Genomic DNA, 144,179 nt, shown 5'->3' with positions numbered 1-144,179 from the left:
AGGTGTCAATCAAGTTGCAGGTAATGCGATCTCTCTCTCAACCAGCCCACTTTGCCCGAGGGCTTTTCACGTGGTCTCCATGAGACAATAGTCAATGTCACCTTTATTCTGCTTCTTGGGAGAACGTGGTCTCTCTCTCTCTCTCCCATTTTCCTGTGTCTATTCGGCACGTCTCTTCCTCTTTTGGGTCAGCTGACCCCCCCTTGACTAGGGTTCTTGAGATTCTCACAAAGGAGGGGGCTGACGGCATAACAGTATTCTTTGATCCACAGCATCTGCAGTTGTATCTTTGTGCTCTATAAGCTAACCTTGGGTTTTTTAGGCTACCAAAACAGTTTGAAGGCACGTGGGGAAGGCAGATCTAGATTGCTAACTAGTTAGAATCAACAGAGTTCTTTCACACTAGCAGCATAGTTTATCCTGAGTATGAAGCCACGATTTCATCATCTGTCACAAGCGATGGTAAAGCATTGGCATAAAGTTTGGAGGTTGTCACCTAGGAATCATCAACAGTGACTCCATTCATTCAAAAATTAGTAAGGTAGTTGGTAATCAGTTGATTATTGTCACATGACCTGAGGTGCAATGAAAAACTTTGTTTTGCTTTTTATCCGTGCAGATCATTTCACAACATCATTGTAGTACAAGGGTAAAACTATAACAGAGTGCAAATCAAGGTGTTACAGTCGCAATGAAAGCAGACAATAAGGTGCAAAGTTATGACAGTAGATTGTGAGGTCAAGAGTCCATCCGAATGTACAAATATCTGTTCAATAGTCTTCTAACTGTGATAGAGGAGCTGCCTTTGAGCTCAGTGATACATGCTTTCAGGCTTTTCTGTCTTCTTCCCGATGGGAAGGGGGAAGAAGAGAGAATGTTCATGGTGGGAGTGACCTTTAGTTAGGCTGGCTGCTTTTCCAAATTGGCAAGAAGTGTAGCTTCTGTTGAGGGGAGGCTGGTTTTTGTGATGTGTGGAATGGTGTCCACAACTCTGCAGTTTCTTGGGCAGAGCAGTTGCCATACCAAGTCAAATTTCCTTAGCCTTCTGAGGAGGTGGAGTTAGGTGTGTTTACTTGGCCATGGTATGTACATGGATGAACCAGTAGAATCTATTGGTGATGTTTATGTCTGGAACTAGAAGATCCTGCCTATTTTCACTTCAGTATCATTGATGTAAACATGGCCATATGCTTTCCGTCATTTCTTGAACGTAATTGACCAGCTCTTTTGTTTTGCTGACATTGAGAGAAAAGTTGCAGGCTAAACACCAAGTCATTGGGCTCTCTATCTCCTTCCTGTACCCCAGCTCGCCTTTATTTGAGATTTGGTCATGACACCATGGTGCCATTTACAAACTGGGTATATACCGTTAAGGAAGCTTTCTGCTGATTATTACCTATTGCTTTCCCTTAGGTTCTGAAGGTTAAAGGTGCCAGGCTGACTTTGTAATAGTTAACAAATGGATCATCACGAAAGATACATTTGAGCTCACCAATCCACCCATCACAGGTGGCTCTGTCAATGACAGCACTGAGGGATGTGACTAGTATACACTAGGGGCAAAGTCTTCACACTGAGGCATCCTCCATTATGTGAGCTCATTGATCAAAATTGAACAGATTTGCCAGCTCAAATTTAGAAATCCATATAGCCTTGTGGGCCATTAATAGTAGCAGACTTGCATTCCAGCATAATGTGTAGCCCAATGTCCTAGCATGCCATCCACTCTACAATTACCAGCAAGCTATGGTTCAATGGGAAGTATAGATAGATTGTTCAATGTAGAATTAGAAACGAGATGTCTACCTAGCAAATTTACCACCGGGAACCTAGTACAAACTAAATATTGGACATAAGTTTCTATAGATGCAGCTCCATAACCTAAAGGCCTTTGTAGCAATCTTCTACCAGAAATGTGTTGATGACTTAATTTTTTCTGTGCTTCTCATCTTCACAACAAGCAGTCTTCAGCTAGTTTGATTGACTTCAGAGGAGTGCATGCACTAGGAACACCCAGAATATCCCAGTTGTCATCCTGAAGTAGTGTGGTTCTGAACTGGTCTAGTCTTTAGTGCGTGCTGCCATCTACCCAGGAGCATAGAAGATTGTGGAAGTACATCCTGGTCTCAAGAACAGCACAAACCTAATGTGGTGGTTTACCATACAATTGGTCTTCAGCGACAGTACAGTTAAATGACACTTCCTTATTCATGAGGCTCAGTTTGAGTTTCAGAACTCATTTCAATCTTGGTCTAGAAAAGATAAACAAAACAAATAAGTAAGGTGAAATGGTTGCTGTTAACAATAAAACACCATTTAATCAAATGTGGCATATGGAAAACTAATGGCTTTGATACGTTCTACTAGCTAGAGTCACATCCGGAACAAAGGAAATTGATTTTGTTTGTTGGAGGTCATTCCAGATCTAGACATCACTACAGGAGTTCCACATGATGGTTCCTAAACCCAAATCATTCTCAGTTGCTTCACTGTCCTCCATTCTCTCTGCACCTATCCTAGCTTTACCATCAAACCTGCAGACAAAAGGATTGCTGTTGTAGTGTGGCAGACTGACTGCTACCTTGCTGAGGCCAGCTGGCAACTCTCAGACAGCTATTCAAGAGGACCCCACTCTGGATTATCATAACCCTGTCTCCAGCATCATCATGGACCTAATCTACTTTGGGCAACTCCCATCCACTGCCACCAAACAGTCATAGTTCCCTTAACCTGCATTGCTCGCTTCTACCTCCTACCCAAGATCTACAAGCCTGACTGTTTGGGTTGGCCCATTGTCTTTGACTGTCCTGCCCCACTAAACTCATGCCCTCATATTTTGACTCCTTTCTATTCCCCTTGGTACAGTCCCTTCCCAGTTACATTTGTGACTCTACTCACCCCTCTTGATCTCCTCATGAAAGTCCCTGGCCCTGACTGTCTCATTTTCCCCATGGATGTCCAATCCCTATACACTTCTATCCTCCCATCAAAAAAGTCCTTAAAGCTTTCCCCTTCTTTCCCAATAAAAGAACCAACCAGTTTCCATCCATGACCTGGCAGAACTGGTCTTCACCCTCAACAATAAACAAGAGAAAATCTGCAGATGCTGAAAATCCAAGCAACGTACAGAAAATGCTGGAGGAACTCAGCAGGCCAGGCAGCATCGATGTAAAAGAGTACAGCCGATGTTTCAGGCTGAGACCCTTCATCAGTCGTGTGTGTGTGTGTGTTGCTCACCCTCAACAACTTCTCTTTTAGCTCCCCCCCACTTTCTCCTAACTTAAGGGATAGCTATGGGCTCCCGCACGGGTCCCAGGTATGTCTGTCTTTTCGTTGGCTATGTAGAACATTCCATGTTCCAAGCCCTCCCCAGTAATGCTCCCTAACTCTTCTGGCGTTACACTGATGACTGCCTCGGCACTGCTTCATGGATCCATGTTGAGCTTGTCAATTTCATCGACTTTGCCTCTAACTTCCACCCAGCCCTTAAATTCGTTTGGCCCATTTTTGATAACTCCCTCTCACCTTTCTTGATCTCTCTGTCTCCATCTCTGGAAAACAACTGTCGACTGACATCTTTTATAAACCTACTGATTCCCATGGCTATCTTGACTATACCTCTTCCCACCCTGCCTCCTGTAAAAATGCTGTTCCCTTTTCTCAGTTCCTTCATCTCCACCACATCTGCTCCAAGGATGAGGCTTTTTCTTTCCAGGACGTCAGAGATCTCCACCTTGTTCAAAGAACAGCATTTCCCTTCCTCCACCATTGACGCTGCCCTCACTTGCATCTCCTCTATTTCTTGAACATCCATGTTCTCCCCATCTTCCCGCCACCTTAATAGTGATAGAGGTCCTCTTGTTGTTACCTGCCACCCTATGAGCCTCCACTTCAAACACATTATTCTCTGCAACTTCTGCCATCCCCAAAGGGATTCTACCAATTATACCACTAATCACATCTTTATCTCCTCCCCCGTCACTTTCTGTTTTTCTCAGGGATTGCTCCCTCCATGACTTTCTTGTCCATTTGTTCCCCACACCCCCCCCCCCACCATTAATCTCCCTCCTGACACTTATCCCTGTAGGCAGCCAAAGTGCTACACCTGCCTATTCAACTCCATTCAGGGCTCCAAACAGTCCTTCCAGGTGGGGCAACACTTCACCTGTGAATCTGTTGGGGTCGTCTACTGCACCTGGTGCTCCCAGTGCGGCTTCATCTACATTGGTGGCACTCAGTGTAATTTAGGGGACTGCATCATCAAGCAGCTCCGCTCCTTCTGCCAAAAGCTGAATTTCCTGGTGGCCGACATTTTAATTCCAATTCCCATTCCCAATTTGATGTGTCCACGGCCTCCTCTTGTGCCGCAATGAGGTCACCTTTGGTAGAGGAGCAACACCTTATATTCTGTCTGAGTATCCTCAAGCCTGATGCCATGAATATCAATTTCCCCTTCTGGTATAAACATTTCTCTCCCCCTCCCCTCTTCTTCTATTCCCCACTCTGACCTCTTACCTCTTCTCATCTGCCCATCACTTGCCTTGACACCACTCCTCCTTCCCTATCCCCTATGGTCCACTCTCCTCTCCTATCAGATTCCTTCTTCTTCAGCCCTTTACCTTTCCCATCCACCTGGTTTCACCTATCATCTTCTAGCTATCCTTCTTCTCCTTCCCACACTTTTTTACTCTGTTGTCTTCCCTCTTTCTTTTCAGTCCTGAGGAAGGGTCTCGGCCTGAAATATTGACTATTTCTTCATTGCCATGAAGGCTGCCTGATCTGTTGAGTTCCTTCAGCAATATGTGTGTGTTGCTCATAAATGAACTTCTTTCCATCATTAGATAAAAGGTGCAGATTTTTTTTATAATGTTAGTTCCTTTTACGAGACCTTAGAGAAAGAAAATTTTGCCTGAAGAATTAAACATTCTTAAGTTTGTGTCAAACACAGATCAAGCAATGGCCATCTCCTAACAAGGGAGAGTCTAGACATTTTCCAATCTCTCCCCAAAGCCTCAACATCATGGGGTCATAATTGACCAGAAAATTGGAGCAGCCATTCACATCAAAGTAGTTCCCACAAACAGCAGTTTACCCCTCAACATTCACTCCATCTACCACTGCTGTACAATGGCTGTATAGTGCATCATCCATAACATAGTACACACCAAGCTTGTTCCTTGACATTATCTCCCAAACCAGTGATCATCCAGCAGGACCAGAGCAAAATTCTAGAACTCCTCAACCCAGATCACTATAGGTATATCGTCATCACATACAAAGTTTCATCCATATTCTGTGTGTTAATGTGGAAGGTTTTGGACAGTGAGTAAGTGCGAAGAAAGTTCATACCAATTTGATAATTGGAGAACTGGTGCAATTGGACTCCACTAGTCCTGATTTGGGAAGGCAGTCAGCTAGGTTTTTCTATTAATTGTGAAAAATTTTGATTCCTCTTAATGAGGAAAAAAAGGTGTTATATAAACAGGCTTTATTTCAATTCCTATATAACAGGGTGTAAGATATTTCCTCATAACTGCTAAGGAGCTGCTGTAGTTGTGGTGAATGTGTTGATCTGACAGGCAATATGTACAATTCTGTATAGTTACCATCACAATTCTGGCACCTGCATCTTTTTACCCATTAATTAAAAGTGATCTGCAGTCTGCATGGCATCATTTCCCAGGATAATTCAGCTAATAATAAAATATTGTATTTACATTGGCTTCATCCTGCTTCGCAGCCTCTGCACATCCAGAGTAAGCCTTTACTTAAATGGGTAAAAGGATTGCAGAGTATTTTGCAGGATGTCTACTGCTTCATGGATCGGTGGTCATTCAAGGATGTCAGGATATTTCAATTATCGGGCCATGTTGAGGAACACCTCTTCCAATAATGGTATCAGTATTTCTATTTGAAATGAATATTCCTTCTAAAGAGAAGAGCTCTCAGCACTCTCTGGATAGCATATCCAGTTTATTCTTTTTTTCTATTCTATTTTCTGACAAAAACCTGGTAATTGATTAAATATTAAAACTGAAATACTAAATATAATTATAGAATATCAATCATCTGGTAGAATGGGCAAGTCAGATTTGTTTCCTCACAGATTTTTTTTGTTAAAGACTTTAAGACTGTAAGGGGGTTCTATAGGTCCTGACCAGTAACTGTGTAATGTTCTTGGAATCTGGGAAGATGAGCAAATGAAAATGTTAAGGTGTCTCCAGCATCATCCACCACTCACTCACAATACTACACACACTGAACTATAGGTTTTCCTCAGTTGAGTAGTATTGTCATTGCAATTATTCTAGTTACTATTAACATACATCCTTGTTGGGCAGAAACACACAACCAGGCAGAGCTTGCTCTTGCCCTCTGGCGCAGCTGTTGTCAAGCATTAGGGTCATGTTAAAAGTGTCTGTGGAACATTTGAGCTCACCTCAGGGAGATTGGGAGAGTAGGGGATAAGAGAGTTGGATGTGATAGATGCAGACACATAACGAACACATGCAAAGTTTGCTCAGATTCCTCTCTGAGTACAAGAATTGTAGCAAATCCTTATGGAATAATAATCAATTATTTTGCAGGAAAGCAGATAAAAGAATTTTCCTCTCTACAGATCACACCTCAGTCTCAGTCCCCTGGCTCAAGCTTTCCCAGTAAATTTGACATTGGATCTGAGCTAGATTTTTATCCCTAACAGGAATACTGCATCTTGCTTTAGGTCGCCAGTTTTGCTAGGCTTAAACACGTACTTCTCCACTCTTCAATCTATAAATACTAATCTCTCAAACAAAATATCAATGCTGGCCTATTTGCAGCAAAGTGATTTGGTCTCAAATTGCAAATAGAACTTAAAATAAGGTTTCAAATGAAAAATAAATTATTGCATTTTCTACCAAAAATAGGTTTAGCAATTGATACTCCAATTGATGTTACAACCGACTTGTAACTGTCTCATCATCTATTATGTCATTTGTGGCTGCTGGGCTGTTAAAATTTTAAGCACTGGATAAAGAACCATTTTCTTTCTGAACGCTTTCACAGCAGTTTCATAAGAAAACCTGATCCCTTAAGGTATTAAGGCTGTACGAATTTTAGTGCTCTTTCCTTAGAAGTTTGTTGAGTTCAATTGTTCTATTTATAATTAATGGACAGAAAGTAGCTTTCAATGTGCCTTCCTTTTCATAGCGTACAGTGCTAACAAGTAAAGCTGCATTCCAGCAAAACATATTCATAATAGTCTCACCAAATGTGAGGTACATTGTCAACTGCATAGTTGTACTCCATGTACCTCATCAAATAAGCAAAATCTGCCTCCGTGCTCTTTGGTCCTTCACAGTATGTGCTGTTCTTTTTGTCATTGTTAAACCCGTTAGTAACTCAAAGCCTTGGCTACTTTTAAACCATATTTTAAACTGGCACAAGTAAATTTATAGATGTACAAGATTCAAAACCTTTCAATAAAAGTCAAATACAGAATACATGAAGGCTGGAATCAATCTTTTCTCATTCACAATGTGCTCTGAGTAAATGATTATGTTTAATTGTTATGCAGTCATTTGCGGTTTTTGCAGTGAATGCTCACCCTGACAATCATTAGCACTATGTGTAAAGAAATCATCGGGCCTCTTAACCAGTGCATCTCAGAAATACTCAGTGTTTTTAAAAATGTTCAAATGTCACGGGAGATTTACTGATACTTTTCACCTTATGCTCCTACTCATTCAGGGTAAATGTAGAGCATGTCTTAAATGTTTTCTTTTGGACGTCCTTATTGAGTTGTAGGGTGAATGTAATTCAAAGATTCAAAATGTCTATGAAGGCTTTTCAGTCATCCAGGTCATTGTAAATCAAGCAGAGGTAAATCAAGGCAGCTGGACTTGCTGTGTTCTCTAGAACCCTAACACCATCAGCTACTTAAGATGCAGCCCTAACATCTCTACCCCAGTGTTTCCACAATGGTTCACATCTCCATTCATGCAAAGATAAGACTAATAACCCTCTTATTACCTCTACGACTCTTAAAGACTCTCATGTGATTGCTATACCTTTAAACAACTCTCAGAGTTTATAAGCTGGAAAACTACCCACCACGGATCAGAACTGAAGAAGACTCTCGGATGAGTGGAGAAACATCTAGACAGCACAGCAAGTCCAGTTATCTTGATTTACTACTGCTTGATATCAAAGATTCAAAGTACATTTATTATCAAAGAATATATATATTATACAACCTTGAGGCAGTCGCAAAGCAACTAAAAGGTGGTTAAAATTTCTGGGAATTGAGAAGGATGCTGTAATTATTTTTGGGTGATATATCAGCCATGGTAGCACAGAATTGAGCACGATGCCCTAACAGATCCAGAGTTCAGAGTTCACTTCTGCTGCTGTATGTATGGAGTTTGTATGCTCCCCTGTGAACCACATGGGTTTCTTCTGTGTGCTCTAGTTTCCTTCCACAGTCCAAAGATGTACCGATTAGCAAGTTAACTGGTCATTGTAATTTGTCCTGTGATTAAGCTCATTTTAAAAAGGTGGGTTGCTAGATGGTGCAGCTCATTGTGCTAGTAGGGCCTGCTCTGCACTCTCTCTCCAAATAAATAAATATAATAAATAAGTTATCTGAAAACAGTTCTTTTTTTATGGTAGTAAGAGTGAAAGAGCCTCTATCCACCCACTGCAGAATGTCTTCCAAGGCTAAGAAAGGCAAGGGTAGAAATGGAAAAAACTGCTTCCATATTTAAATAATGATGGGAAAAAGCTTGGCCCATAATTGACAGACAGTGAAACCCAAGGTTGAATACTTGGCCTTATACCTTAATTCTGTATGTGCCTCATAGAGCCTTCTTGTATTCTAGACCTCTTGAAATAAATCCTCACCACCTAGGGTCCAGAGGAGGTTCACAAGGATGATTCCAGGAATGAAAGGGTTATCATTAGAGGAACGTTTGATGGCTCTGGGTCTGTACTCGTTGGAATACAGAAGGATGAGGGGAATCTCATAGAAACCCTTTGAATGTTGAAAGGCCTAGACAGAGTAGATGTGGAATGGATGTTTCCCATGGTGGGAGGGTCTAGGACAAGAGGGCACAGCCTCAGGATAGAGGAGCGTCCTTTCAAAACAGATGCAGAGAATTTTCTTTAGAAAAAGGGTGGTAAATTTGTAGCATTTGTTGACACATGCAGCTGTGGAGGCCAGGTCGTTGGGTGTATGTAAGGCAGAGATTGATAGCTTCTTGATTGGACATGGAATCAGAGGTTACGGGGACAAGGTCAGGAACTGGCGTTGAGGAGGAGAAAAAAAAGATCAGCCATGATTGAATGACGGAGCAGACTCGACGGACCAGATGGCCTAATTCTGCTCCTATGTCTTATGGTCTTATGGACTGTATTTGCATGTTAACCTTTAGGATGTTCTGCACAAGGACTCCCAATTCCCTTTTTATCTCAGATTTTTGGTTTTTCTCCCCACTTAGAAAATAGTCTGCACATTTATTTCTACTATCAAAATGCATGACCATGCACTTATTTACAAGTAACATTGTACTTCATTTGCCATTTTCTTGCCTATTCTAATCTAAGTCCTTCAGCAGCCTACTTCTTTCCTCAACACTACCTGCTCCTCCGTTAATCTTCTTATCACCTGTAAACTTGGCAACAAAGCCATCTATTCCAACATATAAATCATTGATATAGAACATAAAATGAAGCCATCGCAACGACGACTCCTGCGGAACACCTCTAGTCACTGGCAGCCAACCAGAAAAGGATCCTATTATTCCCACTCACTGCCTCCTACCAATCAGCCAACGCTCTAACCATGCTAGTAACTTCGCTTTAATACCATGGGCTCTTAACTTGGTAAGCAGCCTTATGTGTGGCACCTTGTCAAAGGCCTGCTGAAAGTCCAAATATACAACATCCACTGCCTCCCCTTTATCGATCCTACTTGTAATCTCCTCAAAGGACTCCAACAGGTTCATCAGGCAAAATTTTCCCTTAAGGAAAATGTGTTGATTTGGCCTATCTTTTCCTGTGTCACTAAGTACTCCATAACCTCATCCTTAACAATTGACTCCAACATCTTCCCAACCACTGAGTTCAGGCTAACTGGTCTATAATTTCCTTTCTGCCGCCTCCCTCCTTTCTTAAAGAGTGGACATTTGCAATTTTCCAGTCCTCTGGAATCATGCCAGAATCCAATGATTCTTGAAGGAATAATTTCTGCCTGGAAACAGCAGAGAGTGCTGATTCTATCTGGTTTGGAGAGAGGTCATTATTCTAGTTACATTACCAACATAATGATCTGGCAGAGAAGAAAAATGAACAAAAAATTTGTGCTTGCCTTCTTTGAAGAAGATACAAAACACCTCCTAGAAATAGTGGATTTTACTAGAACAGATGAGGAGCTCAACAAAGTCAGCACCTAGTATTGAGACTGGAAGGTGACAAATCCCCAGGACATGTTGACCTGCATCCAAAGTTTGTGAAGATAATGAATACACCAGTTGCAAATTTCAAAGCTTAATAGATTCTAGACTGGCTCCTACAGAATGAAAGGCGATAATTGAAAGTACCACTACTTAATAAATGAAAGTGGTAGTAAATAAGAAATGTAGACCAGTTAATCTGATGGCAATGGTAGCGAAAACTGCTGGAGTCTATTATCAAGCAAACAGCATTAGAGCACTAAGGAAATAATAAATGAATTGAGCAGAGATTCCACTGATTTAAGAAAGAGAAAGTATGTTTTTTCTACGTTTTGGAATTTTTTGTTGCTATTACAAAGAGAATAGGTCTGAGTGAACCAGTTTTTATGGTATATTTGGACTCTCAAAATAAGGTGTCAAAAGATTATTAAACAAAATTCATGCACACAGTATTGGATGTTGTTTACTGGTGTGATTTGAAATCATAAAAGGAGTGTATAAATATACACAGGAAAGTCTGCAGATGCTAGAAATCCAAAGCAACTGTTTATTCACTTCCATAGATGCTGCCTGACCTGCTGAGTTCCTCCAGCATTTTGTGTGTGTGTTGCTTTGGTAGAAATAAACAGCTCTTTTTCAAGCTGAGAAACTTTGTCTCAGGGGCATTACAGCAATATGTGCTGGGAAAGAATTATTTGCAATATAGATCAATAATTTGAATAGGGGATTGAATATCCTGAAAATACATTGAGAGCTTCAAACAACACTGATAGTCTGTTCTAGCCAAACCACATGGATCATAGCCTAGGAAGCGCTCCAGTGCCTGGACCGCCTCAGGAAACTAAAGGAACTCACCCCTTCCCGTTTGACCCTCACCAATCGTCGTAGATTCACCAATGAAAGCATCCTCACAAGACGCATCAGGGCTTGGTACAGCTTTGCTTTTCCCTTGTACTACCTTGATCTATGGATATATAGTAAAATGATTTGTACGGCTGGCATTCAAAACAAAGTTTTTCATTGCACTTTAGTACATGTGACAATAGTAAGCCAATTTAGGTGAAAATGAGGACCATGAGGAAAATGCAAATAGGCCTCATAGGGAGTTAGGTAGGCTAAGTGAACAACAACATGACAATGTGAAAATATGAGGTCACCCACATTGGTAGAGTAAATCGAAAGGTAGAATTTGGTGAGATTTTGTGAGATGTTGATGTTTAGTGAGATCTGGATGCCCTTGTATACCAATCATTGAAAGCTAATTTGCAAGCTCAGCATGCAGCTTGGATAGCTTCCTCTCTACGTTAACCATTACTGCAAGACGAAACAGCAACTGTCAGTCTCCCCATTCGCTGTGAAAAACGGGTGATATCTCTCTGTCCTTGCTAGTCAGAGTGAGAGAGCCTGTGGCATGACAAACTGTTGGGCCCACAATAGTCTTTTTTGTTAACTGTAGATCATGGTCTTCCTTTTGAGAGCTTAGCTGTTACTGGTTGCGTGGGGGGTGCTGATGTTTTTTTGCTGCAATGGGTGGGGAGAGGGAAGGGGAGGATGCTTGCTGCTGCTTGTGCGGGGGAGAGGGAGGGGACCTCGGGATTCTAACATTTTGCTGTTTTTCATTCTTTTGGGGTTCTTCTGATTTTCATGGGTATCTGCGAAGACAACTATTTCAGTTTGTGTACTGTGCACATTCTCTGATAAGAAACGGAACCAGTAGAACCATTTGACTTGAGTACAAGCATAAAGTTGTCCTCATACAATTAGACAGAGTCTTGATGAAATCACATCTGAAATATAGTGTATAAGTCTGGTCTCCCTAGCTTAGGAAGGGTATACTTGTGATAGAGGCTATGCAGTGAAATTTCATCATATTAATTCCTGGGATGGCAAGCTTGTTGAGTGAGGAGAGAGTGTGCAGACAAGTCTTGTAGACTCCTGAGTTTAAATCATATTTAAATGTACAAAGATATTCTGCTCAGCACAGATCTCTAGGAGCGTTGGGTGAGAGTGAGATTTGAAAAGGCAAGCGTTACCATCCAGAACATCTACACACCACAAATCTCAGATTAATTAGGCATTTGGCAGAGGCCAATAAAAAGAAGTTAGGTTTATGTAGAACAGCCATTGGGGGAGCGGCTATTGTGCGAGTGGATCAGTGCTAAAGTGGGGAGCTTGAGACTTTAGCTCATCAAAGCTTCAGTGAGACAAAGCAGAGGCTCTAAGCAGATTTTTTTTGGGTAGCTTTCTTTCTTTCCTTCTATTTAATAGCACATTTAGAGCAGTGGGAATGCCAGGCAGGATGGAAGATTGCTCCTCTTGCAGGAAGTGGAAAGGCAGGGAGACCTCCAGCATCCCTGATGACTACACCTGCAAGAAGTGCATCTGGCTGCAGCTTCTTAAAGACTGTGTTAGGGAACTGGCAGAACTCTAGATCGTTAGGGAAGCTGAGGGATTGATTGCCGAGTAACATAGGGGGGCATTTACAGCTAAGTTGCAAGACACAGGCAACTGGGTGACCATCAGGAGGGGGAAATGGGATAGACGTCCATGCAGGGTACCCCTGTGGTGGTTTTCCTCAATAACAAGTATACTGCTTTCAATACTGTTGGGGGTAATGACCTAGCAGAAGAAATTCACTGCGCTCTTGTCTTTGGCACTCAGTCTGGCTCTCATCCTGGACCGTTTACAGATTACAGAGTAAGAAATATTTGCTACCTTGAGGCAAATTAGGCTGGATAAATCCCCAGGGCCTGACAAGGTGTTCCCTCAGATCTTGTGGGAAGCAAGTGCAGAAACCACAGGGGCCCTAGCAGAGATATTTAAAACATTCTTAGCCTGGTGTGAGATGTTGGAGGATTGGAGGTTAGCTAATGTTCTTCCATTGTTTGAGAAAGGCTCTAAATATAATCTGGGAAATGACAGGATCATCAGTACTGACATCAGTAGTGGGTAAGATATTGGAAGGTATTCTAAGGAATTGGTCATACGAGAGGTGATTGATAAGTTCTAGGGTAGAAGGAGTCAACTTTAGAAAACCTAGCACATTTATTTTTCAACATAGTCCCCTCCTACATTTACTCACTTAGTCCAGCGGTTGTGGAGCATAAGGATCTCTTCCTTGTGGAAGTGATCCACAACAGGGGTGATTGATAAGTTTGTGGCCTAAGATAGAAGGAGATGAGTTATTAACTTCAAACTTCCTGCATAATCACTCAAAGAGTTGAACTGCACGTGCATGTAGCAAGAGTGTCTTGGACCTCCAGGTGGTCCACAGTAGGGGTGATTGATAAGTTAATGCCTAAGGTAGAAGGAGATGAGTTATACAGCTCTCGTTACATGCATGTGCAGTTCAACTCTTTGAACAAGCAGGTAAAGAGGGGCCTTCATAAATCAGTATTGAGTGCAGGAGTTGAATTGTTCAGCTGGTTCACATCCCACTGGAAGCTTTGATAGCCATCCTCACTATCCACTACACCTCCAATCTTGGTGTCACTTTTGTAAAAGATGTTGATTAGGCCTGCAAGGATGTAGCTGCGACTTGAGGATCTGAACTATAGGGAAAGGTTGAATAGGTTAGGACTTTATTCTCTGGAGCATAGGAGAATAAAGGGAGATTCAACAAGGTATATAAAATTATGAGAGATATACGGTAGAGAGGGTAAATGCAAGCAAGCTTTTTCCTCTGAGCCTGGATGAACCTAGAACTAGAGGTAACATGTTAAGGGTGAAAGGTGAAATGATTAAGAAGAACATGAGGGGGAACTTCTTCACTCAGAGAATGGTGAGTGTGCGCAGTGAGCTGCCAGCGGAAGTAGTGGTTGGAAGTTGGATTTCAACATTTGGGAGAAGTTTGGATAACTACGTGGATAGGAGGGGGCTGGAGGGCTAAGGGCAAGGTGCAGGTCGATGGGACTAATGGAATAATAGTTTAGCACAGACTAGATGGACCGAAGGGCCTGTTTCTGTGTGGTAGTGCTCTTAAAGGGTTTGACAGGTTTAACGTGGAGTTGATGTTTTTCCTGGCTGGAAAAAATGGAACAGAGCCTTAAATAATAGCTGGTCTATTCAAGACAGAGGTGAGAAGGTACTTCTTTGCCCAAATGCTGGCGAATCTTTGCAGTCTACTGCTCGTGAAGATTATGGAGGCTCAGTCACTGAGTACATACAAGATAGAGATTGACATGGTTTTAGATATTAAGGCAATCAAATGTCATGGGGTTAGTGCAAAAACAGTGGCATTGAGGTCATGATCTTATTGGGTGGCACAAAGGGTTGAAATGCTCCCCCTTGCTCCTGTTTGTTATGTTCATATGTACTTACAGTAGCAGGTGGAAGGTAGAGCATGTGTTTGGAACAAAAACTAGTTGTTACCTTCCTTCTGAGATAATGGGATTTTGTTTATCTGTTTGTGCAAAAATTGACAATTTCAGCACCACAATATAAGGTTACCTGGAGATATATGTAAGATTTTATGATTATGGTTGTCATTTGTTATTTGCTAGATTGCAGATACTCTAAACAAAGCAAATACATAGGAGGCAGGAACTATTAGAGAGGTGGATTCCACCCTACTTATGCTATGGAGTATAGTACCATGGCAACATAACAACCAAGCACAAAGTAACAGTAAATGCTGCTGGCAATCTGAGATATTGGCATTCAAGAGCAGACAGAATTGGATTCTGCTGAAAAGTCATCAAAAATATCATCTGTTTCTTTCTCTGTGGATGCTGCCCTACTTGTCAAGTACTTCCAACGGTTTCTGCTTTTACTCAATAAGGGGTGGATCTTGAAACGTAAACGGCAACAGAACCTTCAGCCATGTGGAGATCGTCTTTCAGATCTGCCACAGTGTTGGGGGACTAGCTTGAGTATGTAGCTCATCTATGGCTCAGTCATGTGATGGTGTTTGCCCATTTATACCTTTCACTAGCCCTCAGCTTCTCAGTTTCTGGCATAATAGCCTAAGTGGTAGTCAGGCCTCCAGTGGTGCAAGACAGGCCCCATCCCCAAAATGCCCTCTAACAGCCTTTGACCGCCAGCTAAGTCTGGTCCCAAACTTTGTTGGCCATAAATGCTTTTTGATAGACTAAGTATTTCAAACAATAAGTGGGAAATAAATACTACTACAATTGAAATAATCAAAAAATCAAATGATCAATAATTTCCAATCAAAGTTAACTCAAAATGTAATTAATAGTAGGAAACAACAACATGAGAGAAACAGACAACACAGTGGCACAGTTAGTTCAGTTGCTACCTCAAAGCTCCAGTAATCTAGGTTCAGCCCTGACCTCCAGTGCTGCCTGGGTGGAGTTTGCATGTTCTCTCTACAGATGTGTGGGTTTCCCACAGTTGCACTGGTTTGCTCCCACATGTTGGGCTATGTGTAAGATTTTCTCCCAAAGAGCCGTGAACTGGTGGGTTAACAGGCCCTCGTAAATTGCCCATAGTGTATGAGTGAGTAGTAGAATCGAGAAAGAGTTGATGAAAACATGCATTGAGAGTAAAAACAGAAACAGTGTAGGATTAGCGAAAATGAGTGGCTGATGGATTTAGTGGATGGAAGTTTCTATTTCATGCTGTTTCTCTCTGTGTGCCAGAAAAACTAACTCCTACAGTACTTCTTCGCCAGAACCTCATTCCTCATTGAAATCAACGAGTTTTTTTTGGCACAGGATTCCCGAGGACAGGGGTTCCCCACCTTTTTATGGGCCAATATCATTAAGTAAGGGGTCCATGGAGAACAGGTTGGGAATTAATAGGTTTCACTAATGGACACTGCAGAGGTCAGGTATGGGGGCATAGACAGAGTAGATGTTTGGAAGCTTCTTCCCAACAGAAGGGTGTCCAAAACTTAGGGCTTAAATTTATGACATAGAGGAGATCTGAGGAAGAATGTTTTTTTTTTCACCCAGAGTAGTGGAAGCCTGGGCCACACTCTCTGAGGGGTTGTTAGGGGAAGAGACTCTCACAACAATTAAGAAGCATCTGTTTGAGAGCCCTTGAATTGTCAAGATATAGAAGGCTAAAGATGAAGTACTGATACATGGGATTAACATAAGTAGGTATTTGATATTTGGCATAGACTTGGTAGGCTGAGGGAACTATTTTCTGCTGTTTAATTCTGTGACATTTCTGGGATGCACTTAATCAATTACACCACACAGACTCCTTCCATATAAAAATGGGTGCACACAGTGCCAGGATAATGGTGCTCGCTACTTATTGCTATGTATTTATCTTTGCATTTGCAGTTTGTTGTCTTCTGCACTCTGGCCGATCCTGTTATAGTTACTGTTCTATAGATTTATTGAATACGCCCACAGGAAAATGAACCTCATGGTTGTATATGATGACTTGTATGTATTTTGCTATTAAAATTTACTTCGAACTCTAAACTTTGAACCTGTTTCTCTTTGCACATTTGGGCCGTTGTGATGAAGGTATTAGCTGCCAATAAAAAGAAATTGTTCTTGACATTGACAGGAATGTGCTCACAGCTTAACGTTCACAGGCCAATTAACTGTGATGGAGAAACTGTCAGGTCAGGTTTTGGTTTCATTGACTTGGTTGAGAGTAAGCTAATGCCCTTGAAAAAATAAATTGGTGGTGCCATATGTTGCATTGTAATATGATAGCCTTTGTTTTAATACGTGGATACAAAGTCAGGCTAGGTTGAATCAAACAGTTGTCCGTGGAAATAGCTTGTAGTCTCTATCCAAGGGCCGACAGAACATTACTATAATTGAATTCATTTAGCCAGAGAAGTAGAATAGCATAAAGCCTTTAGGTACACTTAATGTCAAAAAAGCAAAAGAAACACAATTGAAACTGCATAATGATAATAGACTTTGACTTAAGGGCAGTAACAGCAGTCTCTGAACTAACAAAGATTTCATTTCACTTGGTTCTTTGCAAATCGAGACTTCATCAAGCACCAGCTGGCAGAGAGCTGCACAATAAAATGGGTTGGTTATCAATAAAGCAATCTGTGTGATACCAAGCCCAATAGAAAGGGAAGGTCATTGATTTTGATTTCCTATCAGGGACTTCAAACTGAGGAGAGAATAAATTTGAAGCGCGGAACTAGCAAGTATATTATGAGTGGGGATAAGGCGATGTAGTCTGTGATGCCTGTCTTTGCATTGGCTTGGATTATCAGTTATCTGTGGTTTATTTATATTCATGACCTTACTTTCCTGCCTTTGGAAGTTGTCGGTCACGATCTTTGGAAAAGGCCATTCATGACAGAGGAATGCCTTGGACTGCAGCGTAATATTTGGTGTATATTTGCAGATTTAATGAAGTCTGGATCTAATTCCAGCAAGTGAAATTACATGGTATATACTTAAATATCCAAAGCCTTTGGATTTTTCTGGTTGAGATTCACCTCAGGGAAGTCTCTCGAGGTATAGAGAGGTGGATCCTTGCAACTGCATTATTTCTTAAGCCTGCGCTTGCTGTTGGGAAAGGGGTATATATTTACACACACAAATATAAGGAACAGAAGCAGATGCAGGCTATTCAGATCCTGGAAACCTGCTGCATTATTTGTCAAGGCCAAGCTTTCCAATCATGTGTTATCCGGTCCCTCAGCCGTAATGGATCTCAATGTTGAGATCCATCAACATTGTTGTGCCTCAATAGCCCTCCAAAGAAGAGAATTTGGAAGATTTACCACCCCCTGTGTGAGGAGGTTTCTCCTTGTCTCAGTGTCATGGCCGATCCTTTATTTCGAGGCCATCACCTCTAGAATGTTTCTCTGGCAAACACAAGACAGAAACCCAAATTTTCCACTTAGCAATTGGCAACACAGGCTATGTGCCAGAGTTAAAATATTGACAATTAAGTTAAAGGAGGAAGATTTGCTGAAATGGTATTGGTACAGTAGAGTTTATAACAGTCCTGTACTATAATATGATGGAATTGAAGATAACCACATTTCAAGGAATAAGAAGCTGCAGCCTCTTAATCCTCTCAGTAACTTTTTTACAAGTATTTAATCATGTTCCTTGCAGAGGGGATGAGTTTTAATACCTTCTCTTCTGCAGCTTGTTCTGTGGCTCCAGTGTAAATGATGATCTCACATAAAAGACGCTTTTCTGACTGCTAACCAATGGAAGTAGGAGCATGCAGTAGATATGTAAGAAGCAACAAAGAATTGAAGGACAGGGACTCCCTTTCTCCACCATTGATGCTGCCATCACCCACATCTCCTTCATTTCCCAGACATCAGTTCTCACTCAGTCTTTCCCCCAACCCAACAGGGATTGAGTTCCTCTTCAGCTCACCTACTACCCCATGAGCCTCCGCATCCACCACATCATTCTCTTCATCTTTTGCCTTATTCAAAAGGACCCTACCACCAAAGACATCTTGATGTCCACCCTACTCTCTGCTTTCCACAGGGATCGCTCACTCTGTGATTGTGTTGTCCATTTGTCCCTCCTCATTAATCTCCCTTCTGACACAAATCCCTGCAAGTGGCAGAAGTGCTATACCTGCCCATTCACCACCTCCCTCACTTCCATTCAGGCCCAAAAACAGTCCTTCTAGATGAGGCAACACTTCACCTGCAAACCTGTGTGGGTTATTCACTGTATCAGGCGCTCCCAATGCAGCTTCCTCTATATTGATGACATCCAATCTAGATTGGGGGAAACAGTTTGTTGAGCACCTCTGCTCCATCTGCAAAAAGCGGAATTTCCTGATGGCCAATCATTTTAATTCCCATCACCATTCCCATTCCGATTTGTTGGCCCATGGCCTCCTCTTCTGCCATGATGAGGCCACTCTCAAATTGGAGGAGCAACACCTCATATTCTGTCTACATAGTCTCCAACCTGATGGCATGAACATTGACTTCTCCAACTTCTGGTAATTTTTTCTCCTCCCACTTCTTCAATTCCCCATATTGGCTTCTTACCTTTTCCTCATCTACCTATTAACTCCCTCTGGTGCCCCGTTCGTTCCTTTTCTCCTATTGTCCATTCTGTGCTCCTATCAGACTCTTTTTTTCTGCAGCCATTTGCCTTTTCCACCTATCACCTCCTTACTTCTTACTTCATCCCCTTCTCCCCCATCCACCTGGTGTCACCTAGCTTGTCCACCTTCTCCTCCCCCAACACCTTTTTCTGGCATCTTCCCCACTTCCTCTCCAGTCCTGAAGAAGGGACTCAGCCGGAAATGTTGACAGGGTATTCATTTCCATAGATGCTGCCTGACCTGCTGAGTTCCACCATCACTTTGTGTGTGTTGCATTGAATTCATACAGGCTTTTTTGAACATTGTTTTTTTTTTCTAGACTTTTTTGAAAGAGAAGAGTATGTTCTATTTAGGTGCAATCTCTGCTGTATTTACAAAGTACATAAAACAATTTTTCATAGAAGGATAGAGCACAGTTCTGATTGCTGGATAACAGGAAGGATGTGGTGACTTTGGAGAGAGTGTAAAAGAGGTTCACCAAAGTATTGTCCAGATTAGAGAGTATTAGCTATTAGGAGAGCTTGGACAAACTTGGACTGTTTTCTCTGGAGCATTGGAAGCCAATGGGTGACCCTACAGAAGTATATAAAATACTGTAAGACATACAGTAGGTAGGGTACATATTCAAAATCTTTTGCTCCAAGGGTAGGAATATCAAATACGAGAGGGCATAGATTTGAAGTCAGAGGGGAAAGGTTTTAAGATGAATTGTGAGACAGGTTTTTTTACACAAATAGTGTAGGTACCTGAACGCACTGGCAGGAGAGGTGGTGGATGCAAACACAATAGCACCATATAAGAGGTGTTTAGCGGACACGTGAACAGCTAGTGATGGAGGGCCATGTGCAGGTGATAATTTAAATTGACATTATGGTCAATACAGGCATAGTGAGTTGAGGGATCCGTTCCTGTGTAGTACTGTTCTATGTTCTAGAAACGGGTTCTTTTAGCTGACTATAATGCCTCGTCATGCTCATCCCATTTGCCTGCATCAGGCCTGTATCCCCCTATGCCCTTTCTATGCAGGTACCTGTCCAAATGCCTCTTAAACACTATAGCTGTACCTGCCTCTACCATCTGCTATGGCAGCTCATTCCTGATAACCGCCACCCTCTGTGAGAAAAATTAATCCCTCAAAATATGTTTACATTTCTCCACTCTCACCTTAAACCTGACTCCTCCATTTCTAGACTCCCTTCCTCTTGGTGAAGGACACTATTTATCTTATCTATGTCCCCTATAATTTTATGAACCTTTCTAAAGTTACCGCACAGCCTTCTATTTTCCAGAAACTCAATACGAGGGGTGATTGATAAGTTCGTGGCCTATGGTAGAAGGAGTTAGTTTTTGAAAACCTAGCACATCTACTTTTCAACTTAGTCCCCTCCTACATTTACACACTTAGTCCAGCGGTCGTGGAGCATACGGATCTTGGACCTCCAGAAAGTGTCCACAGCAGGGGTGATTGATAAGTTTGTGGCCTAAGGTAGAAGGAGATGAGTTATACAGCTCTTGTTAAATGCACATGCAGTTCAACTCTTTATATCCAATATTTTCTTATCCTGTAACTACCACACTGAATTCCAACAAAATCATTGTGAATCTCTCTCTGTTGCTACCATGTGCTTCCTGTGGTGATCAGATCTGTACACATTACCAACTCTTACACTCAATATCTCAGCAGCCCAAACCTTAGACTTCACTACTTTGTCAACCTGTGTTGCTGCTTTCCAGAGTTGCACACAATGACCAAATTATCCATCTTTGTTAATTACTACAGTTATGAGGAAAGTACTGACAGGGAGACTATTAGTGAGAACTCCACTTCAACATGATGCCTTGTCTGAAGGTCAGGGGCTCTGGCTCTCCATTTCCTATTTCCAGTACACTGTGTTAGTTAAAAGTTAAAGTCTGTCCTGAGCCTTATAGGTGCTTATGCCGGTTTCCATGACTACCCCCCCCCCCCCCCCCAGAAGGGACGCCAGTCTATCGCGACGTTAACCCCCGGTACTCATTTTCAGCTAGGGCAATGTGTGGTTAAGTGCCTTGCTCAAGGACACAACATACTGGCTCGACTGAGGCTCGAACTCAAGACCTTCAGATCGTTGGTCCAACACCTCAACCACTTGGCCACACACCACAGTGCACTGTGTTGAAGCAAGTTTTTTATGTAAATGTCTGACGTGGGATTTGAATCATTAACCTGTCTCCCCAGAATATTACTCACTGAGCCACTGCTGACTGGCTATTATGCAAGTTGTGCTGGAATTTCTGGGGCATCACATCAATACCAACACAGGTATCTATGTTTTATGTTGACCTTACACTCATTCTTTTTCCTCTGACTTGCTGCCTGTGGCCTCTAGTAGTGTTACAACAAGTTTCAATGCAAGTTTGAGGAATAACACATCCCCTACTTGTGCACATCCTTCAGGATGCCATATCAAATTCCCCAGCTTGAGATAACGCACTCTTTCTTTCCGTCGGTATCAGAATTGGCCATTTCTTGCAGTCATCACTATAGCTTAGTTTCTCTATTTCTATTTGAATGATCAAGCTTGCTGGCATACCCCACGGTTTTACACAATCAAGGAAGTATAATTAATTCTAAGTGCCACTTAACTGCCATATCTACAGTATTTGTTTGGGCTCACTGTATCAAAGGTATTTTTGTACACCCCAGCTGACCCCTATCTTCTCTGCCACTAAAAGCCAGCATGTTTTTTGTCTTTCCCAGTCACGATGAAGGACCCCAGATCAGAAATATTAACTTTTTTGATTTCCCACAGATGCTGCCTGATCTGCTGAGTTTTTCCAGGATCTATTTTATTTACGTTTTTGTTTCAGATTTCCAGCATTGGTAGCTATTTTATTTTCACCTTGCCCTTTCTTTTCCTGCGGCTCTGACTCCACCCAAGCAGAATTCCATCCATTTTATCTGCTGTTGTTTCATTGCCCACTTAGGAATTTAACTCTGTGTATGTGTGCACTTGTGTCCGCATGCGTGTATATGTGCACTCATGGGTAGGAAATGGATATTCAGAGGTATTCGCTGTCAGAAGTCTGTACTCGTCTGCTATCCATTTGCTATTTCTATATCCAGCAGGGTCTCTGAATTATGTGGGGATGATCAGGTGTTGAATCCAAAGCAAATTGAAACTGTGCCAGTGCAGTCCTGGATATGTTCTCTGTCACAGTAATTTCCTTTAATCCTCTGATCCAAAGAGATCTTCGCACTACTTTAACTTCTGCCACATTCACAATTTTCTTTTAAACCATTTCCAAAATGGTTACCGTGGCTCCTTCTGCCAAGGTCCAAAACTTTGGATTCCCTCGCCAAACTTTATTGCCTCTGTACCTCTCTTTCCCCAATTTAAGTTTTCCTTTAAAGACCATTTCTTACTGCATTCCTTGCTCTGATATCCAGTGTATTTCACATAACTGAGAGAAACTCTGTTGCACATTTTCTATTTGCACACTATTAACATTTTTATATGCATGTAAGATGTTTAAATTCATTCATGCAGAAGACAGGATTTTGGAATTTGTAGTCATTATAAATGGTTAAGCTGTAGATATATTGTTTTACAGATACTCATAAAAATCAAAAGTAGCTGAGTACAGCTGCACGTTAACAAACTTTGTCAATTTTGCATTAGTTAACAATAACAACATGCTATTTTGTTTAACTGGCAATTACAAAATTATGTTATTGTAGTTAATAAAATGTAGTATTATTGCCCATGTATTGTTATATTCATCAATAAACCCTACTAGTAAAAGATAAGTTATTAACATAATTAATCTACAGTCAGTGGCCACTTTATTAGGTATAGGAGTGGAACACTGTGTGGTCTTCATCTGCTGTAGTCCATCCACTTCAACATGTGGCATGTTGTGCATTCAGAGATGCTCTCCTGCATACCACTTATCATTATTTGAATTACTGTTACCTTCCTGTCAGCTTGAACCAATCTGGCCAAATCTCTTCCAACCTCTCTCATTAACAAGGTGTCTTTGCCCACAGAACTGCCCCTCACTGGATGTTTTCTCATTGTTATATTTTTGCACTGTCTGTAAACTGGAGAGACTGTTGCGCATGGAAATCCCAGAAGATCAGCAGTTTCTGCGTGACTCAAACCATCCGGTCTGGCACCAACAATCATTCCATTGGCAAAATCACTAAGGTCACATTTTATCCCCATTCTGTGGTTTTGTCTGAACAACGAATGAACCTCTTGGCTGATTAAATGTTTGCATTAACAGGCAGATGTATAGGTATAACTAATAACATGGTCACTGTGTGTATTTCCACCATAACCAACCAATGTTTGCCATAAATCTGTTTAGGTTACTCATGTCTTCCTCCCAGGTAAAATATAAAAAAAAGTTGATTTGGGTGTCATTTTTCAGTGATGTTTTGATGAAGACAATTATGTATTTTGACATGTGAGATTATTCTTCAAAAGGCAATGTTGCAAATCTCATTGTTACTGAGACTTTGCTACTAACCTGTTAGAAAACATGCTTTCCTTCAAGCAGTCCTGAAAATAACAAAGAGAAATTTTGTATTGCTTTAAGTACAGATTATTCCTTTCTCTGTGAGTTGCTTTTACTGCCAGAGTGAAATCCAGATGGTGAGACCATGGCCATGGGTGTCGACTGTGAACTCCCCAGTGCTGTCCTGATTGATGAGTTTGCAATTCGGGAGCAAAGGAACAAACCACATACATTTAGAATTCAGTCCTGCAACTCTTCCATCATATGAATGTAGTACTTTGAAATTTGGCTTGAAGGTTCTCAGGAGATGCAATCAGATGTCTGTATGATATTCACAATCCTACTCATAACAATGAAATGTTCCCATTAAGTTCAAAGAAGCTGGCCTTTTGCCTTGCAGTTTCGAGCAGGATCCACTTATGTGGAATCAAAGATGGGAATGTTGACAGTTCCCCTCACACAGTTTTAGTGTACTACTACAGCCTGGCTAAGATTGTTTAATTCAATCTAGTCTGTGAGTTAAACCCTTGGCCTCTCTTGTCTAAGTGGCTCATTTTCACATATCATCAGCGAAGATTGGTAGAGCAGACTCAATGGGCCAAATGGCCTAATTCTGCTCCTATGTCTTATCTTCTCAAAATTGCATGTAATGATTCTTGTTTTAATCCATCTATTAGAAACCAACTTGGTTCTCTGGACCACTCTTAAAAAGCGCAGCCCAATGATTTCTCATTGGTGAGTTACTGGGAACATTAAGTTAAGGGATGATAGTTGTACGGATTGCATAGAGACCCTCACTTCCAGCTTAGTTGTAAGAAAAATAAAGTTTTGCTAGTAGAAGTTGCAAGAAAAACAAGGTTGATTAAAACTTTCCACATACTGACTATAATTCCCATACTGCAAAGTAGTGGAATGAACAGAGTTTGTAAAATGTGTTCATCAAAGTTTCCTTAATTGATAAATAGAGGTCCCAACGAGAGAGATTGCAATACTAGATCTTCTATTAAGGAACAAAATATGGCTGGTGTTGGAAGTGTGTTTAGGGGAACACTTTGGATCTAGTGATTATAATTCCATGGTTGATATTTTTACTGTTATGCTGTATGTATTTCCTTTTGGCAGTTCTGTAAGAGCACTCTGTTCTTTTTTCATACTTGCTTGGGTTACTGTTGAAGATAAGGGATGAGGAGAAATGCATGCCATCCAATTAGGATGGTTGGATTAAGGGGAGGTTTCTGTGGTGAGGGACACTAAGGTTGGGCTTGGGGCTTTTGTTTGAGAGGAGATGGAGAAAGAAGACGCTGGGGAGAACTGGTCGTAACATACGATCCGGTGGGAGACCCATTTGTTCGAGGTGGATTGCAAGCGACGTTCGGAAGCTGGTATGTGCTTTCATGTTGACTGAGGGCCCAGTGCATGAGTGACAGAGAAGTTCAAGCTGAGCTCCAACTTGTGCACATTTGACTGTTTAATTAGAATGGGCCCTTATCTTTTTTATTATTCTTTACTAACTCTTTAGTTAAGATTCATATATATAATTCCTTTAATCGTATGCAGTGTACTGTCTGCTATTTCGTGGCATTAATTTCTAATGGTAGCAAATTTCACAGCCTCTGCTCAAACTTGGATTTGGAGTGGGATCGAGCACGCCTCAATCTCACGAGCTTGGCGGGGCCAGACGTTTTCTTCCCTAGACTCATGCAGCCAAGGAAACCAGGGTGTTTCACATTAGTTTTAAGGTAATTCTAAGATTGGTCCTCAGGTTGAGATTCTAAATTGGAGAAAGGGTAATTGAGATGGCTCCAGAAAGAATCTGGCAAGTGTGGATTGGAATAAGTTTTTTTCTGGCAAAGGGATCCTTGGGATGTGGAAAGCCTTCAAAAGTGAAATTTTGAGAGTCCAGTGTTGGTATGTTCCTGTCAGAATAAAATGCAAGGCTAACAGGTTTAGGGAACCTCAGCTTTTGAGGGGTTTGAGACCCTGGTTAAGAAGAAGGAGGTGCACAACAGGTATAGGCAGCAAGGGCCAAATGAGATAACTGAAGAGTATATGAAATTCAAGAAGACACTTAAGAGGGAAGTCAGGAGGGCTAAAAGAAAGCATGAGGTTGTCCTGGCAGACAAGGTGAAGGAGAATCCCAAGTGTATCTACAGACATATTAAGAGACAAAGAATAGTAAGAAACAGAACTGGTCTGCTTGAAGATCAGTGAAGTCATCTGCATGGAGCTGAAAGAGACTGGAGAAATCTGAAACGGATTTTTTTTTTTTGCATCTGTATATACTCAGAAGGTGGATACAAAGTTTAGAACCGAGGCAAAACAGTATTGAGATCATGGACTGGATCCAGATTAGGCAAGAGGAACTTCGATATTTTGAGGCAATTTAGGATAGAAAAGTGTCAGATTAGGTACATGCAACATACTGTAGCTTTGTGCGTGGTAAGTTATGTTGGATGGAGGTATACAAAATTATGAGGGGTAATGATAGGATAAATGCAAGCATAGTTTTCCCTCTGAGGTTGAGGGAGACTAGAACTAGAGGCTGTAGGATAAGGGTGGAAGGTGAAATATTTAAGGGGAACCTGAGGGGGAATTTCCTCATCTACAGGGTAGTGTGAGTGTGGAAGGAGCTGTCAGAGGAAGTCGTGAATGCTGGTTTGAATTGCAAGATTTAAGAGAATTTTGGATAAGTGCATGGATGTGAAGAGTCGAGAGGGCAATGGTCCAGGTGCAAGTCGATGGGACTTGGTAGAATAACAGTTTGGCATGGACTGGATAGGTGAAGTGCCTGTTTTTGTGCTGCAGAAAAAAAATACAACATTGGGTTACCAAACCTTCAGAGTTGTCCTGAGTTCTCTAATCTTCATCTCACTGTCATTGTCAACCTGAGCACAGGCATGACAACATATTCCTCTGAATATGTTTATTTACTAAAAGTATTGGATATGGGAATGAAGACTCGTTAGCTTAGTAGTTGTTGGGAAGGTGTGGTATTGTAAAGGTGATGAATGGTAAATGTCAAAAGTGTAAGGCAGGAGTTGGTACAAGAAGAAGATTCATTAAGTGAAAATAAAGCTATTCATCACAGAGGGAGGCCTTTCAGCCCACCAAATCCATGCCAACCACCGAGCACCCAATTATACTAATCAGGCTGTAATCACAGAAACAAGTGTGGAAGAACCAGCAGCTGCAACTGTCCACAAAAATCTACTTGTACAGGGCTGCCATCATCACGTTTGCTATACAGCTCCGAAGCCTGAGTCTTGTACCGCAAGCAAATCTGGTTGCTCGAGTGCTTCTGTCAGCGCTCTCTCTGCTCCATCATGTGTATCAGCTGGCAGTATTGTGTCTCCATCAGTGAGGTCCTGAAGAAGGCTCAACTTCCAAGCAAGTAGTTGTCTCCGTGGTGACTTAGTTTTTATTTTGTCTTTGCAAACCAGAAAGCAGTTGGATTAGATTAGATTGCAGCCTGCTGCTTTTATCTCTGGTGATTTTTTGTCTGGTGATTCCTTCACAGGAAAGTGCTTTCATTAGCAGGACCAGCATATATTGCCCATTCATTATGCCCTTGCAGTGAATGGCATTCCAGAGGGCAGTTAAGAGTCAACGATGCTCCTAGTCTGGCACCAGATATTGATCTAACTAGATAATAGTTGCAGAATTTCTTTCTTGGAAAACATTAGCAAACAAAACATGTTTCAGAACAATCCAGTAGTTTCAAGGTCAAAATTGCTAACAGAAGCTTTTCAATCTAGAATAAATTTAATCAAATTTAAATGAACAGATATGGTGGAACTTGAATTCATCAGTGCATTACAAGACCTAACCCTCGATTACTGATTCTCTAGATTAATTGCTACCATTATTTCAGGACTGCGAGTCTGTGATGTACTGTGGTTCTGTGTTGATATGGATCATTGGTGTCATTTATTGTTGACATCATAGATCAATGATGTCACTGGCAATGTTTTGGATCAATTATATTACAGTTCAGCGATATCACAGGCCATTCATTTTATCAGCTCAGTGGTGCTGAGTGAGATTAACATGATCTTACTGCTGCAGATGTTTTTCTAGGAGAGCACATTGGTGATGGTTCAACTCCTCTTTTCAGAGAATTTGGAGACTTTTGAAGAGATAGTATTGCAAATCCCCAGTACCTGCTGTGGGTAACCTAGACTGCTCCAGAACCAAGGTCACCCTTAGCTGCAGGATGCTTGCATATATTTATTTTTGGAGGCCAAGTCCAATCCATCACAGTCTTGTTCACTGAAGTTCTCAAGAGGATGGGCTTTACACTCAACATCTGCAAGACAAATACTACCTATCTGCTCATTTCTGGTGTATAACAACGCCCTATAACAAGCAAAATGAACCACTTATCACATCCTCGTGATTCTAAGGATCTTTCGCATCAATGACTGACAGTTCTGTGCACATTAGGTGACACTGATTGGCAATATAAAGACTACACCAGTGCTATTAATGGGTGGTACTTTAGCCTACTAGTTCCACTTACTGGTGATTAAGTGCCATTATTAATCCATAAATATCAGTGATCAATAATGCTATTGATGTGGGACATTACCAATCCAGATAGTCATTGGTGGATAACATTATGTATCAATAAGCTCAATAAACAATTATCTTCAGTATCAGCAGTAAAATTGATTGATGTTATCATGGATCATGGTCATTGGATGTCAATGCAATGGATAAATCATGTCACTGAATGGTGAAAGGGAGCATCATTGATTGGAAATACTACTCATCAGTGTTAGCATTGATTATGGAAAGATGTGCCATTGATCAGTGATACTATGGATCAGTGATGTCATTGATTGGTGATCCTGTGGATCAATGGTTTCATTAACCAGTTTTACTATGAATTAGACTGTAAGTCCATAAGATATATGAGCAGAATTAGACCACTTTGCCCATCGAGTCTGCTTCGCCATTTCATCATGGTTGATCCGTTATTCCTCTCAGCCCCAGTCTCCTGCCTTCTCCCCGATTCCCTTCATGCCCTGACCAATCAAGAATCTATAAACCTCTGCCTTAAATATATTTGAAGACTTGGCCTCCACAGCTTCCTAGGGCAATGGATTCCACAGATTCACCACTCTCCAAGTAAAGAAATTCTTCTCCCAGAGAGTTGTGGGGGTCTGGAATGCACTGCCTCGGAAGGTAGTGGAGGCCAATTCTCTGGATGCTTTCAAGAAGGAGCTAGATAGGTATCTTATGGATAGGGGAATCAAGGGATATGGGGACAAGGCAGGAACCGGATATTGATAGTAGATGATCAGCCATGATTTCAAAATGGCAGTGCAGGCTCGAAGGGCCAAATGGTCTACTTCAGCACCTATTGTCTATTGTCATCTCCATTCATTCTAAAATTATTGGTGTTATTGATAAAAAAACATCTGGGAGAGTAGAGATCATTATTGCCTGGTAAGTCGTATGTTTTTGCCATATCTGAGGTCTTCAGAATCAGATTTATTATTTTGTGAACTTTGTTATTTTGTGGCAGCAGTGCAGCACAAGACATAAAAATTACTGTAAGTTACAAAATAATAAATAGTACAAGAAACAAATAATGAGGTAGTTTCCATTGGTTCACGGACTGTTCAGGAATTTGATGGCAGAAGAGGGAAAAGTTGTTCTTGAAACATTGACCACACGTCTTCAATCTTCTATACCTCCTCCCTGAAGGTAGTAATACAAAGAAGATAATTCTTCAAATCCCCTTTTCTTAAAGTGACTAAAGGCTATGCCGACAGCTTGATTATCAATACCTGCCTTTGCTGGAGGTAGCTCCCGGGATATGATAAGTGGTTCACCTTTCTTGTTATAGGGCATTGTTGTTTACCAGAAATAAACTGATAGGGAGTATTTGTCTTGTAGATATTGAGTGTAAGGCCCATTCCCTTGTGAACTTCAGTGAACAAGACAGTGATGGATTGGGTTTTGTCCTCAAAAAGAAATAAATGCAAACATCCTGCAGCTAAGGGTGACCTTGGTTCTGGAGCAATCTAGACTACCCACATCAGGAACTGTAAGGCTGTGGGGGTTGACAATATTATCTCTGAAAAATTCCCCAAATTTTCTGAAGGTGGAGATGAGCCATCACTGATGTCCTTTCCAAGGAAAGCTTCTGCAGAAGTAAACCCATGTTAATCTCACTCAGTGTGGATCCAGAATTAGCTTGCCCACAGAAGGCAAAGAGCAGTTGTAGATGGTTCATATTCTGCATTGACCAGTGGTGTTCCACAGGGATCTGCTCTGGGACCCCTCCTCTTGGTGATTTTTATAAATGACCTGGTTGAGGAAGTAGAAGGGTGGGTTAGTAAGTTTGCTGATGATACAAAAGTTGGTGGTGTTGTGGATAGTCTGGAGGGTTATCAGAGGTTACAGCAGGACAGCGATAGGATGTAGAACTGGGCTGAGAAGTGGCAGATGGAGTTCAACCCAGATAAGTGTGAAGTGATTCATTTTGGTAGATCAAATTTGAAGACGGAATATAGTATTAATGATAAGAGGTGTGGAGGATCAGAGAGATCTTGGGGTCCATGTCCATGGGACACTCAAAGCAGATGTGCAGGTTGACAGTGTTGTTAAGAAGGTGTCTGGTGTGTTGGCCTTCATCAACCATGGGATTGAGCTCAAGAGATGTGAAGTAATGTTACAGCTATGTAAGACCTTAGTTAGACCCCACTGGAAGTACTGTCTTCAGTTCTGGCCACCTCACTCCAGGAAGGATATGGGTACTATCGAGAGAGTGCAGATGAAATTTACAAGGATATTGCCTGGATTGGAGAGTGTGCCTTATGAGAATAGGTTGAGTGAACTTGGCCTTTTCTCCTTGGAGTGAGAGGACGAGAGGTGACCTGATAGGGGTGTATAAGATGATGAGAGGCATTGATCATGTGGATAGCCAGAGATTTTTTTCCCCCAGGGCTGAAATAGCTAACACAAGGGGGCTTTTACTGGTGCTTGGAAGTAGGTACACGGCGGATGTCAGAGGCAAGTTTTTCACACAGAGTGGTGGGTGCGTGGAATGCACTGCCAGAGGCAGTGGTAGAGGCAGATACAATAGAGTCTTTTAAGAGACTCTTAGATAGGTACATGGAGCTTAGAAAAATAGAGGGATATGCAGTAGGGAAATTCTTGGCAGTCTCTAGAGTAGGTTACATGGTTGGCACAACATCTTGGGCCAAAAGGCCTGTAATGTGCTGTAAGTTTCAATGTACTATGTTCTATGGGCTGGCCACACGAATTACATGCCTGTGTTACGTAACCTCGTAACCAGGTAACTTACCAGCAAAGATAGCGGGATCAGCTGAGTCGGATGCTACTATTTTCAAACGTTTTATTCAAAAAAAGGGGCACAAACGTATGGGTAATACAAAACATTCAGATCATATACATCGTCAAAACTCAATCTAAAACACCGGTGTAATAATAATCAATCAGAAATAAGCTCTATAGTTGTCTAGGGGTTAATACTGAGTCCAATTGAAATATAAAGAGTCACTCAGAAGTTTGCAGGCTTTTCCCTTTTGGGAACTGCTGGGGTTTCACGTTGTGGAGAGAGAGAGATGGTTGAGAAAGGATAAACACTTGCCCATTGTCTTTACAGAGCAAATCCTTGGAATCAGGGGAGCAGGCTTCGCCGTTGTTAGTTAAAAGCGATCTTCCAAGGTTCTAGCCACAGATTCAAAATTTGGAATCTAACGCACGTGGCTTCCTTCAAAATGGCTTCCCGCTCCCACGGGAATCAGTATCGTGCTTCCTTGGTGTCTCCTTGGTGCGTCTGAGGGTTGTCCCCCCCTCAGACCCTCCTTTATACTTCTTCACGGGATCGCAGGTGTCAATCAGGTTGCAGGTGATGCGATCTCTCTCTCAACCAGCCCACTTTGCCCGAGGGCTTTTCACGTGGTCTCCATGAGACAATAGTCAATGTCGCCTTTATTCTGCTTCTCGGGAGAATGTGGTCTTCCGCACGTCTCTCTCTCTCTCTCTCCCATTTCCTGTGTCTATTCAGCACGTCTCTCTCTCTCTTGGGTCAGTTGACCCCCCCTTGACTAGGGCTCTTGCGATTCTCACAAAGGAGGGGGCCGAGGTCATAACACCTGGCACCGGACTCTCAAAACAGACACTCCATTCTGGGTCTGTCAAGCAAATAAATCACCGGGTGGAAAATGTTAAAAATTCAAGGAGGTGCTCCAAAACAAGGAGAAGGAGCATAGGGCATCTCGATGCATGCATCAAGATTTCACAGAAACCCTCTGTAAATAACAGTGGGAGCACACCACCTCAAAAACTTCTCACTGTGTCAACTACCTTCTGTCCTTCTGAAGAGTCATCAGTCATCTCAGAACCGCCAGGTACCAGACTGGATCAGTCATGTCATTAACGAGAGTTCCCTTGGACGAATGGTGTCATTGATTGGTGATGCACTGGTTCCAGGAATTACTGATTCTCTTTCTGTGTCTTGTCAGAGATTGGGTCAGTTATGGATCCTGGAGGTATTGATCAATCATTCTGGATACCACAGGTGTGAGGGAACACCAATGCAAGAGATCACTCGTGTTATTGATCACTGCTGTATAGGTCAGTGGTGCCAATGATTTGTGATTCTCTAGATCATTTCTCTTATTGATCAGTGATATTATGGGCCATGTGTGTCATTTATTATTGATAATGTTGCTCAGCGTGTCATAGATTAGGGATACTGTGGAACAATGGTGTTGTATTGTAGCTCTTGATTCTATGCATCATTGTTGACTTTGATTAGTGATTCTCTGGATTTTTGTTGTCACCACTCAGTGATACCATTGATCAATGGTCAGTGCTGTAAGAGTGAGAGATTTCTTTTAGTATATAACCAAACCTTAAAGTGATTCTGATTTGGCTTTTCGATTTAACATTGTTGGAGTGAAATAGTGTTGTAAAAATTGCTTAAAAATACGTGTACTAACAGAGCATAGGTTTGAGAAGGAAAGGATGATGGTCAGATAAGTCAAAACACAGTACTGTCAGCAAAGAATGGGCTGGAACAGATGATTGAAACTGGCAAACTGTGAAAGTCTGGCACTAATTCGGACTGTGGTGCCATGTTTGATGTCGAGATAACTGGGAACAGAACATGTACAATAGCTACCAAAAAGCTGCCAATAAAGTATGTTAAGTCAGTGTAGCACAGCAATTAAGTCTTAGAGAGAAAATAGGAGTCATACGAAACATAAAAAACTATGTCCCAGATTCACATAACACGGGGAGTTGAGTATAGGAGCAAAGAGGTCCTTCTGCAGTTGTACAGGGCCCTGGTGAGACCTCACCAGGAGTATTGTGTTCAGTTTTGGTCTTCAAATTTGAGGAAGGACATTCTTGCTATTGAGGAAGTGCAGCGTAAGTTCACAAGGTTGATTCCCGGGATAGCGGGACTGTCATATGTTGAAAGATTGGAGTGACTGGGCTTGTATACACTGGAATTTAGAAGGATGAGAGGGGATCTAATTGAAACATATAAGATTATTAAGGGATTGGACACACTCGAGGCAGGAAACATGTTCCCAATGTTGGGGGGAGTCCAGAACCAGAGGCCACAGTTTAAGAGTAAGGGGTAGGCCATTTAGAACGGAGTTCAGGAAAATCTTTTTCACCCAGAGAGCTGTGAATCTGTGGAATGCTCTGCCCCAGAAGGCAGTGGAGGCCAATTCTCTGGATGCTTTCAAGAAAGAGTTAGATAGACCTCTTAAAGATAGCGGAGTCAAGGGATATGGGCAGAAGACAGGAACGGGGTACTGATTGTGGATGATCAGCCATGATCACATTGAATGGCGGTGCTGGCTCGAAGGGCCAAATGGCCTACTCTTGCACCTATTGTCTATTGATTCAAAAAATGTGAGATAATTAGTTTGAGGGCCCCATTTATGGAGTATCCTCATGTAAAAGAGACTAGGCAAGAAGCTGAAGAGCAGCTCAATCTGAAAAGGAAAAAAAAATGGCTGACACAAAACATGAAAAGTAGTTTTGAAATGACCACGACTAAGATAACTCAGAGGACTATTAGTTACCATATATGGTCATAAGTATTGAATAAAAGAATGGAATAAGATCAAGAGAGAACAAGTATGACCAGAAGGAAAAGAGCTTGTGTGATGGCCACTCGGAGGGCATGTCTCTGAGCTTCAAGCAACTCTACGACTATCATCTATGTAAGCATTCTTTATACTGACTGTAACTTGATAAGTCTGATTAGTTAGATAGATAGATAGATAGATAGATAGATACTTTATTCATCCCCATGGGGAAATTCAACTTTTTTCCAATGTCCCATACACTTGTTGTAGCAAAACTAATTACATACAATACTTAACTCAGTAAAAAATATGATATGCATCTAAATCACTATCTCAAAAAGCATTAATAATAGCTTTTAAAAAGTTCTTAAGTCCTGGCGGTAGAATTGTAAAGCCTAATGGCATTGGGGAGTATTGACCTCTTCATCCTGTCTGAGGAGCATTGCATCGATAGTAACCTGTCGCTGAAACTGCTTCTCTGTCTCTGGATGGTGCTATGTAGAGGATGTTCAGAGTTTTCCATAATTGACCGTAGCCTACTCAGTGCCCTTCGCTCAGCTACCGATGTTAAACTCTCCAGTACTTTGCCCACGACAGAGCCCGCCTTCCTTACCATATTATAAACATATTCCTTCATATTATAAACAATATGTTTGTGCCCACAATGGTTTGTGGTCATTTTGAACAGAACCCTCAATTAGATTAAATTACCTTCAAAGTGCAGCACTGCACTTGCCAGAAAAGGGAAGTAAAACAGTGACATCAAGGATCGTTGAACTATCTACTTGGTGACAGCATAGGCCAATCGTGTTTGTGATTGTCCAGTTGTGACAATGATCAGTGGTGTCTTATTCAGTGATGTTATGGATCTTTAATGTCATTAATTGGTGATGTTTTTGGATCAGTTGTATCTTTATTGATGGTATGGATTAAAAATTTAACTGATCAATGATACTTGCTTCACTATTACCATTTATACTAAGGTTTAGATGTGTCAAGGATCGATGATACTATATGTCAGTGGTGTTATTGATCTATGATGCAGCACAATAACACAGTGGTTAGCAGAATGCTTTACAGTACCAGCAATCTGGGTTCAGTTCCCGCCACTGCCTGTAACGAGTTTGTACGCTCTCCTGTCCGCATGGATTTCCTCCAAGTGCCCTGGTTTCCTCCCACAGTTCAAAGATGTACGGTTGGTGGGTTAATTGGTCATTGTAAAATTTCCCATGATTAGGCTTGGATTAAATTGAGGGATTGCTGGGCGGTGTGGCTCAAAGGGCCAGAAGGGCCTACTTTGCATTGGTAGTATCTGGATTTTAGCTGCTTTTGATCATTGATTCCATTGTTTAAGCATCTCCCTGGGCAATAATAGTATGGATCAGTGTGGTCATTGGTCAGAAGTTTCACGAGAGAATGATGATATGTGGTATCGTTATGGTTGTTGACATACTGTGAATCAATAGTGACTGTGATCAATTGATACATGTAAATTGTAGATCAATTGTATTTTTGAATCATGGCTGATCAGTGAAATTATAAATCGATGGTGCCATTGATTTGTAATACTATGGATCTACAGTGTCTTTGATCATCAATACTACGGATTAGTTGTGTAATTGGTTAGATCATTGATATGTGAATTGAAGTTCAAAAGTTCAAAGTAAACTTTATTGTCAAAGTACATATATATCACTATATACTACCCTGAGATTAATTTTCCTGTGGGCAAACTCAGCAAATCTATATAACAGTGACTATATTAGGATCAATGAAAGGTCAGCCAAACTAATGTGCAGGAGGCAACAAATGGTGTAAATGCAAATATAAGTAAATAGCAATATAGAACAAGAACATAAGATCTCAAGATAAAGAGTCCTTAAAGTAAGATCATAGTTTGTAGGAACATTTCATTGATGGGGGCAAGCTCTTCTATTCAAGACCTTGATGGTTCAGGGGGTAGTAACTGTTTTTGAACCTGGTGATGTAAGTCCTGAGGCTTTCATACCTTCTACCTGATGGCAATGGCAAGAAGGGAGCATGACCTGGGTGGTGGGCATCTCTGATGATGGATACTGCTTTCCTATGACAGTGTAGATGTGCTGAATGGCTGGCAGGGCCTTACCCTGATGTACTGGGACGGATCCAATACCTTTTGTGGGATCAAAGGCGTCGATCATCAGTGATGCGATGGTTAAGTGTTGTCACTGCTATGGATCAATGGAATCATCCACTTCCGATGCTGTGGTGAAGTTGATCGAGGATGCTGTGGTCAGATGATGCTGTTAATAATGGTAACTAAGACTTGATAATTCTACGGTTCATGGTGACAGTAATTAGTGATCTTGTAGACCAATTGTTTCACTGATTAATAGGATTGCTATTAAATTACACCAGTATAGGATGCAGAACAGCAGAGGAACAGGTCCTTTTGGGCCATGACAACTGTGCTGACTGTGATGCTAAATTAATCTAATCCCATCTGCCTACCCACAGTCTATTCCTTAAACCTTGCTATTATTTCAGCCTTCTCCCACATCTCCCATCCCCGCTGAAGGATTGTGAGCACCTACCACTCTCTCTGCTTCACAAACCTCCTTTAAATGTTCCCCCCCCCCCCCATCTTAAACCCGTCTGGTATTTGACATTTCCTGGTCTCACCATTGACCTGATCTGTGCCTCTCATGATTTTCTATAGGTCAATAAGTCATCCCCTTAGCCTTTATCGCTCCAGAGAAAACAATCAAAGTTTGTCTAGCTTCTCCTTCTACTCTTTTACTTCAGGCAACATCCTAGTGAAATGCCTTCTCCACTCTCGCCATAACCTCAACCTTCCTATAATGCAGTAGGTCAATAGCTTTCAATAGGTACATTTAATGTCAGAGAAATGTATACAATATACATCCTGAAATTCTTTTTCTTCGCAAACATCCGAGAAAACAGAAGTGTGCCTCAAAGAATGAATGACAGTTAAATGTTAGAACCCCAAAGCTCCACCCAACTCCCCCCTCCCACGCTAAAACAGCAGCAAACCAACGAGTGCCCCCACCAGCAAAGAAAGCATCGACTCCCCCACCGAGCAGCTAAGCGTGCAGCAAAGCATCGGTAAAGACACAGACTTGCAGTACCCCAATGACTACTCATTCACCCAGCATTCGGCACACCACAGGCTCTCTTTCTCTCCCTAATAAGGGAAAAAGAGGTGTCCCCGTTTCACAGTGAGAGGGGAGACATAAGAAAACAACTCGCTGATTTACGGTGTTAAAAGTCTGCTGCATCACTTTTTCCCAGCTCTTTGCCCAAAGAACTCGGGTCTGTGAGCACACAGCCAGCTTGCTGCTTTCTCTCTTCTGTGTACTCCCACGACGATACCAGCCTTGGATCAGCCCGTCTCCAGAGCCACGAATATCTGGCACGCTAGTCTTCCAGGCCGCGTCCTTAGCATATTGAAAAGTGGCCGGTCGTGAGGCCCTGAGAGCAGGTCCCATTTCCGCAAAGAACCGGTCAGCGTGTAACTCCAGGTCAGGGTCTTCAAAAGAATGATGAGACCTGATGAAGGGTCTCGGCCCGAAACGTTGGCTATTCTTTTCTCACGGATGCTGCCTGGCCTGCTGAGTTCTTCCAGTGTTGTGTACGTATTCTTTGATCCACAGCATCTGCAGTTGTATTTTTGTGTTTTAATGCATAACTTAGTGATGCACCATCAATAACTCACTCTGAGACGTAAAAGCGAGGTATCGGCTTTTATTGACTGGAAGAAGGAACAAGCAGTGAGTGACCACCATACTACATCCTGGAGACTGAGAGGCCGGGCTCAGACCTCCATCACCTTTATACCGGGGTCTGTGGGAGGAGCCACAGGAGCAGTCAGCAGGGGGCGTGTCCAGACAGGTATATGTAGTTCACCACATTCACCCCCCCTTTGTTTTAAAAAGAGTCCCCATATGGCGAAGTTCCTGACAAGTATATTTACAGGTTAAGTCTATCAGGTGGTTGAATCTGTCGCTGAAATCTACGTAGCACCGGCTGTGATTGCACAGATGCCGGTGGTGATGATTGCACAGGTGCCGGAGGTGGTGATTGCACAGGTGCCGGTGGTGATGATTGCACAGGTGCTGGTGGTGATGATTGCACAGATACCGGTGGTGGTGATTGCACAGGTGCCGGTGGTGGTGATTGCACAGGTGCTGGTGGTGATGATTGCACAGATACCGGTGGTGGTGATTGCACAGGTGCCGGTGGTGATGATTGCACAGGTGCCGGTGGTGGTGATTGCACAGGTGCCGGTGGTGGTGATTGCACAGATGCCGGTGGTGGTGATTGCACAGGTGCTGGTGGTGGTGATTGCACAGGTGCCGGTGGTGGTGATTGTACAGGTGCCGGTGGTGGTGATTGCGCAGGTGCCGGTGGTGGTGATTGCACAGGTGCCGGTGGTGGTGATTGCACAGATGCCGGTGGTGGTGATTGCACAGGTGCCGGTGGTGGTGATTGCACAGGTGCCGGAGGTGGCGATTGCACAGGTGCCGGTGGTGGAGGTGCCGGTGGTGGTGATTGCACAGGTGCCGGTGGTGATTGCACAGTTACCGGAGGTGGTGATTGCACAGATGCCGGTGGTGGTGATTGCACAGATGCCGGAGGTGGTGATTGCACAGGTGCCGGTGATGATGATTGCACAGATGCCGGTGGTGGTGATTGCACAGGTGCCGGTGGTGGTGATTGCACAGATGCCGGTGGTGGTGATTGCACAGGTGCCGGTGGTGATGATTGCACAGGTGCCGGTGGTGATTGCACTGGAGACGGTGGTTGTGCTGGTTCCAGCCTAACTGGAGGTGTCAGCCCACTAGGCGTCAGTGATCCCTCATGCGTGTGTGAGGCGCCTGGAATATACGCGTACGAGACTCCCGGTATATGACTGTCGTGAGGGGTCAGTGTAGGGCGTGGTGTGCACGGTGTCACCTCGGGTACAGGGTTCATAGTTACCCTGGAGTGTTCGGGGTAGTGGTCTGCTGCTCCTGTGGGCGCCAGGTCACGGACGGAGACCGTGTCCTCCCGCCCATCAGGTAAGACCACGTAGGCATACTGGGGGTTCGCATGTAGAAGGTGAACCCTCTCGACCAGCGGGGAGTATTTATTACTCCTCACATGTTTCCGGAGCAGCACTGGCCCTGGGGACGTCAGCCAAACTGGTAGGGTGGTCCCAGTTACAGACTTCCTGGGAAAAGAGAATAGGCATTCGTGAGGGGTGGCATTGGTGGACGTACATAACAGGGAGCGGATAGAGTGGAGTGCCACAGGGAGGACCTCCTGCCATCGAGAGACCGGCAACCCTTTTGACTTAAGAGCTAAGAGCTAAAAGTGTGACCTTCCACACTGTGGCATTCCCCTCTCCACCTGTCCATTTCCCCGGGGATTATAACTCGTGGTCCGACTAGGAGCAATGCCCCTAGCTAGCAGGTACTGGCGCAGCTCGTCACTCATAAAGGAGGACCCTCTATCACTGTGGATATAGCAGGGATATCCGAACAGAGTGAAGAGCTGGCGCAGGGCTTTTATGACGGACGTGGTAGTGGTGTCGGGGCAGGGAATGGCAAAGGGGAACCGCGAGTACTCGTCGATAATATTGAGAAAATAGACATTGCGGTCGGTGGAGGGAAGGGGGCCCTTAAAGTCAACACTCAGTCACTCAAAAGGGCGGGTGGCCTTGACAAGTTGCGCCGTTTCAGGACGGTAGAAGTGCGTTTTGCACTCAGCGCAGATTTGGCAGTCCCTGGTCATCGTCCTGATGTCCTCCAGGGAGTACGGCAGGTTCCGGGAATTCACAAAATGGTAAAATCGGGTGACCCCCCAAATCCAATCTTTCCGGATGTAAAACGCTTTTCATGTTTTAAAACTTCCAGTCAATAAAATTGATGCACCATCAATAACTCACTCTGAGATGTAAAAGCGAGGTATTGGCTTTTATTGACTGGAAGAAGGAACAAGCAGTGAATGACCACCATACTACATCCTGGAGACTGAGAGGCCAGGCTCAGACCTCCATCACCTTTATACAGGGGTCTGTGGGAGGGGCCACAGGAGCAGTCAGCGGGGGTCTGTGGGAGGAGCCACAGGAGCAGTCAGCAGGGGTCTGTGGGAGGAGTCACAGGAGCAGTCAGCAGGGGTCTGTGGGAGGAGCCACAGGAGCAGTCAGCAGGGGGTCTGTGGGAGGAGCCACAGGAGCAGTCAGCAGGGGGTCTGTGGGAGGAGCCACAGGAGCAGTCAGCAGGGGTCTGTGGGAGGAGCCACAGGAGCAGTCAGCAGGGGTCAGTGGGAGGAGCCACAGGAGCAGTCAGCAGGGGTCAGTGGGAGGGGCCACAGGAGCAGTCAGCAGGGGTTCTGTGGGAGGAGCCACAGGAGCAGTCAGCGGGGGTCTGTGGGAGGAGCCACAGGAGCAGTCAGCAGGGTCTGTGGGAGGAGCCACAGGAGCAGTCAGCAGGGGGTCTGTGGGAGGAGCCACAGGAGCAGTCAGCAGGGGGGTCTGTGGGAGGAGCCACAGGAGCAGTCAGCAGGGGTCTGTGGGAGGAGCCACAGGAGCAGTCAGCAGGGGGTCTGTGGGAGGAGCCACAGGAGCAGTCAGCAGGGGGTCTGTGGGAGGAGCCACAGGAGCAGTCAGCAGGGTCTGTGGGAGGAGCCACAGGAGCAGTCAGCAGGGGTCTGTGGGAGGAGCCACAGGAGCAGTCAGCAGGGGTCTGTGGGAGGAGCCACAGGAGCAGTCAGCAGGGGGTCTGTGGGAGGAGCCACAGGAGCAGTCAGCAGGGGGTCTGTGGGAGGAGCCACAGGAGCAGTCAGCAGGGTCTGTGGGAGGAGCCACAGGAGCAGTCAGCAGGGGTCTGTGGGAGGAGCCACAGGTGCAGTCAGCAGGGGTCTGTGGGAGGAGCCACAGGAGCAGTCAGCGGGGGTCAGTGGGAGGAGCCACAGGAGCAGTCAGCAGGGGTCTGTGGGAGGAGCCACAGGAGCAGTCAGCAGGGGTCAGTGGGAGGAGCCACAGGAGCAGTCAGCAGGGGTCCATGGGAGGAGCCACGGTCAGTGGGAGGAGCCACAGGAGCTGTCAGCAGGGGTCCATGGGAGGAGCCACAGGAGCAGTCAGCAGGGGTCTGTGGGAGGAGCCACAGGAACAGTCAGCAGGGGGTGTGTCCAGACAGGTATATGTAGTTCACCCCACTTAGTTGATTAACAACTCTTTACTGGATAGAGACAGCACAAAGTAATGTTAGAAACCAGTTGGGGACTGTGATACATTGTTGTGTGGTTTTATTTGTATTACCATCTTGCTACGTGGATGGGGGTGGAGTTAGCAAGGTTCCAAAAAAAAATCAGTTTTGGAGGCATTTGTGTTGACTCCATTCTGTGTTCTCAGATGCTGCAGAAAACCGCAGATACTGGTAATCTGAAATACGAACAGAAGGTGCTGGACATACCCAGGCACTTGGATAGCATCTGTGGAAAGGTAGGGTAATGCATTTGAAGGGTGAATGTGTCATATCATAACACTTTGCAATGATTGCACCAAGCTTCTGTCTGTCCCTCAGCACACATTCTGTGGCTTAGAATGTGAAGGTTGGCAACATTTGCTTGCAAGCATCTCCTTACACTTGATCAGCTGTGCCTCAGGGATTTGCCTTGAATTCCGAGCAACCTGAGGGGCCTGAGAAATCTACATTTACACCTCCCAATGTAAATCCCTCGGCACTCTATGTTATTATTTTTTATTTTTGTATTATCTGCTACTTTGGAAATGAACCATTCCACCAAATGTAGTTCAAACACTGAAGTTAAATTAGAAGAATTCAAATGCAAACAAACTAGTCTGGAAAAAGTGAAAATTAGATTCACATTTCTGATTTACGTACTGTGCTCTATCATGTGGCTCTCAGGTCCTGACCTGCTACCTTGTGAAGTAGAGGGACAGGTTTGTTAATTTATATGCCCCTTAGCTATTCATGCATTTTTAATGTAATTCTACACTAGCAGGACCAGTTAATGTTCCTTTGATGAGAGTAGATGACTAACAGCTAAAAATCATGACGGTAAAGTAAGGGATTTGTTAGAGCAATTTAAACCAGTTTTATCTGGAGTAATAGGATTCTCCTGAAAAAAATAGCTACACAGATATTCGATTTAGCTTCTGAGATGCAATGGGGAAGTTTCAAATTCTTGACACTCAGTAACAGGAGGTTTCTCTGGATGCCTGTTTATTTCTGGCAAGAAGTTTGTTGGAGTAGATTTAGCACAGCTGTACCTTCAACATTTAGTTCTGATTTTCCAGACTAATTAGGAAGAGTGGGGTGATAATGATATGCACAATTCAATTTTAGCATTGGTATTTAAAGTCACTTTACTAATGTTTACATGTGATGGAGTCTGCAGAGAAGAACATAAATAAACAGAGATACAGGGAAGACGACAGATGTTGAAAATACTGCACAACATCCAAATTGCTGGAGGAACTCAGCAAGTCAGGTGGCATCTGTGGAAGGAGATGGACAGTTGACATCTTGGGTTGAGACCCTTCAATCAGGACTGGAATGAAAGAGCGGAGCTAGCTGGTATAACAAGGTGGGGGGAGAGGGTGGAGCAAGAGCTGATAGCCGATAGGTGAATCCAGGTAGAAGGAGCTGATGGGTAAATGGGGGGGAGGGGGGGGGGAAGTCCTGATTCATTGATGCCTCCCAGGATATCATGTTGGAGCTATCTGGGACTTACAGAGGCATTATCCATCCTGTAACAGGAGAAAGAAGCCTGGAGCTGATATGAAGACCATGTCTGGAGGTGAACACAGCAGTGGTCATTAGGAGTGCAGTCCCCAGCTCCTTGTGTTTTAATGACCTCATTAGATCTGGATAAAGGAGAGTAGAGGCACAACGAATTACAATCTAAGGTGTCAGGAACCCCTTTACTGCGTGTTGTAGAAGATCACTCCAAACACCAATTCACCATGCGAGCATATCTCTTCTCTGTCTGTGTACCTTTCCACACCCCTGACTTTCCCACCTCACCCTTATAAAAAATATCATCTCTTCCTCACGGTAATTATTATCAAATTTTATAAAAATCTTCAGTCATAATCAAAAATTTATTTAAAAGAATAAACTATGTAGTGCTTTTCATTCTTACCATTCATAATTAATACATTTAACGTTTAGTTCTGCAATCTCATTGTCTTGAGCAATGGCAATAAAGTTCTATTCTATTCTTACGTGTCCTGCTTGGCAGCACAATAATATCAGCACTGGGGAACGAAGGTTCCCGAGTTCGAATCCAAGTCGGGTTGAGCGTCGAGCTAGCAACTTGGCCTCATATAAACAAGAACAGCTTGCTACAGAAACACCATTATGTCCCGATAACTCCACTGCTGAGTTAAGGGCTATTCTATCTATCTTCTATCTATTCTTATGTAATGTTCTGTGACATTCCTTAAAGCCTATGGGACTATTGGCACCCATGTGGTCCCCAGGGATAGTATACCACTGTACTAATTGAGAAGCTTCCTCACCCAACCTGGCTCCTCTCTGTCCAGTAGCAGTATAATCCTACATTGTGGTTGTTCCCCACCTTTGTGGTGACTGCACCAAGCTTCAGTGTGTTCCAGCATGTACGTCTACAGGTCAGCAGCATTCCTCTACGAACATCTCAACATGCTGGAAGACTCTTCGTGATTTTTATAAATGACCTGGATGAAGAAGTGGAGGGATGGGTTAGTAAGTTTGCTGATGACACTAAGGTTGGAGGTGTTATGGATAGTGTGGAGGGCTGTCAGAGGTTACAGCGGGACATTGATAGAATACAAAACTGGGCTGAGAAGTGGCAGACGGAGTTCAACCCAGATAAGTGTGAGGTGGTTCACTTTGGTAGGTCAAATATGTTGGCAGAATATAGTATTAATGGTAAGACTCTTGGCAGTGTGGAGGATCAGAGGGATCTGGGGTCTGAGTCCATAGGACGCTCAAAGCAGCTGCACAAGTTGACTGTGGTTAAGAAGGCATACGGTGTATTGGCCTTCATCAATCGTGGAATTGGATTTAGGAGCCGAGAGGTAATGTTGCAACTATATAGGACCCTGGTCAGACCCCACTTGGAGTACTGTGCTCAGTTTTGGTTGCCTCACTACAGGAAGGATGTGGAAGCCATAGAAAGGGTGCAGAGGAGATTTACAAGGATGTTGCCTGGATTGGGGAGCATGTCTTATGAGAATAGGTTGAGCAAACTTGGCCTTTTCTCCTTGGAGTGACGGAGGATGAGAGGTGACCTGATAGAGGTGTATAAGATGATGAGAGGCATTGATCGTGTGTATAGTCAGAGGCTTTTTCCCAGGGCTGAAATGGTTGCCACAAGAGGACACAGGTTTAAGGTGCTGGAGAGTAGGTACAGAGCAGATGTCAGGGGTAAGTTTTTTACTCAGAGAGTGGTGAGTGCGTGGAATGGGCTGCCGGCAAAGGTGGCGGAGGCAGATACAATAGGGTCTTTTAAGAGACTTTTGGATATGTACATGGAGCATAGAAAAATAGAGGGCTATAGGCAATCCTAGTAATTTCTAGGGTAGGGACATTTTGGGCACAACCTTGTGGGCCGAAGGGCCTGTATTGTGCTGTAGGTTTTCTATGTTTCTATGTGTTCATTGTAATCTCCCTTACTGTCTGTCTTGTGATATTGCTAAACTTTTAGCAGCACTGAAGAAAGATCATGATCTTGAAACCTTAACTCTGTTTATTCTCTCCACAAATGTAGTTTGATTCAAGGGTATCTTTCATGTTGATCCCAATATGAAGAATTTTTTCTCCTGAGTATTGCCAATCATGCTGTTTCTAATATAGCAAAATCTTTTTTGATTACAGTGTTTTCCAACCTGGGGGTCCTCAGGTCTCTCAGTAAGTGTTCATGGCATAAAAAGGTTGGGAGCCCCTGGTCTATTATGATTTTATTCTACTTCTCAAGAGGTATAGCAGTGTATTAAACCACATGCAGCAACACACAAAATGCTTGAAGAACTCAGCATGTCAGGCAGCATCCACGTGACTCCCTTGTCCACTTTTTTCATCCTCCTGGCGCTTACTCTGTATGCGGGGCAAGAGCTTCACCTGCCCCTCCACCTCCACCCTCACCACCATTCGGAACCCAAAACAGTCCTTCCAGGTGAGGCTGCACTTTACCTGCGGTTTATCGGGGTCATCTGTATCCGGTGCTCCCAATGAGGCTTCCTCTACTTTCATGAGACCCGATGTAGTTTGGGGGACCGGTTTGTCGAGCATCTTTGCCCCATCCCCCACAAAAGGTGGGTTTTCCTACTGGCCACCCATTTTAGTTTTACTTCCCATTTGCATTCCCAGATGTGGGTCCATGGCCTCATGATGAGATTGGAAAAGCGACACTTACTGTTCCTTCAGGGCAGCCTCAAGCTAATGGCATGGAGACTGATTTCCCCAACTCTCCCTCCCCCTTCTCTCTTTTTCAATTCCCCTCTCTGATTATCCTCTCATTCCTTCTCCTCACCTGTCCAACACCACCCTGGAGTGCCCCCTTTCCTTCCTTTTCTCCCTTGGTCCACTCTCGTCTCCTATCAGATTCCTTCTTTTTCAACCCGTACTTCTACCTAACACCTCCCACCTTCTCACTTCATTCCCCTCTCCCATCCACCCATCTTCCCCTTCACCTGGTTCCACCTATCACCTGCCAGCTTGTCCTCCCTTCCCTCTCCCCACCCCACCACCTTATTCTGGCTTCATTTCCAGTTCTGAAAAAGCACCTTTGGCCAAAACATAAACCGTTTATTCCTCTCCACAGATGCTGCCTGACCTGCTAAGTTCCTCTGGCATATTGTGTGTATTGATCTGTGCAGGGAACTGGGCAGTTGAAGTTTTGGGTCCCGACACTTCAGCTGGATTGATAGATAGAGAGGAGATGGTAAGTGTAACAAGATTTAACCAACAAACAAGATGGCGCCACTGAAGGCAAGGGGCAGCTTACTGGTTGATCGAAAGGCAGGAAATTTGGCTTATTAAAAACACCTTTACTGAAATAAATTGTGGTAAACTATCGCTGCAAACAGAGGCAAGTGAAGGTGAAATGATTTCAAGCAATGAGCCATGCTGATGCATTGCAAAACTGATGCAGATGGAGTCAGAGTGAGTGATTCGGAGAGGAGGAGTCAAGGCAGGAATATCAATGGCCGTCCAACTAACCCAGGTCTGAGGTTGGATCGCTTTAGACCAGAGCCGATTTGGAGAGCTGGAAAATGGTTTCTGGCTGGGCGGCGCAGTTTAAGCCCACAGTGGATCGCTGAGCCGCGTGTTCTAGGCCTGGCGCATCTTGCTGCAGCAGGGCCCGGCTCCTAACGCGAGGCACAATCCGCTGCTTTGACAATTTAAACGCTAGCCCAGATAGACTGAGGGAAGGGACAGACCGATTTTGCCCGCTCTCCCATGATGTTCACTCCTCTCTCCAAGGCACTGAGGCTGTGAGACTGCCCAGGCTGCTGTGCTTAGTGTCTGTGAGCTCTGTGGCGATTTGTCCCTCCCCTTATATGATGAACTGAGACCGAGGGTTTGGATCTAAATCAGGCTGCTCTGGGGATTTGGATTTAAGGACTCAATTTGGTTTGGAATGCTGTTTTTGTTTGCATGATATGTATTTTTTTTACTCTTTCTCTGCACATGGGGTGTTGGTCTTTTTTTTAATTGAGTTCTTTCAGGTTTCTTTGCCTTGTGGCTGCCTGTAAGCAGACAAATCTCAAGGTTTAGTAATTTACACATTCTTTGATATTAAATGCAATTTGAATCTTTGAAGGGAAGGAGTGTAGCAAGTGAAAGGGAGGTCGAGGTGAGGAGGGATGATATGCAGATGGAGGAGGGGAGAATGGAAATAATGATAGAAACTGGGAGGTGGACAAAGAGATGAAGATGATGGATATTAAACTACCTGCTATGGCTGGGGAGTGTCGATTCTGCCAGGGTAATTGTACACTACTCTTCAGGAGCAGAGCGGTGATTAAAAAGGCCAGGGAAAAGCTCTGCCTCCTGCACTGAACACCACTCTAGCTGTCCTGCCTTTACATGTCTAACAGATTGATAATGTGCCTCGGCTGACAAATGGTTTGTGGGTGTAGCAGGATCGCTTGAGAATAATTATCAGTAGTTTCCTTCAACAGTCTGGGAGAGCAATGATACACCAGTGTATGTATTCAGCCTTACATCTCACATAAAGTAACACCTTCCCAGGAATTTAAAGCAACAATGGCATCTTCAGATGTGCTAGAGGCTTCAGCTCAGAGAGTTTGTGTTAACTGAAATAAAACCAGAAAGGAGAGAGTGGAGCCGTAACATCAGTGAATATGAAAGGCAGATGTTTTATGTTTAGTGCCTATGCATTCTTAAACAGCTGAATGGAATGTGATACGTGTTATGTAAGATAAATTGTAAAACTGCTTTTATGATCTGAAGTGTAAACAAGAAGATTTTTAGGCCAAATGTTTTTTTATTGTGAAATTTCTTAAACAAATATATTGCTCAATGTGAAGAATGCAATCTCTTTGAATCGAAGGAAATGTGTTGTTCAAGAACTACTATTGATTGTCATTCCAATAAACAGAACACTAGCTCTTCTGAATGATTCAGTGAGCAAATGTACTGAGCCCCAAAGATCAGCAAGCCAAGGAGTGAAGACATTTCTAAAGGGATAAATTCTGATTCCTCTTCATTTATTTATCACATATATTGAAATATACAGGTGAGTGGAGGGATTTGAATCTGCCAACCTTTGGACTGGCAAACACCACTGTACTTAATGTTTGAAACTGGGGTGACTTTAAACTCCCCAACCTCTTTGTAAACACTGGTTCTTCAAGCAGAAAGATTGCATTTGGACACCTGCATCAACTGTGCAGTTACGACCCTTCAACCATCAGGCCCTTGAACGAAAGAGGATAATTACACTCATTTACTGAGATGTTCGCGCAACCAGTGATCTCACTTTAAGGATTCTTTATCTTGTTATTTCATGCCCTTGCTGTTGATTGCTATTGTAGTTGCATTTCAACAGTTTGCCTTCTCTGCACTTGCTCTTTCATTGATCCTGTTTACGGTTACTATTCTGTACGTTTGCTGATTGAATTTTGTTCTTCTGAAATTTTACTCCATTGAATTCAAGGCAGCCAGTGTACAATGCACAGACACAGAGTTGTACACATCTTCAGAATAAATTACCAAGATGGAAGTTTATCTCTAACCATCCCACTATTTAGATAGAGAAAGTTTCTACCCACCACATTCTAAACGCCTGGCATCAGACCGACAACATAGGACACAAGAAAACATTTGATGAGGTAGTATGGCAAGTCATTAGCATGTATAAAGGACCTTTCTCCACAATTTAATTTCAATTACTCATCACAGTTTGCATTGTTGGAGTTAACCTTGTACACTTAAGGACCTAATAATGTACATTAATGACATGTGAAGTATGGTCACCAGACACTGGCATTAATTATAGGTTTAAAGCATGTGGTGCAAAATGAATTTTTTTTCGGAAATTAAAATATTTAGCACTGGTAATGGTTTTTAAATACAGAGCAATCACTTTCTTATTGCAAAAACGAAGGTCTCTTCAGGTGAAGGATATGTTGGAAGAATGATCAATAAATTCTGAAGATTACTGAAATCTCGAGGGATTCATAATGGTCTCAGAAGGGAATTAATAAATGACGTTGTCTGCAAGGAAATGGTGTAGAGATTTGATTTTCCCCCATTCCAGTGTTTCCAAATGCATCTGTCACTAAAGGCGAAATGATTTGAGAGGTCAGGCAAGGCCGTACTGTTCAGCAAAGACTGACAGTGCATGCAAAGCTTCCCAGCAGTTGATTGGGGCTTGAAATGGCTGTTAACGTACCTTCTGAATGGGGAGACAAAGGACAAGACAGTAAAATTAAATAAAGACGAACAACAGAAAATCCTGGAAATACTCAGCAGGTCCAGCAGCATCTGTGGAGAGAAAAACAGAGCTGTGGCGACCCACTTTCTGCGCAGGCGAACCGGCTCACAAATAGCCAGCGCGCGGGGAGAGACTTTGGTAATGCACCTCTGACGTCATTTCCGCCCGGAGAGGGCGGGCGCTAGGGATTAAATGCCAGCGCCGTAAAGTTTGAATAAACTAGTCTCGAAACAGCTTACCAACTGCGTGCCATCTCTAGCTCTGTATGTAGTATGTCGCTACATTGGTGACCCCAATGGTCCAAATGGGATTTGGACCAAAGATGACCGACTCTTCATCTGTTCACGTAGTTTCGCTAAAACTGCCAACTTTCTGGACGCTGCGACCATGCGTGTGGTTTAGCCAAGCAGAAGCCCAGTTCCAGATTCGGCAGATATCCTCTGATTCCACGCGTTACTACCACGTGGTGAGCGCCCTTGACCAGGAGACGGCTGCCCAGGTTGCGGATTTCATACAGTCGCCCCCGGAAGAAAGCAAATATGAAGCATTCAAAGCACTGCTCATTGGGACCTTTGGCCTCTCACAGCATGAGCGGGGTGCCCGCCTGCTTCACCTGGACGGTTTGTGAGACAGGCTGCCGTCAGCATTGATGAATGAGATGCTGGCCCTGGCTGACGGACACAAGCCCTGCCTCATGTTCGAGCAAGCGTTCCTAGAGCAACTGCCCAAGGACATATATCTGCTGCTGGCCGACGCAGATTTCTGCGACCCCCGGAAGGTGGCAGCCCGGGCAGACGTGCTGTGGAAAGCCAAGAGGGAGAGCGTGGCGTCCGTCTGTCAGATTACCAGGCCACGTGCCCAACAGCGGACCAGACCAGGCCCGGCAGGGGAGCGCACACAACACAGAGGCAGGAGTGAGGAGGACAGTGAACAGTGGTGTTTCTACCACCAGCGGTGGGGCACAGAAGCCCGCCGTTGTCACCCGCCCTGCAAGGTCCAGGGCCACGGCCAGCTGCTGCTAACGACTATGGCGGCTGGCCGACGGGACAGCCTCTTGTACGTCTGGGACAAACAGTCGGGACGCCGCTTCTTGGTCGATACTGGAGTGGAAATCAGCGTCTTGCCCCCGACGGGGTACGACACCCGCAACAGGAAGCCAGGACCCACCCTGAGGGCCGCAAACGGCAGCACGATACGGACCTACGGCACCCGCACAGTACGGCTGCAGTTCGGCACCAGCCGGTTCACGTGGGACTTCACACTGGCCGCGGTGGCCCAACCACTCCTGGGGGCAGACTTCTTGCGAGCTCACAGCCTGCTGGTGGACTTGCAAGGGAAAAGACTGGTACATGCCGAGACTTTCCAGACGTTCTCCCTGGGTGAAGCCAAGTTGCCGGCCCCACACCTGGACTCCATCACACTGTCGGACAATGAATTCACCAGAATCCTGGCAGACTTTCCATCAATTCTGGCACCGCAGTTCACGGCAGCCATGCCCAGACACGGGGTACAGCACCACATCCCGACCCAGGGACCACTCCTCCATGCCCACGCACGAAGGCTCCGCCTGGCGAAGGAGGAGTTCAAGAGGATGGAGGAATTGAGGATCGTACGGAGATCCGACAGCCCATGGGCCTCCCCCCTGCATATGGTGCCCAAAGCAGCCGGGGGTTGGAGACCATGCGGCGACTACCGCAGACTGAATGAGGCTACCACTCCAGACCGCTACCCCGTGCCGCACATACAGGACTTGCAGCAAACCTGCACGGGGCAAGAATCTTTTCCAAAGTAGACCTCGTCCGGGGATACCATCAAATCCCGGTGCACCCTGAAGACATCCCCAAAACAGCACTCATCACCCCGTTCGGCCTGTTCAAGTTCCTCCGAATGCCGTTCAGCCTGAAGAATGCCGCACAGACATTCCAGCGGCTAATGGATGCAGTGGGACGCGACCTGGACTTTGCGTTCATCTATTTGGACGACATCCTTATAGCCAGCAGTTGTCGCCAGGAGCATCTGTCCCACCTCCACCAGCTCTACTCCTGCCTGAGTGATTTTGGCCTCACGATCAACCCGGCCAAATGCCAGTTCGGTCTCGATACCATCAACTTCCTGGGCCACAGGATTACCAAAGACGGGGCAACACCTCTGCCCGCCAAGGTAGACGCGATCCGCCACTTTGCCCGGCCCAACATGGTCAAAGGCCTGCAGGAGTTCGTTGGTATGGTGAACTTCTACCACCGTTTCCTCCCCTCAGCAGCCCGTATCATGCGCCCTTTGTACACCCTGATGTCGGGTAAAGGCAAGGACATTACTTAGGACGAGGAGGCCGCAGCCGCTTTCGTTAAAGCCAAGAAAGCCTTGGCAGATGCCGCGATGCTGGTGCACCCCAGAATGGACGTTCCAACCGCCCTCACGGTGGACGCATCCGACACAGCAGTTGGTGGGGTGCTGGAGCAGCTCATCGAGGGGAGCTGGCAACCCCTGGTGTTCTTCAGCAAGCACCTATGACCACCCGAACTCAAGTACAGTGCTTTTGACCGGGAGCTGTTGCCACTGTATCTGGCAATCCAGCATTTCCAACTTGCAGCATCTCCAAGTTTGCGGATGACACGAAGCTGGGTGGCGGTGTTAGCTGTGAGGAGGATGCTAAGAGGATGCAGGGTGACTTGGATAGGTTAGGTGAGTGGGCAGATTCATGGCAGATGCAATTTAATGTGGATAAATGTGAGGTTATCCACTTCGGCTGCAAGAACAGGAAAACAGATTATTATCTGAACGGTGGCCGATTAGGAAAAGGGGAGATGCAACGAGACCTGGGTGTCATTGTACACCAGTCATTGAAGGTGGGCCTACAGGTACAGCAGGCAGTGAAAAAGGCAAATGGTATGTTGGAATTCATAGCAAAAGGATTTGAGTACAGGAGCAGGGAGGTTCTACTGCAGTTGTACAAGGCCTTGGTGAGACCGCACCTAGAATATTGTGTGCAGTTTTGGTCCCCTAATCTGAGGAAAGACATTCTTGCCATAGAGGGAGTACAGAAAAGGTTCACCAGATTGATTCCTGGGATGGCAGGACTTTCATATGAAGAAAGACTGGATCGACTAGGCTTATACTCACTGGAATTTAGAAGATTGAGGGGGGATCTTATTGAAACGTATAAAATTCTAATGGGATTGGACAGGCTAGATGCAGGAAGATTGTTTCAGATGTTGGGGAAGTCCAGAACGAGGGGTCACAGTTTAAGGATAAAGGGGAAGCCTTTTAGGACTGAGATGAGGAAAAACTTCTTCACACAGAGAGTGGTGAATCTGTGGAATTCTCTGCCACAGGAAACAGTTGAGGCCGGTTCATTGGCTATATTTAAGAAGAAGTTAGATATGGCCCTTGTGGCTAAAGGGATCAGGGGGTATGGAGAAAAAGCAGGTACAGGGTTCTGAGTTGGATGATCATACTGAATGGTGGTGCAGGCTTGAAGGGCCAAATGGCCTACTCCTGCACCTATTTTCTATGTTTCTATATTTCAGGTACTTCTTAGAAGGTAGGCCGTTCACCGCGTTCACGGACCACAAACCGTTGACCTTCGCGTTTACAAAAGTGTCGGATCCCTGGTTGGCTCGCCAACAGCGACATCTGCCCTACATCTCCGAGTACAGGACGGACATCCAGCATGTCTCGGGAAAGTACAACCTCGTGGCGGACGCACTCTCCAGACCAGCTGTCCAGGCCCTATCCCTGGGGGTGGACTGTGCAGCACTGGCGGAGGCGCAGCAGGCAGATGATGAGATGCCCAGCTACAGGACCGCAGTCTCGGGTTTGCAGCTGCAGGACTTTCTCGTAGGCCCAGGTGAGAAGACCCTCCTGTGCGACGTGGCTACCGGCCAACCTCGCTCCATCATCCCGGCAGCCTGGAGGCGGTGAGTTTTCGACTCCATACACGGTTTGGCGCACCCATCTATCAGGAAAACCGTCTGGCTGGTCTCCAGCAAGTTCACGTGGCACGGACTTCGCAAGCAGGTCAGTGAATGGGCCAGAACGTGCGCGCAATGCCAAACAGCCAAGGTGCAGCGGCACACTAAAGCCCCGCCGCAGCAGTTTGAACCCACCCACCGGAGGTTGGACCACATTCATGTGGATATCGTGGGCCCCCTACCAGTGTCCCGAGGAGCGCGGTACCTCCTAAGTATGGTAGACCGGTTCACGAGGTGGCTAGAGGCGGTCCCGCTCACCGACACATCTGCCGATTCCTATGCCCAAGCACTGATCGCAACCTGGGTAGCACATTTCGGGGTACCGGCCCACATTACCTCCGACAGAGGCGCCCAGTTCACCTCCAGCCTGTGGTCGGCTGTGGCCAGCCTGTTGGGAACGCAGCTACACCACACTACTGCCTACCACCCACAGTCGAACGGACTATTAGAGCGTTTCCACCGTCACTTGAAGTCGGCTCTCATGGCCCACCTGAGAGGACCTAACTGGGTGGACGAGCTTCCCTGGTCCTGCTCAGAATCTGCACAGCACCTAAAGAGGATCTGCACGCTTCTTCGGCCGAGTTGGTGTACGGTGCACCCCTGGCCATCCCAGGTGAGTTGATACCAGCCCCAAGGGGGCAAGAGGAAGAACCCGCAGCAGTCCTGGACAGACTACGTGAGAGGCTCTGTAACCTGGCCCCCATACCAACTTCACAGCACGGACGGACCCCGACCCATGTACCCAAAGACCTGCAGAACTGTAAGTTTGTGTTTATATGAAGGGGCGGACACCGGGCACCGCTACAGCGGCCGTACAAGGTGCCGTTCAAGGTGATCAACAACAACGGGTCCACGTACGTTCTGGACATTTGGGGGAAAGAGGAGGTTTTCACGGTGGACTGACTCAAACCAGCCCATGTGGACTTGGCGCAGCCGGTCGAGGTTCAGGCACCGCGGCGTAGAGGCAGACCTCCCAAACAGAGGCTGATCCAGACTGTGGACATTGGGGGGTGTATCGCTGGTTCTGGGGGGGGGGGGGGGGTTATGTGGCGACCCACTTTCTGCGCAGGCGAACCAGCTCACAAATAGCCAGCGCGCGGGGGGAGACTTTGGTAATGCACCTCTGACGTCATTTCCGCCCGGAGAGGGCGGGCGCTAGGGATTAAATGCCAGCGCCACAGAGTTTGAATTAACTAGTCTCGATACAGCTTACCGACTGCGTGTCGTCTCTAGCTCTGTATGTAGTACATCGCTACAGAGCAATTGAAATTCGATTGACATGTCCTTTAGGATTTAAACTCTTCCATGAAAAGGCAAATAAAGGGAAATTAAGTAAATTTTTGATTAATGAGGAAGTAAAATAAGGTGGATTTAAAGCAGAAATCTTAAGACTGGTGTAAATAGGATTCGGTAATCCAGGCCAGTCAAAAGGATTTCATGTTTCACCTTTCTTAAATTATTTTGTACGTCACATCTTTTTCAGGTATTCACTGGGGTTCCACACAAACTCAATTCTTTTAGCAGTCAAAAGATCATCAAAAGCTGGAGGAGCTCAGCAAGTCAAGCAGCATCTGTAGAGGGAAAGGAATCATTGAAACTTTGGAATGAACCCCTGCATCAGGACTTAAGGGTAGGGAGGATGTTATTGGTATTTGTACTGATTTATTATTGATATGTGTATCAAAGAAAAACTGAACAGTGAAAATCTCTTGTTCTGCTTGCCACACAGACAGAATATGTAGACGATGTTCCATGTAGATCTGCTCAATGGTGTGAAGGGTTTTACCCAGGACGGATTGGGCCATATCCACTACTGCAGGTAGGTAAATAAATTGTGTGGGTCACAAGAAGGTAAACTGGGAGACCTGGAGTTCACCTCTTAGTGTTTGAGAGATTTGACCAGGGAACTGATAACAATGGGACACAAGCTGTCCTTGAGTTTAATGGTACATGCTCTCAGGCTTTTGCATCTTCTACTCAACAGGGGAAGGAAGGCGAGTAAATGAAGAGGTGGAAGGGTTTCTTGACTATGTTAGCTGCATTCCCAAGGCAGCAGGAAGTGTAGATGGGCAATGGAAGGGAAGCTGGTTTGTATGATGGACTGGGCTGCATTCTCAACTCTGAGGTCTTGGGCAGAACGGTTTCCATACCAAACTGCAGTGAATCCAGATAGGTGCTTTATATGGTGCGTGTATAGGAAACAATGGGAGAGGCGAGAGAGGGGCCAGTGGAATAGGTGGGCCAAGGAGGGCAGAAGGAGCTAACATAGTGAGGGAGGGGAGGAATGGAGTTGGAGACGTGTGCCGATAGGTGGAAGCAGACAAGCTAAAAGACGAAGCAGTTGGAACAAAATGGTAGAAAATATGAGTTGTAGAGTCCCTGCAGAGTCAATTCATTGTTGAGGTCAGTGAAGTTATACGCACTGATTCAGGATCCTGGTGGATGTAGGATAATAACTTTTCCTGAACCTGGTGGTTTGGGACCTCAGGCTCCTGTATCACCTGCCCAGTGGTAGTAGGAAAAAGAGAGCATGGCCTGGATGGTCAGGGACCTTCAAGATGGATGCTGCTTTCTTGTGGCAGCGCTCCGTGTAAATGTGCTCAATGGTGGGGAGGGGGAGGGGTCTATTCCTATGATGGACTGGACTATATTTGACACCTTCTCTGGACCTTTTTGTTCCTGGGCACTGGTGCTTCCATAATAGGCTGTGATGTAATCAGTAAGGGTACACTCCATTGTGCATCTATAAAAGTTTGTCAAAGTTTTAGATGACATACCAAATCTGCACAAACTTCTAAGTAAAGGCACTGTCATGCCAGCATTGTAATGGCACATATGTGCAGGTCCCAGGACAGATCCAAGGAATTTAAAGTTACTGAGCCTCTCCAGCTCCAATGCCCTGATGAGGGCTGGCTTGTGGATCTCTGGTTTCTTCCTGTAGTCAATAATCAACCCTTTGATTTTGCTGACATGGAGTGAGGGGTTGTTGTGGTGGCTCCGTTCAACCAGATTTTCGGTCACCCTCCCACGTGCTGATTCATTGCCACCTTTTAATTGGCCGACAGCAGTGGTGTCGCCTGCAAAATGGAACATTGGAGCTGTACTTAGCCACACAAACATATTATAAAGTGAGTAGAGCAAGGTGCTAAGCACTCAGCTTTGTAGTGCACTTGTGTTGAGGGTGAGTGTGGAGCAGATGTTGTTGCCAATCTGTACTTGAAATTGAGAATCCAGTTGCACATGGAAGTATCAAAGCCCAGGTCTTGGAACTTAGTGATGAGTTTTGAGATTCTTGGCCTTATATTAGGAAGCTATCTTTAAAAAAAAATCAGAATCTGAATTCACTCCGGCATCCTACAGGGTACAATGGAGAGAGGATAATGTACTGTACCCCACTTTCAGGTTCATGCATGCAATTTGCAAACCTTTCAGTCATTGAAATCTCCTGGAAAGATACAAGAAGCTCCACAGTTTGTCAGCTGCCCACTCTGAAAAGGCACTAGCCTCTGGTAAAGTCAGGCTCATCCTATTTCAGACCAGCTTAGCATTAGATCTTTGAGCAATGAGCACCAGAAACAAGGTTCTGAGAACAGCAAGTGCACAGTACATCTGTTAATGTGGCAATCCTAGCCAAGTCTGTAAAGGAGTGGGACAATTTGATAAGTGAACTTGCCAACATTTTGTTCTAGTGGAACAGGAGCATTTCAGGGGCATAAATAAGTCGTTTACCGGAAAGTGGTTCTGTCAGGACCCAATGGGGAAATAAAGAAAAATGCTGAGCCAACTTTCTAAGAGTTAAGGAACTAAAAATGCAGATTTAAAAGATTCCTGTTAAGAACAGAATAGAGAACCAGCAATCCCAGTGTCATTCTAGATAAATTGAGATGGGGTTAGAAGCTTAAAGGCTTAAGCTAGATCCAACAAAAGTCTCCTCAAGTACAAGTCATTATTAGGTTAATAAGTAAACCAGCTCAGTTCGTACTCACGTGCGGACATGACATGCAAATAGATTTGCCTCGTTATGCACTCAGTAACGGTCAAACTGGAAATGTGTTTGCCTGCATTTTGCATTACAAGTTGGATTCTTGCTGTAAGTCGGCAGAGCTCCAGTGCAAAGAAAGGAAGAAGCTGCCAGGGTGTTCTTGTGCACACTTGAATTGTGAAGCTCAATGCCGATTGAACTGTAGATGAAAACCTACCCCTTCTGAAGAGCGGCTTGCCTGTCGTAGGAATGTCAGACAAGAAAGTGGAACAGCCAAGAGTAGCCAGGGATTCCTAAGGACGTAAGGACTAAGCCATACAGATCTGGTGTTTCTTGGTATAGTTGATATGGAGAGGATGTCTCCTATGGTGGGAGAGTCTAAGACCAGAAGGCACAGCCTCAGAATAGAGGGATGTCCCTTTAGAATGGAGATGAGAAGGATTTTCTTTAGCCAGAGAGTGGTGAATCTGTAGAATTTGCTGCCACAGGCAGCTGTGGAGGCCAAGACGATGTAGATTTAAGGCGGAGGTTGATAGATTCTTGATTGGTCAGGGCATGAAGGGATAAAGGGGAAGGCAGGAGATTGGGGCTGAGAGGAAAAATGGATCAGCTGTGATGAAATGGCAGAGCAGACTCGATGGGCCAGATGACCTAACCCTGCTCCTGTCTCTGATGGTTACCTTAAGTAAAGTATGTATCTCAATCAGCAGAACTGCCCAGCAAGATGAAACATCTCGTTCAGGTTGTTGGCCCTGACTTGCATTTTGTTCTAGCAATTTCTTTAATGACCATTTATCTCTATCACCTTCTCCATCTGGTATTTGATGCAATATATGAATGCTAGTCTAAGCAAAAGTCTAAGAAATTAAATTAATCTTTCATTCTGTTTAGTGGGCAGCCTTTGTTATGTAACTTCCAGCCTGTGAAATATATTAAGTGGTGTGTTGGTTAATAAATTTATCCTTTAGCCTTTTCTGCTTACTGGCAAAGGTCAGGTACTGTCCTCGAGGTTGATCTTTGTACTTGCTGAACGATCTTCCGGGTCCCTTTGCAGTAAGCTTATATCCAAACCGTGCTCCTGTCCCAATTATTTCCATTAGCCTCTTGACAGACAATCGTGCCATTTGTAAATCAGCATGAGTTGGGACTGTTTTAAGTGGATGGATGCAGTGCTGTGATGTGAAACGGAGGGTAAAAGATGTTTTGTTTAACCTCCTGAGGATTCCATTCTCTAACTCAGCTGCAACATTTAAATAAAGCTGAATAGTTTGCCTTCTCTAAGAAAGGGAAGACAGGGCTTTAAAATTATCTGTGAGGCAGACATAGAGGAATGCTGTACTATTCTATGTTCTATGTTCTATTTGTGGATCTGTCAAATACTGGTGGTGGGGGGTGGGGGGGGGGAATAATGAAGAGTCCAATAAGGAACTTAGAAGGAATAACATTACTCAGAGTATGGGGAGAATGTGCAATTCTTTGAATAAATTCCCCTCCCCATTCCCACACCAACTTGTCTGCCCTCAGCCTCCTCTACAGCCAGGATGAGACCAGACACAAAATTGAGAAACAGTGCCTCGTATTTCACCTGGGTTGTCTACAGATGGATAGCATGAACACTGAATTCTCCCATTTCAAAAATTCTGCTCCCTCTCTGTCCCTTTCCCTCTCCTCCTGATCTCCCACACACTCAGCAGTGCCTAACCTCCGATTATCCTGCTTCTTTGTCCTTTCTCACATCCCCCACCTGCCCATCACCCACAGCCCTCCCACTTTGTCTGCTCACTGTTCCTATCAGTCCACACACCCTTCCTCTTAGTTCCATCCTCCAGCTTCCTTTCCCATCAGATCCCATCTTCAGCAGATCTTCTGTTGCCTCCATCTAACACCTCTCAATGTCTGTCAGTCTTTTCACTCTTCCCTCCTCCTTCTGTCAATCACTCCTCCTCACACAGATCCACCTATTAGCTCTTGCCCCACCTTTTCCCCCCTCACCTCTATGTACTCCCCACTACTATTGCAGACCAGATGAGGAGTCTTAACCAAACATGTCCATTTTTCTCCACAGACGCTACCTGACCTTCTGAGTTCCTCCAACAGTTTGGTTTTTTTGCATTAAATGGGGTGGCACATAGCATAGTGGTTAGCACAACACTTTACTGTGCAGATGACCTGGGTTCAATACCTGGCGCTGCCTGTAAGGAGTTTGCACGTTCTCCCCATAACTGTGTGTGTTTCTTCTGGGTGCTCCACAGACATACTGATTGGTAGCTTAATTAGTCATTGTAAATTGTCCTGTGATTAGACTAGGATTAAAACACAGCATTGTTAGTTGGTGTAGCTTTAAGGGTCGAAAGGACCTACTGGGCACTGAATCTCAAAAAACAAATGGTTGAGGTGTTTGGAATAGCTGGACAAGTAGATGACGGGGACAAAAATGGGTTTCGATGCAGTTTGATGGTGAGAAGCAGGAGGAACATTTTGTAGAGCGAAAAGGCATCTGAGGTTCGAAGCACTGTGTCATTTAGTTTCTGTGTAATGAAGTGTGTTGTGGAGTACTTATAGATCAACACTGGCCTTTCTGTAGAATGGAAATATTGAATGGAATATGTTCCATATTGGATGCAGGGGCCTGTGGCCTACTTCTTTGATCTGTGACCATGCTGTGATCTCCACTGAAGCCTACTTGTGCTGGCATCCCGCCCGACTCTGGTGGATATCCCAAGTATTTTAAGAGGGGTGCAGGTAGACAACCCCTTGCTGTGATGGGAGAAGTGTAAAGAAAGGGATGTAGTGTATAAAAAGAAAGATGGTTGTTGGTGAGGTAGCACTTTAAAGAAGGCTTTTGAATGGGTCTGAAAATTAACAAGATGGGGAAATTAATGAAGTAAAACAGGAAACTGTGCGGGACTAAATGTAATCATCGTGATTTCCTTGTGCAGCAGTAAACATCAATACAGCTTTGTTATCGTGACTCATTTTCTTGCTCCAGTGGGAATTTTAATTCCTAAAATCCTTCCAAGACCCTATAGGTGGCAACTTCTTGGATTTCTCAAGAGTGCTGAGCAAGTTTGAGGAAAATTACAGAAAAAGATCCCCACCTCACTGAGTGTTTTGTCCTCCTTGACAAATTCAAAAAAAGACCAAAAGGCATCTGCTAGGAAAATACACGACATGTCCCAGTGGTCATTGGTGATTGGTTCATTATTGACACATGTACTGAGATACAATGAAAACCTATGTTTTACATGCCATCCCAGAAAGATCATTCCAAAGCACAGAAGCAGACCCTTTGGCCCATCTAGTCTTTGCTGAACTGTTTTTCTGCCTAGTCCTATCATCCCATACCTGGACCATAGCTCTCCATACCCCTCTAAAACACTTGAGATTTTTTTTCAGACTATACCCCTTTCTTTACACTTCTCCCAGCACAGCAAGGCATCTACTTACAATCCTTTGAAACACTTGGGGTATTTAGCCAAAATCAAACTCACATCCACCTCTTCCTCTGGTAGCTCATTCCACACTCTCACCACTCTCTGAATGAAGAGGTTTCCCCTCAGGTTCCCCTTAAATATTTAATCTTTCACCAGTAACCTATGACCTCTCGTTTCAGTTTCACCCAACTGCAATGGAGAAAGCTTGCTTGCATTAACTGAATCTTTCTTTTTCTTTTTAAATCTTTTTATTAATTTTAAGAAAAACATGTGAAATATGAATACAAAACGTTTGAGAGTACATAATTAATAGTTTAAATAGACAATCAGATATGTAATAATCAATATATAAAGCCTCCCAAACTCATAGTATTAATGTAAAAGAATCAAAAAAGAGAAAAGAAAACCCCCCCCAAAAAAACTAGAAAAAAACTTTTAAAAAAACACTAACCAACATGGGCAATTGCATAATGTTAAATACATACAGTAGTGCCGATAACTCCGAACCTCCATCCAAATAATTAAGGATAATAACAGTAAGGTTTAGGATCAGACCACTTAATTCATATGAAAATGTTGAATAAATGGTCTCCAAGTTTCCTCAAATTTAACTGAAGAGTCAAAAACCACACATTAACTGAATCTATGCCCATCAAAATTTTGTATACCTCTGTTAAATCTCCCCTCATTCACCTATGTATATTGTACAAGAGGTCTGTTAAAGTCTTATAACAGGCTGTCTTTGAGCCCGTTGGTGAACAGTTTCAACATGTTTGGAAGCCATTTTTATAATTGTGAGAAGCTCCTTTTGGCCCAGTAACACACTGGAAGCGAATTAGTACACACTGAGAGGCTTAACCTTGGTGCAACGTCACTGATAATCTTCGTCATAGTTCGAGCATTATGATTTTCACAGTGGTGGGCCACAACACAAAATATTGTTCACAGAATTGTATGCAACCAGGAGTCAGCAGTTACGGAGGTTTATGGCAGTATGTTCAACAAGCAATCATTTACAGATCCCATGAAATTCTCTTCAAAAAACAGTAAATATCTCCAAGAGGGAAGGGGAAAATTGACAGTGACAAGAATTGCAAGCATTTAGCAATAAATATCACCAGCAAATTAGTCTGCTGTTTCCTTAGCCAATCAATCACTGGGAATAACTGTAGTTACAGCAGTATTTTGCCAACACTGTGTTAATCTATTTCAAAGCACAGCACATGCCAATAAGATGCAATCCATCGCTAAGTGCTAACAATCCTTGGCACTTTATCCATTACCTTTGACCAATGCAGTTGAAAAATATCCTTCTCAATATGATATCAGTCTTTAACTCAATAGCAGATGCAAAACTGAAACTAGTTCCTAATTTTATAATTATTTATTAGAATTTGTTCATCACGGTAGATGATCCCTTCAAAACACTAAGGAGTAGATCATAACAGGGATTCATTGATATAAATGTTATGATAAGTTCAAATTATTAGAGAATAATGTTAACGTTTAAAGTATATTTCATAGTTATCATTCTATACCTATTGAGATGCAGAGATAGCCAAGCTTTTTTGGTGAGATGTTAAAAAGGGCTGTGAAAAACTGGTGTGGATATTGTTTATCAACAAATTATCAATAGTTAGTTTCCTAATTGCTGCAACATGGGCATTTTGACAAGAACATTCATTCCCCACTTTGAACTATGTAACCTACTAAACAGGTTTGGAGGTAATTAAGACTCTGTGACATTATGTGAATGGACTCAGAGGAAGGACAGGGATAAAGTCACCTTAATGAACTGGATTGGTGTTTATGATCACCTGGTAAATTGCTGGTATGGATTTCTAGTCCTACTGATACTAGTACACAGAAAGGATAGCACTGCCATTGTCTTGTTCTCATTGCTACCATCAGGAAGGAGGTACAGATGCCTGAAGGCACACACCCAGTGATTCAGGAGCAACTTCTCCTCTGCTTTCCAATTTCTGAATGGGCATTGAAACCATGAACACTACCTCAGTATTATTTTTTAACATAGAACTTAGAACAGTACAGCACATTACAGGCCCTTTGGCCTACAATGTTGTGCCGATCCTTAAACCCTGCCACCCATATAAGCCCCCACCTTAAATACCTCCATATACCTGTCTAGTAGTCTCGTAAATTTCACTAGTGTATCTGCCTCCACCACTGACTCGGGCAGTGCATTCCATGCACCAGCCACTCTCTGAGTAAAAAACCTTCCTCTAATATCCCCCTTGAACTTTCCTCCCCTTATCTTAAAGCCATGTCCTCTTGTACTGAGCAGTGGTGCCCTGGGGAAGAGGCGCTGGCTGCCCACTCTATCTATTCCTCTTAATATCTTGTATACCTCTATCATGTCTCCTCTCATCCTCCTTCTCTCCAAAGAGTAAAGCCCTAGCTCCCTTAATCTCTGATCATAATGCATACTCTCTAAACCAGGCAGCATCCTGGTAAATTTCCTCTGTACCCTTTCCAATGCTTCCACATCCTTCCTATACTGAGGCGACCAGAACTGGACACAGTACTCCAAGTGTGGCCTAACCAGAGTTTTATAAGAGCTGCATCATTACCTCGCGACTCTTAAATTCTATCCCTCGAGTTATGAAAGCTAACACCCCATAAGCTTTCTTAACTACCCTACCTACCTGTGAGGCAACTTTCCGGGATCTGTGGACATGTACCCCCAGACCCCTCTGCTCCTCCTCACTACCAAGTATCCTGCCGTTTACTTTGTACTCTGCCTTGGAGTTTGTCCTTCCAAAGTGTACCACCTCACACTTCTCCAGGTTGAAGTCCATCTGCCACTTCTCAGCCCACTTCTGCGTCCTATCAATGTCTCTCTGCAATCTTTGACAATCCTCTACACTATCCACAACACCACCAACCTTGGTGTCAGCTGCAAACTTGCCAAACCACCCTTCTACCCCCACATCCAGGTTGTTAATAAAAATCACAAAAAGTAGTGGTCCCAGAACCGATCCTTGTGGGACACCACTAGTCACAACCCTCCAATCCGAATGTACTGCCCCCACCACAACCCTCTGCTTTCTGCAGGCAAGCCAATTTTATATTTTCTATTTTTACACTATTTATTTAGTTTGACTGTTTTAGTGTCCTCTTCCCATGCCTCTAACACTGAGGCCCTGTTTATACTCAGTCAACTTTATTAGACGAACATATCAGTCACAGATCCAACACCAGACTTCTGACACAGAGACTCCATTGTGAGCTCTTCACATGAGAGGAGATCGCCATGCAGACAGAGGAGGTAAGGTGTGTTCAAAGCCTCCTTAATAAATTGTGCCACCCCTACTGATTTTCGGCAATCCTTGGCCTGTGCCAACTCTAAGTAGAGACGGGGGATTGTATTGAGAGTTTTGACTGTCATGCACAAGAGCACGCAAGAGTTTAGCCTAAACGGGGGGGAAAAAAGAGCGCTGCATCTCACAAAATACCTGATGGCACCCCCGAGGCACCTCCTGCTTCACCTAGGGCAGAATCTACTGTTTCCACATTGCCCTCATCAGTTACCTAGCAACCGAATGAATCTGAGTAGGAGCATGTCACGCTTGATCCCAAGTGTCTACCTAAGAAGGAGAAGATGATAATAATTAATGTGTGTGGAAAAAATGCAGAGAAAATTTACAAGGATGTTGCTGTGATTTGAGTACTTGCGTTATAGGGAAAGGCTGAATAGTTTAGGACTTCACTGAAATGAAGGAGAATGAGGGGAAATCTTCCAGAGGCGTATGAAATTATGACAGGTACAGATAGGGTGAATGCATGCAGGTGTTTTCCCCCTCAGGTTGGGTAAGGCTTGAACTAGTGGTCATACAGTAGATTTAGCGTGAAAGGCAAAATATTTGAAGGAAATCTGAGGGGGATCTAATGTAGATTGAACTTTCAGTGGAATTGATGGGTGTGGTTTCAACTGTAACATTTAAGAGAAGTTTGGATATGTATGTGGATGAGGGGTGTATACAGGGCTATGCTCCAATTGCTGATGGACGAGACCAGGCCAGTATGAACTAGATGGATTGAATGACCTGTTTCAGTATTGAAATAGTTTTGTTATTCCAAATCCATTTTAATTCACTTATTATTCCTGCTTGTGACTTTGGGATATTAATCACATGTTCCTTGTGAAAAGTGGGCCTGCAAGACAGCAACCATGCTGGAGTAGTAACACAAATGAATGTGGGGAGAAAATTCTCCTTTGCTTCCGGTGTGTTCCCCTAATAGAGCACCAAGTCTAGTCTCGAATAATCCAGCTGCTTAATCAGATGGCACTGAATTCACAAGGATGGCCTCAGGAACTAAGTTGTCTTACATCAGTTTTGTAGATGAGAAGGACAGGTTGTTTTCAATAGGTGAGTATTCCGATATTCCCATTTAGAATTCTGCAGCTAGTGCAGAGCTTTACCCCAGTGTTTCTATTTCAAAATTGGGCACAGATTGCATGATCATTGGGGAAAGTATCTCCCTCTGTTGGCTGTATGAATCAAGACTACTAGGACATATTCTGTAGATCTGGTATATAGCAAATATTAATTTCAACAGCAACCATTCTTCAGACCTGAAGTGGATTGTAGATTGGATCTAAAATCTACCCAAACAATGATGTTCATGGAGCTGCAGAACAGGGTTGCTTGCAAACAAAGAAACATTCCATTTGACCCAAAATGCCTGAATATGCACAAATGCAGCCCAAAATCAGTGGGGATTAACATTCATTTAAACTGTCTGGAGTGTTGGTGTGAAGATGGAGGTGTTAGAAAATTTATATGTAGTACAAAGGAAGCATTATAGCTATAGAATCGTCTTGTTACCTTTGACCTTTAGCATAAAACAATGTCATGTATTATTGGGTCATGCTGGCTTCTTTCAAGAGTGCCTCTAGTACGATTCCTGCTTGTTTGGCTGAATAAGGACTTCTATATCCACCAGCTTCAGTGTCTCTCTGGTGACTTTGTTCACAGTCATAACATAGAGAAAGCAAGACATTGCAGTGTCAAATAAACATATTGGCTAGAAGGATGAACTGTGTGTGTGACCTCCCTCCCCCGTCACCAAATATTGATCTCTTATTGTGAGAAGGGAGGATGATAGAGAGGAAGGACGAAAGCTACTTCCATGAGGATGGAGGAAGAATTGAAAGGAATTGTTCTCACACTTTAACAACGTTAGATACATTGGAATCATTGCTCCTAAATCTAAGCCAAAAAGAGCAAAGTATAGCTTGGTTGCAAAACAAATAACAGCTTTTGAAAGAATATGACCTTGTCTATCACATAGGATACCGGGCACAGCACAGCCATCACCAAGATTTTAAAAAATCAATTTTTTTTCCGTAATGGGTTATTGGCTGATAAAGCAGCCACAGACCTGAGCTGTGTCCCGTATTTGCTTTTAAGTCTGGGTGCTTCTTTTAGGCACGGAGCTGACAGAAGACCAGAGCCCAGGCATGTTCTTGCTGCCGGTAATTATGGCTCACCAACCTCAAGCCTTGCAGCTCTTAAATCCCACTAACTGGAAATTGAAAAACAATTAATCCCCTTTGTTTGCACTGCTTAAGGAGGGGACCATTAACCAGAGCGAACAGGGACAAAGGCGTTCAACTCAGGTAGTTGCGTGGTGAAGGGTAGACTACTATAATCAACCCATTTGTTGTTGGTAAACCTCTATTCTTGAGTGGTGGGGTGGAGATACATCTCTACCAAAGGAGGTGTAAGGCGCTCCTTCCCTCTGCTAGCCTGCAGGTCACCCTTGGTGCAAGGTGCAGCACCAGCTTAACTCCTGATTATGGTCCTGTGAAGCCATGGGAGCAGGTGGCGGATGGTTGTATGAGCAGCTGGTGAATATCACAAACGTGGTTGTGTGACCACTGATGACAGGCAGTCAATCTCTGAAGAGCATTGATAATGGCTGCGGTCACACATCTCATAAAGACAATGGCAAACACTTCTGTAGAAAAAATTTGCCAAGAACCATCATGGCTGTGGATAGACCATCAATAACTCACTCTGAGACGTAAGAAGTGAGATATCGGCTTTTATTGACTGGAAGAATGAACAACACTACATCCTGGAGAATGAGGCCGGGCTCAGGCCTCAATCGCCTTTATACAGGGGTCTGTGGGAGGAGCCACAGGAGCAGTCATCAGGGGGCGTGTCCAGACAGGTATATGTAGTTCACCACATTCACCCCCCCTTTGTTTTAAAAAAAGTCCCCAGGTGGTGAAGTTTCTTACAAGTATATTTACAGGTTAAGTCTATCAGGTGGTCGAATCTGTCGCTGCGATCTACGTAGCTCCGGCTGCGATTGCACAGGTGCCGGAGGTGGTGATGTTATCTAGATAGGGAAATGTGGCCTTCAGGTTGTACTGGTCCACCATCTGGTCCATTTCCCTCTGGAAGACTGAGACACCATTGGTGACACCAAATGGGACGCGCAGGAAGTGATAGAGCCTGCCGCCCGCCTTGAAGGCGGTGTAGAGGCGGTCCTCTGGGCGGATGGGGAGCTGGTGATAAGCGGATTTCAGATCTATTGTCGAGTACACCTTGTACTGAGCTATCTGGTTGACCATATCCGCGATGCGGGGTAGGGGGTACGCGTCAAGCTGCGTGAACCTATTGATGGTCTGACTATAGTCCACAACCATCCTATTTTTCTGCCCAGTCCGAACAACAACCACCTGGGACCGTCAAGGGCTTGTGCTTGGCTCGATGATCCCCTCCCCGAGCAGCCGCTGCACCTCTGACTGAATGAAGGCCCTGTCCCCTGCGCTGTACCTCCTGCTTTTAGTCGCCACCGGTTTACAGTTGGGGGTCAGGTTGGTGAACAGCGATGGGGGAGGGAACTTGAGGGTGGAGAGGCTGCAAGTAGTGTCAGTAGCACAGCTATCGGCATGGTGCTGGGCGGGACGTGTGGTTCGGTATGTATGTGTGTGCGGTAATGGGGTATATGGCGAAGTCCCACCAAACTGAGGATTCCTGACAGTGAGCGGTGGGAGGGGCCCGTCATATGCCATAGTCACACTTTCGAGATGGCTCTGGAAGTCCAGCCCCAATAGCACAGGTGCGCACAGTTGAGGCATGACCAGTAGCGCAAAGTTCCGATATTCTGTGCCCTGCACCACCAATGTCGCTACACAACCCACCCGGATGTCTGTGGAATGCGACCCAGAAGCCAAGGTGATCCTGTGACTTACCGGCCGTGTCACGAGTCCACAGCGTTGCACTGTGTCCGGGTCAATAAAACTCTCAGTGCTGCCCGTGTCTAACAGGCAGCTAGTCCTGTGTCCCTCCACCAGGATGTCCATCATTGACCTTGCAAGCTGGTGCGGAGCGCTTTGGTCGAGGGTTACGGTGGCCAGAGTTGAAATGCCGTCTTGGTGCCCGGTAAACACCGGCGAGTCGGGGGCAGGGCATGGTGACGTTGGCAAAGATGGCCGCCCACATCTGGGCATGGAAGATGGTGGCCCCCACGTCTCAAACGCAACGCTGCTCAGCCCCGCGTGCGGTTTAGACTTACAGGCTCTGGCGAAATGGCCCGGTTTTCCGCAGCTGGAGCAGGTCGCTTCTCGAGCTGGGCAACAAGCCCACAGAAATAACACAGCTTTCGCTTGGTCGAGTTCGTGGAATGTGTGGAACTGCGACTGGCAGCAGCGTTGGCGAATTCACTCGTGGGAACCGGTGGCGGCGGGGTCGGAGGTGTCCACGGAACCAGCGGGGAATCGCGCGGCTGGACAGCGTCAGCGTTGTGCAGAGCAGCCTCCAGCATGTCGGCCATCTCGATCGCCGAGCATAAGGTAAGATCAGCATTTTCCAGCAGCCGCTGGCGCACATACACTGACCTAATTCCGGTCACAAAGGCGTCTCGTACCAAGAGTTCTGCATGCTGTTCCGCCATGAGCGTTTTGCAGTCACAAGTCCGCACGAGTGCCTGTAGAGCTCGGAGAAATTCGGCGGACGACTCCGCAGGGCGATGTCTGGCGTAGACAGCGTTCACCGGCCGCAGGTACTGTCTTTTGAGGGCGTCAAGCGCCCCTTTGTAGGTCGAGAGGTCCCTGATGAATGAATAAACTTTTGGGGCGACTCTCGAGAGGAGAATTCTGTGCCTAACAGCGGGGTCAGTTGCACGAACCTCCTCCAAGTATGATTGGAAGCATGCAAGCCAGAGTTCAAAGGCAAGAGCTGCTTCAGGGTCTTGGGGGTCCAAATCCAATCTTTCCGGACGTAAAACGGTTTCCATGTTTTAACTTCCAGTCAATAAAATTGATGCACCATCAATAACTCACTCTGAGACATAAGAAGCGAGATATCAGCTTTTATTGACTGGAAGAATGAACAACACTACATCCTGGAGAATGAGGCTGGGCTCAGGCCTCAATCGCCTTTATACGGGGGTCTGTGGGAGGAGCCACAGGAGCAGTCCAGACAGGTATATGTAGTTCACCACAGTCGTGGATAGACCATGATTGTCCATGTCATGTAACATGGCACATAATGAATAATTGAATGAAACCTCTATTCACAGACTTACATATTCAGTGCTCCTCCTCTAAAAACCAGTTTCTTTACAGGGGCATCGCTGTTCAAGCAACACACCTGAATACATTTATCAATTGGATCTTTGAAATTCATTTGAACGGCCCTTCATTCATTTGAATAGGTTATCCAAAAGTTTGCACCTTGGGAAATGCATCACTCTCTTGGTGATAATATTGAAATGTGGCTGTAAATTATGCTGTCAAATGAGTGACTGAGGCACATGCTCAATGTGTGTGTTTAACCCAGTTCCCTTTGATCCAGAGCTGAAAGGACTGTCACCTCTCTAACATCAAGTTTCTGTTAGCCAAAACAAAAATCAAAGAGGCTAGAAGTGCTTATTATACAAAATTGGTCAATACAGCAATGTGCCTTTTCAGAAGATTATATGCTATTCTTTGATTTTGTTTGGGAGGCCAAGGAAGGAGAGGTCAGAGTGTGAGTAATATGGAGAGGCAACCAGAAACTTGGTCTGATTTCACAATATAATGTCACATCATCTGATTTGCTTCCTCATACAATCATTAAACTTTTAAAAGCTTTCATTTAATCATTATTAATCATCTTCCTCTTCTCCAACGGGCAAGAAGATTTACACTTGCATTTCTGAAGGAAAGGCAAAAAGGCAAACTGATTTTTAATTCTCTCATTCACTTTGCCATCAATCTCATCCCCTGGAAGACAGATCTGAGTTAATGGACACACTGTGAGAAGAGCAAAAGTTTTGTTGTAGCTGGGGTCTGCACCACCAGACAGGAGCACGGTATCAAATTTAATATTAGACCCTAACTGTCCCTCCACCATCAATGCTGCCATCACTTGCATCTCTGCCATTACACAAACATTTGCACTCACCACATCCTCCCACTGCCACACCAGGGATAGGGTTCCTCTTGTCCTCACCTACCACCCGACTAGCCTCCACTTTCCCACATAATTCTCTGTAACTTCTGCCATCTCCAATGGGAACCCACCACTAACCACATCTTGCCCTCTCCCCCCCCCACACACTTGTTCACTCCTCCCTCCCCACTGATCTCCCTCCTAGTTCTTATTCTTGCAAACGTAACAAGTGTCAAACCTGCCCCTACATCTCCTCCCTCACTACTGTTCAGGGCCCCAAACAGTCCTTCCAGGTGAGCTGACACTTCATCTATAAGTCTGCTGGGGTCATCTACTGTATCTGGTGCTCCCAGTGTGGCCCCCTGTATATCGATGAAACTGCTTTGCTGAACACCTGCGCTCCATCCACAACAAAAAGTGGGTTCTCCCTGTGGCAACACATTTCAATTCCCTACTGTCGTAATGAGGCCACACTCAGGTTGGAGGAGCAATACGTTATATTCCATCTGGTTAGCCTCCAACCTGATGGCTTGAACATCAATTTCTCGGACTTCCAGTAATTGCCTCAGCTTCACCAGTTCCCATTCCTGTTTCCCTCTCACCTTACCTCCTTACCCGCCCATCATCTCCATCTGGTGCTCCTCCCCCTCCCCTTTCTTCCATGGTCTTCTGTCCCCCTCCTCTCAGATTCTCCCATCTCCAGCCCTTTATCTCTTTCACCAATCATTCCATCTTGGGTACTAGCCTATAAAGTACCCAAGACATCTTCAGGGAATGGTGTCTCAGAAAGGCTTAAGGACCTCCAGCACCCAGTGCATGCCCTTTACTCACTGTTACCATTAGATAGGAGGTACAGAAGCCTGAATGCACACACTCAGCAATTCAGGAACAACTTCTTCCCCTCTGCCATCCGATTCCTAAATGGACGTTGAACCCTTGGACACTACCTCACTTTTTAAAAAATATACAGTATTTCTGTTTTTTTTAATCTATTCAATATATGCACACTGTAATTGATTTACTTACTATTTTTATTTTTTTCTCTGCTAGATTATGTATTGCATTGAACTGCTGCTACTAAGTTAACAAATTTCACGTCACATGTCAGTGATTATAAACCTGATTCTGTTTCAATTTACCAGCTCTTTACTTCAGCCCCTTCCCCCTCTCCTGGTTTCACCTATTACCTACCACCTTGTACTTCTTCTTCCCCTCTGCCTTTTTATCCTGACTTCTCCTCTTCCTTTCCAGTCCTGATGAAGAGTCTCAGCTGAAACTTCCACTGTTTACTCTTTTACATAGATGCGCCCAGCTTGCTGAGTTCCTCCAGCATTTTACACATGCTGCATATGTTAAATGGGCTTTCCACCTCTCCTTGTTCTGTTGATAATTACCTAATCTGTTCATATGTTCACACTTCTTTAGATTTGATTATTTGTGCTTGTGCATGTATACACTTAAATATTGTTGATTGCTCATGGCTGTTTGCACTATTGTCTTCAAAATGGACTGTTGCTATTGTGATGTCTACTGTGGTATTGTTGAGTTGGCGCGTGGCCTAGTGGATAAGGCATCGGTCTAGTGATGTGAAGGTCACTGGTTTGAGCCTCAGCTGAGGCTGTGCGTTGTGTCCTTGAGCAAGGCACTTAACCACACATTGCTCTGCGACGACTCCAGTGCCAAGTTGCATGGGTCCTAGTGCCCTTCCCTTGGACAACATCAGTGGCGTGGAGAGGGGAAGGCCTGCAGCTTGGGCAACTGCCGGTCTCCCAAGCCCAGGCCTGTGCCCTGGAAACCTTCCAAGGCACAAATCCATGGTCTCACGAGACTCACGGATGCCTGTTTATGGTATTGCCCTGTGTTTTATGTTTAGCACCAAACCACAGTCAATTATGGTACCTTAAATGTTCAAAGTGCATTTCAGGCAGCCACAAAGCAAAGAAAGCCAAAAAAACCCGTTAAAAAAATACCGTCACACATCCAATATGCAGAGAGAGAAAAAACAACTTATGCCAACAATAAAAGCAAATAGCTGTTAGAACTGAAGTCCACAAAAGAGTCCATCCACAGACACGATGCCACAGCCTCAGAGCAGAGCTGAGTAAATGCCGCGGAACAATGAGCAAACCAACCCGTCCCTCACCTCAAGCCCCGACACCTTGACCTTTTCAATCTGGCCCGGTCCTTAAATCATCGTACAAACATTGGGTTTTGTCGCGTCGATACACTCTGGAGCCTGGACTCCGCTGCCTTGATTTGGTTTAAATTGTTGCCCAAACATCGGGTTCTGCCGCTTCGGTGCATGGGCCCCTCCACCTCCATTCAGCCTTTCCAACTAGACCCGGTGCTTAAATCAATTGAAGCTCGGACCCTTCCTCACTCCGGGGCACTGTCTTTCCTCACCTCAGCTCTGCCGAATCAAATCGCCTCCAAGTCCAAAGGGAAGTTACAGGCTATGGTTTGTGGTGATAGTTTAGCAGAAAATGTGTGATTAACAAGTATTTACCGGTAGTTGTCTCCCTTTATTTCATTGACCGCCACCAAGCATTCACTTAGATTTACCAGCTCCATCTTAAATTAGCTTCACATACTGGCACAAAAGTCAATCTGATTCTGGTTCTGAAATGTCAAGTGAAAATGTAAGAGCAAATCACAAAACAGAAGCAGGTGTCACCTGTTCTATTCACTAAGATCATGGTGGGTCTTCTAGTCCAACATCATGTCCGTGTGTGTCCCCATGTTTTTGATTTCTTTAATATCCAAAGATCTATCAATCTCTGTTCTGAATGCAGTCAATAACAAAGTTTGCTGAGCACACTGGGATATGGACTTACAAAGATTCAGCTCCCTCTGATTTAAGGAAATTACTCCTCATTTCAATCCCAAATGACCAACTCCTTATTTACACCTCTAGTTCCACATTCATTTGCCAGAGGAATCACTCTTCCTGCATATATTCTGTCATCGAATAATTTGATATGTTTCAATGAAGTAATTTCTCATTCTTTTCAAATCTAGCGAATATGAATTCCTTGTATTACAGGCTAGTGTCTCAGGAACTGGCCTAGTGAATCTTTGCTGAATTACCTCGGTTGCAATCTGTCCTCTTATAGGGAAAAGAGATCAAAATTGTGCAGAATACTCTAGGTGAGTCTTATCAAGGCCCTACATAATTGCAACCAGATATTTTTATTCTTACACTCAAATCCTCTTGAGATGAGGCCAACATACCATTTGCAACACTCAGTGTCTCCTGCAACTGCATATTAGCTTTCAGTGATTTCTGTACAAGGGCACTCAGGTCTCCCCATTTTCTAGATTCTTACCAACATATTCAACATTTCTGTTTTGTATTGCGATAATGGATAACCTCACATTTTTACACGATGTGCTTATAAACCATATCATTGCTGTTCATTCACCTCATCTTGATCCGTTTGAAGCATCTAAGCATTCTCTACAACATTCCAAGACTTTTTTTTGTCATCGGCCAAATAGTTGCAGTAAATTTTAAAAAATCCTGCAATTGCTCTTTGCATATTATTCCACTTCGGCCCCCTTCCAGTAATCCCCACCTTCCCCACCTTCCTTCTCTCTAAACTGAAGACTTTTACCACAACAAGCCTCCACCCTTTGATCCCATCCAAGCAGCCACAGATGAAAAAGATTGAACTTATATCATGGCAGCAAGGATCCCTTCAAAAGGTAAGAATTTCTGGGCGCCACATTTGAAGTTGAGCGCAGCAGAATTTCCATATGCTGTACTTAAATGCATGAGAGAATCAGAATCGTGTTTATTCTCATTGACATATGTTGTTTTGTGGCAGCTCCACAGTGCAATACATATAACATATCTGTAAGTTACAATAAAAAAATTTGAAAAATAATTAGTGCAGAACAAGAGAAAATGTCCGTGGTCATGTTTATGGTCTGTTTAGAAGTCTGATGGTGGTGGGTAAGATGCTGTTTCTAAAATATTGAGTGTGTGTCTTCAGGCATGTCCTGGATGGTATGGGTCCTTAATGATGGATGCCACCTTCTTCAGGTACTGCCCATTGAAGATGTCCTCGAAGGTGGGGAGGCCCATGATGGAGCTGGCTGAGTTTACAACCTTCTGCAGCACTTTCCGATCCTGTGTGTTGCCGTCTCCATAGAAGATGATGATGTAAGCAGTCAGAATGCTCTCCGTAGTACATCTGTAGAAATTTGCTAGTCTGATTATCAGCCTTTGAGAAATGATTTAAGGGTCTAATATTAACTGGAATACTGACAAGAACCATATGATACTCTCTATGTCACCGTAACCATCCCTTGTACTGGCGCCTAGCAGTGAACATTGGAAGTTACTTTCTTAAAGTCAAACACTGCAGTGAAAACTCAGAACACTTGCTGATTGGAAATTCAAACTTAGTTTGACTCCTCCCTCTTCTTCAGCACTGCCTCTCCATTAACTCAAGTTATTCAGATCAATTGCATCATCTTAATTACCTTCCTTTGCTGAGGTCAACCATACATTGGCGGCCAGGGCTGGAAACCTGTCATTACACTGACTTGCAATATTCTGTTCCAAGTTAATCCATGTATCTAAGTGTTAACATTGGGCCAGTTGAAAGAGTCACTGCTTAAAGATTAGCTTTATTTGTAAAGTGTGCATCAAACATACAATGACATTTGTTGTTTTGTGTCAGATCAAATCAGAGCTGATTGTGCTGAGAGCAGCCCACACGTGTCACCACACTTCTGGCGCTAACGGAGCATACCCATAACTCACCAACCCTAATGGTGCACCTTTGTAACGGGGAGGAAACTGGAGCAGCCGGAGGAAATCCGTACAGTGAAGAGGGGCAATGTACAAACACTTTACAGAAGTGAACCCTGATCCCAGCAGGCATCATAAAGTGTTGCGCTAACTGCTAAGGGATTAAGGTTTGAGGTGGGAGCCTGCTGAAGGTTTAAGATCTAGGACGACTCTTCATGCACTGGTGGAGGTGCTATTTTCATGGATAAGATGTTAAACTGGCATCCTGAGGGGGCTTCTGCTGTTGCTTTACATGGTGGGGTGCAGGAGGGGGGTGGTTGTTGGTGTTTCTGCTGGCGGGGGTGAGGGAGATGGGGCTCGATGCTTTTTCTACTGCTTGTGCAAAGGGAAGCGGGGCTTCAATATTTCTATCATTCATTCTTCGGCGTCTCTTGTTTCGTGGATGTCTGTGAAGAGTATAGATTTCAGGTTGAATACTGTATTCATTCTCCGATATTAAGTGAACCTTTGAACCTTTAAGGATGAAGACAAATCTTAAGACACTATCTAGATTCCCCAAGTATCCTGCCAATCCATCCAACGATATCACGGGAAAAAAAAATGTCTATTAGAACGTTGTTGTGTGTCCGAACTATCTGTGTACAAATTTACAGTTGGTCCCCTGCATTACAGCAGAGAGGACATTTTAAAAAGTATTTCATTGGCTTTAAACCACTCTGGGATGTCATAAACAGGATGTGGAAAATGTCAAATAGGTGTTTTTTAAACCTCGTTGTACACAAAAGTGCTGTAGAAAGGATTGAAATAATAAGTGGTGTTCTTGTGTTTTTTCCTTTTGCAAGCAGAACAGCAATGGTTATCTATCCTCTTCATCTCCAAGTGACTTGAATATTGAGATTAGTCATCTGTCATTTTCATTTCATTTTGGCTATAAGCCAAGTACAAAGCTCAGCCACACTGCACTCACATAATCTATCTATGGATTGTTTAAATCAAATCCTTAACCTGTATAGCTGCCCACTGGGAGTAACATGCTGCTAATGCAATGCTTCTTTCAATAAATAAAGCTATTTTGCAATGATTCAATTATCGATAAGCAAATTCACTCTCCTCCTGCATTATATATCAATTTATTTATCCCATCCTTTTAGAGGATGTTTTGTTGACCTTCCCCTTTGCTGCCTCATTTTGGTCTACAAGGCTTGAAATTTGAGATACGGCCAGTCACGCAAGATCCTGTGGGCAAATCCTTGGTTTTGCTGAGTTTTCCAGATTGCAGTTGCAGGAATGCTCAGAACAAGGTCTGATACAAGCCGTTTATACTCTTTTCCTTGTATTGTTTGGGACATAGACAGCGAGGGCCAATGGCACAGTATGTACAGCACAGAAGCACTTGGCTCATTCACATTCTGCCCAATTCTTCTCACACCTACCCAACATCTCTTTCCCTGTCTCCACCCCTTTTCTCCCCCTCATTCTTTCTCTTGCTTTCTCATTCTTTCTTTGTCTCATTTTCTCCACCTATATGCTCTCTCTCTTGGTCACAAGATGCCAGCTCCATCGCAAGTTTTACCCTCTCTACCATCAAAGACATCTTCAAGAGGTGGTCCCTCACGAAGGCAGCATCTGAGTCATTAGTACCATTGGGGATGATGTACAGGAGCCTAAAGACCCATACTCAATGATTGAGAAATAACTTCTTTCCCTCTGCCATCAGACTTCTAAATGGCCCATGAACCCATGACCACTACCTTGTTATTCCTTTCTTTTGCACTATTTCCTTTTTTAATTTATAGTGATTTCATGTCTTTGTATTCTACCGTTCCCACAAAATAACAAGTTTCATGACACGAGGAAATCTGCAGGTGTTGGAAATTCAAGCAACACACACAAAATGCTGGTGTAACGCAGCAGACCAGGCAGCATCTATAGGAAGAAGTACAGTCGACATTTCGGGTCGAGACCCTTCGTCAGGACCTGACGAAGGGTCTCGATCTGAAACATCAACTGTACTTCTTCCTATAAATTTCATGACATACAGGTCAGTGATAACAAGTTTGGTTCTGGTTCTCTTTGTTTCTCTGTCTCCCTTTCTCTCTGTGTATCTCTCCCTGTCCTTCTGTCTCCCAGTCTCTGTCTCTGAGTCCCTGTCTCTCTTGCTAATCAAGCAACTGAAGGCACCTTGCCAAGACAGAGCATATGAAATAAGTAAGCAGTGAACAAGAAATACTTTTCTTTCAGGCTGCTATTACACTTACACTCAATGTACAACATGATGATAAAAAACAGAGATAGACATGTGCCTGCTGATCCTTCCTACTGAATTGACTTGGACTGAGATCCATTACAGGTATTGACCATACTTGCTGAAGCTGACACTTGAAATAGTCGGTAATCTCAAATGAAAATAAATAATAACACACTAGTTTTCGCCCCTCTTAGTACAGAACTGATCTGATTTTGCCCACTACTCCTGTACAGATCAAACTGGGAGGCAACAATTTAATTGGGATATTTAATGGTGCAGTGGGATGAGTCATTGAGAAATATTGAGGCTGATTTCTTCAGATATTTTAGATGTTGAAGAGTCACTGAAATGACTATGAAGAGGTCATAGACCACAATTTCCTTTTGACCCTTATTTGCTCAAGATACCATTTTTGAAAGGAATTGAACTATCTAGAGTGGCATTTAAGTGATATTAAAGAGGCTGCACAGCATTTGATAGTGAGCTTTATATAAAGAATTGTTGCTTACTGACAGCGTACAACTGACTGTAAATCAAAAGGTGCCATATTGTTCTATATTCTATGACATTCTTAGATAGGTTGGACAGAGCAATGGCAGATGCAATTTGATCCTGATAAGTGCAATGTGATTCAGTTTGGAAGGTTTAATAAGAGTTAGTGATGAACAGTATGGACCAAGGGACTTCTGTCAAAGGACAGAGGCATTGGATTTTGTTGTAACAATGCAAGAGACTGCAAAGGGAAATGTCATATTGGTTGTGGATGCTGAATTAAAATGGCAGGCTCAGAGTCACTCCTTCAGACTGAACACAGATTTGCATTTGAGTTTGTCTTTGTACAGGAGACCAACGGACACTGAATGCAGTGCTCTAGATTGGAGGAAGTGTAAGCAAATTGCTGCTGCTTCTGATACTATTTGGGTCCTTGGATGCTGGGAATGTGAAAGGATTGCATAGGAGAGTGCTGCAAGATGGAGAGTTTGGTAGAGGTGGAAGAACAGATCAACGGGCAGCAAAGGGAGCAATCACTTGAAACTGCTTAAAGTGGAGATGAGTATGTGTATGGAATCTTGCTGGGGCTGACAACGATTGGGAAGAGTGATCTGCTGAACATGGAGGCCAGTGGGTTGGAAAGTGAGGAGCAGGAGAGATCTGTTCTTGTTCTGTCTGGAAGAGGAGGAGTGAGAACAGAGGTGCAGGTGAATGACTGAGGTGCGGTCAGTCCACTATGGTAGAGGAGGAGCTGTGGCTCAAAACGAAGTGAGACCTTTCAGGGGAACTGGAAGAAAGAGGCAAAAAGTGACTGGTAGAAGTCCTGCCTGAGAGGAGAGGAGAACTCATCTGAGATTGACATTCTTGGAAGAGAAGTAATTCAATAATAAATGAAAATCAATATACTGCTGATACTGGAAATCTGAAATTAAAAAAAACATCTGCAGTGCATTTGGAAGAGGACAGATCTGCGTAAAACTGTTCTCCCCGGACCAATTATTTTCTGTCCAGAAGGTTCCAGGAGATTCTTCAGCTCCTCTTGGATCCACAATGCCCAACTCTTTAAGAGGGCCAGACTTACATTGTCTAATGAGGAGGAGCTAGCACTGGCCATCCTGCTGAAGCAGTAGATCAATAAACAGCACAGTTCTGGCTTGTAATCTTACAATTGTGAAGAGTTAGGAGCACACATTTAGTTTTGTGCATCCCTTGGAAGGAATGAGAATGGGTTAATCATACATTGTGATCCACAAAAGAGTTTTTGAGGGCTGTGCACATTAGTCTCTTGCATTAGCTCAGACTAATTAGCTCAGCAGCTGTCCAGTGCTGATTTCCATCACTTCACTGAAACAGCCATCACTGTTCTTACATCAACTTGTGCCATTTTACTCTCTCAGTGGAAAGGGAAATGAGGCAAGTTATTTAATGTGTGGTCTGTGGGAAAACAGTTCTAGTCAAGCCTTCCCTCTTTCACTTTGTCTATGAATGCACAACTCAATGACTTAGCCTACACTAAGCCACTTCATTCTGTTGGCAATGAGTGGCATCGTAGTGGCTATACAGTATGAAAATGGAATGTTCAATATTCCTCAAGCCAACATACACGATGCTGGAGGAACTTGGGAAATGGACAGTAGATATTTTAGGTTGTGACCCTTGTGACTTCATTCCTTGAGCCATTGGTCTGTCTACACACAGAGAAATAATTGCCAAAATTTCCAGCTCCATTTCAGGCAAGGCGGCATCCTCTCAACCTCCTTCCATTACTTAATGCTGTAGACCAACCAGTTCTGAAGATGTTGACTCCTACTAGGATCATATGCCATTAAAGGGTTGGGAAGAGTTGTCCTTAGCAGGTTGTCTCAGTGGGTATTCTTTGTGTGTGAAACCAACCAGGTAAGATGAAAATGGAAGCTGGGAGGGTCCCAGCCTAGCCTGACCAGGTGCCTTCTGGGCATAAGGTTTTCTAGTGAGCTTTGTTGAATAGAGCAGGCTGATTTTTCCTTCCTCTCACTGAGGTATTTGGAGGGGAGTGCACAGACATACTAGCTGTTGCTACTGCAAACAGATGAATGGTATCGTCCAAGAACTGACCCAGACAGCTCATCAAGCAGCCTGGATTCCACCAGGTACTGTGGGACTGTGCTCTCAAAACCTGAAAAGCTTCTGAATGTGATGGAACACGTTTACATATACAGTGCCTTGTGATCAATTTTGGTGAAGCATACTTTGATAAATATCACTTGACAGATGAATTCACTGATCAATGTGCAAACAATTTTTTCAGATAGATCAATCACCAAGCTTTGGTTGTGGGAATAGTTTTGTTGTCCATGTGGCTAACTTATCTTTATTTCCCTTTCTCCCCACCCACCCATATCTCCTCTCTGAGTTTCAGGCTACAATTGTAATTGCAGTAAAACTTTCACTCATGAAAAATTAAGCACTGTCTCCAAACTATGAGAAAGATATTCTTTAAAAAGCCTTTAGTAATTTTCAGCCACAGCCATCAATCTCTCTCTCTCACACACACACCCTTTTCCTAACATAACTCACAATGAAATGTCATCTTGTAACCAGGATGTTGTGGTGAATTCTCCTCCGAAGTAATGGCTCCCCAATGTGAGGCGTTATGATTGACAATCTGAAATCACACAAACCTTGCTTTTTTGTTCATTCATTTCATCTTGTTTGTCACATTGTCATTTTCTGTGTACAGAGCAGTTCCCTGGGTGGAATGGATTTTTTTTTCAATGTTCTCATTTATTCTTTTCCACTAAACCTATCGATGCGTGCTGAGCTATTGTTTTACAATCGCTGGCTGCTATCACACCAGCTGACTGTTCTTCTGTGAGCTGATGGACTTGACGATGAAACATTACACCATCTGTAATTAGGCTCCAAATATGCAGAAGTTCAATATCTACAATGGAGTCTTCGTTGATTGTCATTCTCCACATTGTAACCCAATCAACCATTTCATCTTGAAATGTTGAACTACAGAACCCAAAGTTGCTTCTTCCTAACATTGGTTAATCTAGTAAACTGGGGGGCGGGAATGGGGGTAAACTGGATTATTACACCCCTTGGATTAGGTGCACACAAGTTCAAAGTACATTTGTTATCAAAGTACCTACACTTCATGTAACCTTGAGATTTGTCCCCTTACAGGCAGCCACAAAACAAAGAAACCCAATAGAATCCATTTTTAAAAGACAATTATACACCCAATGTGCAAAGAATATAAAACAAGAAAAGTAAGCAAACAGCATTCAGAACTGAAGTTCACGAGAGTGAGTTCATGAAGTCAGGCGTCACTGCACAGTCCACAGCATCAGCTCAGCGCAGAGATGAGTAAACCTGTAAGAACGGCAAGCTGGACCAGCTCGTGCCTCCTGTCCGGCCCCAACATCCAGACCTTTTCACTCTAGTTTGTCCATTCATGTTCATTATGCCTGATGTATATCTTATTTTCCATTCATTTTTATTTTCTAATCACAAAGCAGAAGGTATGTTTCTTGAAAAGAGATTGTCGCATTACCCCTAAATGACCCAGCTCCAATTTTGTTACATCTATTACCTTCTCCAAATCAGAATCAACTTTATTATCACAGTCTTATATGTCATGAAATTTGTTGTTTTACAGCAGTGGTACAGTGTAAGGACATAAAATTACTACAAATTGCAAAATAAATCAATAGTGTAAAATAAAGAAAAATGAGATAGTTTTCATGGACCATTCAGAATCTAATAACAGAGGGGAAGAAGCTGTTCCTGAACTTTTGTGTGTAGGCCTTCAGGCTTCTGTACCTCATTCCTGATGGCAGTAATGGCAAGAAGTCATGCCCCAGATGGTGAGAGTCCCCAACGATGGATAACCCCTCTTTGAGGCACCACATCTTGAAGATGTCCGCAATAGTGGGGAGAGGTGTGCCCATGATAGAGCTGGCTAAACCTCTAGCCCACTGCATTTTCTTGTGACTCTGTGCATTGGAGCCCCCTTACTAGTGGAATGCTTTCCACTGTACACCTACAAAATTTGCAAGACCTTTTGGCAGTGAGCTCGGACATGGTATGAATCTTTGACTCCATGAGATGAAGGAATCTAGGGGCCAACCTATGGATTTCCTTGACATCTTTTGGATAGCTGTCACTCCAGACTAGTGCATGGTGTCGTCACAGAATGGCAGCTTGGAGAGATGTAAAAGGAACTCCAGCTCTCTGCTAGGACACATAGGAACAGTGGTTTCATAACATGTAAACATAGAACACAGAAATCTACAGCACATTACAGGCCCTTTGGCCCACAATGTTGTGCCAACCATGTAACCTGCTCTAGAAACTGCCTAAAACTTCCTTACTGCATAGTCCTCTATTTTGCTAAGCTCCATGTACTTATCTAAGAATCTCTTAAAAGACCCTGTCATATCTGCCTCCACCACCATGGCTGGTAGTGTATTCCATGCACCCACCACTCTGTGTGGAAAAACTTATCCTTGACATCCCCTCTGTACCTACTTCCAAGCACCTTTAAAAACTATGCCCCTTTGTGTTAGCTATTTCAGTCCTGAGAAAAAGCCTCTGTCTATCCACATGATCAATGGCTCTCATCATCTTATACTCCTCTATTGGGTCACTTCTCATCTTCCATTGCTCCAAGGAGAAAAGGCCATGTTCACTCAACCATTCTGGTGCACCAATCGTGAGTTGAAGAGCTTCGAGAGAGGAAGCAGCGCACAGGTCTGGGAGCGAAGTTTAAAAGGGGAAAGATTTGTGGGAACTCGGCTATAACCGGCGCACCAATCGTCAGTTGGAGAACAGGGGAGGTTCAGGCATAAAAGGAAGACACTGCCTAGCGGAGCGGTCATCGAAGGAGTGGACTGAGTCAGAGTGGTGGGGCTTTGGCTCATTCGGGCTTCGGCGAGGTAAGTGGGTTTTCCCTTGCAGTTTTTGAGGAATAGAGAGCATGTCTGTAGGGTTAGTACTTTGCTCTGGGTGTCAGATGTGGGAGTCCTGGGAATCTTCCAGTATCCGAGATGGCCACATCTGCACCAGGTGCACTGAGATGCAGCTCCAGAGAGAGCGTGTTAGGGATCTGGAGCTGTGGCTTGATGAATTACAGCTTATTAGGGAAAGTGAGATAGGTAGGAGCTACAGAGAGTTTGTTACCCTGAGGCTGCAGGAGTTAGATAAGTGGGTGACTGTCAGGGAAGGGAAGGGAAGAGCTCAGATGGTAGAGAGCACCCCATTGGCCGTCTCCCGCGGTAATCGTCATGTCGTTTTGGATGCGGTTGAGGGGGACGACCACAGTGATCGGGTCTCTGGCACTGAGCCTGGTTCCATGGTGCAGAAGGGAGAGAAGAAGATGAGGAATGCGGTAGTCATAGGGGATTCCATAGTGCGGGGAACAGACAGGAAGTTCAGTCAGCCTGATAGAGATACCTGCATGGTGTGTTGCCTCCCAGGTGCCAGGGTACGGGATGTCTCGGATTGGGTGCGGACTGTTCTGAAGGGAGAGGGTGAACAGCCAGAAGTCTTGGTACCCTTTGGTATCAATGACATCAATAGAAAAGGGAAGGAGGTCCTGAAGAGAGAATTCAGGGAGTTGTGTAGGAAGCTGAAAAGCAGGATCTCCAGGGTAGTAATCTCAGGATTGCTGCCTGTGCCACGTGCTAACGAGTGCAAGAATAGCATGATCAGGCATATTAACGCGTGGCTGAGAGACTGGTGTAGAGGGCAGGGCTTTGGGTTTCTCGATCATTGGGGCCTCTTCTGGGGGAGATACGACCTGTAAAAAAAGGATGGGTTACACCTGAACCCAAAGGGGTCCAAAATCTTAGCAGGCCAGTTTAATAGAGCAGTTAGGGAGGGTTTAAGCTAATTTGGCAGGGGGATGGGAACTGGAGTGATAGGGCTGAGGAAAGGGAAAACAGAAATAAATAAAAGATAACAGATGATAGAAAGGACAGGCGGGAGATGAGGCTTAATCACGGAAAGTCAGTTAGGAAGGTTCAATGGTTAGGTATTAATATTGAAGTAGTAAAATGGATTCAACAGTGGCTGGATGGGAGGTGCCAGAGAGCAGTGGTGGATAACTGTTTGTCAGGTTGGAGCCTGGTGACTAGTGGTGTGCCTCAGGGATCTGTACTGGGTCCGATGTTGTTTGTCATATACATTAATGATCTGGATGATGGGGTGGTAAATTGGATTAGTAAGTATGCAGATGATACTAAGATAGGTGGTGTTGTGGATAATGAAGTAGGTTTTCAAAGCTTGCAGAGAGATTTAGGCCAGTTAGAAGAGTGGGCTGAAAGATGGCAGATGGAGTTTAATGCTGATAAGTGTGAGGTGATGCATTTTGGTAGGAATAATCAAAATAGGATGTACATGGTAAATGGTAGGGCATTGAAGAATGCAGTAGAACAGAGTGATCTAGGAATAATGGTGCATAGTTCCCTGAAGGTGGAACCTCATGTGGATAGGGCAGTGAAGAAAGCTTTTGGTATGCTGGCCTTTATAAATCAGAGTATTGAGTATGGGAGTTGGGATGTAATGTTAAGATTGTACAAGGCATTGGTAAGGCCAAATTTGGAGTATTGTGTACAGTTCTGGTCACCGAATTATAGGAAAGATGTCAACAAAATAGAGTACAGAGAAGATTTACTAGAATGTTACCTGGGTTTCAGCATCTAAGTTACAGAGAAAGGTTGAACAAGTTAGGTCTTTATTCTTTGAAGTGTAGAAGGTTGAGGGGGGACGATAGAGGTATTTAAAATTATGAGGGGGATAGATAGAGTTGACATGGATAGGCTTTTTCCATTGAGAGTAGGGGAGATTCAAACAAGAGGACATGAGTTGAGAGTTAGGGGGCAAAAGTTTAGGGGTAACCCAAGGGGGAACTTCTTTACTCAGAGAGTGGTAGCTGTGTGGAACGAGCTTCCAGTAGAAGTGGTAGAGGCAGGTTCAGTATTATCATTTAAAGTAAAATTGGATAGGTATATGGACAGGAAAGGAATGGAGGGTTATGGGCTGAGTGCAGGTTGGTGGGACTAGGTGAGAGTAAGCGTTCGGCACGGACTAGAAGGGCTGAGATGGCCTGTTTCCGTGCTGTAATTGTTATATGGTCAGATGGTTATATCACAGCCAGTGGGATGATATTCAGGGCAATAGAGGCATAGTGCAGTTAAAACAGAAAACAACAAGTACTGGACTGAAAGTGTTATATTTGAATGCATGTGGCATAAGAAATAAAATGGATGATTTTGAAATTCAGCTACAAATTGGCAAGTATGACGTGGCCATCTCTGAAACTTGGCTGAAGGATGGTTGCCATTGGGAGCTGAATATCCAAGGATGTATGGTGTATCAGAAAGGCAGGTTATTAGGCAGAGGGGGTGGTGTGGCCCTGTGTATAAGAAATAATATTAAATCATTAGGAAGGGATGAGATAGGATCAGAAGGTGTAGAATCTCTGTGGGTTGAGTTAAGAAATGGCGAGGGTAATGGCAGTTGTACACCGGCCTCCAAGCAGCAGCTGGGATGTGGATTACAAATTACAGCAGGAGATAGAAAAGGCTTGTCAGAAAGGCAATGTCATGATAATCGTTGGAGATTTTAACAAGAAAGTGGGTTGGGGAAAACCAGGTCAGTACTGGACCTCAAGAGAGAGAATTTGTAGAATGTCTAGGGGATGACTTTTTAGAACAACTTGTTGTTAAGTCCACTAGGGGATCGGCTGTACTGGATTGGGTGTTGTGCAATGATCTGGAGGTGATAAGAGAGCTTAAGGTTAAGGAGCCCTTAGGGAATATAGATCACAATATGATCGAGTTTATTTTGAAATTTGAAAAGGGGAAAGTAAATTCCAATGTGTTGATATTTCAGTGGAATAAAGGAAATTACAATGGCGTGAAAGGGAAACTGGCCAAGTTAACTGGAAAGGGACATTTGCAGGAAGGACAGCAGAGCAGCAATGGCTGGAGTTTGAGGGAAGTGCAAGACAGATACGTTCCAAATGAGAAGAAATTTTTGAATGGAACAAGGGCACTACCATGGTTGACAAGTGAAGTCAGAGCCAAAGTAAAAGCAGAAGCAAGGGCGTACAAGGAAGCCAGTGCTAGTGGGAAGATATTGGGAAGCTTTTAAAAACTTGCAGAAGGAATCTAAGGTCATTAGGAAGGAAAAGATGAATTATGAAAGGAAACTGTCGACTAATATCAAAGAAGATACTAAAAGCTTTTTTAAGTATATAAAGTGTAAAAGGGAGTTGAGGGTAGATATAAGACCAATAGAAAATGACGCTGGAGTTGTTGTAATGCGAGATGCAGAGATGGCAGAGGAAGTGAATGCGTATCTTGCATCAGTCTTCACAGTGGAAGACATCTGCAGTATACCAGCCATTCAAGAGTGTCAGAGAAGTGAAATATCTGCAGTGAAAATTATGACTGAAAAGGTGCTCAGGAAGCTTAATGCCTGAGGGTGGATAAGTCTCCTGGACTTGATGTAATGCATCCTCAGGTTCAGAAGGAAGTAGCTGGAGAGATTGTGAAGGCATTATCAACGATCTTTCAAGAATCGATAGATCCTGACATTGTACCGGATGACTGGAAAATGTGCAAATGTTACTGCACTATTTAAGAGGGGTGGGAGACAGCGGAAAGGAAACTGTAGACCTATTAGCTGGACTTCGATGGTTGGGAAGTTGTTGGAATTGATTGTTAGGTTACGGAGTACTTGGAAGCACATGACAGGATAGGCCAAAGCTAGCATGGTTTCCTGAAAGGAAAATCCTGCCAGACTAACCTAGTGCAATATTTTGAGAAAATTACAAGCAGGGTAGACAAAGGAGATGCAGTAGGTGCATAATGTTCACTACAGAATGCCTGGCTATCTATCAATATCATCTAGTCTATGACTTCAGAGCAACATAACATAATCCCACATTGCTAATGGATTGGTTTCTTAAGTAATTGATCTATTATAAAAGACAATAAGTAAGCTTGCAGCAAGAAACAATCAGTAGCTGAGCAGCACTGTTCATGTGGACAAGCCAACACAAAGGAATTTGGACATTATTAAAATGGGTGAAATTAGCTAAACCGGAGAGGATGACATGAAGAAGCAGGTGAGAAATGGGTAGAAGGAGTTCAGGAATTTCAGAGCACAAAATCCAGGCAACTGAAGGCACAGCTAGAAACAAATCACAGATGCGTTGTAAGTGCAGAGTGAGAAGACAGAGAATGGAGCATTTGAGGGAGCTCATTTCCCAAAATGTTGCTGACAGCTTTCAGCATCGTTTTTGTGGTTTATGCTGTGCCACTGTGGTGATGGTGATTCAGGAAATACCAGAATACTAACCCAGTGTGAATGAAGGTATGGCAATGTATTTGAAGTTATATGGAATATGATGTAGAGCATATATGTCAAACTCAAGGCCCGCGGTGGAATTATCTTTGGCCCTAATTACTATTAAAGCTGGCCCCAGTAATCGAAGCGCCTATGGCGTATGATATGGCTAATGCTGAGTTTATTCAGGTACCAGGTTTTCAGGGTTTTTAGTGTTTATTCGGCAGTCTTGCTCGGCAGTCTTCTTCATAAGAAACGGAATTTGTAAAGTGAAACACTTTGTAGTTATAGCAGAGACTGAGACACATGAGAGCAGGCTGAAAAAACGGAGGCAACGAAAGCTGCGTTCGCACACGTCCGACTGATCCGGCCTGCATGAAGCTGCATTTTGCTCAATCCTGCCCGTGACCTAAAATGAGTTTGACACCCCTGATGTAGAGTGAATCATGTGTTCCCTTGACATTGCTCTTTCTGTCTCCCCTATCCTTGCCATTACTTTGTTAAAGAATTCTACTGGATTGGTCAAGCATGACCTAGATTTTAGAAAATGATGCCAACTGGCTGTTTAACTTACGTTCCTTCAAATGCTCTGTAGTTTAATCTTTGTGATGTTTTCATTTATTGCTAATACCTTAAGGTTTTCTATGGTGTGTAATCATTAGCCATGTATTAATATACAATCTGCATTTTCTTGGTTTGGTTATGATTGCCTTTCCTGCCCTGTTATACTCTGATTTCTCAAGCTGTCTTGTCCCATTTTACTTTCAACACATCTATGTTACCTTGCAGTTCCTTTATTCATCTCAATTTCTCTTCTCTACTGCAATAACAAGTTGCATTAATGTGGAAAAATTGGCTCAAAGTGCAAATAGCAGCGAAATCTGACATGATATAAGGATATCGTATAAATCGTATAAGGATATGTTAAAATGGATGATATGTATTTAAAATAACTATTTCAAAAAATGAGGAAAATGTGGAAAGGTTTAGGTAGGTAATTGCAAAGCTTAGGATCGAAATAGTTGAAGGTGTACCATTAAATGATTGGTTTCAGGGTTACTCAAAAAGCCTGAATTGAAGGAAGTCAGATGTCTTGTAACTTTGGAGGAAATTATTAAGACAGAAGAGGAGGCATGCAGCACAATTAAAAACCTAATAATTATTTAACTAGAATCATTGTGCACAAGATGGTGAACAGAACAAGGTGTGAGGTGTGCCCTTGCATGGAAAATCCTACCAAAAGTAGTGGATTCAGCCCAGTCCCTCACGGGCAAAGCCATCCCAAGCATTGAACACATCTATATGAAATGCAGTTGTCGGAAAGCAACATCTGGGATCCCCACAGCCCAGTGCAAGCTTTCTCCTCACTGCTGCCATCAGGAAGAAAGTAGAAGAGCCTCAGGACTTGCAACACCAGTTTCAGGAACCATTTTTAGGATTTTTTGTACAAAAGCATTGGTGTTTCCATACCAGGTGATGATGCACCGGTCAATACACTCTCCACTATGTATCCATAGAAGTTTGTTACAGTTTGCTACATGTCCGGATCCACTGAAGGTTTCTGCTATTGAGAACATGCCAAGGCCGCAATGTAAACAGGATGTTCAAAGGTTCATGGGAATGGTCAACTACATGGGAAAATTCATACCCAATCTTTGGGAACAGCTTGCTCCATTGAGGCAGCTAACAGAAAAGAAAAACGAATGGAGCTGGAATCATGAACAGGAGAAGGCATGGTAAAATCTCAAGAAAGTGCTCACTAACGAACCTGTGTTGAAATTCTATGATGCTGAGAAACCCATCAAAATCTCAAGCAGGCTTAGGGGCAGTATTACTCCAGAAACATGATCAGGAATGGCTACCAGTGGCATATGCATCTCGTTCATTATCTGATCCAGAAACAAGGTAGCCCAAATTGAAAAAAAATTGCTCAGCATTATGTTTGCTTGTGAGAGATTTCACCAGTTTGTGTCAGGGCAATCTATTGATGTTGAAACTGATCGTAAGCCTCTGATTGCATTGTTTCACAAACCTTTAAATGACTGTCCTTTGCAAATTCAGCGAATGATGATCAAATTGCAAAGATATGCATTGAATGTGTCATACACACCTGGAAAATGCATGTACACGGCTGACACACTTTCCAGAGCTGTGGATCCAGCAACAAAAGACAGTCACAGGGACGCTGTTGATGTTCAGGCATTTGTTGATACGATCATAGAGACTGTAGCTGTTGCTCCCGAAAAGTTGGAACTGCTGCGTGTTGAGACAGAGAAGGACAAAATTCTCAGTCAGGTAATACAAGTGGTGATGGATGGATGGCCAGATAATAGGCATGACTGTACCTTAGAAGTACAAGAATATTGGAACCACAGATCAGAACTGATGGAATATTGTACAAAGGAAGCAGAATTGTGATTCCTAAAAGTCCCCGAAAAGAAATTCTTGGGAAAATCCATGAAGGCCACCTAGGTATTGAAAATTGTAAGAGAAGGGTGTGGGAAGTGATGCTTTGGCCCTTGTCAAATATGCCTTAAATACCAACCTAGCAACCCTAAGGAGCCTCTGCATCCACATCCTAGTCCTCAGAGACCTTATCACAAGGTTATGCGTTGATCTTTTTGTAACTGACAACAAAGATAAATCGCAAAGACCTCAATAAAAAGCCAACTTCCGAGTTTCAGTTAACTGATGCAGACCAGACAAAACATGGAAATAACAACGAAACACAAGAACTGTGTGAACCACTTAGAAGGTCAACTCGAGTTTGGAAACTCCTAGAGAGAGACTGATAGAAACATGTTAAATTATGTGGTTGCTAATGTTTGCTATGTTGCTAATTGTTTTTCTTTTTAAGGAAAGGAAGATGTGGTGATATGACATGTAAGAACGTGATTGGAGAGAGTTCTGAGCATGCACAGGAATGATAGAAAGATCGAGAACATGGCATTGTAAAACGTGGTGGTTGTTTTTGTTACATAAAAGTCCTATTTCTTCCAGAATATGGTTCTTTATTAGTAACCCATGGTACACATGAATATAAAGAACACAACAAAGCTCTGTTTTCAGTTGATGACATAATGAAAAAGGCACTTTTCTGCATGAATGTAAAACTGGTGGCACTGTGTTGTCAATTTTAATTGTGTGCTCTCCTGGAAGACAACCAAACCCTTTCAACAAGTTCTCATACTCTTTCATCAAGTCACTGTATTCTGACTCTGTGTCACTGTCCAGGACAAAGTTCTTTTCACCAAATTCAGTCTTTCACATGCAGATAAACCCAGTCTGGACTGTACATTCCTTGGCACCACCACAAATGAAAGCGTGTGTGATATTTTTGTGTGATACCTTTGCCACACATGTTCCTTTAACTGGAATGTCTGCACCTGAATACCCAGTAGCTTTTATATTTGTCTTATGTAACTTTGGTCTGGGCTTTAATGCATTAAACTCAGATTCTGCAAGAACATTTACTTGTGCTCCAGTATCAAGTTTAAACAGAATATTATTTTGGTTCAATTGCAATGGAATAGTCCAGTCATTCTTACTTTGTTTTCACAAAGCACATCTATATAAAACTCTTCAAGTTCATTTTCTAGCACTGCATTTACTTGTTTAATTTCTTTCTACTTCTGCAACAGTGTGAAAAATGATTACTCTTACCGCAGTCATTACACATTTTCGCATACTCTGTTGATCCAAGTTTGGTCTAGAATTTCCACTTTGCTCATGAGATGGCTTTCCAGAGATCATACCGCCACCTCTTGTAGTGTTCTCGGTCTCCAGACCAAGGTTAAGGGTTAATAGGTTAATTGGTCACATGGATGTAAATGGGCAGTGTGGGTTCATTAAGTCAGAGGTGCCTGTTTCTGTGCTGTAAGTCTCCAGGGCCCTGGGTCCTTGGTGATATAGAAATATAGGGGAGAGAGATGACATGGTAAATTATTTAATGCATCCCTTGTAAACAGACTTTCAATTTGTTGACCTTTTGAATAGGCTGGAAATTAGCCCTGCAAAGTCGAAAGGAAGAATGAGTTTTCTTTTTAATTTCATGTTATAGCCCTTTAACATGAAGCATCTGAGAACAAGCCTCCAAAAATAATCATGTAAATTCCGTTATGGGTATTCAGTCATCTTGCCCAGTTTTATTTGAAGTTGCTGTCAGGAAATTCTTTATGTACAAGTACAAGGAGAGGAGAGTCTGCCTTAATGTTAGTTAAAAGAGGAGACATTTTCCCTCAGGAGGTAATGCAAGATTATTATAAATTTATAATTGTTTTAATCAGAGGTTATTGACAGAAGAGTATTGGGATCTGCACAATCTGTGGAAATACATTTTTGCTACATTAATCAAATCACAAAGCACCAATTAATTAAACATTGTATATTAAATATTTGGTATACAACAATGCCTGCAGCAAGAATGGCCAACTACCTATGTTAACAGGTCTGGGTAGATGTAAGTCCAGCGTTTTAGCAGCTGTACCATAAGACAGTTTATGTGCACATTTGCAGAATATAATCCAATCATATTCCTCTTTGAAATATTATTATATTTCCATAATTTTCTGAGGAAACCAGGGCTATTTGATAATATAAGCTGTGAAAATTGTCACAGAATGGAGAGAGAGAGAGAGATGAGGAAGGACTCCTGTGCTTTTTGGATGTCCACAAAAACTATAGCATTGACAACACAGTAATAAGATAGACACTCTATATCTGAGTTTTATCTTAAGAAGCATTGAGAAATACTTACATCTAGGAGCTGTCTGTATACACTTATCATTGGGCTGGGTAAGTGTCACGATTCTTCCCAGCCAAAATGTGTCCATTTGCGAATGTGTATCACTTGAATTGCATTGACACCCAAAATTGTATTGAAGTAATACTTACCCCATTGTAACCACTGAAATTGTATTATTTGGAATGCAATTCAAAATTATAACCTTGCAATATTAAAACTTGTATCAGACAGCTGAGGCAGGAGAGGGGAAGAAGTCTAAAATGCTGATAGATCAGTCCAATGAGGGAGTGGCAGTATGGAACTTTTGGTTCAATGGCGAATTTTCACTTTCTCTTGTGAATGCCAGTGTCATCTTGTTTAAAAGTAAACCTCTCAGCCACAAGGGGGCGGTAGTGAGGGGAATGGGACGTTTCCTTCTCATGACTCCTAGTTACAGTCGGTAACTGGAAGCCATGCCTTGACTTTTGGGATGTTGTGAATGTATATAACATTCAGCTCATCACAAAGAGGGGATAGAAAGGATCTTTAAGAGGGAATGAAGGAGCATTGAGGTCACTGCAATCTCACAACGGTCAGTAAAGGAATATTGCATTTTTTCTGGGCATTATTAAAAATCCTTATCTGGCTCTTGGGAACCACTGGTAATAATCCAGTTAGTGGCCCTTTGTAAATGCAGACAGCGAGGGAATCATCGGTCTGAGAGGCATAATTAAAACCAGGCTAGAGGCCAGAGGTTTGTACCGTAAAGTATGAATTCTTGTCACTGACAACCGTTTCTGTTTCTTTCCGATACTTGCTCAAGAGTGGTATAACTCAGGACCTTGTGCAAGAGTAGAGAAGGGGACTTTTTGTGACATAGTCGACTTAATAAGCCCACAGTCTCACTTTGAATGTGACAGCAGCACCAGGTTGTCGTTCATTAAATTGCCAGTTCCCATGAGCCTTTTGGCCCACCCCTGGCCTCTCTAGTCACCAACAGTTGGGAGATGTGAGGTGACAGCTGAGCTTCCCTCTCACTGTTGCTCTTTATGAATGTCAAATTCCAGTGCAAGCATTCAGTGCACAAAGCCAGAGGCAAATTTCAAATCCCAGAAGAATATTTGGTTATTTAGAGTTCACTTGAGCTATTTTACAATCAAGTTTTTGACTTGAGTCCCAAAGCTTTTCCCATGAAGGTGAGGTTAAGCATATTTTTGGCTGTCTCATTAGTCACAATTATGAATGATCAAAGAATCAAAGCTTAAGGATAAAAATTATTAGAGATGGGGTCATAAGAAAAGTTTGAAAACACAAGAAAGAAATCACAAGTGAAGTTGGTAACAAAAGACTTGAATTAATAATTGCATCAACAGACATGCTGTGACTGTTATTGAGGAAGAAGATGTCTCAGGCTGATGCACCAATCAGCTGCTGTTTTGTATGAAGCTGTTTGGAGTTCATTATTGGTGATTGATAGCTAAATGATTTAAAACCTTCTTGGCTGTGCTCCCTTCCCATACAGTACGTCCTGTCCCACGGTTTGGTTTGATTACCCTTGAGAGTTCTGAGCCATTGATCAGTTACCACAGTGTGTGGAGTTTTCTTCTTTTTAACAGTACTTTAAGGTGGAGAATAACTTGCATCCTTTTACGGATCTCAGTTGGCTGACAGATCCAAGATCAGCTTCACAGACCCTGCCACAGATGGGTCAGTGGTGTTTGCTGACACAGGCTGCTGGATAGATAATTTGGGCTGTTGTTGGTTGGTCTTGCTGTTGGTATGTGGCCTTCATGTAGATTAGATTAGATTAATTTATTAGTCACATTTACATCGAAACATCACTTGCGTTAACAACTAACACAATCTTAGGAAGTGATGGGGTCGGCCCACAAATGTCACCACATGTTCCAGCACCAACATAGCAAGCCCACAATATTCAGCAGGACAGCAACATGTACTCCTGTTACGGAGACCTAAGGTGTTCTGTGCTGTTTTCAGATTCTAGTAAGGGATTCAGAGTAATTGGAGACTTTTTTAAAAGAAACTTGGAGGATATTTTTGAATTGCTTCCTCTGTCCCAGAAATTTGCTGTTTTGATTACACTAATGCAATATAGATAACACTATCATCCTGCTCCAGACCCAATCAAACCAGGAGATTCCTGAGACGGGAGTAACAATTGAATACTATCCTCCAAGTTTCTGTAAAACAACATAGCTCCAATTAGTAGGATTCCCTTAACCATGGATAAGGAGAATTTGAAAAAGCACAGAGAACCTCAGGTCTCCATAAGAATGAATGATTAGGCTCATGGGCTTTCAATCAACTCGATTACATTGGCTGGATCTTAACATTTATTCAGAATCTGTTTACCATCATCTTGCATGTAACCTTATACATTAGGATGCATTTTGACATTCAGTGCAGCAATGATGTATGTAGGAATTCAAACAAGGCCAATTTTGGAAGGACATATCATATAGCTGCATGCATAAGAACATGCACTTAATAATTATGAGGGAGCATGACCCAGTGCAAATTGGAGTTTGTAAAAATAAACAACGTCATCGCTGAAGCAACACAAAATGCTGGAGGAGATCAGACAGCATCTATGGAATTGAATGAACAGATGATGCTTTGGATCAAGACCCTTCTTCAGGACTGAAAAGGGAGGGGGATAAACACCGGAGTATAAAAGGGGGGGGGGAAAGAGACTAGTTAGAAGGTGATGGGTGAAGCCAGGTGAGCAGGAATGGTAAAGGGCTGGAGAAAAAGGCATCTGATAGGAGAGGAGAGTGGACCATAGGAGAAAGGGAAGAAGGAGGGGACCCAGGGGGAAGTGCTAGTCAGGTGAGAAGAGGTAGAGTGGGGAATAGGAGACGAGGAAGGGCGAGGGACAATTTCTTTTTACTGGAAGGAGAAATTGATATTCAAGCCATCAGGGTGGAGGCTACCCAGATGGGATATAAGGTTTTGCTCCTCATCCATGAGGGTAGCTTCATCTTAGCACAAGAGCAGCCCGTGGACTGACACCTCAGAATGGGAATCAGAATTAAAATGTTCGGCCACTGGGAAGTTCCATATTATCTCCATACAATTCAAGTTATAACTGTCTGGTGTTAGAATAGAATAAGCCTGCATGGAATATATGTATAATATGGATTCTGTTTTTACGCATATAAGTGACAATTTAGATCCACAATGAATGAACCACAGAAACATAGAAAATAGGTGCAGGAGTAGGCCATTCGGCCCTTCGAGCCTGCACCGCCATTCAGTATGATCATGGCTGATCATCCAACTCAGAACCCTGATCCCTTTAGCCACAAAGGCCATATCTAACTTCCTCTTAAATATAGCCAATGAACCGGCCTCAACTGAGTGAGTTGAAGGCCTCAACTCTCTGTGTGAAGAAGTTTTTCCTCATCTCGGTCCTAAAAGGCTTCCCCTTTATCCTTAAACTGTGACCCTTCATTCTGGATTTCCCCAACGTCGGAAACAATCTTCCTGCATCTAGCCTGTCCAATCCCTTTAGAATTTTATACGTTTCAATAAGATCCCCCCTCAATCTTCTAAATTCCAGTGAGTATAAGCCTAGTCGATCCAGCCTTTCTTCATATGAAAGTCCTGCCATCCCAGGAATCAATCTGGTGAACCTTCTCTGTATTGCCTCTATGGCAAGAATGTCTTTCCTCAGATTAGTGGACCAAAACTGCACACAATACTCTAGGTGCAGTCTCACCAAGGCCTTGTAGAACTGCAGTAGAACCTCCCTGCTCCTGTACTCAAATCCTTTTGCTATGAATGCCAACATACCATTTGCCTTTTTCACCGCCTGCTGTACCTGCATGCCCACCTTCAATGACTGGTGTACAATGACACCCAGGTCTCGTTGCATCTCCCCTTTTCCTAATCGGCCACTGTTCAGATAATAATCTGTTTTCCTGTTCTTGCAACCAAAGTGGATAACCTCACATGTATCCACATTAAATTGCATCTGCCATGAATTTGCCCACTCACCTAACCTATCCAAGTCACCCTGCATCCTCTTAGCATCCTCCTCACAGCTAATACCGCCGCCCAGCTTCGTGTCATCCGCAAACTTGAAGATGCTGCATTTAATTCCCTCATCTAAATCATTAATATATATTGTAAACAACTGGGGTCCCAGCACTGAGCCTTGCGGTACCCCACTAGTCACTGCTTGCCATTCTGAAAAGGTCCTGTTTACTCCCACTCTTTGCTTCCTGTCTGCCAACTAATTCTCTATCCACATTAATACCATACCCCCAATACCATGTGCTTTAAGTTTGCACACTAATCTCCTGTGTGGGACCTTGTCAAAAGCCTTTTGAAAATCTAAATATACCACATCCACTGGCTCTCCCCTATCCACTCTACTAGTTACATCTTCAAAAAATTCTATAAGATTCGTCAGACATGATTTTCCTTTCACAAATCCATGCTGACTTTGTCCGATGATTTCACCTCTTTCCAAATGTGCTGTTATCACATCTTTGATAACTGACTCTAGCATTTTCCCCACCACCGATGTCAGACTCACTGGTCTATAATTCCCCGGTTTTTCTCTCCCTCCTTTTTTAAAAAGTGGGGTTACATTAGCCACCCTCCAATCCTCAGGAACTAATCCAGAATCTAAGGAGTTTTGAAAAATTATCACTAATGCATCCACTATTTCTTGGGCTACTTCCTTAAGCACTCTGGGATGCAGACCATCTGGCCCTGGGGATTTATCTGCCTTTAATCCCTTCAATTTACCTAACACCACTTCCCTACTAACATGTATTTCCCTCAGTTCCTCCATCTCACTAGACCCTCGGTCCCCTACTATTTCCGGAAGATTATTTATGTCCTCCTTAGTGAAGACAGAACCAAAGTAGTTATTCAACTGGTCTGCCATGTCCTTGTTCCCTATGATCAATTCACCTGTTTCTGACTGTAAGGGACCTACATTTGTCTTGACCAATCTTTTTCTTTTCACATATCTATAAAAGCTTTTACAGTCAGTTTTTATGTTCCCTGCCAGCTTTCTCTCATAATCTTTTTTCAATCTTTTTTTATTCTTTTGCCAATCACAGGTGCATGTTTTACACATTTACATAAACCAAGCTCACCTGACTGGGAAGCTAAAATAGGTCACACTGAACTCCTAAATCAAGCTCTAGAAAGCCACAAGAGTTATCTAGATCCTGAAATTAGTTTTGCTCTTAAACACCGGTGACCTGATGGAACCTAGATCCATTTTCAGAGGACTGCCAAAGATTCAAAGTACATTTATTATCAAAGTATGTATGCAGTATACTTCGCTGCGATTCGTCTCCCCCACAAACAGCCGTGGAACAAAGAAAACCATGGAACCCATTCAAAGAAAAATATCAACCCCCCCCCCCCCACCCACCATGCGAAAAAAAACCCAAATCATGCAAATGCCAACAAAACAAGTGAAAAATACGGAATATAAAACACAAAATCGAAAGCATCCAGGCATATCCATTTCAGCTCAGTTCACTGCCTGCAGGCCACCTCAACCAAAATTGCCCAGAATCGGAACAATAAAAAGGGGAGACTGGAAACCAGAACACTTCATTTACTAGAGAGCCCAATCCTCAAACCGCTTTGATTAATCCTTGCCCAAGGGCCAGATGCCTGGCATCCCCCTCCACCATACCGAGGGGGAGAAACCATTTGAAAGCAGGAACCTTCCTTCAGGAGCAGAGGGCAAGAGGGAGAGAGAGGCTATCACACACAGACACCTTCCTCCACCCACAGTGAGCAAGACAGTGCTGCACACCTGGTCACCTTCTGCACTCGCCTCGAAGATTTCAATCTTCCTTGGTGCTTTAATTGGCGAGAAGTAGGGTCGATCATGGGCTTGTGCCCCAGTTCCAGGCTGCCCACTTCGCTTGAAGCCTCGCGGAGGCAGCAAAGCGCCAGATCGCTCAATCCACCCGAAAACCCACCACCAAAATGTAGATCACAGGCTCCAACAGTAGCAGGACCACATCTGAAAGAGAAAGAAGTAGTTTTGTGCTGAAATATAGCTGGGCGTGGAAGGTAAGGAATTCTGCAGTTTGTAGCACTTACGTTAAAGTGAGAGAGACCTTAAATATATACCATAGTGAAATCAAAACAAGGGAAGAAGAGAAACAGGAGTTTCCATCATAGTGTTTAAAATGGAATAAATAATGCTCAGCTAAGTCAAGGAGGTGACAAATTTAGATAAGTTTTAATGGGAAAGTACTTTTCTAGTTCCCAGGTATGCAAAAGACGATCAGACGCTTCTATGTATTATATCAGGACAAACTGGAGGCTGCACGTGAATTCGTTATTCAAATATCTGCCTAACACTCATTGTACTAATTATGCATAAGGGAGTTTGTAAAGCTAAACACAAAACAAAAGCAGCTGTTGGATAACTCCATTACATTAAAGAAGCATCCCTGAAAGCTGCAAATAGGGCTTTGAACAGCCAAAATTGGGTAATAGCATTTGGTAATGGCGGCTGTTATTCTAGTGAAAACTTCAAAACCCCTGACACTTAATCCAGGGAGACAAACTAATCTTCACCAGTAGTTTGAATTATTATCTTGCTGCAGTTTGTCTTTTCACTGTCAATTCTGACACTATATTATAATTTTTCCTGACACCATTTCATTGCTCATTATGATAAAGGATGACAGGGCTTGCCGATAAAATGCATTTCACTCTGCATTGATAAAGAGTGTTAGTAAACAATTTATTAAAGTCTCGTAATCTGACCAGCTGGTTAGAGGCACTAATTCATGGTTGTTGTTTCTGCTTCCCTCCAGTATTTCTTGGAACAGCTGTGGATGAGAAACAGTTTGAAACTTGTAGGGATTTCCAAACCCAATAATCACAAATGAATGATCGACTTAAACTACCATGAAAGCTCAGTAGGTAAATGAAGAACAGGCTGCATCAGCTCCATTTAGGAGAAAACTAACCACTTCAAGTAAATTCTGTTGTTTAATACTATTGGGCGAATGATATAGAATGGAAATGGTTAACCTGGATACCAGAAAACCTGACTAGTCTTCTTATAGACATACTAATCCTGTGTTATGTTTGATCTGTGAGATGTTAATTAACTCTTGTGTTTTACAAGATTGTAGCAATGTGGCATGGCATAACATTTTGAAGGATCAGAATCAGGTTTATTATCACTGACATAATGTCACGGAATTTGTTGTTTTGCGACAGCAGTACAGTGCAAACTATAAGTTATAAAACCAAACAATAGAGAAGTTGAATTGCGGTGAGTTCAAGGACCAGTCAGAAATCTGTTGAGTGTGGGTCTTCAAGCTCCTGTACCTCCTCCCTAACAATGGTAATGCAGAGGGCATGCAGCAGATGGTGAGGGTCCTTAATGATGATGTCACCTTCTTGAGGCACTGACTCTTGAGGATGTCCTCAGTGACAAAGAGGGTTGTAACTAGTGATGGACTGGCTGAGCCTACAGCTCTCTGCAGCTCTTGCACTCCTGTGCAATGGAAGCTGAAAACCAGGCTGTAATACAACCGGTCAGATGCCCTCCACCGTACATCCTTAGAAATTTGCAAGAGTCTTTGGTGGCATACTAAGTCTCCTCAGATCCATAACAAAGCATAGCTGCTGGCATACTTTCTTTGTGAGTGCATCAATTTGTTGGGCCCCGGATAAAACTTCTGATGTTGACCTCCAAGAACTTGTGGATTGTGGAAATTTACAGCACAGGGTGACCTTGTGGTAAATGACTGAGGCTGCAAGGAAGACAGACTGAATCAATCTGTGGTTTGAATGGGAGCTTGAAAGGGCGGGGGGGAGGGGGTGGATATGCTGAGTGAAAGATTGCTGAAGTTCACTATTACTGATTGCAGTGATACCAATGGAATGAAGTTCACGCAAGATCACAGATCTCAGAAATGAAAAGGGATTACAGTCAGACTATCACATGGAAAGGATGATAAAATCTAGAAAGAGGGAGGTTCCACATCTGACGTAGAATACTCCAAATTATCCACAAGGGTAGGTGTAGTTCCGAGAGCACTAATAATGATCGTGTGTCCTTTGATTCCCTGTACAATAACCTTCTACCCCTAGAAGTCATCTTGGTACTTTGCTGGTGCATTTTGAAGGTACAATTTTATGCTTAGCCACTGAACGTCCAATAGCATCAACCACGTTTTCTGCCCCTCTCTCAATATTCAGTCAATGAAATCTATAATGATAAAAAAAATAAGAAAAAAGCTGGAAACTCTCAAGTCAGAAAGATTTGGTGGAAAGTTGTAAATGGTTAATATCTCACTGATGCACCGTTTTTCTCTTCACAGGCGCTTTCTGACTTGCTGAGTATCTTCAGTATTGCCATCTCTTATAATAATTGATTTCAGTAGCTGAAATCAATTATGGTTAACAAATTTTACGACACATGCCGCTGATAATAAACCTGATTCTGGATATTGAGAAAGACAACCGAGGAGTAGGAAGGTGATGTCAAGCTGTCTTCTTAAACTAGTCAGCCATTTCAGAGAATGGTTAAGATTCAACAGGCATGGCAGTACATCTGGAGAGGTTTGGAGTTGGGTGTCAAATGCTTGAAAAGTCAGACTAGCCTGACGAAAGTCCTTAGATCTGAAATAATTTATGTTTCTCTCTCTGCTGATGTTGCCTGACCTGCTGATCATTTCCTGTATTTTCAGGTTTCTGGCATTTACATTTTTAAGGGAATTTTCAGGTATTTTGGGAGGGATTTGGAAGGGGCATTTTGGTCATATTTCCCTTCATAAAATGCAATTATGAGCCAGAGGATTTTTGTATGGCAATCCAAATTTGTTTAATAACAACTGAATTCAAAGTTCTCCATCTGACCAAACAGCCTCGGCCTGAAACGTCGACTGTCTATTTATTTTCATAGTTGCTGCCTGACCTTCTGAGTTCCTCCAGCATTTTCCTCATGTTGCTTTGGTTTTCTAACATCAGCAGACCTTCTCATATTTATGTTTTGCTTTTGAACTCTTGTGGCGAGTCATTCTCTGAAGTACCGGTCCAGTAATGCAATCACTATACTAACTTGGTCTTGAAATTTTGTTATTTCAATGGATTTCAAGAAAAGTACTCAATAAAATAGTTTATACTTCCATTCTAGACAGTTACATCATTTGGTATGGTCCATTGTAAGGAGGCAAGTCATCAGCAACTACAGCTTAATGGAACAGTACCCTACTGAGTCTGGTTGTAAAATACTGAAGTTTTAATTAGATTCAGCACTGAAAAATGGGTCCCAGAACTTGTGAATACAAAGAATTATTTGTTTGGGTTTGTATACAGAAATACTGTATCATCAAACAGAGGGTATCATTTAATTTTGATCAAATAATACTACAGTCATCAATGTCTGATAATAAAGAAAGAAATACAAAGTAATAGTGGCTATTTATTATCATGACAGGGACATGGTTTCTTAAGTAAGTAGAACTTAACTGCTACTTTTAATTACATCTAAAATTAATACAATCTAACAGTTAATTGAGCATTAAGGGTGACTCCCCAAGTAATTTTATCCACAATAATGCAGTTCATTTTCTACTGAAACCTTAATCAATTTGTGTTGCCTCTAAGCTTGCCTATTTGGAAAGCATTCCTGACTAGACTCTCATCCTTCTTAAATTTGAGCCCATCCACAAATTCACACCAGTCCTGATTACCCATCACCTGCTGGTTTGCTACCCAACATTGGCTCTAGTCAACACCTCAGCTGTAAAATTCATGTCTCTTTCTCAAAATCCTGCTGCGATTTCACCTTGCTTCTCTCTCTCTCTTTCACTGTTCAGCCTTACAATCCTCCATTATCTCTGCATTCCTCTGTTTTTGGTCTCTTGAGCATTATTCAAGTCCAGATCCCCAGTGGTGGAATCCTCTCTCTAAACCAGGGATTTTCAACCTTTTTTTTAAATGCCATCGACTCCTTTGGCAAAGCCTGGGGATCCATCTCAAAATAAATGTATATAAATATATAACAAGGTACAAAAGAAACCACTTATATTGAAATGCAGTTATCAAAATATTAAAAAAAACATTTATGACATGATATTACATGTGCTTCTTTATTAATACATTAAATAACAAGACTATAAATTTAAAATATAGGCAGGTTAAAATTAAATTTTATTTTTAAAGGCATATCAGTGTGCAGGCAGTGGTTGCTTAGCTTGATAAGAACAATAAACTGTGAGGCGGTCTTTGACAAAGCAACACCCATACCATGCTGGACATCCAATTGATTTTGGTTTGTTGTTTTAATGGCTACAAGTGTTGAAAATCATGATTCACAAAGATATGTTGTTGCAAATGGAATTAAAGCTTCCTGTGGTGAACTAGATATACCTGTCTGACTGCTCCTGTGGCTCCTCCCAAGACCCTGCTGACTACCCCTGTGGCTCCTCCCACAGACCCCTGTATAAAGGCGACTGTGGCCTGCTGCTCTCCCTCATTTCCCCAGGATGTAGTGTTCTTCAGTCAATAAAAGCCGATATCTCACTTCCTAAGTCTCGGCGTGAGTTATTGATGGTGCATCAATTTTATTGACTGAAAGTTACAACATGGAAACCGCTTTACGCCCAGAACGCCTAGACTTGGACCCCCGAGACCCTGGAGCAGCTCTTGCCTTTGAACACTGGCTGGTGTGCTTCCAATCGTACTTAGAGGAGGTTGGTGCCACCGACTCGGCTGTTCGGCGCAAACTTCTCTTCTCGAGGGTCGCCCCAAAAGTTTATTCGTTCATCAGGGACATATCCACCTACGAGGAGGCGCTTGCCGCCCTCCAAAGACAGTACCTGCGGCCAGTAAATCCAGTTTATGCACGGCACCGCTTGGCAACGCGAAAACAGCGGCCTACGGAGTCGACTGCTGAATTTTTCCGCGAGTTACTGACCCTAGCGCGGGACTGTGACTGCAAAGCGCTCACAGCGGAACAGCATAAGGAACACTTGGTCCGAGACGCTTTTGTGACTGGGGTTCGGTCAGTGTGTATCCGCCAGCGGCTGCTGGAAAAAGCTGATCTTACCTTACGCTCCGCGATAGAGACGGCCGATTCGATAGAGGCTGCGCAACTGTACGCCGAAGAAGTCCAACCGAGCCATTCCCCGGTTCCGAGCGAATTCGCCAACGCCGCTGCCAGTCGCGGTATCTCAAACCCCACGAATTCGCCAGGTACGAAACTCTGTTACTTCTGTGGACTTTAAGGGCCCCCTTCCCTCCACCGACCGCAATGTCTACTTTCTCAGTATTATTGACGAGTACTCGCGATTCCCCTTTGCCGTTCCCTGCCCCGACACTACTACCACGTCTGTCATAAAAGCCCTGCGCCAGCTCTTCACTCTGTTCGGATATCCCTGCTATGTCCACAGTGATAGAGGGTCCTCCTTTATGAGTGACGAGTTGCGCCGGTTCCTGCTTGCTAGGGGCATAGCTACTAGTCGCACCACGAGTTATAATCCCCGGGGGAATGGCCAGGTGGAGAGGGAGAATGCCACGGTGTGGAAGGCCATACTTTTAGCCCTTAAGTCACAAGGGTTGCCGGTCTCCCGATGGCAGGAGGTCCTCCCTGAGGCACTCCACTCTATCCGCTCCCTGTTGTGTACGTCCACTAATGCCACCCCTCACGAACGCTTATTCTCTTTTCCCAGGAAGTCTGTCACTGGGACCACCCTGCCAGTTTGGCTGACGTCCCCGGGGCCAGTGCTGCTGCGTAAACATGCGAGGAGTAATAAGTACTCACCACTGGTCGAGAAGGTTCACCTCCTGCATGCTAATCCCCAGTATGCCTACGTGGTCTTGCCTGATGGGCGGGAGGACACGGTCTCTGTCCGCGACCTGGCGCCCGCCGGAGCAGCAGACCACTACCCCGAGCACTCCACGGTAACTTTGCACCCTGTACCCGAAGTGACTCCGCGCGCACCGTGCCCCACACAGACTCCGTATGCGTCTGTTCCAGGGCCCTCGCTCACACGCGAGGGATCCCTGACACCTCCTGTTGGGACAGAATTAACCCACTCTCCGCCTTCGGAGCACACACCACCTCCGGCACCTGTGCTGTCATCACCTCCGGCTCCTGTGCAATTGCAGCCGGAGCTCCGTAGATCGCAGCGAACGATTCGACCACCTGATCGACTTAACCTGTAAATATACTTGGGAATTTTTTTAAACAAAGGAGGGGTGAATGTGGTGAACTAGATATACCTGTCTGACTGCTCCTGTGGCTCCTCCCAAGACCCTGCTGACTACCCCTGTGGCTCCTCCCACAGACCCCTGTATAAAGGCGACTGTGGCCTGCTGCTCTCCCTCATTTCCCCAGGATGTAGTGTTCTTCAGTCAATAAAAGCCGATATCTCACTTCCTAAGTCTCGGCGTGAGTTGTTGATGGTGCATCACTTCCATTGTTTGCTTTACAAAGTGAGGATAGGCTTCTGTCAAGGAACACCAGAATTCTCCAAGGCTTTTTGAGTTAATCTCCAGTTGTAGTAAGCTTCTTGTTCTAAGATCAACGAGTTCGTCTTTGGCTAGATCAACGTTTTTGATACAATTTATATCAGAAAAAAAAGGATGCAGATCTATGGTTCAAATTTAATGCCATCAAGATGGAAATAGCTTCTGAAAAAGTTCCGAAGTGTCTCCTATTTCGATATTTTTTAGTAGCATCCAGAATGATGACTTCAGGACTTTGAATTGAAAGATTTATTTCATTTATATGGTTAAAATATCTGCCAGGTAAGCAGGTAGCCATGGATACAGTTCTTTTCTCCAAGAGTAGGTTTTCTTTTTCTTTCAGAACAAGCACTTCAAGACTTATCCTCTTGAAAGCTAATGAATGTCTGTGCAGTAGAGAAGTATTTCATATTCTGCACCCATTTCTTGTCAGTCTTTAAAAAATGCAATTACTTAGAGACCTACTTCTAATAAAATTGATGACTTTTATGGCCATTAACTTCTTTCAGGGTTTTTGGAAAACTCTTTGTTGCCAGAGTGTCTCTGTAAAAAAACAAGTGACAATGATGTGAGAAGCTTCCCTTTTCACTAAAGCAGCAAAGCTGAATTTATTACCAAGCTTCTCAGGAGCTCCATCTGAGCAATAAGTATGAAGTTCTTCCTTCCAGTCAAAGTTTTGTTTGGCAAAGAAACTTTTTACCATTTCCAAAACCTCGGCAGCCTTTGTAGTTTCCAAAGCGGACCCATAAAATAAGAATTCTTCTTTGATGGCATCAGCATGTGCATAATCATCAAAAACAAGGAGCTGACTACATTGAGAGATGTCTGTAGTTTCATCCAGTTGCCTACCGAATGGGAATTGCAAAGCTACCAATTCCTCAATGACCTGTTTCAAAATGTTAAATATCAACTATTCTTGAATGTATCGCATTATTTGATAAAGGAACCACTTCCAGTCTTTTCCTCTGTTCCAGTCCACAAACCAACTTGACCATTTCCAGAACTGTCCAGATTTGCAAAACTTAAACAATAAAAGCACTCTCCTCTCTCTACAAATTGATCAACAAGCAGTTGTAGATGAGGATTAACGGAAGGCAATGTAGGTGCCTGGGTCACAAATGTCAGAACACGAGGCAGCACCTTTGGGTGGCTAAATGACTAATAGGCACAGGGCTGCCTGATAGTTGGCCAGCTAGGTTGCTCGAGCTTCTGCAGATCGGAAGAGTGTGATCACGTTCAATCTAGCGGCGGGTCTAATAACCACCATAATTTCCAAGTAGTGAAGTAGTAAATGATACGCTGAGATATTTGTAACAACTGAATGTGAGATGAAAATATCTGTGATTTCTATTGGTGACGAGTCTCAGGTACTGCTAATACTACTGTAGTTTGTTGCCTACTTTCGTCATTGGAGGAAATGCTACATTTCAGTTAAAGGTTAGCGAAAATAACGATGTAAATTTTTTCCCATCCAAGTTCATGCGCCCCCCCCCCCCCCCCCCGGGAATCTATCCATCGGAAGGGTCCATCTACACCAGTAACCCCTGCTATAAACTATAAACTTTCTATAATTCTCTCTAAAAAAAAGATTCGGCAAAGTAGAGAAGGATTCATTTCTGTCTAATGAGTCTATACCTGCTGTATATTCCAATCCATTCAACCTCGTTGTATAACTCTTCCATCACAGCCCCGCCTCTCTATATCTTTCTGAACAACTGCTCGTCTCTCCTAATGCTTAAATTTTACACTTGTAAGTGTGCAAAAACTATGAATGATCACTACCATTACACTAGCCACAGCTTTGGAGTTTGCATTTACAAAGTTAAATCTAATTTTCCCATCATCACACATTCCAATTTCAAGGCTATTTAAAGAATAAACATTTTTCAAAACCCATTTTGACTATTCACAACAACCTTCTCCCTGTCTTTACTAGACAAACATTTATAATTAATAAGTAGAAAATTTTCAAAGGACGTGTTCTGACAGCTTGGTGCTTTTTCCTCTTCAAAGATGCATGCCGCATTGTCCCGGAGATTAACATTTAATTGCTGGAAAATCATGTATAATCCAGAAGAGAAAGGCAGTACTCTGTGCCCACCATAGAGGGGAAGAGGTGGTGAGGCTTGGGGGGTTCAGTGCTGGCCTTGGATGCAGTCTGCAGGCAGTTTACATGCTCTTCCTCTGACTGTGGGGGTTTCCTCCAGATGCCTCAGTTTCCTGTCACATATGGATCGGTAGGTTAATTGCCCCCTGGTGTTGAAGTGAGCAGTGGCTTCTATGCATTTAGGATCATAGCCAATTTAACACTGCAGGGCTCACTAATCGTATTGCACAGGTAGGCAGGTGAGAAGTGAAAACCCTCTTTAATTTGGTTTTTGGCGTACAATGTTGTGGTGATGGTAATGTGGGGAGAATCAAATTGGGATTAACGTAGATGGGTGGTTGATAGTCAGTACAGACTAATACTGGGAAGGGCCAGTTTCTCTACTCTATTGTTCTGTGATGGGGATGGGGTACGTGGGGAACTCGTGTACTGGCTGTGCAAACTCCAGTTCTGCCTGCACCCATTAATTGCTTTCACAGTCTGTTTTAATTCTTTATTCTGGAGATTCAAAAGACGGATGATAACGGAAACTAGAGCATAAAACAAAGCGGTGGATTAATTCAGCAGCATCTGTAGAGGCAGAGAAATAGTTGACACTGATGCTTCTTAACCTGCTGAATTCCTCCGATGGTTTGCCCTTCTCATTTCTTTATTCTTTCGCTTATATCTTGATTTCTCTTCATTCTGTCCAGGCTTCAGTTGTGCAGTCTTGGCCCGCTTTTTCCTGTGGGCTGTATCTTTACAATGGCATCTCCCAAAGAGTTTTGTTCCTATCAATGAACCTATAGGTCAATATCACTGAGCCAGTCCTTTGATTCCTCCAGGAGGGCCACAGCCCTGTTGGGTTTGGAGACTTGCATGCCTCAATGATCCAGGGATCTATTTTGGCTGTGGTCAGGACTTTATGCTTTGGCTCTTGGTAGGGTCAACCCTGCCAAACAGGCCAGACTAGGAGTGGTCCACCAGTCCTCCATGTTTGGGGGTTCAACTCAGGGCTAACAACCCTGACTGGTAAAACAAAATTGTTACTCTACATCTGAGTGTCGCAGTTTTCCTGAGTCTCTACCCGGAGCCTGCATGACTGACAGTAGCGAAAAACGAGAGGAAGCTACTGACATAATGAAAAAAGCCCCAAACATCGTCAGAGATGGAGGACCTTCATTGCTGCCCTAAATGCCAGAGGCCTAATGGGCAGTAGACAAGTGAGCCTTTCTGGTTAAGTTCATGGTTTTGTTTTTTCACTGGCACTTCGGAAACCAAAAACAGTCTTTTAATCAAAAACTCACAGGGACAGATGTTTTTCTTTAATCAGTGCATTGTTTGATCTCCTATAGTTCTCGTGATAATTCCAGTGAGATATCACAAACAGAAGCCGTCTGATACAAGCAAGTCATATCATCAACATACATTAACACACTGGCCAACTCGAAAGCTTCAGGCAAATTGCTAAATGAGTAATTACAACAAGTTTCTGAGCAGATCTGAGAGCCAACCAGCAATGTTTCTAATTGGATGTCAGTCCATTCAGTATTACTAGCCTTTCAAGCTAAGACAAGGAAATAGAAATTGCTGTTAAATGAGAATTACAGCAAGTTATATTATTTGATGAGGAAAATAGAGTTCAGCAAATCTGAAGTCTTCAGTGGGTGCCAAACAGTTTAACCTCTAGCACAAGTGCACGGGCGTTTGTTTGTGTATTCAGAGACAGCCGGAAATATAGAGAGCATTTAGAATTGAAGTCAAATTAAATTTGCAGGACCATGTAATTGCATTGCTCCAGTTATATCAGTAGGAGGTGGAAATCCTTCCATTTGTTAATTTTTTGTATATCTATGTAGTGACGATAATCAGCTTTACGTATTCTGCATAAATACAGTTGAAGGCCCGCTTGGTGTCTTGATAACAAAACCTTTGCTCCATGCCCCCTTTGTTTCGCACAAAAGATAGGTGGGCGCTGTAAAGTAAGAGACGGAAGTCACCATTTGAGATAAAGAAGCCTTGGAATATGTGCCTCTTCGTTTGGTGAAGGTCTGATAAGATGGTTATAACTGTGCCAGTTTTCCTAGGTCAAAACTACGGGAGGGGAAATTATCTAAATTATGATTGATACAATATCAATAGAAAACAACTAACCTTGACTCAGAGAACATGGGCAGACGCACAGGCATGTACACACACAAAAGCAGACAAAGACATGTTTACGAGCGCATGCACGCATCAATAAATGTAAGCACATTCATTAACAAATGCACATACTCACTCAGCCTGTGGGGTGTTTGCAGCTACTAGAAGTGAAATATATTGACCTGAATTAAGCTGACGAACCAGGACAAGAGGACATCAGCCTGGGTGCAACCAGCCTGCAAATTTCTGGAGAGGCTGCTAGTAATTTGAGCGTGTGCGCAACGATGTTTTGAAGCCATAATCTAGAAGCTATCCTGATGATATTAGTGGGCAGAGGTCTTTTTTTCTGCACTTATACAACAAAGCAGCAACACTTGTTCAGCAATGTTGGAAACAATACTGTTGTCATTTGTACATTTTTACAGCAAAGCCATGCTGCTTTCATACAGCGAATCCCAGATGATAATCCTGCTGCAATAAATCTGTGAAACATGATGTTATGCAGTATATTAAGCATTTGCTCACTAATTCCTTAAAGTTACTTTTAGGCTCACAGGAGGTAAGTAGAAAATATTTGATCTGTTTTCAGTTCCTTGGAATGAATGATACTTGGGGTGAAGTGAGGTGCATTTTATAGACAATAGACAATAGGTGCAGAAGTAGACCATTCAGCCCTTCGAGCCTGCACCACCATTTTGAGATCATGGCTGATCAACTGCTATCAATACCCGGTTCCTGCCTTGTCCCCATATCCCTTGATTCTCTTATGTGGTGAACTACATATACCTGTCTGGACTGCTCCTGTGGCTCCTCCCACAGACCCCTGCTGACTGCTTCTGTGGCTCCTCCCACAGACCCCTGTATAAAGGTGATTGAGGCCTGATGCCTGGCCTCATTCTCCAGGATGTAGTGTTGTTCATTCTTCCAGTCAATAAAAGCCTATATCTCGTTTCTTACGTTTCAGAGTGAGTTATTGATGGTGCATCACCCTATCCATAAGATACCTATCTAGCTCCTTCTTGAAAGCATCCAGAGAATTGGCCTCCACTACCTTCCGAGGCAGTGCATTCCAGACCCCCACAACTCTCTGGGAGAAGTAGTTTTTCCTTAACTCTGTCCTAAATGACCTACCCCTTATTCTCAAACCATGCCCTCTGGTACTGGACTCTCTCAGCATCTGGAACAAATTTCCTGCCTCTATCTTGTCCAATCCCTTAATAATCTTATATGTTTCAATCAGATCCCCTCTCAATCTCCTTAATTCCAGCGTGTATAAGCCCAGTCTCTCCAACCTCTCTGCGTAAGACAGTCCAGACATCCCAGGAATTAACCTCGTGAATCTACGCTGCACTTCCTCTACAGCCAGGATGTCCTTCCTTAACCCTGGAGACCAAAACTGTACACATCCAGATGTGGTCTCACCAGGGCTCTGTACAAATGCAAAAGGATTTCCTTGCTCTTGTACTCAATTCCCTTTGTAATAAAGGCCAACATTCCATTAGCCTTCTTCACTGCCTGCTGCACTTGCTCATTCACCTTCAGTGACTGATGAACAAGGACTCCTAGATCTCTTTGTATTTCTCCCTTACCTAACTACACCATTCAGATAATAATCTGCCTTCCTGTTCTTACTCCCAAAGTGGATAACCTCACACTTATTCACATTAAACATCATTTGCCAAGTATCTGCCCACTCACCCAGCCTATCCAAGTCACCCTGAATTCTCCTAACATCCTCATCACATGTCACACTGCCACCCAGCTTAGTATCATCAGCAAATTTGCTGATGTTATTCTCAATGCCTTCATCTAAATCGTTGACGTAAATCGTAAACAGCTGTGGTCCCAATACCGAGCCCTGTGGCACCCCACTAGTCACCACCTGCCATTCCAAGAAACACCCATTCACCGCTACCCTTTGCTTTCTATCTGCCAACCAGTTTTCTGTCCATGTCAATGTCTTCCCCCCGATGCCATGAGCTTTGATTTTACCCACCAATCTCCTATGTGGGACCTTATCAAATGCCTTCTGAAAATCGAGGTACACTACATCCACTGGATATCCCCCGTCTAACTTCCTGGTTACATCCTCGAAAAACTCCCAACAGATTAGTCAAGCATGATTTACCGTTGGTAAATCCATGCTGGCTCGGCCCAATCCTATCACTGCTATCTAGATATGCCACTATTTCATCTTTAATAATGGACTCTAGCATCTTCCCCACCACCAATGTCAGGCTGACAGGTCGATAGTTCTCTGTTTTCTTTCTTAAAAAGTGGGATAACATTAGTCATTCTCCAATCCTCAGGAACTGATCCTGAAACTAAGGAACATTGGAAAATGATTACCAATGCATCCGCAATTTCCAGGGCCACCTCCTTTAGTACCCTAGGATGCAGACCATCTGGACCTGGGGATTTGTCAGCCTTCAGTCCCATCAGTCTACTCATCACCGTTTCCTTCCTAATGTCAGTCTGTTTCATTTCCTCTGTTACCCTATGTCCTTGGCCCATCCATACATCTGGGAGATTGCTTGTGTCTTCCTTAGTGAAGACAGATCTAAAGTACTTATTAAATTCTTCTGCCATTTCTCTGTTTCCCATAACAATTTCACCCAATTCATTCTTCAAAGGCCCAACATTGTTCTTAACTATCTTCTTTCTCTTCACATACCTAAAAAAGCTTTTGCTATCCTCCATTTTAAGCAAAGATATTTTAATAGAGCTATTGGCTGAACACTCTGTGATGAAATTGAGTTACTTTATGCTGAATCTGAAGCAGGTGATTACTAGGAACATTGTAGCGTGGAGTTGTGGGAGTAGAAGCAGCCGATTTGTCCCTTCCAATCTGTTCTGCTTCAGTATGACCATGCCCTGATCCTTGATGTTCTCACTTTTCCCAATGCCCCTTCATGTCTTCTGTGTACAGACGTCTACCTATCACCTTCTTAAAAATATTCAGCAATTTGTCCAATAATAGTCTCCTGTTCTTTAAATCACAAAAATTCTCTTCCTCAGATCTTAAATCCCAAGATATCCCGTATCAGCTGAGAATACCTGCTTTAGAGCTGTCCAGTCTGTTCTGTTTGTCTCATTTGCAGAGTCACACCAATATGTTAGAGGATCTTGCGATGGTCATTTCTACATACGTTATCAAGGACTCCTCCAAGAGGACCACAATCTTGTCGTAGGGATTGGAGGCTTGCGTACCTCAATGACTCAGGAGAGCTATGCTGGCTGGAGTCTGGGCGTTATGCTTTGGCTCTTGGTAAGGTCACCCATGCCAAACAGATCAAAGGGTAGAGGCCAGGCTAAGAGTGGTTGACCGTTCCTCCAGGTTCGGGGGTTCAGCTCAGGGCCAACAACCCTGACCGGTAACACAAAATTGTTACAGAAATAGATATGAAGAATCCTTCTACATCTGACTGCGGCAGTATACTTGAGTCTCCACCCAGGACTTGCATGATTGATAGCAGTGAAAACTGAGAGGCAGCTACTGACATGGTGAAGGCAGCCTTGAACACTGCCAGAGATGGAGATAGAAGACCTCCATTGCTGCCCTAAATGCCAGTGGCATAACAAGGGCTGATGAGAAAAAGTTCAAGAAGGTTTATCCCTCATCATGCTTCACCCAATCTGACAGCATGCTCCTTAAGGACTCAGCCAGCTTGATCTGTTATAATGCTACAAAACCAGACTTGGTGATGGATATCAAGGTCCCCCATTCTGGATGCACCCAGTTCCCATTCTTCTTTCAGTGCTTCTTCAACATCAGGGGATCCGAACCTTTTTAATGCCATTAAACAAGGGTTGCATGGAAGCAGGTTGGGGATCGCTGTTCTAATTTTGCTCAGCATAGATAAGCACGAGTTCATCAGCTGAGGGGGGCAGTCGGGGTAATCAGGAAGAGGCTTGACCCGATGCCATGAGCTTCTATGGGGTGAATGCTGAATATTCCAAGGACTATTCCCTCTGCCTATATATCACTGTGCCGCCTCTTCTAATGGATGTGTCTTGCCGATGGAACTGATTGCACCCAGGAAATGTGACACAGGAGTCTGGCACATCAAAGGGTCTGATTGTGCGTTTGGATTCAGTGCCTTTGTCGATATCAGGTGATTTGATGTTTTCTCCTCTTTACTGTAACAATTTCATATGACAGAGAGGCTTGCTAAGCCAAGTCCGAGAACCAGTTAAAGAGTTCATCACAGTGCTGCGGTGAATTATCAGACGCAGCAGATAAGGATGGCAAATTTCCTCCCTGAATTAATTAGTCAGATGGAGATTTTATTAGGAATCCAGTAATTTCTTGGTCATCATTATGATGAAAAACAGCTTTTGAAAAAATAAATTAATTTTTTTACTAAATTTATATTACATGGCTGCCAAGAAGCATTTTGAACTATGATCTCTGGATTGTTAAGTCAAACCTCTGGGTTATTTTTCTTTGGAACAGAGAGGCCGAACGAGACAAGTGAGGGATTTAGAAGTAAATATACAGAGTAAATAGTAAATTAGAACAGAAAATGCTGGAAATACGCAACAGCTACAGGCACATCAGTGGCAGAGAAACAGCATCATTGTTTCAGATTGAAGACCCTTTGAGAGGAGCAGGAAGAAAATCTGAAAGAGGAAATCAAAAAAACTTGCAGATATTTTACTAATGAAGGGTCCTTCACCATTACCTCTTTTTTTTTTGTTTCCATAGCTGCTTTTGAGTGTTTCCAGCATTTCCTGATTTTATTTAGGAAACTAAACCATTAGAACTTTATTAGCTAAAGCACAAAATCCCATCCCTAATCCTGCGGCAGAGTTGATGGTTTCAAGTAGCAAGATCTGCGTCTTTCATTACGTCCAACTGATGGCTTGGCAGTCTCTACTATTTGGTTGCTGGGTTCTCAGGAGTGAATCTAACTCAGCTGGATTTTGAAATGAGCGACTGGCTGTGCAGTATAAATTCAATAACATAAAAGCAGCTTTTCCCATTTTCTTTTCAAACAGTGATTGACAATTCATTTTAAGATTCCAGTTCAGAAGAATTGGTAATTCCCAGCTTCAAAAGAAAAAACTCACAGCCTTGTCTCCCTTTGGATTGAAGGATAAAGCTTCCCGGGATATTTCTCTTGGTAGAGTTCCCAGTATCAGTTTAATGTTCCTCATCAATGTCAGTCTTGATTTTCCTATTGACTAAAATGATTTAAAAAGGTAATATCACATATCAAGTGGTTCTGAAGCCCGCGCCTATCCTGGAACACCGCAGGGCGGCATGGTAGCGCAACCCTTTACAGTACTTGCGACCCAGGTTCAATTCCCACCCCTGCCTGCAAGGAGTGTGTACGTTCAAGATGGACTTACATTCCTTCCCACACCAGCTGGGAATTTTAGTTCCAACAAAGGAACACACCTAAAATTAAGGAAATTACCAGTTTGAACCTATCTAATTCACACGTCAGTCAGAGGATGAAATCTTCTCTCCTTGCCTAACTTCAGCTACGCTATGTGTGACTCCAGCTCCTCTAACGTGGTTAACTTTTAACTGCCCTCTGAAACAGCACACAATTCAAGAAGGAGTTAGTTAACAAATGCTGATTTCTAGTTACATCCACATGCAGAGGGGAAAAATTGCTATGTTGCTAACGTGGACTCCTTTTGGCTGAAACTTCTACATAATTTACTGTGTACAGAACTTTGAGAAAACTTGTTGAAAAATTGTGGAAATAGAAATGTTTTCTTTTTTTCCCCACCGGTGACCTCAGTGGATGTAGATGATAAAAAAATCAGTCAAGGTTGCTTCTGCTGATTGGTTCTGGAAAGAATTGGCTAGAATCTTATCAAATAATAGAATCAGAAGATTTATGAAGCAGAAGTTGGACATTTGGCCCATCATCTCTATGCCAGTTAATAACAAGCTGTCTAGTTAATTCCACCTTCCAGTACTGGGTCTGTAGACTAAAGGCCATGACTCTCCATATACACATTCAAGGATGTTTTAATGGAATAAGGACTTCATACTCCATTGTCCTCTTATGGACTGTGCCAGACTCCTAAACTCTCTCTCAGTAAAGATGTATTTCCTTATCTCCTTTGTAATCCTTCTACCTATTACTTGAAATGTATGCCCTGGTTTTTGACCCCTCTGCTACAGAATATAGGCTGTTCCTTTTCCTTTCTCCTAATCTCAATTTTTCACTCTTCAATTAAGCCTCCATTCAACTTCCTCTGTCCAAAGAAAATACCGCCATCCAATCCAATCTTTCCTAGCAACATCATCATAAATCTCCTCGGCAACCTCTCAAGTGCAATCACAGCTTAATGTGGGGACCAGAACTAAATTCTACACTTAGGCTGAGGCCTAATTAGCTTAATATGCAGCAGAAATCTCCTTGATCTTGTACTCCTTGCCTCAGCCAACAAGGAAGGCATCCTGAATTCAAAACGGAAAACACCTGAAGATGTTAGAAGTTAGTTATAAAAGATACTTCTGAATGCCCTGTTACCATCCAGTACACATTATTTATGACAGCACCAGTAGCTTTATACTGTTGTATATTTAACTGTATGATGTGTATGCACTTTATGTCAACTTGTACATTTATAGAATATATATTTTTAAATTATCTGTTAATATTATTGTGTTAATGTTATTTTTTGTGCTGTATGTAATATATATACTGTTTTGCATTTTCATCCCAGACTATCTTTTTCATTTAGCTGTATACAGTTTACAGTTTATCTGTATACATGTGTACAGATGAATGACGATAAACTTGAACTTGAACTCTAAATTGAAAAACTGAGTATGCTGGAAATATTCAAAGTGTAAGCACTCCAGAGGAGAGAGAAACGTTAATGACCTTTGAGAAAAGTTACACATCAAACATGTTAGCTTCCAGATGGTGGGAAGGTGACGGAGAGACGTTTGAGGAGGGCGTGGAGGGACAGGAAACTAACGTTAATGTTTTCCGGTCTTAACTGAGTCATTTTTACCATCGATGTCCAAACCCTCTAGAGCATAGGAGGACTTTGCAGAGGTGATGAATGTCATTTTACTATCCTACCTTGCCTCAGGAGTGGTGTTGGAAGACTGTAGGAGTGCTAACTTTCTTTTGTATGTTCTAAGCAAACAAATATGCTCACAATTAGTACAAATCTTATATGGCAACTTGATTATACACCTTTTCATAAACACAATAATAAATTATACTTGGCTGTTAGTGGGTAAAACAGCACCCTTTATAGTAAGATAGGGCATCAATCTCAGAATCAGGGTTATTATCACCAGCATGTGACGTGAAATTTGTTCACTTAGTAGCAGCAGTTCAACACAATACATAATCTAGAAGAAATAAATCAATCAATCAATCACTGTATACATATACTGAATAGATTAAAATTGTGCAAAAAAAAGAAATACTATATATTTAAAAAAAATGTGAGGTAGTTCATTGTCTATTTAGGAATCGGATGGCAGAGGGGTAGAAGCTGTCCTGAATCTCTGAGTGTGTGTCTTCAGGCTTCTGTACCTCCTGCCTGATGGTAACAGTGAGAAAAGGGCATGCCCTGGGTGCTGGAGATCCTTAATAATGGACGCTGCCTTTCTGAGACACTGCTCCTTGAAGATGTCCTGGGTACTCTGTAGGCTAGTACCCAAGATGGAGCTGACTAGATTTACAACTCTCTGCGGATTTTTTGGTCCTGTGCGGTAGCACCCCCCCCCCCACCCCCCACCCATACCAGACAGTGATGCAGGCGGTCAGAATGCTCTCCATAGAGAAGCGTTTTTGAGTACGTATAGAAGTTTTTGAGTGTATTTGTTGACATACCATATCTCTTCAAACTCCTAAAGTATAACTGCTGTCTTACCTTCTTTATAAATTCATCAATATGTTGGGACTAGGTTAGATCCTCAGGTTTCAACACACAGGAACTTGAAACTGCTCATTCTCTCCACTTCTGATCCCTCTATGACGATTGGTATGTGTTCCTTTGTCTTACCCTTCTTGAAGTCCACAATCAACTCTTTCACTTTACTGATGTTGAGTGCCAGGTTGTTGCTGCGACACCACTCCACTAGTTGGCATATCTCACTCCTGTACATCCGCTCGTCTACCTGAGATTTTACCAACAATTGTTGTATTGTCAGCAAATTTATAGATGGTATTTGAGCTATGCCTAGCCACACAGTCATGGGTATATAGAGAGTAGAGCAGTGGGCTAAGCACACACCCCTGAGGTGCACCAGTACAGAGGCCCAGGTTCTGCAACTTCTCAGTTAGGATTGTGGGAATGATGGTATTAAATGCTGAGCTATAGTTGATAAACAGCATCCTGACTTAGGTGTTGGTGTTGTCCAGATAGTCTAAAGCCATGTGCAGAGCCATTGAGATTGCATCTGCCATCGACCTATTGTGGTGAAAGGCAAATTGCAATGGGTCCATGTCTTTGCTGAGGCAGGAGTTCAGTCTAGTCATGACCAACCTCTCAAAGCATTTCATCACTGTAGATCTAAGTGCTACCGGGCGATAGTCATTAAGGAAGCCCACATTATTCTTTTTAGGCACTGGTATAATTGCGTTTTTGAAGCAAGTGGGAACTTCTGCCCGTAGCAGTGAGAGGTTGAAAATGCCCTTGAATACCTGCCAGTTGGTTGGCACAGGTTTTCAGAGCCTGGCCAGGTACTCCATTGGGTCCTTCTGCCTTGCGAGGGTTCACTCTTTTTAAAGACAGCCTAACATCGGCCTCTGAGGCAGAGATCACAGGGTCATCAGGTGCAGCAGGGATCTTCACAGCTGTAGTTGTATTCTCCCTTTCAATGCAGGCATAGAAGGCCCCCTAGCTCAACAATAGCAAACAAGAGAAAATCTGCAAATGCTGGAAATCCAAGCAACACTCACAAAATACATTTTGTGTGTGTGCCCTATCAATAGGCATATTTTTACACTACTGTATACTCAGCCTAATACATTTTATTCTGGTTTGGTTCCCAGGTTCTACCAAATTAGGGCTGTTCATAGTGGCAGACGTCTACAGATTTCCACAGATGTATTGTGGCGAGCATTCATCGAAAAAATCCAACGCCGTGCTGCTCGCTTTGTGCTGAACGATTACAGCAGGAAATCCAGTGTCACCAACATGCTCCGTAAACTTCAATGGGAACCACTTGAAAACCGACGTACTGAACTACGGTTAATCTCCATTTTCAAAGAAGTTCACAACATCGCTCCATCAAACATCCAAATTCGTCACAGGGTCAGTTCAACTCGACAGCAAACTGGACCTTACGTACTGGAAACCCCTTCACTCAACAAGATTTGCTACCAGTACTCCCTCTACCCTAGATCAACAGGAGAGTGGAATCTTCTGCCGCCAGACCGGCGCAGTATTCCTGACATTAACATTTTTAAAGGTAGGGGATCTAGTCAAAAAAGCTGACTTTACAATTTAACTCTCACTCCGTTCACACCGACTGCGTGTTGTGACAGCCGGCCGGCAGTGCTTGCATAGTACCAAGCAGAAACAGAAGCAGAAGAAGCATTCTAACTGGCTGTAACTCTGCTTGGGGGTGGGGAGTGGGGTTACTGCATTGATTGAAATAAGCTGCAGAGAGTTGTAAAGTTAGCCAGCTCCATCATGGGCTCCGGCCTCCATGTATTCAGGACATTTTCAAGGAGCAATGCCTCAAAAAGGCAGCCCCCATCACCTAAGATATGCCTTGTCCTCATTGTTACCATCAGGAAGGAGGCCCAGGACCCTGAAAGCACACACTCAATGATTCAGGGACAGCTTCTTACCCTCTGCAAAGCAATTTCTGAATGAACGTTGAACCCATGAACGTTACCTCAGCACTTTTTATTTTTATTTTTGCACTAATTAGTTAATTCAACAAAGTCAACAAATTTCACGACATATACTGGGTGATAATAAACATGATTCTGAGTCCATTTAACGTCCCAGCATGGGAGAAAACACCAGCGTTCAGAGGAAACCCAGGGAATCAGAGAGAGAATATGCTAACCCCAAACAGACAGTAACAGCAGTCAAGATTGAACGTGAGGCAGCAGCCTCAGTATTCTTGAGTAATACTCTTCTGGAAATGTGGCCCCAGTTACCTGGCTCCCCTATACTTATTGGCAACTATGGAAGGACTCAAACCTAGACAATTTCTCACCTTCGCCAAGATGATCCAGCTTGGTCTGCCCATTTTAAACAGTCTAGGTAGCTGACTAGTGCTAATTTGTAATGAACGGGCTTCCACCAGCCATTCAGCCTAGCTGGTTAACAAGAGATGTTTAGCTACCACTGCCGCTATAAGACGCAGTCATTTCCAGAACCAATTCACCGAGAGCTGAAAGTTGGATTTGAATCCTTTGTGAGCCTAAATATAATACCTGTCAACATAGCCGACAATCCTGAATGTGCCAAACCTGCATTTGAATACTGCTAGAGCTCATTGGATAGACTTATAACTAAGAGCAAATATTTCAGTGGAAAAAAAATCGATGGCGAAATAACCATTCCTAGTAGCGAATGAATGTATTTAGGAAAGCAATTTACTGATTCTTTACTTGATAATCTGCACTCTGGGCACATCAGATCTAAATATTTTTTTGCCTTGTTGTCTGTTGCTTTCCTGTCTCCCTCCTCCTCCACACTATGGCTCCTCTCTGATACAAATCCCCCTATCGCAGGTGTCCTCAAGCACTTCAACTCAGTGACGTCCTTCACATTAAGCACCCTGACTTTTTTATCAAACAGAGAAAGCCATAATTGATTCAGCTGTAGTTTTCGCAACAAGTTGGAACTCTGCTGTCTTTGCCCCTCGCCTATCAGCAGCCACTCACATCCACATTAGGGGAATCAACCTTTCAAATATCTCTCTGCGGTGTCCTCAAGGTGAAGAGCAATGATTGTCATTTTGTTAGCCAACTGTGAAGCTAATCCGCTGTGCACTCAGCCATTTTTGTAGATTATAAAGGAATTAAAAAAGATCAGACCATGTTAGTTATGTGAGAGATGGCAATTTCCACTCAGTTGTGTAGGTGACTTCACTCTGCGTAATTAAAATTGTTCTCCATTTGATGATTACATAGAATAAAACATAATGTATAATAGGGTGGAATAAAATTAAAAGGGTTTTCTTTTTGGGCATGCTTTTATCGTTGAGGCCCAGCAAGCACTGAAATGTGGTGATTTTGCTATATAGGCAAAATGCTTCATATATTTTATGTGTGATTGGAACAGTGCATTTGAGTCCAAAGTGTCTCTATCAGGAATGCTCTAGTCTAAGTAATGATGCAGCAGAAGGACGTCTGAGGACATGAAAAGAAGGAATAGGAATTAATGATTACTTACTGTGTTCCTTGCTCGTAACTTCTCTCTAGGCCCTATCTTCTTTAAGAGGCAAGGCAGAAGAGCAGCTCCCAGGCCTGCTACTTGTTCCCTGCTAACACAAATCTAATCAGTGAACAACTTCAATTGGCCTTACATTAGAAAGGACCTGTCCCTGTTTACACTTTCCGTTCTGAATAGCCAAATAACTGACTCCTTGCCTACCAGGAGTATTCTGCACAAAACCCCACATCATCCACTGAGAAAGAGAATTCTGCATTAAAACCCTTGCAAACATATGCCTAAATCGCATTAAATCCCCACCCACCACCAACCCTGGTCATTACTTCTCCTCTTTCCTATCAAGCATAAGATACAAAAACTTGAAAGCGCATGCCAGCAGGCTTGGGAACAGCATCCACCTCTCAGTTATCAGACCCTTTTGATGTTGTCGCAGTTTGCCTGATTTGTTTTACTGTGCTGGGGGTGGAGAGTTGATGCTACTGTATTACTGAAGTTCGGTGCAATTGTCTTTTTTTTTGTTGTGCAGGGTGTTCGGGGTTTGATGTTCTCGCAGCTCACTGATTAGTTTTTCTGTGTGGGGGTTGGGGGGTAGGTGCTGATGTTCTTGTTGCCGTTACAATTTCAATGTGGGGTGATTTGCAAGCTTTTTGTACATGGGGGGGTGGTTTAACTTCCATGGTTTTTCTCTGTTTCGTGGCAATCTGGAGAAGATGAATCTCAGAGTTGTATACTACATACATACTTTGATAATAACTGAACCTTTGATATGCCAAAGGTGAGTTCTTGATCTCCCAATCTAGCTCTTCGGGTCCTTTGCATTCTATTAGCCTATCCACACCACACTTCCTCAGTAATGGCGACACTATCTTCTGTCCTTTTTCCCCTTTTACAGTATCAGTGTAGTTACAAATGGCATGGTTTGTATGGATGCCACACAAACAAAATCTTTGCATTGTAACTTGGTACAGGTGACAATAATAGCCCAATGCCAATACCACTCACTGCCATAGGACTTTGGGAAGCCAACTGGAAACGCTGCACAAACCAATTCTTATAGCAAGTCTGATGAAAAACAAGTGTACTATGTGCATTTCAGTCCCCAGAGGTATCCTGTCTATTATGAACTCGAGTCAGTCTCTGCAAGGAGCAATATTTTCATTCTTCACAATCTACAGAAAAGCTTTTTACCTTACTGCTAAGGTGTATGTTCATGAATAACTTATCAGCACCGTCCAACATGAAGCATTTCAGTTTCCCCTTTGTATACTGTTGATATGTGTTTCTGTTTTTCCATTTGCTTTGATCAGAAATATATTTGAGCCCTCGGACTGTCTGGCGTCAAGTCAAAGGTGAGGCAGAGGCGCTGTCATCTTAATTTAGCTATTCTGGTTTTTGCCATCAATTCCAATGCACTTCCAGATTGGTGTTTTGACTAAACTAGACTATGTCCAACACCCAAAATATAGTAGATACTGGTAATCTAAAATAAAAGCAAAGGATACTGTAAAGCAGATCAGCGAGTTTGTTGATATGGAGACTTAGTGTTTCAAGCTGGTGACATTTTGTCAGCAAACTTAGTGATAAAGCAAGTTTTAAAAAAGCACATGGAGTCACAAGAGGCTATGGTTGCTGGAATCTGGAATCAGCAGGCCAGGCAGCATCTGTGCAAGGAGATAGTCAATGCTTTGAGTCATTTGGGTGTTTTGAGATCCTTTTGGAGATGTCAGCTGCCCATTTCATTTGTGGATATCGCCTGACTGGCTGAGTTAAGACATTAGGATATAGGAGCAGAATTAGGCCAGGCTTGGCCCATCGAGTGTACTCCGCCATTTCTTCATGGCTGATCCATTTTCTCATCTTAGCCCCAAACTCCTGCCTCCTCCCTGTATCCCTACATGCCCTGACCAATCAAGGATCTTTCAATCTCTGCCTTAAATATACTCAATGACTTGGCCTCCACAGCCGAGTTGTATCACAGGAGCAAACACAAGGGAATCTGCAGATGCTGGAAATTCAAACAACACACACAAAATGCTGGTGGAACACAGCAGGCCAGGCGGCATCTATAAGGAGAAGCAATGTCGACGTTTTGGGTCGAGACCCTTCGTCAGGACTAACTGAAAGGAAAGATACTAAGAGATTTGAAAGTAGTGGGGGGAGGGGGAAATGCAAAATGATAGGAGAAGACCGGAGGGGGTGGGATGAAGCTAAGAGCTGGAAAGGTGATTGGCGAAAGTGATACAGAGCTGGAGAAGGGAAAGGATCATGGGACGGGAGGCCTCGGGAGAAAGTAAGGGGGAGGGGGGGAAGCACCAAAGGGAGATGGAGAACAGGCAGAGTGATGGGCAGAGAGAGAGAAAAAAACCAAACAACTAAATATGTCGGGAATGGGGTAAGAAGGAGAGGAGGGGCATTAACGGAAGTTAGAGAAGTCAATGTTCATGCCATCAGGTTGGAGGCTACCCAGCCGGTATATAAGGTGTTGCTCCTCCAACCTGAGTGTGGATTCACCTTGATAGTAGAGGAGGCCGTGGATAGACATATCAGAATGGGAATGGGACGTGGAATTAAAATGTGTGGCCACTGGGAGATCCTGCTTTCTCTGGCGGACCAAGTGTAGGTGAACGTTTCGCTGAACACCTATGCTCGGTCCGCCAGAGAAAGCAGGATCTCCCAGTGGCCACACATTTTAATTCCACGTCCCATTCCCATTCTGATATGTCTATCCACGGCCTCCTCTACTATCAAAGTGAATCCACACTCAGGTTGGAGGAGCAACACCTTATATACCGGCTGGGTAGCCTCTAACCTGATGGCATGAACATTGACTTCTCTAACTTCCGTTAATGCCCCTCCTCCCCTTCTTACCCCATCCCCGACATATTTAGTTGTTTGGTTTTTTTCTCTCTCTCTGCCCATCACTCTGCTGGTTCTCCATCTCCCTCTGGTGCTCCCCCCCCCCTTCTTTCTCCCGAGACCTCCTGTCCCATGATCCTTCCCCTTCTCCAGCTCTGTATCACTTTTGCCAATCACCTTTTAGCTTCATCCCACCCCCTCCGGTCTTCTCCTATCATTTCACATTTCCCCCTTCCCCCTCCTACTTTCAAATCTCTCAGAATCTTTCCTTTCGGTTAGTCCTGACGAAGGGTCTCGGCCCGAAACGTCGACAGCGCTTCTCCCTATAGATGCTGCCTGGCCTCCTGTGTTCCACCAGCATTTTGTGTGTGTTGTTTGTATCACAGGATTTTTTTTTAAGATGCAGAGGACAGTGGGTGGGGAGGGGAGGCAGATGAGAAGAGAACAAAAAGGAACGTTTGTGGTTGAGGAAACTTCGAGGGATGAATGTGCATACTGGGTGCAGGATGGTGGTAAAGGCTGATGCTTTACAAAGGGAGATATGAATAGGAGAGGATAATGAGATCCGAAACTACCAAAAGTGGAGAAAGAATAAAAATATTACTAGCAGTATAAAATATAAAATAGAGTAGCTGATTGTTTGACTGTTAAGTCCAGAAGACTATAGCTTTTCTTGTGCGAAGGAAGGCATTGAGCTTCATTGAAACAGGGTAGCCAAAGACAGCAAGATCTTGTAGAGAACGGAGTGAGCCCAAACGCAGGACACTGGCACAGAGATTGAGTTAGGATGCAGACAAGGGTGTGGGAGTGGCTGGAGCTGAACGGCAGACAGGAGGGTGAACAGAGGAGCTGGAGGCAGGCAGAGCTTACCTTGACACAGGACATGGAGCGTAGAAAGGCAAGTGGTAGACAATACTCATCTTGACACGGAGAGATAGAGTTTCACAGGTAAACCTCGGTACTGGAGTAGAACTTGGAATAAACAATCCTAAGCGGCTGGGAACGTTAATTACCAAACTGGCAAAAACAACGATCTGGCAACGAGTGGATGCAAAGCTGGGGTTTTTATGCTGCAGGTCGATGAGAACCAGGTGTGCAGCCATCAAAGGGGATTAGGAGAAAATGGGAAATTAACAGTCGGGACCGTGACACAAGGTTAGAGTGATAGGCAACTGGAAGCTTCAAGGCCTGAGCTCCAAACATAATATAATGCCCCACCAACAGGGCTGTTCACTGTTAACAGAGAGAACACTGCCTAGATGAAACATTTCCTCATTCTCACCACCGGCATATCCATTACCAAAGTAAGGGTACTTTAAGAGTATGTGTCTCAGTACCAATCTACCATCCAGACACAGGTATGTTCGAATCGCATGAGACAGCCAGGGTACTTAGAGATCTTAAATAAATCTGGAATCAAAAAGCTGCTCACAGCCGTGGTAACCATGATAACACTGGATTGCTGCGAAAACACTTCTGTTTTGCTGGTGTTCTTCAGAGGAGGAAATATGCCAGATTTAGCCAATCTGGCCAAATTTATTAACTGCCGGTCAAAAAGTTTAATTCTTAACTGGTTCCTAGGTTCAGGGGCAATTAGAGACAGGCAATAAATGGCAGCAATGCCCAAGTTTCATGAATGAAGAAAAGAGCTACTTTCTCCAAATAATACGGTACAGGATTCCCTTGGAACTTTGGTGCATTTGTATCCATTTCAATGAAGTTTTAAGGCCAGATCAGAGCAGGAATTGAGGCAATACTTTTTGGCAGCTCTGCCTAACCTCTGGAATTCTCCACTGAAAGTGGACTTTGAATACGCTGTGTTTGGGAGGTTATATGCAGTTATAGGGTATCCTTGGTTGTATTGATTTATGTCCTGACAAGGCCAGCTGTAGGGAAAAGATTACTACAAATAGATGAAGAAAACTGCCTGTAGAGAAGCATGGCAGATTTAAGACTGATCTGTACGGAAAGGCTTCCTCCTTCATTTCACGCCAGTGTTTGTGGAATGCTCCAAGAACCACACACTCCCTTATTTCCCCTTCCCACCCCTTCTCCTCCCTGCATAGGAAAGGGTGAGTAGGGGTAGTAGGGGCACCAGTGTTCCTTTATGAACAAGTAGTAAGCTGGAAACATGAATCTTCCCCGCTGATAGAAATCAAAATTCGAAGTACACTTTATTATCAGAGTACATATATATCATCACCCACAGCACTGAGTTTCATTTACACCAGGGTTGTAATGTCGGTGTCACAACCCTGAGACTCAATAGTATGGACTGGTCATGCTATTGAGCGAAGTCTTGACTACCTTCATTCATAATTTTCTGGGCCTCCCACCTCCTATGCCGTATTGAAGATCTTTATCCTCTCAATAAATTCAAGACAACCTTCAATCCTCTCAGTGTCTGGCCTCCACTAGCATATGCTATAAGCGAATCTTCAGTTCTCGTACTCTACACTGCTTGTTTAATATTTGTAGCATTCCTTGCTTAAAGGCACAGCACAGCTGCAGCAGCTTTCACTGGCTCAAAATCTTCCAAAGCACTCCATGTTTGAAGAACCTTTGAACTACAGTCCTCGCTGTAATAAAAAATATAGTTGGTAGTCAATTTGTCCAAAGCTAGCTCCAGTAAAGGTGACTGTGATATTGATTAGATAACCTGTTTCTAAATAATACTGAGTGACAGCCGCCGGCCAGCACACTACCAAACCCTCACCTGCTCCTCCTCAAGATAACACCTGAGCATCTTTCAAAGTTAGTGCAGCATTCCCTCTGCACCACCCAAGTGTCAGCCTAGACTTTTTTATAATCCCTTCTGTGAGGCGAGGCTTGTGTTTACAATCTAGAATAATAAGTAGGTTTCAAAAAAAAATCTTTTAGTTAAATAGCTTGAGATACTTTGAAACGATGCATCTGCTATCAATAAGCATGCACACTACTAACATTGGTCTGTTTTCTAGGTTGTGTTTCTAAATATGTATCAACTGCATGGCTCAGCCCCAAAGGAAAAACGTTATGTAAGTTTTTAACAAATGTTTTTACTTGACTCTGGAGATTTTATCACATGTATTTACTTCAGTCTGTTTCATTTTCCTGTGCTGTCCCAGATCCCATTTTGATTGGAAGTGAGGGAGAAGAAATCTGTGCGGAGAATGCTTGCCTGAGGCTTGAAACAAGTGCATTATGTCCATGGATGAAGCACTGCCAGCAACCAGCATCAAGAAGAGCATAAATCAATGAGGCAAGTTTATCTCCTGACTGACAGTCTCAAAACAAATGCTTGGGCCAAATCATAAACCAGTTTTTTTCCAAGCCACTGAACGTGGCCATGGAGACACTCCCTTGTCAAGTCTTTTTCTTCGAGGACAGTATAGGCAGAGGGGTGAGGTCATTCGCATTTGCTGGCTGAACCAGTTCCTTTAAGAATATCAGCACAGCACTGACATTCTTTGAAAGCTCAGCTATCAAGGGAAAGGAACCACATAAATAGTCTTGGCAGATTAAGAACTAGTCTTGGCTTCTGAATGTGTAGCAACTCATGTTGAAAATTATCTTATCAGAAGGTCTGAACATACTCATGGCCTTTCTTTTCCCCATCTCAACCGAGTGAAGAATTCGCTAATAGTTTCCCATGATATCAGCATGTCTGTAACACGTGATTAAAGGTTGCTAGGTCTATGACCTTATCAGCCTTGTCAGCTGACCTCTGCCACAGTGATTGGCTTCCAGTCCTGTTGGTCACTCATTGAAACAGGCTGGAAGCAGCAAACAATCTGCTGGAGGAACTGAGCAGGTCAAGCAGCATCTGTGGAAGGAAAGGAACGATTGGCTTTTTGGGTTGAAACTGTACATCCGTGTTTTGACTCAAAACATTTAACAATTGCTTTCCTCCCACAGATGCTGCTCAACCTGCTGAGTTCCTCCTGCAGTTTGTTTTTGCTCCATCTGTAATTCCCAGTGGAAGTGTACATTGAGAGGGAGGAGTTGATGATAGAGGATGATGGTACAGTAATAATTATCCTCCTTCTCTCATCCATCACCCTATCACTTGGTGTTGCTGCTTGCATTGGCCCAATAATCCAGGTACTTATCAGCAACTTCAGAAGCCTAGACATGGCAGATGTCCAACATTGTAGAACCGAACCTAGCCTGTCTCACTACTGAGCACCTCAGCACCTTCCAGGCGAGACAACACTTCCCCTGCAAATCTGCTGGGGTGGTCTATTATGTATGATGTGGCCTTCTCTAAATTGGTGAGACCCATCATAGATTGGGGGACTGCCTTCACTCCATCCACCAAAAGTGGAACTTCCCAGTGGCCAAATATTTTAATTCCCATTCCCATCCCCGTTCTGACACGTTGGACTGTGGCCTCCTCTTTTGCCATGATGAAGCCGTCCTCAGGGTGGAGGAACAACAACACCTTGTACAGTATTCGGTTTGGGTAGCCTCCAACTTGATGGCATGAATATTGATTTCTCCTTCCCGTAAAAAAAAATGTTTCCCTCCCCTTCTCCTCTTCTTCTATTCCCCACTCTGGCCTATTCACACCTGCCTATCACCTGCCCCCGTGCCGCCGCTTCCTTCCCTTTCTCCTGTGATCCACACCCCTCTCCTATCAGATTCCTTCTTCTCCAGCCCTTTACCTTTTCCACATGACTTTACCTATTACCTTCTGGCTATCTTCCTTCCCCTCCCCCCATCTTTTTATTCTGGCGTCTTCCCCTTCCTTTCCAGTCCTGAATAAGGGTCTCAGCTTGAAATGTCGACTGTTTATTCATTTCCATAGATACTGCCTGATCGGCTGAGTTCCTCCAGCATTTTGTGTGTTGCTGTCTCAGCACTGAACAGGAATCAAGCCAGAATCTTTCCTAAATTGGATGTATGCTGTAATATTTTGAACTGGAATTCTATAGACAAGTCGTTCAGCTTTGGCTTGCTCTAAAAATCTCCCTTTAAAAAAAAGCACTTAAAACTTGCATTGAACATAGTGAAACTTGGATCAATCTAAAACTGGTCATGAGAATGGAAACTTCAAAACAGGGGAAGGTCATTCAGCTCTATCAGCCTGTTTTACCATTCAATTAGATCACATTTAATCTGTACTGTAGCTGCTTATACACACTAATTCTGTAATCTTCAGCACCTCTGCCTAGCAAAGATCTATCAATGTCAGCTTTGAAATTTCTTATTGACTTAGAATCATTTTATTTTTTTCACCATTTGTTGAAGGGATTGCTTCTGACATCACTCAGGACAACATAAGCTAAGCCTCATGCCCTTTGTTCTGGACTCTCCCAATGAAGTAAGTCTCCCTATCTACCCTATTAAATCCTTTATCAGTCCTCTCAATCCTACCAGAAAAAAAGGACCTAATTCCCAATATAAAACTTGTCATATTCAATATACAGACACTTCAACAATGAATAGTAATTAAAATACAATTACTAATAGTCAAGTGTTAAGATATTTGCTTTCAGTTTTCATTTTTTAAGGTACATGTCACTGGCAAGGCAGGTTTTATTGCATAACCTTAATTTCCTTTGAGAAAGTGGTGGCGCACCACATTCTTCAACCACGTAAGTTCCTCTGGTGAAGATACTGCAAGATCTAACAGGATGCTCCATGCCTTCTATTTATTTATTTATTGACTGGTTGAGATACATCACGGAACAGGCCTTTTCGGCCCTTTGAGCCGCGCTACCCAGCCGTTCCCTGATTTAATCAGAGCCTAATCGTGGGACGATTACCAATGACCAATTAACCTACCAACTGCTATGCCTTTGGACTGTGGGAGGAAAACAGAGCAGCTGGAGGAAATCCAGCTGGTCATGGCAAGAACGTACAAACTCCTTACAGGCAGTGGTGGGAATTGAACCCAGGTCACCTGTACTGTAAAGCATTTGCTAACCACTATGTTACCGTGCAGTCTTAGACTAACTATCAATGCGAAATGTGATATTTTTCCAAGTTTGGAGGGTATCTTGCAAGTGGTGGAAATTCCTTTCAGAGTAATTTAGGCAAGAGACTGCCGTCTATCTGTAAGTGCCTACTGTACGATGCCTGTAGAAGGAGTGAAACTTCAGGGTGGTAATTCTGAAAAGAGTCGAGCTTCTTGAGAGGCGTGGAGGTGTTGTCTAGTTGCCACTGTCATTAGCGTTTGCAAAAATGTGAATTACTATGACTAGGAATCATCTTATAGGGAATGCACGTACTAACCTTCAAGGAAAGTCCAGAGTTTAAGGTGGACCCTGTAGAGCAGGCATTCCCAACCTGTTTTAAGCCTTGGACCCTAACCATTAATTGAGGAGTCCATGGACCCCAGGTTGGGAACTCGTGCTTTGGAGTATAATACCGTAATTTCTCCTCGTAATTTCAATAGTGTCCGTGCCGGATGTATAAACATATTATAAACTGTAGCACAAGAATGAGCAGGCCTCTGAATCTGAAAATTGGTTCAGTGTGCTTTTAAAGAAAATTTCAGTACTTACACACAGAGAATGGCTGATCTCTCGAGCTTGACACTGAGGAATGGGATATGGCCAATCAGCTTCAGTACTGCTACTTATCCAGATGAAAGATCTCAACCCGAAACATTGACTGTCATTTCCCTCTTTAGATGCTGCCTGACCTGCTCAGTTCCTTTGGTGTCGAGTATATTGCATCTACAGTTTCTAGTGTGAGTTAATTAAATTCTGAGCCTTGGCTTATAATGACCGTGGAGGATGTGGTAGAGTGAAAACACCTGAGTCAAAGCTACAGAGGGTGAAAATGTTCATGCCCTTTTTTTGAACTAGGACAAGCCTCAACAACTTTGTCAGGTTGATGGCAATTGCCAAGGTTACCGTTTACATGGAAAAGGAGAATTGAGTCTATTTGCAAGGGTTCTGATTTCATAATCCAAAAATAAAGATCATTCCTGCTGTTACTGATGCTTGATGAGGATAAGCTGTGAAAATGAGCTGGGAGACCACACGCCACACTGGGGAAGGAGAGAGAAACAGAGCCAGCAATTACTTTAGAACCACAGAGAATATTGTAGCTGCTCTCTGAATACTCATAATTGCCTATGGACATCCTTTGGTATCTTTGGTGCAAATACTCACTCTCACAGCTTGCAACTATTAAAGATTTCCTTATCTGGTTATCCAGCACTGCAGACAGTGCAGAGTGTAAGAGAGAAGGTTATATCATTAATAAGTAGGAGGGTAATTCTCCCTGCAGGGAATAAGTAAAGGAGATTTTTTGAAGTTGTGCAGAAATAGTAATTAAGGGCTATGATGTGTTGGTATTTCCTCAAGGCTAGGTGGCAAAGCTAAATACTGCCCAAAAGCTGATTAGGTCATGTACAGAAGTACAAGCAATGCTCTTTTAAATCCAGGTAACCGCATGCAGTTTCAACATTTATTGGTGCTCCAGTTTCCAGACCTTGGATCTCAGCAGGGAGAATGGCTTGACGGGGGGAAATGAAACCCATAGGCAAGCAACGAGCATGCTTCTGGATTTCTGGACCTTCTTTGTACAGTACTTGCAGCTGGATCAGAAGTAATCAGGAGACTTTGGTATGTAACTTCTGTTTGGGAGAATCGAGATATGGTGAAAATAAGCGTACACTACAGATAGGGCTGAATCTTGCCTCCAGATGCGGTTCAGCTGAAAATCAACTTTCAAAGCAGTGCACACAAAATGGGGAATGGTCTTGGCCTGAAATGTGGACTGTTTATTCTTTTCGACTGGTGCTGCCTGACCTGCTGAGTTCCTCCAGCATTTCGTGTGTGTGTGTCTTTGGACTGCCAGAATCCACGGACTTTCTCCAGTCGGTGACATCCACCTTCGAGACCGAAAGAACGTTCAGGATTTCAGCACGTACATGATACAGGCTCAAACCAATAAATCTGACAGAGTATCTGCATTTTGAAGTCAGGTTCAATGCCGAGTCTCATAGCAGAGCACAGCTCTTCAAAATTCTCCAGTAATTGTGCAAGAGAGATGTGTGCACTGAACCTCTGCTGTTAGATCTGGTGTGAGAGCAGTAAACCCATCCATATAAGTGGAGTGTGTCTGCGAATGACAAAGAGAAATATAAAATCAAATGCTGTCCTTTTTCAATTGCCCGAGTTTACTTTAATGTTCTTAATGTTCCAGTGTGTGACTAAATGAATGTATTTTATGCTATTTCTTACAATTTAAAATAATTACTATATTTTCACTGTTGGTAATGCTTCACATGTTTCACGTCCTGCATAGCTAGGGCACTGGCTACATTTTCAGCACCCCTGTGTGTGGGCCCGTTCTGACTGCCATCCCCCTCACTTGGTGGAATTTCATCACACGGGGTCCGGCCACCAAGCAGGGACTCGGCTTTTCCATTCAGTTCAGCACTCCCACAGCAAAATGTAAGTCTGGATTCTGCTTTGTTGTCGGTGGCAAGCAAGATATTTACCGCAGGTTCATTGGCAAAGGCCATTGTGATGGTACTTCGGTAATTTTCATTCTTTAAGTTAAATCATTGTATTGCTTGCTATCTTTCCTTGGTTGAGATGCGTAACTCTAACCATCAATGCAGCGATCAAAACTTGCCCAGCCAAAAGGAGAACACATTTCCTCCAGCTGTAGATGCGGCACAGATGATACTTCTCAGATATTTTAAAAACAGCCCTCTGTCCTAAAGACGTCAAAGCACGGACAGAAGAAAATTGTCATCTTATATTTGGCATCTAAGTCTGATAGCTTAATTTCTCTTGCCTCTAAGGAACAGGACTGAAATTGTACAAGTAACTGCTAGACTAAAGAAAGTTCTGTCATTTTTTTAGACCACAGATCTGCCTATTTAAAATACTTCCCCACAGGACAGTGGTGGAGAGCAGCATTGTTTCATCTTAGGCATCATAACCATGTTCTAGATCTCCTCTAGCCAGGCCCAATTAGAAATCTGATTACAATGCATCTAGTACGCACAGCCCAATGGGCAATGCACATCTGGAATTTAGTTTTTGGGAGCTTTTCTGTAACAAGAGCTGAGCATTAGTGGGACCTGGGAAATGGAACCCAAGGCTGATCTAAGCTGCAGCATACTTGCATAAATAGTAGTTTTCGGAAGTTGAGCCTTTTATTTTGTTGGAACAGCTGGGAGTGATGCTCTGTGGATACTTGGGCAGGGAGACTGAAAGGGCCCAGTGGGTCAGGCAGCATCCATGGATGAAAGTTGACAGGTTGGGACCTTTCATTAGGACTGGAAAGAAAGAAGAGAGATTGCCAGTATAAAAAAAGATGGGGAGAAAGGAATAGAGTGAGAGTTGGTGGGTCATAGGTGGATCTGGGTGAGGGGGGATATAACAGGAAGGTGACGAGGGGGTGATAGCGGGAATAAAGTGAGGAACTGAGAGGAGATATATGGAAGTAACAAAGGGCTGAAGAAGATGGAATCTGAAAAGCAGACATTGAATCATGGAGTTGGGGGAAGGTGGTGTAGAGGCGTCTGGTGGGAGGAATGGGTATGTTATACACAGATTGAGAGGACGGGAAAGAAGGAACTCACCAGCCAGGAAGAACCAAACCTGGGAAAGTAGTGCTAGATTTTAGTTTACTTGGTCCAGGCAAAAACACCTCACAAACATAATTAATGTGAGCTGTTGTGCACTATTTTTTAGACTAGAATATTTCTAATAGTGATACTTTGGACTCAAGTGCACTGTTCCAATTAGCATCATCATTCTACCCAGATAAAAAAAAATGGACCATAACTTTTTTTGCTCATATTGGAAGATTAGCTCTCTGCTGTTCTATAACACCAGCAGAGTTCAATGTTTGGTGGGCCCAGCAATAAAGAAGAAGAAAGCCCTTAACCCCGAGTGGAGTCATCGGGACGACGTCATGACGGTGTTTTGTTTTAGCAGGCTTTCTTATTTTTACAAGGCCGAGTTGCTAGCTCAATGCTCAACCCAGCATGGATAGAAAGTGTACAAGGGAGCTGGCTGGATTCGAACTCAGGAGCCTTCGCTCCGAAGTCCGGCGCTGATGCCTCTACGCCACCAGCCAGCCCCCAGCAATTAAGGCATGCCCAAAAGTTCTGAGGCGTATTAAAGGACAGCACCATGTTAACCAGGAAATTCATATCATGTTCAGTGAATGTAAAAGTACTTTCTAAGCTCTCCTTATCTTAATACACATCTGATGTCAGGCAGAGACCATACCTAGAAAGAGACAACATAACCACCAGCCCCTACACTTTGCTTGTTCTTCATTGGTTTTATTGTTAGCTGAGTATCCCAGGAGCCACCATTGAACAGAAACTGAAATGGAAACATAAATACTGTGGCAGGATAGAAGCTGAGTATTCTGGAACAAGCGGGACCTCCTAACTCTACTAAACTTTGCAGCACCAATAAGGGACAGCTGAGGAATGAGATGGGATTCTTACCTACTGCTTAGTGAATGCAGCGCCAATTGCTTAAGAAAGCGAACATTGTAATGCATTTGTTCCTGAACGTCCCTACTCTCTAGTAGAGTGACACGCTGACTGTTACATATTTTAGGTAAGTTATGGATATTATCCAAGTTAAAGTAGTTATATTGATTAATTCCCTGTACATTGATTTAATTACTTGCTACTTCATTTTATCATGGCTGCGTTATACACTTCTTACAGAATCAGAGACGTCTTTGTCAATACTCCCAACTTCACTAATTAGAAAAGGAAAGAACAGAAAGAATATGGGACTACCAATACCTTAATGTCCTTCAGCCCAAATCACACACCATTCTGACATAAACATATACACTTACTTCTTCAAAGGTTTCAAAGGTACATTTAATTGTCAGAGAAATGTATACAATATACATCCTGAAATACTTTTTCATCGCAACCATCCATGAAAACAGAGGCGTGCCCCAAAGAATGAATGATGGTTAAATGTTAGAACCCCAAAGCCTCCCCCCCCCCCCGCCAGCTCCCACCACCCACATATAAGTAGTGGTAAAGCAACGATACCTGCAGAAAAAGCATCGGCAACCCCACCGAGCACTCAAGTGTGCAGCAAAGCATCAATAAAGACACCGACTTGCAGTAGCCCAAAGACTACTCGTTCACCTGCTAATTTGACTTAACCACAGGCTCTCTCTCTCTCTCTCCCTTATAAGGAAAAAGAGGTGTCCCCGTTTCACAGCGAGAGGGGAGACTTAAGAAAACAACTCGCTGATTTACGATGTTAAGAATGTGTTGCGACGCATTTTCCGAGCTCTGTACCCAAAGAACTCAGGTCTCTGGGCACACAGCCAGCAGCCAGCTCGCTGTTTTCAGTCTTCCGTGTGCTTCCACGACACATCGGGCAGAGGCACCGACCTCGAGTCCACCCGCCTCCAGAGCTACAAAATCCCGGACCCCCGAAGGCGAGCTAATCTTTTAGGCCGCATCCTTGGTATCTTGAATAGCGGCCAGTCGTGGGACCCCGAGGCCGGGTCCCACTCCCGCAAAGAACCAAAGTCAGCGTGTGACTCCAGGTCAACGCCTTCAAAAGGAAGGGAAAAATAGAGATATTGAAGATAGAAATAGAGCTGTTTCCAAAGATGCAAGCAAAGGAGTCACCGTTAGGTGCGATTGTCCTCCTAAATTTCATCAGCAGAACATGAATATGTTGGAAAGCCCCACCTAACACCACTGTATATTCAACAGTATACAATTTGAAAGTCATTCCCAGCCCCATAGTGCAGTTGCTCAAGGCTGCTGCCCATACTTCTGTAAGATAGTGCAAATGGATGTCTTATGGTCACTGACACCAAATTTGACCCAGGTTGACTAAGGGCATATGTCCTCTTTAAATATTTTGTATTAACACTTACCTTACCTCTTCTCACCAGCCTATCATCTCCCCTGGTTCTCCTCCTCCTTCACTTTCTCCCTTGGTCCACTCTCCTGTCCTATCAGAGTCCTTCTTCTCCAGTCTTTTATCTTTCCAGCCTACCTGACTTCACCTATCATCCTCTAGCAATCCTCCTTCCCCTCCCTCAACCCTGTTATTTTGGTGTCTTCCTTCCAAGTCCTGAAGAACGGTGTTGGCCCAAAATGTCGACTGTTCATTTAGATGCTGCCTGAGCTGCAGAGTTTGTGTGTATTGCTTTGGATTTCCGGCATTTGCGGACTTTTTGTGTTTATGTATGAACACCTTTTCCCAACCCCCAGTCAGATGTCCAGCCATCAGTTCTGTTGTATGTCTAGTTAAACCCCTTCCTTCCTCTAGCCAACCTCCACATCACATAGTAACAGGATTTATTCTAATTGCCTTACCTGCAATATTGTCCCATTCCCTCAACATCTCTCCTTCCCCTCTAGAATTATGCCCGATCTTCTGCTCCATCTTCATTCACTCCACTGTGTCCACTTTCAACCCACCCCTCACTGCCCCTCCCACCTAGATCCATATGGGCAGCGTGACACACAGCGTCAAATCTGGTGGACTTCTGAGAAGGCGGCCTTTGCATATGTCTTCATGTGCAAGATCAGTTCTATGTTGCAATACACTAGCCCCCATGCCATATGGCATAATTGGCCTAATTTCCTTTCACAAAATTGATAAGAACCTAAGTCTGCAATGCTTTAACATGCAACACCAAATCTACTGGAGGGACTCAGCAGGTTGAGCAGAATTTAGGGAAGGAATGGAATTGTCAACAGTTCAGGTTGAAACCCTGCATCAGGTCCTGATCCAAGGATTTGACACAAATCATTTCCCTCCCACAGAATCTGCATAACCCACAGAGTTCTTCTAGCAGATTATTTGTTGCTTCAGGTTCCAGTCACGGCTGTCTCTTTAACATGTCGCAGTGAGTTCCGCAGAATTTCTAGGCCTTTATCTCTGGTCATGCATAACGCAAAGTACCAACTCCCTGACTGGGACTGAATAGCTCTGGATTGGTTCATGTTCCTATTAATGCCAGCACTTAAAACTGAAGTGACACCTTCAAGCACATTTCAACATCACGAGCTAAAAACGAGACTGTTGTGAGGGGCCTGAGGTGTATGTTGGCAGGGTGATGATGCATGACATCATTAATATAATTTGAACATCATTCCGTGTGTATGCTTTTAGCTTTGCAGGAGGCTGAGACAATGTTGGAGGGAGGATGGCTGGGGGAGGTGATGGCAGGCGAAGTGAGGGGCTGCTTTGTGAGGTTAGTGCAAGGAAGGATTTTTTTTTTTTGGGAATTTTTCCTTTCTTCCCCCCCAGATCATTCCAGAATCCCCAAGGTAGAAAGGAAATTATAACCCGACTGATTACTGCTTCAGCTACTAGGGGAGTCAGTGTCGGAAAAAAGGTGCACTCCGGTGAACCCAGCTCTGCAAGAACACACAACAGTAACTCTATAGAAAACACCAGTTGTTGATTCTTTTCTATATAATATCTTCTATCAGTCTCTTCTTCAATTACTACCAACCTAGGACTGCCTTGCAGGTCTTCTCTTGCATTTCAAACACCAGTATATCAGTAAGCTGAATATTCAAGTCACAAAATTAAAAACTTTGCATATAGTGACATTCTCTAAAGCGGCCACAGGCTAAAGCAATAGAATACATGCATACATGATTAGTCACGGATATCAAAGCTGACTTTATATTGGGGTCATGACATTTAACAGAGACAAGCGCACGTTTGGAACCAATTGACTTAGTATTTGATAGGAATCTGCTTTGTGCACCAGTTACCTGTAAGATCCCTGCATAGGTATCACATTATCCTAAACTTAGCATGGATTGGGAATCAGGCAAAGGTGTAATAGTCTAGATGGTGGTGACCTTGCCAACCACTGGCAATGCCACGTAACATTGCAAGTTGGCTGTAGGGATCGGCACCACAGATGGCGAATCTTTGCCCTGTTAACCCAGAGCAAGTTGTGACAGTTGTCCTTTGTCATTAGCAGAGAGAGGAGCCAAAACCTGCAGATGGTCGGGGACGTCTGAATTTCCCTGGTGCACCTTCCTTCTTCTTGTAACCACGTCAACCATGAAATATCATATTAGAGGAGCTTTCAGATTCCAAACCTAGCTGGGGGAATGAAAGTGTCTCTAAGAACTAGTTCATAAATATTTAAAATTCTAAAACAATGGAGCAGTGTCTACAGAAAACATTGGTGCATTAAAATTATACAATATATTACAATACTGAAATTGTATAGCAAACATTGTAAAAGAAAAGCAATTAGCTTTTCTTGCTCCCATTCCAAATGGCCACTCAAAAGGGAAACAAACAGCCAGTCTGGCACATTCACCACTGAAATGTTTATTCCAATCATTCTGCATTAAATTCTAGGTCCTTAATAACCATGCAAAATGAGGACACGCTCTGCAGCTCACTAAATGCTGATAGCGTGACTAAATCAAACAATAGTATGGATTCTACTTCAAAATTTGGCAGTCCCTCTCTTGGTATCTCTCTTGATAGGTGAAGACTGCTGAATCAGTTGGGAAGACCAGCATTTGCTGGAATAGCCTGGTTAACCTATCTTCACTGGGAGGGCAGATTGCCACCTGGCTGACCCAGTTGCTTGATCACTAGGCAGGAGATGACTGGATACTTTGCTTAAAGATCTTTGGTGGTGGCAAATGCATTTTACAGGGAGATAAATGCTTTCATTTTAACCTGAAAAATGTTACCTTCCGGAAACACAAGTATTAATTTCCCACAAATCTCACCCTGCATTCATCCCTCCACCCATCTCCATCTTCTGTCACAACCACACCTCCTATCCGCAGCTTCCACCCCAACACTCATTTCCCACTTAACCCAGCTCCATCCGGTCCAAAGCCCCACTTCCCCTTCCATTCCCATTTTCTACAATCATCACCATCCACGTACATCCATGTCTCTCTGCCTCCATCTCTCCACAAGTCACAACCTCCCATCCATTAATCTTGACATCTTCACTGACACCCACTTTAAATTCTTCACTGGAAGTGAACGGCCATTATTTCCAGAAGAAAGTGGGGAACTTTCTCCTAGACAGCCCAGTACAACCTCTTGAAACAATCCTTATGAACAGATTTTTATGGTCATTAACTGCCCATGGTTGAAATGTCTCATTGGAAAACAACTATATGTAACAGACTCTCGGCACAGCAAGTGGCAGTGCAAGAGGATTCGAGTGCAGAAGTTAAGATTGCTTGCAGGAATTATATCCCAAAAAGAGGACTACCCTGGGTTAGAGAGATGGCACTGAAGATCCACCAGATTGATTCCTGGTATGGGGTGTTTGCGCCAGGAGAGATTAAGCAGCTTGGACTGATACTCTTCTGAGTTCGCAAGAACATAATGTAATCTCATTGAAACATACAAAATTCTGACAGGACTTGACAGGAGAGACAGAGGGATGATGTTTACCCTCAGCTGGAATGTTTGGAACCAGGACGCACAGCCTTCAAGTAAGTGGATGGCCTTTCAGGAATTAAAGGCGTGATTTTTTGGAATTCTCCACCCAAGAACATTTTGAGAGACCTAGGTGCTGAGTATATTCAAGACAAAGCTTTAAAGAATTTTGAGTATTAAAGTAATGTATGGATAAGTGGGGCTGAAGTAAAAAATCAAGTGTTGATCTTATCGAATGGTAGGTCAAATGCAAATAATATATAATAATATAGTATATCACCCTAGATTAAGTCTTCAAGTCTTTGGAGTGACAAAATAATGTATTTCTGACTCAGATTGAGTCACAACTGATGTGTAATGCTAAATACTTCGGAAATATATTTAAACACTGGATAAAAATCCCAGTGTTTTTATAAGTGACTTGGATGACTAAGTGGGAGTGTGGGTTAATAAGTTTACAGATGACACAAAGGATGATGTTGCTGTGAATTATGTAGAAAGTTGCAGGTTACATCAAGGCATTGATAGAATGCCAAGCTGGGCAGAGATGTGGCAGATGGAGTTCAATCTGGAAAAGTGTAAAGTGATACACTTTGAAAGACTGAACCTGATGGAAGAGTGCAGGATTAATGGCAGGATTCTTAGCAGTGTGGAGGAATGGAGGATTCTTGTGGTCCACATCCATAGATTCCTTAAAGTTGCTGTGTAGGTTGATAGGGTGGTGTAAAAGTCATATCAAAGTTCAAAGTAAATTTATTATTGAAGTACATTTATGTCAGCACATATAACCCTGAGATTTATTTATTGACAGGCATTCACAGTAAATACAAAGAAACACAATAGATTCAATGAAAAACTACACACATGAAGGATAAGCAACCAATGTACAAAAGAAAATAAACTGTGCAAGTACAATAATAAAAGATCAAAATAATAATAATAATAATAATAATTATTATTATTATTATATGTAATAAATATTGAGAACATGAGCTGAAGAGTACTTGAAAGTACTCTTTATGAGGCAAACACGAAATTCAAACAACACACACAAAATGCTGGTGGAACACAGCAGGCCAGGCAGCATCTATAAAGAGAAGCACTGTTGATGTTTCGGGCCGAGACCCTTCGTCAGGACTTCGTCTTAGGTTATGGGAACAGTTTAGTGTTAGGGTGAGTGAAGTTAAGTGAAGTTATTCCCCCCCCCCCACCCGGTTCAAGGGCCTGATGACTGAGCCTGCTGGTGTGGGTCCTAAGGCTCCTGTACTTCCTTCCTGATGGCAGCAGTGAGAAATGAGTACGGCCTGGGTGGTGGGAGTCCTCGTGATGGATGCTATATTCCTGCAACAGCACTCCGTGTAGTTGTGGGGGGGGGGGCTTTACCTGTGATGGACTGGGCTGTATCTACTACTTTTTGTTGACTTCATTCAAGGGCATTGGTGTTTTTATACCAGGCCATGATGAAACCAGTCAGTATACTCTCCATTATGCATCTGTAGAGGTTTATCAAAGTTTTATATGACTTGCCGACTCTTAACAAACTTCAAAATGTAAAGGTATTGGGTTTGCTGACCACTAAGTTCTTAACTCAAATAAAGAGCTTAAGCACTATCAGATATAAATAGCCACAAGTACTCTCACAAAAGGAAGATTATACTCTAGCTACCCAATCTTCAAAGACTAGTTTCCTTCCTTGTTTATTCTCCATGGCAACTTAAGCTGTCTATATCCATTATTTGACTGGTGGGTCCCACCTTTCTAGCAAGGAGAAGATACTTCCAGCTAACAAAGTAGCTTTAAGCACAGTTCATTTATTATTTTCAGTGATACATATTTAAATCCAAACATTCTTAAAACACATTTAAAACTCACAGAGGATTTCTATCTTACAAAACATTTCCAAATTCCGAAGCATTTCTAAAATACAAAGGACTTCCAAAGTACAGGTACAATTCCTGTGAACTGAAAATACATCCCAATGACGCAGATGAACAAATTATTCCTTGCAGAAATTGAAGCCAGGGGAATAGATGCTAGTTCACCCTGTGTTTCCTTCATGTTTCTTACCTCATTCCTAACAAGCCGGAACTGCTCACTACATTTAAACAGTTTCCTTGCCGCTTGGGTAACTTCGCATGTATATGATATTTGCTCAGATACCCTATCTACACAAATGGCATAAGTGCTTTTTGGAGGCACAATTCCCAGCTGCCTCCAATTATTGTTGTGAAACCAACTTCCTTGAGTGCATAAACCTTCCAACTAAAAACGACATCAGTTATTTGATATGCTAAATGACGTTATTCATTGGTCTGCAAGCTTCTTTGAACTAAGCAACTTGGTCAGGTTCTCTGTTTTCAAACAAGCCAAATTAAATAACCCACTGTCTTACACTGCACTCTTGAGCGGCAATAAACCAGTGCAGTGACTTTCTGCAGACAGAGTGTCTGCTATGTACAGAGCATGTTTGCAAAGCCTCTCCATAGATAGCACTTTTGTTTTAACTTCAAACTGATGATTGCTTGCCAGTTATATTTTAAAAACTGAACACTGGCTCCTGCTTTTGACCAGAAGCTAAACAAATGATATAGCTGGAAGTTTAACTTAAACTGCTTGATCTTACAAGTGGCAGCTGCTGTGTTTAGAAAGATGAACTTGGCAAAAACACGAGGCAAAAACCTGGGCCGGGAAGTGAATATCCATCACAGAAGTAAATAGAGGCACTGCCATGTCGTCTTTGTATGGCACTTACATGCTGGATGCAGGCCAGGTTCTCTGAAAAGATGACACTGAGGAATTTAAAGTTGATGACCCTCTCCATCTGAGATCCCTCAATGAGGACTGGCTCATGGACCTCCTGTTTCCTTCTCCTGAAGTCAATAATCAACTCCTTGGTTTTCTTGACATTGAGTGAGAAGTTGATACTGCGATACCGTTCAGCCAGATTTTCAATCTCACTCCTTTATGCTGATTTGTCACCACCTTTAACTCGGCCAACAGCAGTGGTGTTGTCAGTAAACTTAAAGATGGCACTTGAGCTGTGCTTACCCTCGCAGTCATAAGGAGAAAATCCAAAAATCTGAGATGCAAAGAGACTTGGGAGTCCATGTGCAGAACACCCTAAAGGTTAGCTTGCAGGCAGAGTTTGTGGTGAGGAAGGCAAATGCAAAGTTAGCATTCATTTCAAGAGGTCTAGAATACAAGAACAGGGATGTGATGCTGAGGCTTTATAGGGCACTAGTGAGGCCTCACCTTGACTATTGTGAACAGTTTTGGGCTCCTGCTCTAAAAAACAGCTATGCTGGCATTGGAGAGGGTTCAGAGGAGGTTCCCAAGGATGATTTCAGGAATGAAAGGGTTATCATACGAGGAACATTTGATGGCTCTGGACTGTACTTGCTGTAATTCAGAAGGATGAGATTTTTCTCATTGAAACCTTTTGGACGTTGAAAGGCCTAGACAGAGTAGATGTGAAAAGGATGTTTACCATGGTGGGGGAGTCGAGGACAAGAGGGCACAGCCTCAGAAAAGAGGGGTGTCCATTTAAAACAGAGATGCAGAAAAAAAATTTTAACCAGAGGGTGGTGAATTTGTAGAGTTTACTACCATAGGCAGCTGTGGAGGCCAGATTGTTGGGTATATTTAAGGCAGAGCTTGACAGTTTCTTGACTGGACACGGCATCAAAAGTTACGGGGAGAAGGATGGGGAGTGGGGCTGAGGAGGGGAGAAAGGATCAGCTATGATTGAATGGTGGAGTAGACTCAATGGACCAAATGGCCTAATTCTGCACCTATTCTTATGGTCTTATAAAATAAGTGGAATGTGGGGCTAAGTACAGAGCCTTGTGGTGCACCTGTGCTGCTGGTGATTGTGGAGGAGATGTTGTTGCCAATCTGAACAGGCTGGGGCCTGCAGGTGAGGAAATTGAGGATCCAATTGCACAAGGAGGTATTGAGGCCAAGGTCTTGCTGCTTATTGATTAATTTTGAGGGGATGAGAGTGTGAGTGCAAAGCTTTAGTAAATGAAGAGCATCTTGATGTATGAATCTTCATTGTCCAGATGTTGAAGGGCTGACTAGAGAGCCAAATAAATGTCATCTGCTGTTGACCTGTTGTGATGGTAGACAAATTGGGATGGATTCAAGTTATTGCTTGGGCAGGTGTTCATATGTTTCATCTCCAACCTGTCAAAGCCCTTCATCACAGTGGATGTAAGTGCTACTGGACGACAGTCATTTTGGCAGTTTATCATGTTATGGTATGTTGGCCTTCACCGGCCGGGACACTGAGTTCAACAGCCATGAGGTAATGCTGCAGATCTATAAAACCCTGGTCCCTTCATTATGGGAAGGATATAGTATGCAGAGGAGATTTACTCCTATATGCTGACTGGATTAAAGACCATGTCTTGTGAGGAAAGGTTAAGCGAGCAAAGGCTTTAGAGAAAAGTGGCATTGATAGATTGGGCAGCTCGCATCTTTCTCCCAGAATGAAAATAGAATATAGAACATAGAATAGTACAACATAGTACGGGCCCTGCGGCCCACAATGTTGTGCCGACCCTTAAACCCTGCCTCCCATATATCCCACCCACCTTAAACTCCTCTATATACTTGTCTAGTAAGTAGTCTCTTAAATTTCACTGGTATATCTGCCTCCAGCACAGACTCAGGCAGTGCATTCCACACACCAACCACCCTCTGAGTAAAAAACCTTCCTCAAATATCTCCCTTGAACTTCCCACCCCTTACCTTAAAGCCATGTCCTCTTGTATTGAGCAGTGATGCCCTGGGGAAGAGGCGCTGGCTGTCCACTCTATCTATTTCTCTTCATATCTTGTATACCTTGAAATGGTATACTAATACCTTGTATATCTTGAAATGGCTAATAAAAGAGTGCATAATTTTAAGGTGACTGGAGGAAATTACAGAAGGCGTGTCAGAAGTAAGTTTTCTACACAGAGAGCAGTTGGTGCATGAAATGCACTGCCAGGTGTGATGGTAGAGGGAGATACATTAAGGACATTTAAGAGGTTCTTATATATAGGCACATGGATGAAGGAACAATGGAGAACTATGTGGGAGGGAAGGGTTAGATTGATCTTGGAGTAGGGTGAAAGGTTGGCACAACATGGTGGGCAGAAGAATCTGTACTGTGCTGTACGGTTCTGTGTTCTATTTTGCTGTTCGTTCATGCTGTAACATCGCTACATGCAAATTGGTTATACATCTTAGACTGTGATGGTGACTCACTTCCATAAAGAGTCTCGTTAGCTGCAAAAACTCCATGGGATATCCTGACACCATAAAGACTTTATAAGAATGCAGATCTTTATAGGCACTGAAGCTCGGTCTAACCTTTATAACACCTTGCTCAAATTTCACACAGAACAACCTGTCCCTTTACCATAAGTAGAACATAGCAGCAGCCCAGAAACTGTAGTATAAAGATTTATGAGAATAATGCCAGAACATCATAAACATTGGAAAGTTTGAGCCTTTTAGTGGAAAGAAGATTTATAAGAGAGCTGACAGTGGCCTTAAAATTATGAATGGATTTACATGGCATAAATGTGGGAATATACTGTTTCATCTTGTCAGTTGATTGGCAGAAGGAATGAATGTGGAGAATGTGCACAAGACAGAAAAGCCGAATATCTGTTAAATGATGAGAGGTTGCTAAACGTTGACATCCAAAGGGACTGGGCCTGATTGTTTCCATGTCAGTAAGAGTAGGCATGGAAGAGCAAATGATATTTTAGCCTTTGTTATGAGAAATTCAAACACAAAAGCAAGTTTCTTTTTGTGATTGTATAGAGCCTCACTAAGACCACACCTACAGTACTGCACACAGTTTTTCTTCCTTATTTAAGGAAGAATATACTGGCTACAAATGGTCACAAGACTAGTTCCAGGAAGTACTCACACCTACAGTGATGAAATGCTTTGAGAGGTTGGTTATGACTAGGCTGAACTTCTGCCTCAGCAAGGACCTGGACCCATTTCAATTTGCCTATCGTCACAATAGGTCGACAACAGTTGCAATCTCAATGGCTCTCCATGTGGCTTTAGACCACCTGGACAACACAAACACCCAGGTGAGGATGCTGTTCATTAACTAAAGCCATCATTCCCACATTCCTGATTGAGAAGTTGCAGAACCTGGGCCTCTGTACCTCCCTCTGCAATTGGATCTTTGACTTCTTAACTGGAAAACCACAATCTGTGCAGATTGGTGATAACATCTCTTTCTCACTGTCGATCAATACTGGTGCACCTCAGGGGTGTGTACATAGCCCACTGCTCTACTCTCTCTATACCCATGACTGTGTGGCTAGGCATAGCTCAAGTACCATATATAAATTTGCTGATGATACAACCTTTGTTGGTAGAATCTCCGCTGGTGACAAGAGGAGTGAGGTATACCAACTAGTGGAGTGATGCCACAGCCACAACCTGGCACTCAACGTCAGTAAGATGAAAGAGCTGATTGTGGACTTCAGGAACAATAAGACAAAGGAACACATACCAATCCTCATAGAGGGATCA

The 144,179-nt window shown here is 43.4% G+C and overlaps 1 protein-coding gene across 1 annotated transcript; it reads left to right on the top strand.

Annotated features, from left to right (window-relative positions):
- The first annotated feature begins 41,399 nt into the window (after window positions 1-41,399).
- On the top strand, window positions 41,400-125,506 carry LOC140718188 (uncharacterized). The gene is made up of 6 exons (XM_073031630.1): window positions 41,400-41,492; window positions 54,419-54,565; window positions 54,665-54,754; window positions 117,054-117,472; window positions 125,235-125,291; window positions 125,382-125,506. The coding sequence occupies exons 3-6, from the start codon at window positions 54,681-54,683 to the stop codon at window positions 125,504-125,506; spliced, it is 675 nt and encodes a 224-aa protein (XP_072887731.1). The 5' UTR covers window positions 41,400-41,492; window positions 54,419-54,565; window positions 54,665-54,680.
- The last annotated feature ends 18,673 nt before the right edge of the window (window positions 125,507-144,179 follow it).

Source organism: Hemitrygon akajei, chromosome 29 (genome assembly GCF_048418815.1).
Source record: "Hemitrygon akajei chromosome 29, sHemAka1.3, whole genome shotgun sequence".
NCBI classification, from domain to species: domain Eukaryota; kingdom Metazoa; phylum Chordata; class Chondrichthyes; order Myliobatiformes; family Dasyatidae; genus Hemitrygon; species Hemitrygon akajei.
Note: the sequence above shows the minus strand (reverse complement) of the source record. Positions and strands in the feature narration are given on the sequence as shown.

Bases quoted from the DNA above. Each gene is read 5' to 3' on its own strand.
- LOC140718188 (XM_073031630.1), top strand. From the start codon at position 54,681: ATGTTCCATGTAGATCTGCTCAATGGTGTGAAGGGTTTTACCCAGGAC. The intron at 54,755-117,053 runs GTAGGTAAATAA...TTTGGTTCCCAG, and splicing joins GGCCATATCCACTACTGCAG to GTTCTACCAAATTAGGGCTG. The intron at 117,473-125,234 runs GTAGGGGATCTA...TCTGTTTTCTAG, and splicing joins TGACATTAACATTTTTAAAG to GTTGTGTTTCTAAATATGTA.